The 141,344-nt window shown below is 48.2% G+C and overlaps 4 protein-coding genes, 2 long non-coding RNA genes and 1 pseudogene across 8 annotated transcripts; 4 read left to right on the top strand and 3 right to left on the bottom strand.

Moving 5' to 3' along the window:
• Positions 1-8,570: 8,570 nt before the first annotated feature.
• On the bottom strand, positions 8,571-19,728 carry CSTF1 (cleavage stimulation factor subunit 1). 2 transcript variants are annotated; one of them, XM_016214214.2, is made up of 6 exons: positions 19,635-19,728; positions 17,220-17,419; positions 15,434-15,711; positions 15,081-15,278; positions 13,947-14,337; positions 8,571-10,729 (listed from the first exon to the last, which is right to left on the bottom strand). In XM_016214214.2, exons 2-6 carry the CDS (start codon positions 17,386-17,388, stop codon positions 10,470-10,472), a joined length of 1,296 nt encoding a protein of 431 aa, XP_016069700.1. In that variant the 5' UTR covers positions 17,389-17,419; positions 19,635-19,728; the 3' UTR covers positions 8,571-10,469. The 2 variants fall into 2 exon arrangements, with proteins under 2 accessions (XP_016069700.1, XP_016069699.1); XM_016214213.2 differs by lacking the exon at positions 19,635-19,728 and adding an exon at positions 19,463-19,551.
• A 94-nt stretch (positions 19,729-19,822) lies between these two features.
• On the top strand, positions 19,823-35,769 carry AURKA (aurora kinase A). 2 transcript variants are annotated; one of them, XM_016214215.2, is made up of 9 exons: positions 19,823-20,023; positions 22,744-22,790; positions 23,594-23,867; positions 25,301-25,355; positions 26,392-26,583; positions 27,476-27,614; positions 31,713-31,861; positions 34,549-34,723; positions 34,865-35,769. In XM_016214215.2, the coding sequence occupies exons 2-9, from the start codon at positions 22,749-22,751 to the stop codon at positions 35,048-35,050; spliced, it is 1,212 nt and encodes a 403-aa protein (XP_016069701.1). In that variant the 5' UTR covers positions 19,823-20,023; positions 22,744-22,748; the 3' UTR covers positions 35,051-35,769. The 2 variants fall into 2 exon arrangements, with proteins under 2 accessions (XP_016069701.1, XP_016069702.1); XM_016214216.2 differs by lacking the exon at positions 19,823-20,023 and adding an exon at positions 20,192-20,359.
• Positions 35,770-37,660: 1,891 nt separating this feature from the next.
• On the bottom strand, positions 37,661-45,514 carry MIMS2 (mitochondrial inner membrane scaffold 2). The gene is made up of 3 exons (XM_087819182.1): positions 45,338-45,514; positions 39,992-40,158; positions 37,661-39,781 (listed from the first exon to the last, which is right to left on the bottom strand). The coding sequence occupies exons 1-3, from the start codon at positions 45,512-45,514 to the stop codon at positions 39,565-39,567; spliced, it is 561 nt and encodes a 186-aa protein (XP_087675308.1). The 3' UTR covers positions 37,661-39,564.
• Positions 45,515-59,092: 13,578 nt separating this feature from the next.
• LOC107538081 (uncharacterized) lies at positions 59,093-87,560 on the top strand. The gene is made up of 5 exons (XR_001603286.2): positions 59,093-59,674; positions 64,261-64,509; positions 65,183-65,783; positions 86,182-86,406; positions 87,344-87,560. It is a non-coding gene; the product is annotated as an uncharacterized LOC107538081 (long non-coding RNA).
• LOC107538067 (small ribosomal subunit protein eS6 pseudogene) lies at positions 62,449-63,125 on the top strand (annotated as a pseudogene).
• Positions 87,561-89,588: 2,028 nt separating the features above from the next.
• LOC148092832 (uncharacterized) lies at positions 89,589-91,803 on the top strand. Its single transcript, XR_015714792.1, has 3 exons — positions 89,589-89,840; positions 91,306-91,475; positions 91,644-91,803. It is a non-coding gene; the product is annotated as an uncharacterized LOC148092832 (long non-coding RNA).
• A 9,798-nt stretch (positions 91,804-101,601) lies between these two features.
• On the bottom strand, positions 101,602-102,555 carry MC3R (melanocortin 3 receptor). Its single transcript, XM_087819319.1, has one exon. It carries the CDS (start codon positions 102,553-102,555, stop codon positions 101,602-101,604), a length of 954 nt encoding a protein of 317 aa, XP_087675445.1.
• Between the last annotated feature and the right edge of the window lie 38,789 nt (positions 102,556-141,344).

The raw sequence follows: 141,344 nt of genomic DNA, 5'->3' as shown, positions 1-141,344 counted from the left end.
AGAGCCGCTAAAGGCCAGGAGAGCCTGAAATTGCTCCCCACTCACAAAGGAAGCGACTCAGTAATCTCCCTTTAATTCCTGGGCATTTGCCCCAGTGAGATACGATGTCTGTGCACAAAGGTGCTTATTTGAAGATCGCCTCTAACGGTGTATATGTGCGGACACACACTCAGAAGAAAAGCCCATTTGCCACAAACAAGACTGAATCACTAAAGCATATGCAAATGTGATTTTCAAAAATAAGTCACTTTTGAAACAACCAAAAACCCAAAGCAAAGACTTCCATATAATAAAATCACTCATTCCCCTTGTCTTTTAGACCTAATTTTGTGGCATTTCTGCAATAGCGTTGAACATGGAATCAATCAGCTACAGTCCAACAAGCCCATGAGTGAAGGTGAGATTTGCCCCTTTGCCATGCGAAAGGATGTCTGCCTTAGTTGCAACCGTTACCATTTGAGGCCGGCATTTCCTATCACTAATACCATCATGTTTATTTTTCAGTTTTCTCCTTGTTTTAGAAGACAATTAGGGGAAAATATAATAAAACCTGCTCCGCACTAAGGTGAGAGCTCTACCGATGTGGAACTCCTGGTTGGCAAGAGCAACACTAGGGCACAACTGGACTCAGCAGTCGTTGCCACCATCCAGTGCGCACAGGCCGAGGTCAGGGCGGGAAGGGCGATTGGGATGCAAGTGCTGCTGTCAAGACCAAGACCAAGACCAAGACCAAGGCCAAGGCCAAGACCAAGACCAAGACCAAGGCCAAGGCCAAGACCAAGGCCAAGACCAAGACCAAGGCCAAGGCCAAGACCAAGACCAAGACCAAGACCAAGACCAAGGCCAAGGCCAAGGCCAAGGCCAAGGCCAAGGCCAAGACCAAGGCCAAGGCCAAGACCAAGGCCAAGGCCAAGGCCAAGGCCAAGGCACCACAGCTGAGAACCACATCCATGGCACGACCCCTTCAAGGCCTGCACTACCGTTTAAACAGCTATCAAACTACAATGCAAGCATTAAAGCTAATGAGGTAGATCAACGTGCTAAAATGAATGGAGCATGTCCTTTTCATTGCAAAAGGCAAGAAGCTCAACCTTTGCCAGTAACGGCTCCTATCTGTGTAGGCTTTACAAATATATTCTCTTCTCTGTGTTTTGACAGTTCTGTAGGGACACCCAGGAAACCGTTCCCTGAGGTTGCCCCTGGATTAGGAGCAAGACTTGGGTCCTTGCCCTGGTACTGCCACTCCTGGGCGGAGAGCTGAGACATCATTCATCTAAGACAGGGATTGGCCAGTATGACCTACCCGAGGGTGAAGAACGAGTTATATTTTTAAAGGGTGTGGACACAAAGGAGAAAATGCAACAGTGATGGTAGGTGGCCCACAAGCGTAAAACTCTACCTGGCTCCTTAGGAAAAGTTTGCCGGCTGCCGGTCTAGGGAGCAGGAAGGGAGCCGGCTGAGGGCTGGGGCCGGGTTCAGTGGGCCCGGGTCTGACTCCCGGCACCCACGCACTAGCGTGTGACCTTGGTAAGTCCATGAACCCTACTTTCCTCGTCTGTAAAGTGGGGATAAGAATGACACCTCCATCTCCTGGAGATGTGAAGATGGAATGGGATGTGCAAGGAGGGCACTCGGCACAGAGGCGGAGGGTGGGTCAGGAAGTGTCAGCTATTATTATCTGTATAATAGTCATAATAGGGCTTAATGGGGATGCTGGAAATACAGAAGTCATATGCACACATACATGTTAACTACACATTATAAAGTGCTATAGGAATTAGTTAAACACAATAGACGGCACATAAATAAGAAATCTAAATCATAAAACAACCTGGCATGATTAAAAAAAAAATCATCAATGTCATAAAAAAAAGAAAAAGCAGTGGCTTATTCTAGATTAAGGATGACAAACAATGCACTGTGTGGCGTTGGAATAAATTCTGGATGGCAAAAACAAACACACACGCAAATAATAGCCAAAAAAGCCAGAAGGGATTTTTTTTTGGAAAATGCGAAGGTGGGCTGAATGTTAGAATGGAATTATTAATTCAAAGTAAATTGTCTTGGGTGTGATAATGATATTCGGGTTGTGTAGGAGAATGTCCTTGTTTTCAGCAGATGTGCTGACTTATTTAGGGGTATCATTATCTGTGCAATTTGTTTTCAAATGGCTGACAATGACACAGTGTGAGCCAGTATCTAAGCATATAAAATAAATGCAGACAGTGTAATGATGTGCCAGGAATCGGTGAATCTCGGTAAAGGATATGCAGGGTTTACTAAATTATTTTTCCCTTCATTTTCCTAATGGTTAAAAAATTTTCAAAGAAAATCGTTGGGTACAATATTCTAGCTAAGATACACATGACCTACATAAGAGAGGATGGCATGCGTTACTCAGCTATCAATTCCACCGACACCTATCATTCTTGTTGCTATAATAAATATTTAATCCATATAATCAGTCTCCCCATTTAGCAATTGCTTCATTTCTTCCAACCCACCCCCGTTCTTCTTATATTTTTAAAAGGTGTAGCAAAGTAACCCTTGAGCTTCACTTTCCTTGTGTCTGAGCAAGTTTTTTTTTAGCTATTTCTACTTCCTAAATAGTGACTCTTTCTGGATTCATGTCCCACCCTTGAGCTCCAGTCCCACAGATCAATATGAAAGTTAATGCGAAGACAGCGGGGGTCGGGAACGCCCGCGGTGGGCCTGGGACGGGAGGCTGAAGCCCAGGTCTGGGCTCTGCTCTGGGGAAGGAGGGCAGGGTCACCCGGGAATTTGGAGTAACACAGAGTGTGCGCAGGGTCCAGAGAAAGGAGGGGTCGGGGCGGCCTGAAGTCTCGCTCAAGAAGTGTGTTAGAAGGTGAATGGACACAAAGGGATAGGTTGTGCTATTAACCCCAGAAGCTGGTTTCTGGTAGAAAGTAATTTTCACCCATCTCCGAGTCAAACTGGTAAGGGGCTTGAAGCACAAACATTTTCCACACTTACACCTACACAAAACCTTCCCATCTCAAACTGACATGTTACTAGTATCCACCCTTTGGCTTCATTAGAAACTCAGAACAAAAATCGGCCACTGTCCTAAAGCACAACAGGCAGTTTACCCCCTGCCCATTCAGACAGCCGCCCTCACTCACCTTGGGCACCCCGTCCATGCCGCTGGCTCCTTTCATGTCGCTGTGAGGCGGCCCTCTGAGCTCCACAGCTAATACCTCCGGCCTCAGAGGCGGTTATGCAATGTCACTGCATGCTTCGGGCTGGTTCTCAGAAGCGGAATTCTGTGGAGCTAGCCGACTACACGGGAAACGGTGAAGAAGCTTCTCACCGCAGGCACACGCCTGGAAAGCAGGCTGAGTAAATGAAAGGGCTGAAGGAGTGGAGCCCCCAAAATCCTGGCCACACTCAGTCCTCAGTGCCTGAATGTCTCACTTTGTTTATAAGTAGAGGTTGTCACACATTTGCTGTGTGAAACCACAAAAGAAAAAACAAAACCCACTCTTCTGCTTTGTAGGCTGAAGTTCCTACTTTGAAAAGCTCAGCGTATGAACATGCAGCATTCTCAATCCTCGAACACTGCGGAACAGCCCACACCAGACAGACCAAGCTCTTTTCTTGGACTGGAGGCCACAAGCCCAACTTTCTGATAGCGGTCAGTGTTTCTTCCTGCCAGCCCCCTAAAACTTGTCCTGTGACAGCCAGGAGAAAACAGGCCAAGGGGACTGCCTTAAGGACCTTGTCCCACCCTACTTTTCCCACTCAGGCTATGCTTCTTCCTGCTGACCCCCATGCCCACCTCCTGCTCTTTGCTCCCAACACTGAATGGGGAACATTTTCTGAGTGCTGACTGCACAGGGGCTATGCGGAGCAAACAGCAATAGAGTTATATTCTCTCTTAAATCTCACCAACCCACTATCTGTACTTGAAAACACAATACTAGCCCACACATTGCTCAGAGTTACTTGCTAAGTCTTTTTACTTTTCCTAAATTCAGACTCCACATCCAGAGAGGACCTCCAGGGGAGCAGACTCCTTGACAGGTCCGTTCGAATTTTCATCTCATTTAGACAGAATTGGTAGCCATCCTTCCGAGCCTGGCTCATGTTCCGTCTCCAACAGGCTGTCTCTCCCACCGCCCCCTTCCTGCGATGATAGTACTTACTGGCTTGTGGGCTGCTTGTCCTGTGTGTGGTCCCTAAAAATCTGAGCACTGGGAAGGAGCTCCTAATGAAAATAGCTGATTTCTGGCCGAGACAATCCGTATTTTAAATTGCTATCATTGTTGGAAGTTAACTTCCCGGACCTAGTAACTGATGTGTTGCCAATGGGAGCTGATAATGAGGGGACAATGACCCTACAGGATGAACAGAGAGGGGTTCACAGCCACGTGTAAATGGTGGTCCGTGGAGAGGAGGGCAGAGGTGGGGGAGGGGGCACTCTGGGGATGCTTCAGGAGCCAGGCAAGTAGGAGAACCTGGGCAGATGGGTTTAGGGGCAGAGCTTGTGCCTGGCTGGGACACCACCACTAGAAGCATGCAAAAAAAAAAAAAAAAAAAAGAGAAAAGATGGAATTAGCAAGTCTATTTAGGGACAAGCAGCGGTGTCATCTGAAAGAGCAGTGAGTCATAAAGCTGAGGCTATAGGCGGCGGTCGGGACTGGCGGTCTCTGCCCATCAGCCTTTACAGATTTGGGCATCCGAGGCCCTGCCCGCGGCACGTGGCTGGCCTCGCTCGCAGGGCAACGGCACCGGGCACAGGTTTGTGGTCAGTGCTGGTGCGCCGCGTCCTCCGGCTTCCTGCTGGCTCTGCCCGGGCGGTGCCGGTGGGCACGGCTCCCATGGCCCCCCAGGAGGAACCGCGGCTGAGCCTGGGCCAGGGCTGAGGTTCACGCTCTGGGGGGGTGGGGGAGTCCGTGAAACCTCAATGCGATGCTTCCCTCGGTGCATGAGCGGGGGAAATCCTACAGCCGAGTGGAGGGCTCAGCCCAAACCGCCCCTTCCGACAACCCATTCTTTTCTAAAACCAAAGTCACACATCCCTCGAACCTGGGGGGAGACAGAGAGGCAGAGATTAATTTGGCCAAAAAACCAGACTAGTTTCTTCAATAAACGAACTGCAAAGAGGAGAAAAAGACAGAGGTGGAATCTGAAGATTAAGAGACTTAAAAGACACATCAACTCACAATGCAAGGGCCTTTTTTGGAGTCTAATGAAAAACAAATCATTTATAAGGAAACTTGAACACTGACTAGATATGTGATGATATTAGGTAATTGATGTTGCTATTTTAAGGTGCAGTGATGCTAGAAATTGTGTTTTAAAAAGTCCTTATTTCGGATGAATACTGAAATATTTACCGATAAAATATTTCTGAAGTTGGCTTCAAAATACTTCAAGAAAAGGGGACGTGAATAGAGGTATAGGTGAAACAAGATTGGCAATGAGCTGAAAACTGGGGCGTCTGAGTGCTGGGTACATGGGGATTCATTGCTCTGTACTGCTGACGTTCAATTACAAAAACCCAGCTTTGTTACTTACCACAAATCCACCCTTTCAGAGACTACAACCAAGTTTTTTTTTAGTATATTCAGAGTTGTTCAGCCTTCACCACTACCAATTTCAGAGCATCATCCCCAAAAGAAACCCGGTACCCTGCAGCAGCCACTCCTTTCTCCTCTCCCCGAGCCCCTGGCAACCATAGTTTCTGCTGAATTACTGACTTTCATGCATATTTGGGAAAAAGCAGAAAAGGCTAGGCAAACGTGCTCAGGGCCACGCGGAAAAGGGACAGAGGAAGCCTGAGCCCAGGTCTCCCGGAAAACAAAAAAGGCCACCTTCAGCCCACTCAAGTCCGCGGTTCCCAGTACCTTAGCCAGTTCCTGGCAGCGACTCCTCCACAAACTGGAGGGCTGACCCCAAGCTCACAATACAGATCAGAAAGCTCGAATTCGCGCTCCTTTCCTTAGGAAAACCCACCTGCACCAACAAACAAAACCAAGACAGAAGTCATAGGATTCGGCCCTGAACCAAAACAGACTAACCCCTGCGTAGGAACCAGGGCAGCACTTCTGAGAACGAGGGGCTTGACTTCTCAGTCTGGTATTTGGTCCCACTATGCTTTTTCTGAATGAAAGGCCTTAGACGTTCTGCTGCAATCCACTTGTATTTACTTCTTAAGGCAAATGAGTCTCTTATGTGTACAAATATCGCGTAGGTTGATTATTCTAGGAAATTGGCCGGCTTTCGTAATATCCTGCTGACCCAAGGTTGAAACAGTTTGAGTTCAAGAGAACCAAGTGAGGAAGCCTCTAATGAGGTAATTATTTCCCCTCTTGACAAATGTGCCACTGAAAACAGGATTTGGGATTAATTTTCTTTTCTGAACCTAGTGAGTGTGATCACTTCAATAGCTCCCAGTAAATGTGCAGGAAGAGACCGCTTGTTCACAGAACTGGCGTCTGAGTGCTCTTCCTCTAAACACTGGGCTCGCAGCTCTCGGGCCCCTGCACTAGCAGTAGTGGAACCCTGGCACTCAGTGCCTGGTTATTAAAGCTCAGCGGACACCAGAGCTGACGTCCAAAGCACCAAAGTCTTGGCAGGAAACTCCGGCTGCACTGCTTTGCAATCATCTCGTTTTCTGGCAGATTTGAACCTTGTGAAGATCACTCAAAAACAGTGCTGCCTGGCTGGGCGTGGCTCAGCGGTTGAGCGTCGACCTAGGATCCACGCGATCGGGGTTCGATTCCCGGTCACGGCACACGCCCGGTTGCAGGCTTGATCCATGACTCTCATCATTGATGTTTCTATCTCTCTCTCCCCCACTCCTTTCCTCTCTCTGTAATCAATAAAGACAAAAAATTAAAAAAAAAAAATTTAAAAAACCAAAAAAAACCAAGTGCTTTTGGTCAAAGTAGAACTGCATAAACCGCCAACAAACTTGTCTACACTCCCTAAGGTAGGGATGGAACAGGGAGGGCTGGGCCCTACGGCTCCCAGAATTACCAGCAATAGCTCGGTGTAACAGCCTAGATTTTGATCCAAGGTTGAAAGGGAGAAGGAATGGGCAAAACATGGGAAAAAAGTGAAGGAACTGCTGTGGGTATAGGGGGTCTGGGGCCAGAGAAGGCTGGCTATCAGGAGGACACAAAAAACCAGGGCAGAAAGCGCCGCCACGGGCAAGCAAGCATTCGGGGGACGGAGGCTGCCGGGGGAGGCTGCAGGGTCGAAACACCCTTTGAGAAGGGAGCAGGGGCCAAGGCTGAAAGCTGCAGAAACAGGGCGAAAGCTCGCAGCATGCAAGCTGCAGAAATGCTGAATGTTGCCTGAAGTTCCAATCTACCGGGCCGCTCTGAAGTCTCGATCCTCGTCCCATTCTGATGACCCTGCTGTGGTTCTTCATACTCCTATCTGGTGCATCTATCAGTCTTTCTGAGCCTGACTCATTTCCAGTTTCTCGTCACGGTGGCTGTTTCCCCATATGCTCGTGGATTGTGAGCTCGCGAGTCTTAGAGCTTTATCTGGGCGATTGAGGCCTGGGGTTGTTCCTGGAGAATGTGTGCTGGCTTCTGTCGGGTATTTGTGGCAACAACTGGAGCTGCCTCAAGTTCCCAGCTTGCGTTTCTCCCAGCCGCACAGGTTAACGGTTCCAGCTTTGCTGGAGGAACAGCGTGTGGGTGGGGCTCTCAGAAGACCCTGCCCGGTGCCAACACTCCAGACCCCTCCCTGTAAACCCGGGTGCGTGCAGTCTCCCAGGTGTCCTTCTCGGGGGCAGGGTTTTTGTTAGGTTCTCCCTTTTGCTGAGGGGGGCACCTTTCAGCTTCTGGGGCTTTCTTTCTGGGTCTTGACCAAAGTTCCCACCCTGTGAAGACCCAGAGCTCAGAAACTAGGCTACGAGGGATTAATAAATGTCCTTGGTGTAACTGGCAGGTTGCCGTCATTGTTAATCTTCTGGATTTGTGCTTTCTGGTTGTTTTTGCCTCTCAGGAATTCCCTCAACTTTCTTGTTAGCTCAGCTATTTATAGCTTGAAAATAAATTCTATCTAGGTTTTTACTGAAAAGGTTCTTAGAGTATCTGGTCTGCAATGTTTTCAGAAACAGGTCTCCTCTCAGAGTAAATCCTTTCCCTTTCTCCCCATCTGTTTATGTTACGATGTGTCTATAAAAGAAGCTTCACTGATTCAAGTGCACTTGGGGATGGTTTTGATAAAGCTCTTTCACCACAGAAGAGGGAGCTGTAGCCCTGAAGAAGAAAGGCCTATCTTCCTACTAACCATGCCATCCCCACCCACCTCATTGCTCTTCCCAAGGGAAACCAAAGCTTAAGGCAAAAGGTAGAATTCTCTGAATGACCTAAAGAAATGGAATTATACCAAGTTTTTGAAGTCAGAGAGAAGAGCAGGTACACAGCTAAAGGTGATTAAACTACAAAAGCCTGACTTCCAGAACAAAAGCACTAAAGAAAGTGTGAAAGGTAACAGTTCAGAGTCATAACTGCTGTTGGAAAACTTATGTTTAAACACGGAAACGTTCAAAGAAGCAAGCTCCGAACAAATGAACTAGCTTTAAATTACCATTATATACAAAAAATTTATTTTAGAAATCACGTATCTTTAAAAAATAACATAGCAGTTTAAAGTTCTTATCCTGACTGGGTATTATCCACCATGTGAATGCCAAGGGTGGCGTGGTACAATTAATTATGTGCAGATACCAAGTCCATGAAATACTCCTGGCATTTATACCAGTTCAAAACATTAATGTAATTTTTAAGAGAAAAACAAAGATAAGAAAGTTCATTTTGGAAACACACAAAAGTATCTTGATCTTGTAAACAGAAGTCCTGAAACTACAGATCCATTGCTGAGACTATTCCAAACACTGGGAAGAGTATGTATTAGCATTTTAATTCATGAACAACTAAAAGGATCCAATGGGACTTACATCAGGAGTGTGGTGTGGGCGTCCCGGCGAGCGAGCTAGAGCAGAACAAGGCGGAAACGCCAAACCTCTCCTTTAGTTTCACAAGTTGGAAGCAAAAAAGTCAAAAGAGTGGGAAGTCCTTTTTGGTAATTTTTTTGGTAGCACTGGTTATCCTTGTTCCTGGTCAATCGGTCTCTTTTACAAGAGTAGCGCCCTTCAATGTCTTAGTTTAAACAGGAGGGAATCAGGACACAAAATAAAAATAAATTTACTCACTATGCAGCAAAAAAGATAGGTCTTTGTAAATGTGAACCAAAGTGCTGTGACTTAACACATTAAGAATGTGGAAGATCATTTTATTGACCAGAGAATTCAAATGACCCTTAAGGATGACTAAAGCAGAATTTTTATGCAATAAACTCCCAAAGACTTAAAATTCCTGTAACATAAAAACAATTACTTTCATCTATTTAGTTATTTTTTTTTTTTTTACCTAATATTCCCAGATTATATCTCTGGGTACTCCCACCCCGATCATGAGGTATTTATATTTGGGGATGAATATAAACCCAAGTTATCTTGGTGAGGGGAGTTTAGGGTTCTCCGACCCAGCTGGAGCCGAATCCAGAGAAATATTGTCCCCTTCTAAAAAATTTCAAGAAAAAGGAAACTTGTTATCAGTTAATTGCAAAAATCTTCTGAGAACACAGCTGCCATGTGTCCACAATGAGTAGTTAAGGTTCAAGCTGAAAAATAAGATTTAAAATGGTAAGAACAAAGTCAGTCAATACTAATCACTCATGAAGACAAGCAACACCTGAGGGCAGTGGTGGGACCACCTAATTTTGATTAGACTGACAGCAAGGCAGCATTTGATGGGAAACGCATTTACTGAAGACGAGCACTGCAGGTAACGAAAAGCCAATGTGGGAGGTTTGATGAAAGATGCTCCTGTACATCTTCAGAAAAACTGGCCGCTAATGTTACTGAAGTGAAAATGTGTAACAGTAAAGCTGCAGGTCTGAGCTTTATTATTAGGACGTCATTTCAGAGGAGAATTGATTCTCTAAAATGGTTTAATAGAGTAGGAAACTCGATTCTTAGGCAGTGTGCCTACTTATCTGTCAAAATGCATTCTGAAAGGAAATGCACAGAAGATGTGGAACAGGCACGAAGATGACAAAAGAGCCCAATCAGAATTCCTCAGGACAGATCCACCTGAGACCTGGAGAGCACTTTAATACTCTACCCTTCTTCAAACGACCAAGAGATTCAGAGAAGGAGCAAGTCCTGTATTTACAAAACCGATGAAAATCACACTGTGATAATCAGTGAATGCAGAGCTGCACGAGTCTGCATTTCCCACTTTTCCCACCATGATTCCACATCAAGGTAAAAAAAGAGCCTTTTGTGCAAATCCAAGGGTGTAGAGGTGGCAGCTGACTGCCAAAGGTGGTCCAATGACTTACTACGGAGGCTGGTGACGGGACACAGGGGAGGGAGGGGCAGAGTCCTGGAGAAAAGAACCGTATTTAAGGCTGGGGCCCTAGTCCGTGGTTGATCTCCGGTACCAGAAGCGGGCCCGGAAGTCGTCGCTGCAGGTCATGAAGCCGGGGTTGGTGGGCGAGTGCACGATGCAGCGCACGATGTTGTTGTGGCCCAGGGACAGCAGGTTCCGGCGCTCGGCCGTGCGCGAGTCCCAGCAGCACAGGCTGATGGTCCTCTCGTCGGGCAGCAGCACGTAGTCCTCCGTGTGGTTGAAGACGGCCTGTGTCCGGTGCACCTGCCGCCCGCTCAAGCCAGCGCCTGCGCATAGACCGAGAGGTTAAGGGCCTGGGAGCCAGGGTAGCTTTCCAAGTTCACACCTCACTCACACTATTCTACTTTGGTTATTAATCCTATCGAAGTGAAACAGCATTTTCAAATTGCTCAAGTATTTATTACACATTTATTGCGCAATTTTGGGAACTCTATAAAAAAGTATGAAAAAGAGAATCACCTCTGGTCCCAACCCCTAAGGCAACTGTTAACTGTGATGCGCTTTGAGGCATAAAAACCTTCTTAAAAACAATACAAAACTGGTACCACATTATGTCTTTTCTATTGTAGTTTAAACCAACTTTCTGTTGGGTACATTTTCCATCATTTTTACTATTTGCAAAGTATCCCATTGTTTGGAAACATCATTACTCAGTTCTTTTCCTGCTAGGCATTTAGTTTGTATCCAATGGTAAGTAACATTGTGATAAACATTCTTTGGACAGAACACAGTATTTCCTTAGAATTAAATTCCTAGGGACAGAATTATTGGGATGTAGGAACATCTATTCTACAAATGAAAGCTTTATGCTTTTTTATGACCATGATAACAAATATTTTGTCCAAAGTACTATATAAAGAATAAAAGCTACCTGATAATTTTACACCCATAGCAATATTTTGATGATTAGCCTTTCCAAATATCTCCATGTTGTATACTCATTTTAAAATTACATAAAATCAGAGCATACATCATATGCTGTCTTTATTCAAAAGCATGCAGTGGAGACCTATAAAGAGGGAACACAGCTTAACAGATAAAAATACAAACTTTGGTGTCTGAGCTGGACTTACCACTTGTTAGCGATGTGATCTTAAATTACTTCACCCCCTAAGTCTTAAATTAATTCTCTCCTGTTTCATGGGATAATTACAGCACCACCCCCAACACTGCTGTGCGGATTAAATGTGACCGTGCTCAATATCTGTTCCTATGCAATTTACTCGATTCTTCTGGTGCACATTCATGCTGCCTCCAACTTTCTCCTACCCCCGACAATGCTGGGTAGACATCCTTGTGTGTGTGCAAGTGCATGCCTGCCCAAGGGTACTTTTAGGTTGAATTTCTAAGAGTGGGTATAGCAGGTGAAAAAATATAGGGTGGGCCAAACACAGGTTTATAGTTTTGAGTATGAGAAATAGTTTTTTCTTGTATTATTATTTATTAAGTATTGTATTATTTTCCATATGAACAATTAGAAACCTACTTTTGCCCCCCCCATGTATATGTATGAAAAGTTTTGATATATGGTACCAAACTGCCCTTCAGAAATATTTCACTAATCGCCACTCTTAACAATATGTGATCTACTGAAATGTTTATCAATACTAGATAATACCAACCCTTTAAATTCCTGAAATCTGATGAGCACAAAATGATAGTTCCCTTTTCATTTCTTAGGTTTACAGTGAGGTTGGCGATTTATCTTTTCTTGGGCCCACTGACCAAAGTCTGCCATGTGTCTATTATATATGCTATGAATATTGCCCCCCCTAGTCCAGCATTTTAATTTTGTTTGCAGTGTTTTTAATTTTAATATCAAAACTTCTAACATTTAATTGGTAATTGATAGTTATCTTTTCCTTCATTATTTCAAGAGCCCTCTGAATTCTAACTAAACACTAAAACTGGAAACAGATCTAAATTTGCCGACACAAAGCGGTCTTAACCTGTGAATTACAAAAAAGAATCTGCATATAAATTCAGTATAACCTCATTTAAAATCAAATCCCAATTCTCCACCAAAACCAACAATAAAACATTCAAAACATTCATTAAAAAACCAAATAAATTCTGTCCAAAGTCTGGTGGACCCCTCCAGCCGCATCACACTCAAACAGTGCTTGTTGCTTCTAAAGGGACAGGTTTCCCATTTTTATTTTGAGCACTTTTTTATCTTTTTTGTAACACACATAGTCTTTCAAACTAGTATTTGAAAAAACAGGTATTTTTCAAACTAGCTTCATACTAAGTGTTTCAATGAAGTCACCAAGAACTATGGAAAAAAAAAAAAAAAAAAAAGACTTTTCCCAAGACTTGCTAGTTGCACCATCTACACCCAAAGCCTGAGGCAGCGGGAAACAAACTCTGGTTTCCATGAGCTAAATTTGTGGTAGGCTATGCTGCCCCCTAGTGGTTCGGATGCCACCAACTCTTTTCTTCTCTGAAATGCTAACTTACCACCACAGCAAAGCCCCCTCTCAAGTGTTCGCTGGAGAGCTTCTGGGTTAGAGTCATGGCAATTCCAGCACATGACACAAACATTTCACAAAGGAGGAAACTAGCTGAAGTTTCCTGGAGGTGTTATACCAAACAACAGCCTTTGCTTCCTCAGGAGCAGAAAAATGAGACATAATATTTTAACAACACTCACTATAAATAGCTAGACTTGAACATACTACTGACGACAGGATAAATTTAAATCTCATCATAGAGCTCACTAGCACAACTGTTACCAATTAGAGACCTACATGAATTAACGAGAAGCAGAAGAACGTAATTTTGTTTTTCTGTCTGAAGGGCCCACTTTGTATCTGGATTCAGGACACTAGGGTCTCACACTTGTGGTCTCACTTGGGGGCTACCTCTGCTCGCTTAGGAATGGGCCAAGATCTCCCCTCTCAGACCTCCTCTCCCTAATGTGTATATTTATGGAGGCTTTTCTCTGGACCACAGAGAAAAGGGCAAGCCATCAGTCTGCAAATACACCAACAGGTTCTCAAATACTACCTGCATGGAATCACATCTAGTTTAAGCTGTTATGTATTAAGAGCAAAGGTAAGAAACTGGGGCTCTAGCCCAGCCGGTGTGACTCAGCGGTAGAGCATCAACCCATGAACCAAGAAGTCCCGGATTTGATTCCCAGTCAGGGCATGTGCCTGGGTTTTGGGCTTGATCCCCAGTAGGGGGCATGCAGGAGGCAGCGGATCTATGTTTCTCTCTCATCAATGTGATGATTCTCTCTCTCTCCTTAAAATAAAAAAAGTAAAATAAAAAAAACATATTAAACCACTGAGATTTTCACAGTGATTAAAAAAAGAAAAGAAACTCAGGTTCTATTTCCAGCTCTGCCTCTTATTAATTGTAGCCTTGGCTAAGCTATTTAACCTAGTTTAAATTTAAGTCTTGGTTACCCTTATCTAAAATGAGTTGTCAAAACTAAAATGATACATAAATGTTGAGTAATATCAATTTCTCACATACCCGTGTATCTGACCAGAGTTCGTCCTGTTGATATTTCCCAAAGTTTAGCTACAGAGTCTTTTCCACTTGAAAGAATGTATTTAGAATTTTTGGAAAAAATGGCAGAACAAACTTCAGCGCCGTCGTGTGCTTTCTCAAAAGTTGTGATGCATCGGTTCGAGACACCATCCCACAACTTTATGCAGCCATCCTTGCTACCAGTCACATACATGTTGGCACTAGGGTTGTAATTAACGGAACATATGGCATCGGTGTGTTGATCTTGAGGATTGCAAGACACAAAACATTGAAATGTGTTGATATCATAAAGCCGAAGAGTAGGATGCTGAGTCCCCACAAGTATAAAGTCTCCAGATGGATGAAAAGAGATGGAGCGTAACATTTCAGCTTCCTGTTAGGACAGAGACATGAACATTAAATGACCAACTGTGAAACAATTATCTCCAGAGGAAATGTGGAAAATATTTGGCTGATGCGAAGAATCCAAAATATCAACAGAGCAAGTAAGACACAGGTATGAGAAGGAACAAAGTATTTTTAAGGCAACAAATGTCACTTCCAGCAAACACCTGAATAGTTTCAACTGAGTGATTTTTTATTCCCATAAGTTATGCTCTAGTGAAGCTAGTTGTTTTGTTTTTAAACTGGGATCTGCAACCTTTAGAGTGAAACGGACTCTAAACCCTTGTTGCATGAACTGGACCAGCAGCAGTCCCGACCAGCCAGAGGACATGGGCGCATGACAGCATGTGAACCATGTGCCAGTGGAATCTGAGCTATATGCCACCTGTGGCATATGTTCTTGTTGCTGTACTCATTTTTAAATGTTTTTTATTTTTACTGACTTTTAGAGAAGGGAGAGGGATAGATAGAAACATCAATGAGAAAATCATCCATCAGCTGCCTCCTGCATGGCCCCTATTGGGGATTGAGCCCACAACCCGGGCATGTGTCCTGACAGGGAATCCAACCAGTGACCTCTTGGTTCATGGGTGGACACTCAACCACTAAGCCACAGTGGCCAGGCCCTACTCTTGTTTTATATATGATCACTGAGACTACTTCTAAAAGGAGAAGTCATATACCAGCTCACTGTATTTAAGAAAAATGTAAATCTTCCCAAACATTTCTAACCTGAATGTACTTGAAGGCTCTTTTTGCAGATGGTTTGGAATAATCGAATAACTTAAGAGTGTAATCCCTTGAACCAGAAGCCAGGATCTGTTCTGTTGGGTGGAAAGCGAGACATGTGACTTCATCCACATGGTCATAAAGAGTCCGGATCACTGGGTGGTTTTCCATATTCTGTTGTGCAGTCTCATTCATCATAACCTAGACCAACAAGAAAAGGAGATACACAAAGTGTAAAATGTCTGACTCACAGTACACACTCTGCAACTATGCTTAGTTAAAGCTGGTTTAAACTACTCTCTCATCCTCCCATGAAGGAATGAAAGGCAAACAGTAAGAGCGGTGCAGAGATTTACCTCTATTGGCATGGCACTTTTGGCTAACATTCTTTCCGTGTCGAGGATCTTTATGGAGGCATCAGCAGACCCAGTAGCTATTAGCTGTCCATCTCTACTATAGGTAGCTACTCGGCATGGTCCTTTATGGGATGTGACATAGCAGGTTTCATACTCTGAAGCCTCTGGGGACATGGTCTGGACATCTGCATCGAATTCCAGGTCAATTCCCGTGCCTGGGGCAACGGTATCTGAACGACCAATTGCATACTGAACAGCAGTATCATCATTTTCCATTCCTGAAAAAAAATAGAAATTAAGGGCATGAAAATGTTATTTTTATTTTTTAAAATTTTATTTTTGTTTAAAATATTACAGATGTCCCTTTTTCTCCCCAATGACCTGTTCCACCCCGTCCCATCCCCCTCCCCAGTCCCTCTCCCCATCATTGTCGAAAATGTTATTTTTAAAGGCGAAGACAGTACTTGGCTGAGTAGCTCAGCTGGTTAGAGCATCATCCTGATATGCAAGGGCCAAGGTTGTGGGTTCAATCCCTAGTCAGGGCACACATAAGCATCAATCAATGAATGCATAAGTAAGTGAAACAAATGATGTTTCTCTCTCTCAAAAAAGGGACAAGATGAAGTTCAGGATCTAAACCAGGAAAGATGTTTGCCAATGTCAACTTCCTACTTCTTGGAGGTGCACGACACTTAATACTTTACAAAACTAGGCACACCGACCAGGGTGTATGCACAGTGACCACACTGTAAGCTAACATGGGTTGTAGAAGATTAGACTTCAATAAGTAGTCACCTCCGCTGATCTTTGCCTCCAAAGTGTTCTGCTAACTACAACTACAGAAACTCAGAAAAGCAGTTCTGTAGTTAAAATGTCCATTTTTCCCCATTCTGGGTTTTAATATTTTTAGTGCTGAGATCTGTGAGTACCAGCTCTGAAGCTCATTAAGTCAGATACATTGCCAAGATTAATAGTAGTGAAACATATCTGAAAGAATGTTAATATTTAAATAAACTGGTTTATCAAGAATATGTGTTTTAAATTTAAAAACAGCTCTACACATCATATGAACGACTATTAGCATAGAAAAAATTAGAAATGCAGATGAACAAAAATAATAAAAATGACACTATATCACCCAGAGATAATTACTGGTAACATGGTGGTATGAATTCTTCTGGACCTTTCTCCATGCACAGTTATTTCACTTTTTAAAACAAAAATAGAACCACACCATATAACAAACTCTCACAACTGAAACTGCCAGGTCAAAGGGCATAAACATGTTTGGTAATTCTATATTTCACTGTTTTCTATGACTCAGCCAAGCACCAGGATAAACTGTTGAACAAGAAAAGGTTGTGATCTTTAAGGAGCTTGCGGCTTTTTTTGGGGGAGGTAGATTGTGTGGGAAACAACCCCCCAAAATAAAGAAAATTTCACAGTACTTCTGTTATGAAGGAAATGAGACTGTATGTTAGAGAAAGTGGGGCGGTTTGGGGATGGTAATGGGGTTGTTTCAGGAGAGGTAACCAGGACTCTGGGATGACAATTTGGGCTGAGACTTGAAGAGAGTCAATAATGCAATGACAGAATGCTCCAGATAATTTGCATAAAGATCCTTAGGCTAGAGAACCAGTTCGAAGTCTTCATACCCTGGACTATGTGTACTCTTCCAGTATCTAGCACGGTACTTGACACATACTAGACACTAAAACTAAATGGAAATATCTTGAGAACATCTGAAACCTTGTCATGGGATCAATGAATCTGCATTCACAGCTACCTAGTTTGATGAGGTGCAGGAGCTGCTCCGAGGGTGCACAAACAGACTGGGGCTTGATTTCATTGATGAGGCCATTAGCAATGCTGATGTAGCCGTCATAGAGCAGCTGGCTAATGATCAACTTGTAGAGCTGCTGGCGGTCCTTCAAGCCCACTTTGGTTCTGTACATCTTGAAGAAGAGGAAAAAAATTCTCTGCCAGCTGCAAAAAGAGAAAACAGGTGGTGGTGAAGGGGAGAGGCACTAGTAAATCACAGAAGCAACAGAGAAATTGGGTCAGACTCGCAGGGCTCAAATCCCAGCTCTCATATCTGCAGTATCTTTGGTCAGTGACTTGTTTGTCTGAGATCAGGTTCCTCAACTGTTAAACAAGTTAGTGAAGGTTGAATGCTTTGGGAATAGTCAAAGGCGAACTGCTTAATAAAACATAGGCAAATAATATATGGCTAAAACAATACAAAAAAAAAAGGAAAAAAAAGGAAAAACCTGAAGGCTTGTGCACTTAGATTGATTTATCAGTGTCTAAGTTCTCCCTGTCTTAGAAAGTGAAACAGGAAATGGCAGGTGAAGGTTTCTGGTTTATGCAAATGACTTCAAATGGTGAACATAATCAGATAACTTGATTATCTTTTTGTTGTCCTTGTTAATCCTCACTTGAGGATATTTTTTCCACTGCTTTTTCAGAGAGAGCAGAAGGGAGGGAGGGGGAGAGAGAGTGAAAAACTACCTTGTGAGACCCAGTGACTGGCTGCTTCCTGCACGTGCCCTGGCCAGGGACGGGAGCAAACCTGCAACTGAGGTACGAGCCCTTGATGGAAATCAAACCTGTGACCCTTAGGTGTGCAGGCCGATGCTCTAACCACTGAGCCACAGAGGCCAGGGTGATAATTTAATTATCTAAAGTCAATGCCTGTACATTTGGGGACAACTGGATAGGTATCAGAAGGCTGGAGGAGCCTGGGGACAGCAATAAAGAATAAAAGTCATATCCAGACAGGTAGCTGTGGCAGAGAAGACAAATGGAAGGAGAGCATGGGAGGGAGATGAACATGAGAAAGGAGAGGAGTGAGTGAGCAGTAACACCAGTACCTCCTGGTATTGCTGTACTTTAGAGTGCTCTGGAAGGGGGAGTGTTATAGGAAAGGGGTGGAAAACAAGTTTTCTAACTACACAACTCCCTTTGAAGAATTACCGAGGCTACTGATCATAAGAACAGCTAACAACTACTGAGAGTTTACCAAGTTTTACCTCACTTAATCCTCAACACCATCCTATAAAGGAGGTCCTGTAATCTTGTTTACAGATGAGAAGGGAAAATAACTTGTCCAAGGTCTCCACCAACCAGGACTAGAATGCAGGTGGTCTGACTCTAGAGGCCAGGTTGCCCCTAACCACTTCATGTAGTGCACCTTAACATAATAAACTAGCTAAAATTTACTGGACACTCAGTATAGTACATCACACACATCCCGTGTAGGCAACTGATAAGCATTACCTCATTCAATCCTCATGTAATCCTATTTAGGAGATGAGCAACCTGTGGCCCTGAGCGGTTAACTCACCCAGGATCACACAGCTTGTAACTGGAAGAGCTTGGATCCTAACCCAGGCTATGTGACCCAGAGCCTGAGTTCTTACTGAGCTGTACTGATGAGTGTTAATGACAACAGCCAACATTTATTAAGCACTTGCCAGACCCCATGCTGAGCACTTGGGTGAAAGTGGCCGCCAGGACTGTCCACACCAGGCCCCGCGGCTTAACCGCTACTCCATCCCGTCTCCTCACTCACGCCCGGAGCATCACGGGGTGCACGGGCAGATTAAAAAAAAAAAGAGAAGCCGGGGAAACAGAAGAGGAGGAGCCCTGCTTCTCAACTCCCACAGAACGCTGGCTCGCTGGGCTAGTGAGCGCCTAATTGCCATCCCAGCTTGCAGGGGAGCACGCCGAGGCCCGAAGAACTCAACCCAGGACTGGTTATGCCCGGAGCTGGAGGAGGGAGCAGGGCGAGAACGCAGACGGCCCCTCACGGTGCGCTCCGCTACCACCCTGGCAGAGAGGTGAACTAAGGATGGAGTGAGGGAGGGAGCGAGGCCTTTGGAGGGGGCCCCAGCCTGGGAACTAGGGGCGCACGCCTCCCCGCTCACCATCACCCCTTCCCGCCTCACCCCAGTCCTTCCCGCGGTCTCCTAAAGGCCCCAGCCCGACCGCACCAGCCACTCTCCACGCATCCCGGGCCCCCAGTACCCGCGAGTCCAGCTCTCCGGGTCTCCTGCTCTTCCAGAAAAATGGAGGCGCCAATTCTGCCCGATCGATCGCTCCGAGCACACACCCACTGCGCACGCGCCAAGGACGCCGCGCCGAGCGCTGCGCTATCGATCGTTGTGCCCTCTCCTGCCGGTCTGGCCATCTTACTTACTGGCACCTTCGAGAGGTTCGTTCACCTCCTCCGGCTTTATCTCTTATGCGGCAACCCTGACGCCAAGAGGCTTCTGTCTCACAGACAAAACTCACGTCCGGGAGAGCGGCGCGGGCGCTAGAACCGCCGCGGGGTCAGGAGGACCGTTGGCTCCCTCACTTCCGGGGCCTTCCGGGGCGAGCGCGCCTGCGTGCCGTGTCCGCCTTCCTTGGACGTGACTCAATCCGTCGCGTTGGCTGTGAACCAATGAAAAGGCAGCGCCTCTCCAGCCCCGGCCAATCAGCTTTCGGACTAAAGAGTTTAACTCCTATTTAAAATGACTCTTTGAATCTCAACGGCTCGGCTCTCCGGAGGACTCGGCGGCCTTGGGTCGGAGGCCAGAGCCACAGGTGCCCAGGCCTTGGGGCAGCGAGGGCGAGGGCGGGGAGCCTGGGTGGCCTTTGAGCGGGCGGCGGGGCCGGTGGGAGGGCAGCGGGCGGCGGGGCCGCAGGGCTCGGGAGGGAAGGGTCATGGCGAGAAGGCGTCCTTCTGCCCGTGACCTTCTCTGTCCTCCCCCTGGCGCCCTCCCCGCTCTGTCCCCCTCCCCGTCGTCTGTCCCCCGCTTCCCGGGCGCCCTCCCGTCTGCTCCTGGGTACCAAGGCGCCCGGCCGCTTGGTGTGTGTGAAGCACCGGAGCGGACGGGCCTGTGGCGCGGGGGCGCTTTTCCGATGCGATTCTCGTTTTCGGTGAGCGCCTGGGTGAGAAAGCACCGAAGGGCTTGGCAGACGACGAACTAGCCGGATAACCTCCAGAAGTGATGAGTGTTACGAAAGAAATAAAACAGTAGCGCGTGTGGTTTCCCGCGGGAGTAGAATAGCCGGGAAAGGCCCTTGCCCTGGGAGGCTGGCTGGCTGGGTGGGTGAATAAACGATCACCGCCTCGGAGAGGCCTTCCTGGGCTAGTGCTTTTCAAGCCGCAGACGACCCGTGTCGGGATTCGGGGGGTCCTCGTTAAGCATACAGGCCCCCCCCCCGATGAGTCGGAAGCGCTGGGACACCGGGCTCAGGTGTCTCTTTTTATCGAGCTCTGCAGGTGACTCCGATGTTTCACTACCTGGTGGTGTAGACCGGCGCATGCTAGTCATCTGGGGGTGCTGTGAAAATGCAGCGTCCCATGTGTTAGGCCTGGCGTTGGGCCTGGAAGTCTGTTTCTAACTGTCCTTGTGCTGTGGGTGTAGCTGCTGCCCAGGACATCGCACGTCTCCTTCACTTTCCTTGTTTGAATTAAACTCTTTTCAGCTACATACTCATTTCATTTTCCCTCCACTCTCCTTTTTTGTGTGCAGGTGATGTTAGTAGATTCCGTGAAGGAAGGGAAGGGAAAGTTTAAACCCAGTGTTAATAGCGCTGACAGCAGGGCTCCTGGTTTGAGCTGCGGGGTCTCGGGAAGGCCGCCGGGTCAGTGACTCCGGCGCTGGCTGTAGACCCGAATCTCCCGAGGAGCAGTCTTCCTGGAGCCTTCTCCAGAATTGCTGGATCAGAATCTCATTCCATTCTGCTTATTATTAATCTTCCTGGGGAGGAAAAGTATATTAAATGGGAGCAAATGTCTAGTTTCTGTTGAAGACTGTTGAATAAGTGTCCTTTGGCCTATGAGATCTCATCAGTCTGCTGCTTTATAACTGTAAGGGAAAGTGAAGAGAACCTGTGAGAAAGTAATGTTTGCGAAACACAAGCATATGTTGCAGGCTCTTTTGTCTATTGTTCTTACTAACTTATTGTTTACTCGGGGACTCTAGGCCCTTTAGCGACCCCAGCCTCAAGGCGGAGTGATTTGCATATTCGTGAACCGGCTGTGGAAGCGTGGGGGTGGGGAGTGCTTTCTGACGGGATTCTGGAGTTGAGAGCTCGGGGTAGGAAAATACTGAAAGCTTTCTGCTTTCTTGTTTATGTCTTACTTTATAGGTGGGCGCTTGACTCACAGAATGGTTTTGCTAAGTGTTATAAACTATTTTTATGATTAATTGGCTCTGTTAATGGATTTATTCCCCAAATGATCAACATACTGTATGCCGGGCATGTTTTGGGGGAGACCTTGAACAAAATGGGACTAAGCCCTTGCTCTCATGGAGCTTACTTTTTTTTTTTTTTGGAAATACTGAGCAGGCAGCTGGATATCTGAGTCTGGGGAGACAGACAGTAAACAAGTACAAGTAATGTTGTGTAAGATGTTAAGTAAGGGCTATGAAGAAAAGTAAAGGAGAGATGGTCTGAAAAGGAGACCTCTGACCAGAGACTGAATGAAATGAAGGAGCAAGCCACACTTCTGTTCAGGGGAAGACCTTCATAGGTGGAGGGAGCAGGAGGTACAAAGGCCCTGTGGCAGGGACTTCAGGAAAGAAAGGAGCTCTGTGTGGCTGGTGTGCAGTACACAAGAAGAGCTATGGTTAGAGAGGTGGTCGTGGTCCATAATCTGGGACTTCACAGGCCTACGTCTAAGCTAAGTGAAGAAAGGAATGGTAAATGAGTGAGTGAGCTTGTCATGCTGCCTAGAACTCGGATAAGCTGGAAGTGGAGAACTGACCTGTGGGTTTGGACAGTAGGAGTCAGTTATGAGGTGGACTAAGGGGAGTGGGCTTAGGGAGGGTGAGAGTAGTAGTAGGTAGTAGAGATGACCAGTGTGGACAACTGTTCCAGAGCTTTGCTGTTGAAAGGGGAGGTGAGAGATGCGGCCATAGCTTGAGGTCAGTTAGGGTGTAAGGAGTACTTTTTTTTTTAAAGGAGGCAGGTATGGAAGCGGCTTGAACACTGATGGAGGGGTCCATTTGAGAAGAGATGATAGAGCAGAGGGACGAGTCAGTTCAGAAGTGAAGTTGGGTACTGGGGGGGGGGGGGGGGTTGGCCACAGGAGGGAACACAGTGTCGTGTACCAGGGAAGAGGTGAACTTATGGGAAAAGGCCCATCCTGACCATTACGTCACATGAAAAAACAATGCTCCCTTGTCAGCTTCACTTGAACAAAGAAAATACGTGAAATACTGTGTCGTGTTGAGTCTAGGACCCCAATCTAGCATAACTATACTTTGTAGCATGTGGGGTTGTATAAAGTAAAGGTTCTTTTTTCTTTTCAGGCATCATGGACAAATCTAAAGAAAACTGCCTTTCGGGCCCAGTTAAGGTAAACTGAATAATCTGTGATCTCAGTAATGTTTATAAAACCCAGATGGAGATCAGTCTCTTATCTGGAATTCTTCTCATCTTCACTTTGGATTTGTAATTGTAGGTCACTTTTCTCAGCATTCAGGAACATGTGTTGATTCTCTCACTGCATCTTTTTTGTTCTACTTTGTCTTATATTTAGCTTTTCAAGTCTGTATCCTTCATTGTATGCAGCATAATATACACAAAAGATGCCTAATACTGGCCTGAACTTGCTTGCCAGAAATTACTTTGCCATAGTTTGTTTTGGGCTCAATTCGGGGAGAGGTAAGTTCAGAGGAATGTCAGGCACGTTAGCGAACGTTTCCTGGGACTCCACTTTGAAATGGGTTCTGGATCAGATGTATTTTTTTCATTTTTTTTCTAAACATGTATTGTCAAAGAAGTGTCCGTGCGATTGGGATTTTGGTATAAAGTTTCTGTATTGCAGCTTTTTGCTAAATGATAACTCCCAAGTCATTAAATTCTTAGAAAGTGTTTGTCTCTCTTTTTAAATGGAAGTTGAGTTAATGAACATTGGTTTATGGGAGCATGGTTGTTAGGTTGGGCATTAGGGAGGGGGTAGGAAGTATTATTCAGGTGTTCCTTTCAGCTATATACTAACCATATCCTTCGGAAGTCCTGATTAAGATAGCTTTCCCCTTCCATCTATTATCAGTGGCATTCATTATTTTGTTATACTAAGAAAACAAATTCTCAGGATATTCAGCTTTTGTTTATGAAGACCTTAAGGCTTCTTTTATTTTCCCCTTCTAACCATAGATGACAATTACACCTGGTGATGGACCAAAACGTGTCCCGGTGACGCAACAATTTCCTTCTCAGCATCCGCTATCTGCAAACAGTGGCCAGGCTCAGCGGGTCTTGTGCCCTTCCAATTCCTCTCAGCGAGTTCCTTCACAAAGGCTTGTCTCCAGCCATAAACCGGCTCTGAATCCAAAGCAGAAGCAATTGCAGGCCACCAGTGGCCCTCGCCCTGTCTCTAGGCCACTGAGTAATGCGCAAAAGAGCGAGCAGCCCCAGCCGCCAGCCTCGGGTAAGTCAGCCTCCTGGGACTCATTGGGTAGCCATGCTTTTTAGGTGCTTTAAAAAAAAGGCAAGTGTATATAGACTTGTGTTCTGCATTGTTTGGAGCCCCAGCTCTTGTATCATTTCAATTGAGTTTGGGGAGACAATTTGATACCAAGTTGAAGTAACTGTCTCCTGTGGGCCAGCCATATGCGAAGAATACAGACCTGATTCCTACCCTCATGGTATGTACATTTGAGGAACCAAAAAGTTCCAGGGTTCGTAGCATGGAGGAAATCAGGAGAAAGTGCATGGGCTGAGGCAGGCTCGGCTGAGGACCCCGTGGGCACTGTCAGCCGTGCTGAGGGGTGGGGCTTCATCTCGTGTGCGTTGGGAAGTTGCTGAAAGGGTTATGAGCAGAGGAAGGACTGTCGTGCCTTGTAGAGAGCTTCGTCTGGAGGTGTGGAATGAATCAGAGTGGTTACGCTGGACCAGGTACCAGCTGGGAGGGAGGCCTGACTGGGTGGGCCGGGTAGATATTAACAGTCACTGTTTACCCTCTGTTGAGTGCCCACACAGTAGGCTCTGAGATGAGTGCTTTCTTCTTCCACCTTGTCTCTTTCAATCCTCATAACCACTCTATGAAGGTAGAGTCATTAACTTAGTTTTACAGAGGAGGAAGCTGAGACACAGAAACATTAACTTATCCAAAGACAGTCAGGATGGAGAGGTGCAGGCTGGATAGAAACTGGGCAATAAACTGGATGTGGACATGGCGGTTATATTAATGGCATTAACTGAGATGGTGAACCATGGAAGGAAAAAAACCAGCTGGGCCCTGCATTCGATGTCTTAGCAGACCATGCTGTGCTGCTGCTAGAGTTTAAAAGTGCCAAGAAAGGCAAGAGGCAATGTCCCATACAGTCTCTGGCTGATGAAATAGCGACGTTAGCACCCTGTGTACCATTGGTTTGTCGTACATCTTGCTGAATTGGCAGCTTCTAGTTCTATGTTTCCCCCTGACAAGGAGTATGGTGGAGGGAAGGTGTTGGCTTAGGTTTGGGTGCACACTGTTGATCACATTTGTATGTAGCATGTGGACAGTTGGCTGGCCCACCTCTGGGGAAAGATGACCAGGTGGGCCCTTGTCATGGATGGGAAGACAGTTCTGCCCTAGAAGCTCTTCATTTGGAAATAGTCTCGAGCCTTTGCATTATTGGAAGGCCTGACTGTACCTGTCTGCTCATCCTTCGTCTGGGAACCTGTAGGTTTCACAGGGTGGCAGTCAGCTTACATTGCGTCGTCTTTTTTTCTATAAAGAAAACCAAAACTGGCCAGATCTCTCATTCTGGCCATATCATTAATGTTTTGGTGACCATTCTTGGATTCATTTCTGTTCTCAGGTTTTTAATTTATTCCACATAGTTATTCTAAATCAGGTTTTTAAACTATTCTGTGCAGGAAATGATTCTGAAAAGGAAGTGGCATCAAAACAGAAAAATGAAGAATCGAAAAAGTAAGTTCTGTCTTATTTACAAAGCTCTGCTATTGCTCTATTAGAGCATACCATTCAGCTGCGAATTTAATTTTGGGAACTCTTTAAAAAGTAAAGAGGTCTTTATATTTTCACTTTGAAAATATAAATATTTCCAAGTTTTTAATCTTTATTTAAAAAAAGGGATTTTGATGATAGATTTTACTTAGGAACTGAAATTTTCCTTTTGTTTTTCAACTTTAGAAAAAACTTGTGTGAATGTTACAGAAATGTATAAAATAAAAGGTTCTGCTTTTAAAAGTAACCAATGCGTGTGGTTTGTGTATGCTTCTGTATGTTTTTCTGTTTATATACAGAGGTGAGAGTTTGTTTAAAAAATGAGGTCATAATGCATACCTGTATATACATACATGAGAGTATGAGTATTTGGACAGCATTAATAGAATTACTGTATTCTTTATAACAAAGCTTGGCTATGATGTCTTCCCCAGATAGTTTCTAAAGGCCTGCTATCAATCACTGAACTGTCTAGACTCTAGAATGTGGAGGAGCTGGGAATCAACCCACACTTTTTTGCTTTAGCTGCCTAGTGGAGACTTTCTGAGAATCTAATGGTCCTCCCCCTATCTGCTCTGTGGGATCCATCCCGCTTGCTTTACCAGCATGGTTCTCCACCCCCGAGAGTGTTAGCCTCTCCCGGAGGGTTGAGGAGAGAAGGCTGTGGCTAGTTTTCAAGCTGCCCATGGATGGCTCTGAGGCATTCTTCCCTGTCCATTTACATGCCTCATCCTTCTTATGATCTTCCGTGTTGCTAGTAGGTCTCTATGCCTCAGGACACTGCATTGGGGGTTTCAGCACTAAAAGTCCACATTTTTCCTTGTCACTGACTCACAGCCAGTGGCAGACAGGTGGGGTGGGTGGGTAAATGCCTTTGGTGACTCATTAATTGTGGTATTGGCTTGGTTCTGGGCAGAGGGTACATTCTGAATGCAGTAAATGTAAAATTATTTATAGGGTGTGTCTACTACTCATTAAAATGGTCAATTTATTTTCCTAGAAGGCAATGGGCTTTGGAAGATTTTGAAATTGGTCGCCCTCTGGGGAAAGGGAAGTTTGGAAACGTTTACTTGGCGAGAGAAAAACAAAGCAAGTTCATCCTGGCTCTGAAAGTCTTATTCAAAGCTCAGCTGGAGAAAGCTGGAGTGGAGCATCAGCTGAGACGAGAAGTAGAAATACAGTCCCACCTCAGGTGAGTGCTTAGGGATCTTCCAAAGGGCGGTGCACAGAGCTTCAAGTGATCAGGATGAAGGACTGGAAACTGCTTCTTGGGAGGCCCTCCTGCCTCACAGTCCTGCAGAAGGTGATGGATGGAATGTGTCATTTTTCAGAGATTTTTCTAGACTTACGTGCTGCGAGCCTGAAAAATATCTCAAAGGTTTATGTTAATGGAGTGATTTATAGGAGCAGATATTTTGGGTGGATTATAAGGGTAATAATACCTCTTACTCTGAGTTGTGAGCAGAGGTTGCAGGCAGCCCAGCCCGCAGATGGACTTTGGCTAGTGGGTCTGTTTTTTGCTTTCAGTATTTTTTTAAACTTGAATCGGTTGCTAATACTTAAAAATCTGTCTGTGTCATACCTGCATCCCTACTTGGCAGCACCTGGCTGGGGTTGAGAAGGGCTGATGGCTTAGACGGACTGTGCTCTCAGCTGCCCGGAGACCTGAGGAACACACATCTGCCAGTCTTAAAGACCGTTTTAAGTTCTGTCTCATAGCATTCGGTGTCCAGCTGCTCTGCGAATGCCATGTCTCTTTCTTTTAATTTGCAGGGAATTAATATTTAGCTGACTTTTTCCCCCTAAGAATAAAGATGGCCTGAAGGAAGGAAATAAGTTTTAGATAAACCTGACATCCACGAATACCTTGAAATGCATGTAAACCGATATGTGTATTTTTCTTAGGGTGGGTGTGTAGTTTCAGATTCTCAAGCTGAGGGGTGGCACAGGACGGGGGGGGGGGGACGCCCTGTGGTCAGAGCCGTTCTCACCCCTGGCCTCACAGGAAGGGTTTGTGTGGTGTTGAGCACATGCTCTTTTACCTGCTTTAAAACCAGGTGTTGAGTGTCCATCCTTTGTTGCAGGCATCCAAACATTCTCAGGCTTTATGGTTATTTCCACGATGCCACCAGAGTGTACCTAATTCTAGAATACGCGCCTCTTGGAGCTGTCTATAGAGAACTTCAGAAGCTGTCCAGGTTTGATGAGCAGAGAACTGCTACTGTAAGTGTTCATTTATTGTCCAGACCAGTTCCACGTCCTCTGCCTGTCCTGCATGCCGTGTGCCTTTCATTACAGTAGAGTGGGGTTTTTTTTTAATGCAGTGATAGCGTAATAGGATTGAATATTTGAAGTGGAAAAGTCAGTCATTGTACCATATATACAATTAAAATCAGGTACCAGGTAGAACATTGTGGCTGGTTTGTTTTCAAAGCTGTTTTTCTGTGGAAATGTATATAAAAAGCTGTCCCTTTTTTTTTTTAATGAACTATTTTAGAATAGGTTTAGATATACAGAATAATTGTGAAGATAGTACAGACCTGTTTTCTCCTATTAATACACAATTTCTCCTATTAATATCTTACATTAGTGTGATACATAACTAATAAAGAAATATTGATACATAACTGTTAACTGAAGTTCATACTTCATTCATATTTCTAGTTTTTCTTATGGTTAGACTAGGTTGATGGGTTTTTGAGAGGAAGATCACAGAGGTAAAACACATTCTCATGTCAAGGTTACACACTGACTTAGCCCTGTGGGTGCTGGCCTTGATCACCTGGCTGAGGTCGTGTTTGTCACCTCTCTCCCCTATAGAGTTCCTCTTTCTCCCTTTCCATACTGTGCTCCTTCCAAGGAAGTTACTTTGTAGAGCCGCACTTAGGAGTGGGGGTTATTGTTATACTCCTATGGGGCAGATATCTACATAAATTACTTGGCATTTTTCTCCTTATGTATTTACTCAGTCATTTGTTAATATGGCCTCATCAGTATTTTATACTTTGAGTTACAGTCCAATACTACTTGATTTTGTTGCTCAGATTGTTCCAGCTTTGTCCACTGGGAGCTCTTTCACATGGTTCCTATGTTTTTTGACATCCCCCATCATTGTGGGTGTGTGGTTTTTTTAAAATACGGGAGGAAGGGAGAGGGATAGAGAGAAACATTGATGAGAGAGGAATGTTATCGATTGGCTGCCTTCTGCATGTCCCCTACTGAGAGTCCGAAACCCGGGCATGTGCCCTGACTGGAAATTGAACTGGTGACCTCCTGGTTTATGGGTCGATGCTCAACCACTGAGCCACACTGGCTGGCGTGGTATTTTTTATTTTATTTTAAGCTTTCTGACACTACAAGATGCTCTAGCCTCATCTTGCATATTTCCTGTCCCAGTCCTAGAATCACCATTTCTCCCAAGACCTCCGGTTTTTTTTATTGGAAGGTGTTATTAGAAATCATGATCTGGGTGCTGGGTGTGCTCATTGCCATTGGGTGTCATTACTTCTAGGCTGTCAGCTGACAGAGCAAGGACACGTGTGTAATCTGTGTATATACATGTACCCGTCGGTATTTCTGTATTTACCCACCTGTATCGGTATTAAGCAGAGCGCAAGTCCGTTGCCGTGGGGATCACTCTGTCCTCGCTTTGCTGTAACCTCCCACATGAGCACTGGGAAACCTGGGTCCCACCATCTGCTATCCATTTGTTTAGTTACTCGGTGCTGTGTACATGGGTGGTGGTATCAGAATGGTTAACCAGCCACCCTGTGGGAAGCAATTAGTGTGCATTTAATTCATCTGTATCTTTTCAGGGGCTATCGCTCATTTCTTTCTATTGATGACTAATATTTCATTGTATGGATGTACCTCAGTTTATCCCTTCATCTACTGAAAGGCATCTTGGTTGCTTCCAGGTTTTTGGTGATTATGAATAAAGCTAATATTTGCATGTGGGTTTTTCAGGGATGTAAGTTTTCACATCCGCTGGGTAAATACCTAGGGGTGCAGTTGTTGTCTTGTGTGGTGAGAGTATGCTCAGTTCTGTAGGAAACTGTTAAACTGTCTTCCAAAGTGGCTGCACCCTCTTTGTGTTCCCACCAATGAATGAGTCCCTGTTGCGCCTCAGCCTCACCAGCAGTGGGTATTGTGAGTTTTTTTGATTTTAGTCATTCTGATAGGTGTATAATGGTATGTCATTGTTTTAATTTGCTATTCTCTAATGCCATATGATGTTGAGAATTATTTCATGTGCTTATTTGCCATCTCTGACGTCTTTGAGGTGTCAGTTCAGATCTTTTGCTCATTTTTAAATTGTTTTTTTGGTCATCTTAATTGTTGAGTTTTAAGTTTTCTTGTATATTTTGGATACAAGTCCTTTATCACATAGGTGTTTTACAGACGTTTTCTCCCAATCCGTGGCTTGCCTTTTCATTTTCTTATTTGTGTTTTTTTGCAGGGTAGAAGTTTTTAATCCTAAAGTCCAACATATCAGGTTTTTGTTTTGGGGTGGTGTCCCCTGTCCCCCCATGGACTGTGCTTTTATTTGAGTGAAATTTTGTGTTTGAAGAAGTTGAGTCTTAATTTGGGCTGTTTTTTATTGAATCAGCAGATGACGGGCCTGGTGGTTACTTTGTTTTGTCTGTTTCTTGGTGGAGCTCTGTGGGTACCATGTACACTAATTTTCTTTTTGGCATTGATTTAAATGACATTAAATTCATCTTGTTTTACTTGTACCATCTGAAATCCCATCTGAAATCCCAAGCACTGTTGGTGAGTGATCCTCTGGTCTTTTTTTTTTTTTTTTTTTTAAATATGTTTTTATTGATTTCAGAGAGAGGAAGGGGTGGGAGTGAGAGAAACAATGGTGAGAGAATCATTGATCAGCTGCCTCCTGCACGCCCCCTACTGGGGATCAAGCCTGCAACCTGGGCACATGCCCTGACTGGGAATCGAGCTGTGACCTCCTGGTTCATCGGTTGATGCTCAACCACTGAGCCACGCGGGCCAGGCAACCTTCTGGTCTTGTCTCTGCAATGAGAACATGCTATTTTAATCTTAAATGATTGCTCTTCAGATAAGTAGAAATAGATCTGTTTTATCTGCTCTTAAAATGTTAGCTAACTGAATTAGTTTGTTAATTAGAAATTCATACTTATACCGCTCAGTTTTGTTCACTCCAGATGGAGTTCATTTTGGTGTGAGCAGATAGCTATTTGAAAGAAATGGAAGACTGGTTCTTCCTACGATTCTGTGGTCGCACACCTGTTCTCCTTTTCTGATGAACTCAGATGTTAGGGGACCACAGTGCATGTGGGAGGTGTGGACTAGGTTGTGCCACAGAGCTCTGCTTGACTAGGAGCTTCTTGTCTTGAATTGAGCAGGAAAACCCACTGCCCTCTGGAATTCTAATGTAGAAGAGTTTCTGTCTTCACTTTCAGTTTATTAGGGTCTAAATTTTGGTCTGGCTTTTGGCTGAAGCAAATGAAAAATGTCTTTTCTGACAATGACATTGGTTTGGTTTCTACCCATTTGTTTATTAGCAAACCTTTATGGTGTAGAATAGCGTTCAATCCTGTTTAGCAATTGCTTTTGGAAAACAAAGCCTTCTCAAATTTTAGCCAGAGCTAAATATATTATTTCAATAACAATTCTTATCTATATGTTAAAGCAAATTCTGGACTTGCTAAGTTTTTCTTTAGTTGAGATGGGAGCAAAACTAACAAAAGGACTGACTGGCTTGTGTACTCAAGCGGACTAATGAATTAGTTTATCCTGAATTTAACATGTCAGTACATCTGCGTCTAGTTTCTGTTTATTGTTCAGGATTATTTCCCCCGATGTTCTTAGTGTAAATGTGCAGCTTCAAACTAATCCTTTTGTTGTACATTGATCTTGGTTTAAAAAAAATGGGAATGGACTGTACTTGATTTTTTTGGTCTGTTTTTAAAAAATTGTTTATATCTGACTCCCTCATTTGTACTGGTTGTTCAGTACTGTCTTAATTGCTGGGCCATAAATTGTCATGTGGGGTGTAGTTATAGCCCATCACTGTTTTTCCTGTCTTTCGATGTTACATCTGCTATGCTAGCAAATAAATAACTGCGCACTGAGGAACTCGTATTTCATGCTGAACACTAATTTGTTTCAGTTGTTTGTTTTTTTTTTTGAGTTATCAATTGGTTCTAGCTTTGCTTTAAAAACCTACAAAATGTTTTTATGTTAAACAAGTCTGTGTTGGGTTTTCTTTCAGAAGAGATGTCTAAAATTAACTTGTTATATAAAATCTAAAACACCGATTTTTAATATTTTTTTTGATAGTATATCACAGAATTGGCAAATGCTCTGTCATATTGCCACTCAAAGAGAGTTATTCATAGAGACATTAAGCCAGAGAATCTGCTCCTTGGACCAGCTGGAGAGCTTAAGATTGCAGATTTTGGGTGGTCTGTACACGCCCCATCCTCCAGGTATGTAACTTTAGAGGTGGGGCTTGTTGGGGTTAGCAAAAGCCCCAGTGGCTAATAATGAGCTAAATAGTTAAGTACCTAAGCATAAGTGTGCTGAACTGGGGCAGGTAATTGACACAATACTTTGTAGTAATTTAGGGCCTGAGAATAAAATAGTGTCTTCAAGGACATTTTTATTCTGCAACCACTTGGACTATTTGTTGTGTCCTAGGCCTGGGGCTAAGGATGTTTAATGTCCTTAGAGGCTAATGAATGGGACAGGTAAGTAAACAAATATGACAGAGGAGAGGTACAGGATGTAGAGGGAAGTAACGCCTGACATAATGGTGGGTGGAGGCAAGTTCTAGGGGCAGCCCTTGCGAAGGTCTAGAGCCTAGAGCCGAGGGCACAGCTCTGCGGGAACTCCAACAACCACGTGGGTTTGGAGGGAACTTTCCGGGTGGTGGTTAAAAGTTGCTCTTTGGTCTGCTGTCATCAACAGAATAGTCCTTTCTTATCCCCTCTTAAAGCTAAAGCAGAGAGTTCAATCTAAGTAAACAATTTAAATCTTAAGTTAACTTTGCAAATGAGCTAAAATATTCTCCATTGTTTTAAATTTAATTTGGGTTTAAATAAGCTTTTGAAACCACATGTGTAGAGCATTTAAAAGCATACATTTACTAATAGAAGTTTGTCCACTTTGGGGTAGAGCTTAAAAAATTAAAGGTAGATTACTTTAAAAAATCTAGTTTATAAAGAAATTGTATAGCCTAAATAGGTGGCATGAGGTGGGGTGAGCTTTGTTTTTGTTACCCACCAGTTGTAATTGTTTCTAGGCTTTGTGGCATCACAGGGCTAAAACTGTACCTTAACTGTCCAATGGTGTCATTGTGGTAGGAAAGATAACTGATAACTTACCCTTTTCTGGAAAGGACATTGATGTAAATGTTGATGGTCACTTCACCCTACCTCTCAAACGTTAATAACCGTAGTAAGGGCTCCCAGGTCGTTGGTGCTGTCTCCCTCATCTCAGTGGTGGTGGAGAGGGGTTAGCTGTCGGGAGATCTGGCTCCTTAATCCCCAGTCACCGTTCATGTGAACACTTGTGTGCTTGCTGGGCTCTAGGCATGACCCAGCATAAGCTTTTTGATGGCAAATAATAATTAATATAAAGCAACCAAAGCCTGCACGGTCTTTGCTCCAGGTTTGTCTGCCACCACCAGCTTATCTTCAGCCTTTGGAAACTCACTCAAACATAAAGAGACGCTGAATTGGTCCAAGTTGATTGCTCACCTGACTGACCAGAGCCTATATTCAACAGTTACCATTTTGCCATATGGGCTCTCTACTTTTTTTGGTGAACCTTCCAAACTAAGTTGCATACATCATGATGCTTTGTCCTTGGAGCACTTCATCGTGCATTTTCTAAAAATAAGGACATTGTCCTGTCTAATCCCAACCATCATCACTCTTAAAATTAGTAACTGTGGTGATAGCTAATATTTAGTCAATGTTCAGATTTTTCCAATTGTCTATAAAACTTTACAGCTGTTTTCTCTCTTTTTTTTAAGTCCTCAGCCAAGGATAGATCTATATCTATATCTATATATCTATATATCTATATCTATATATAATTTAAATGTCTTGATTGACTACACAGAGAGAGAGACAAACATCAATGATGAGTCATTGATTGGCTGCCTCCTGCATGCCCTCTACTGGGGATAGAGCCCGAAACCCAGGCATGTGCCCTGACTGGGATCAAATGCTGATCTCCTGGATCCTAGGTTGATGCTGAACCACTGAGCCACGCTGGCTGGGTTCAAGGATATTTTTTTCTCCATTGCTTTTTAGAGAGAGTAGAAGGGGGTGGAGGGTGGGGAGAGAAAAACATAGATGTGAGAGAGACACATTGACTGGTTGCTTGGGGATTGAACCTGCAACCCAGGTACATGACCTTGACCGGGAATCAAACCCAAGACCCTTCGGTTTGTGGGCCAGTGCTCCAACCACTGAACAATACCGGCCAGGGCTACAGCTGTTCTTTTGAATCAGAATCTAACCAAGGTCCATGAATTGTACTTGGTTGTGTCTCTTTGGTCTAAACTTAGACCAGTTGCCCCACAATTTAAAGTGGATTTTTCTGATTGTGGTGTCACTTAGCTTTGTCTATCCTCTGTATTTGCTGAAAACTGGAAATTGGGCCAAAGGGCCTAAAGAATATTTTTGGCAAGAATATTTCATAGGCCACCCCCCAGTGTTAGTTTCTCTTGTACCAGCGATGTATCAGAAGGGAGCACGTGCTTTCAGAGTGGGACAGTTTAGTTTCTTTTACTGTCACCCGGCTCTTAAGCTTCTTAGCATATCTGTCATGTAAAAAATATAGAATGCTAAATTTTATTCACAGAGAACTTTGCATGGCTGCCTTTATATAGCAGTGATACTTTAAATTTTTATTTTACATCATTTAAGGAGTTTCTGGAGTTGGAACAGATTTGGGATGTGGCTTGCTTGTGAGCTGTGTGATCTCGCACAGCTCCCTCAGTCTGTTTCCTGTCTAAAAATGGGGATTTGTAATAGCACCTGTCTCATAGCACAGGATCTGGCCTGGGAAGAGCACTCGGTTGATGTTAGTGTAGTTGTTGATTTGTAGCAGCTGTTATGATCACAGAAACCAGTGCGCCAACCTGCACCTCCGTCGTTTCCAGGAGAACCACCCTCTGTGGCACCCTGGACTACCTGCCCCCTGAGATGATCGAGGGCCGCATGCATGATGAGAAGGTGGATCTCTGGAGTCTTGGAGTCCTTTGCTATGAATTTTTAGTTGGGAAGCCTCCTTTTGAGGCAAGCACATACCAAGAGACCTACAAAAGAATATCGCGGGTAAGACACAACCGGAAGGGACCCATCCCCTGTGTTAGAATCCTTTCTGTCATTATCAGCCTTCCCTTTAGGCTATGATCTGAGTATCGGTACTGTTCTCTCTAAACCACATTTTGTGATCACCTGTCACTTATACTCTAGGTTGAATTCACATTCCCCAGCTTTGTACCAGAGGGAGCCAGGGACCTCATTTCAAGACTGTTGATGCATAACCCCCACCAAAGGCTGACCCTGAGAGAAGTACTGGAGCACCCCTGGATCATAGCAAATTCCTCAAAACCATTAAGTAGCCAAAAAACCAAAGAACCAACCAGCAAGCAATCTTAAGACTCTTGTAGGGGGAGGACCCCATGAGCCAAAGCTGCTGTGTCCATCGGTCAGAAACACACCCCTAACATGATCTTATTGCCAACTGCCTGCTTGCAATCTGCAGTGCTAGGAAAATACACAGGAAGTTCCACTTCAAGAAACGTGACACTCTGAAGCGCAAGTAGCCACGAGAATCGTGCTAACTTCACTGGTTTCATCACCCAGAGGCAAGTTCAGGTGCAGCCGCCTCGCAATCTGTCTGGACTAAGGCGTCCTTGTGGAAGGTGAACTCGGAGTTGGTTATGGGCAGAGTGGCCCCTCTGCCCTGACCCAGTCAGTTCAGGAGCTGTGCAATAACCTCCCAAGTACCTGAGTGTGTGTGTAACTTACTGGGTGGCCACACCTGATAAAGTTGTCAGAATGAGTATGTGATTCTTTTAAATGTTAAAATAAAGAGATGTGCATAGACTTCGTCCCTTCCGGAATGCGCTGTCTCCGTCAGGCCTGTTATCTAGTCCTCCTTGACCACTGTCTCGTGTCTGAGACTAAAACAGGAACACGTGCTCCTCCTCCATCGCAGGACTTGCTCGGAATACAGCCGAGATGTGTTTCAGCCAGTTCTAAGTGTTGAGGGCTCTTACAAATGTTTTTGATGGTTTATATATTGTTTCTATAAATACACTAAGACATATACAAAATGGTTACTCTTTTTGAAGTCCTCCTGTATAACTTTGAAATTAGAGTGTATCTCCCAGGAGTTCACAGTGCACTCTGCGCAGTGCTGGGCTAGGCCTGGGACTGGGTGGGAAGGCAGAAGGGCCCATGCAGGGCTGTCAGGTCGAGGTTCTGGAACTGGCCTGGCCTGTGAACACCCCTCCATCCATTCTCTCACCCACCCTGCAGTGGTTGGGGACACAGCTTGGGAGGATGGCCACTGACCATGGGCAGATTGTGACAGGGCAGGTAGGAATTGGGAGAGGTGTCCAGATGAAGTGGCATCTGAGGCTTGAAGGGCAAGGGAGGGTTTAAAGGTTGGAGGCTGCCCTGGCTGTGGGGCTCAGTTGGTTGGGCCACATGTTCCAAAAGATTGCTGGTTCGATTCCCGGTCAGGACATATACCCTGGTTGTGGGCTCGATTCCTGGTAGGGGGTGTGCAGGAGGCAGCTGATTGATGTTTCCCTCTTATATCTGTTTTTCTCCCTGACTTGCTAAAAATAAATTTTAAAAACCTTAAAAAAAAGTTGGAAGCTGGTGTGGTGAGAAGTCCCTGCTCCTGAGGGGGGGGGACAATGGGAAACATGGCGTAGAAGTGGGGAGCTGTGGCTGTGTGACCACATGGCAGACGGTGTGCCCTCCCTCCATCCTGCTAACTGTCCCATGTGCCCATGAAGTGTTAGTTCCTTTTCTAGGCAATGCACATTCAGTACAGTGCTCAATGCCAGCCCAGCTCACGGAGCTGGACTCTTCAGTGGGTCCCCATCCTGGGGACTCGACTGCTGAGTTACTCAGCAGAAGTCCACAGAAGGGCATGCTCCTGGGATGGCGCAGGCGCTGAGCTGAGGGCTCTTTGGGAGTTCCCCGCAGCTGCAGGGGGTCAGGACATAAAGGGTCATCCACATCCCCAGCTGCCCGCCCCTGGGCTCTGACCCTAGTCTCGGCAGAATGTCAGAGCCCCATACATGGGGTGAGCTGGTTCTTTGCAACCTGACTTTCCAAGTGTGACCTGTCTGGATTCTCTGGTGGAGGAATGTTCCCTTAACCAAACCCCTCATTCCTCCCCGGACCAGGGATTTGGGTGTGACCAGTGTTCACTGTGGCTTATGAAAGTAGAAGCCCTTCAACACAGTTAGTAGAGGCTTCTTTCCAAGCTCCCCGTCACCTGGCTCCATGGCATACCTTGGGGGGCTAACTTCTATTACACTGGAGCTACAGCACATGTGTAAACTTGAAACATAAATGCAAAACATCGTTCGAGTACATGGTAACTCCACCTCTCACTGTCGGCCTGGAAATGAGCAGATGCCATGAAGAGCAGGGCTGCCCCGTTACTGGTCTCATTCGATGCCTCCTGATGTGTAAAGTTACGTATCTGTTTCTAGCTGCCAACATCAACTGCTCATCAACCAAAGATCGTGAACTTGACAGTGATGAAGGAAAAGGTGAAGTGTTGAACTTGCTGAGATCTAGTAGAGAAAATATGCTTTCATGGCCAACTTTCAATGCAAGAGACTAAACACCAGAAATCCTAAATATAAGGAAGCGGCCAACACCCACTTCCAGGTCAGCGCTGATGTAGTCACGGCAACTTCAAAACAGAGTAAAACCAGTGTCCAGTTAGCCTTGAGCTGACCCCACTTTCATCTTTCCAAAGTAATATTTCATGCACCCTCCACCCCAGCTGTAGTTAATGACTAACTTCACCTGTGACAGTAGCTGAACTTCTGTCGTCCCCCCAAACGATCCCACACAGCAGAGGAAACTGCTCGTAGCGGCGCACGGTACTGCTGCAGATCGGCGTCGAGGATGGCTTACAGGAGAGCAATCAGTTTCGTAAACCTGACAAAAATGTTTCTCACGGAACTTAAGCTGTTCATTTTGTCAGGAAAAAAAAATGAGGCGAACGAGGGCTTTACATTTTTAAAATAGACCATCCGTTTTATTCCTAGTTGCATAAAAACAGTGTAAACATAAGCAGTTTGTACATCTTGCTGGTGAACTGATATAATTAATGATCCTTTGATTTCCTGACTCTCCAGTTCTGCTGCTGTTTGACCACTGGCCAAAAGAAAGGAGTGGAGTACAGGCTTAGAAGAGACGCTATGGCTGTTTGATGCGATAATTCATTTTATTGCCTGCCCTTTCAGTCCACTCCCATCACTCCAAACAGAGTCAAAGTTTAAGATTTAAGCCCTTGCATAGGCATTACTAGGGGTCTGTTTGTTAGGGAGACTGGTATAGAAGGGGGTTAGGAGCCCAGCATTACTAGGGGTCTGTTTGTTAGGGAGACTGGTATAGAAGGGGGTTAGGAGCCCGAAGCCACTGGTTTAAATGAAGAGGAGACGAGATGGAAATGCTGGTCTGGTCCACATGAGGAATGAGCTCGCACTGGAATCGGGCACCTCGCTTGGCTGTGTGGATGTCCTGGAGCTTAGATCCCAGACAGGCAGTTCCAACTTTAAATTGGTAAAACCTTTTGGTACTTGAGTTAATTGCTTTGAAAGGAAAAAAAGAAAAGAAAAAAGGAAAAGATCCACTAGAGATCTTACAAGTGGAGAATCTGTTCTATAATGATTTTTGTAAAACTTTAGTGATTGACATGGGTTACAAAAGCCAACTAGGGAACTGTCAACAGCCAGAGCATACAATCAGGACCATCAGATTATAGTTCCTTTAGTCTTCTGATTGTCCCAAATGTAATTAAACAGGAAAAAAAATTGAGAACCAGAAAGATAAACACAACTAACTCCCTTGACCAGGGCTGCAGGGCAGAACTGGTTAAGTTGGGGTCCCGAGTGCGGAGCCAGGGCTGAGTCTCACAGGAAGGGGCTCCTCCGGGACAGGCAACGGGGACAATTCCCTCCCTCCCTGGCTCCTGTTATTTCACAGTTGTCTTCCATTTATAGCAAGTGCCACTCAGAGGATGATTCAAACTCTTTTTTTTACTGTCCATAATTTTAACTCAGTTGAAAATATAAGTAGCAACACAACGTAAACACTGACGGTCTGGAATGTCTGGAGTTTGAGATACAGAGCGTTAGGCAAAGGCTGCCTCCGCTTTCCGTACATGCGGCATCCACAGTCCTGAGGACACGGGTGTCAGCAGCCAAAGGGACGCCATGACTACCGGACAAGCTTCCACACTTTGCCTAAGCAGAGACAAATGACCCTGACCTACTTTCACGAAATTTGAGAAAAACCACCTGAGGTAGGCCCCCGCATGTCCGGATTTGAAGGGGTCTGGGGACAAAGGAAACACCAGAAATACTTGCTTTTCTTCTCCCCCGAGCAAGTGTAATGAAGGTGAAGGTGTCGGTGCTCATTTAGGTCCTGATTACATATTGTTAAGCCTTCAGTTCTGCTTCATTAGCTGCAGTACTGGCAGCTGTTCTGCAGAATACTGCATATTAAACCGAGGCAGCCCGACAACAAATATTGGAGGAAAGGGAATTTTAAAATTAGCCTAATGAATCGTTGCTCTTTAAGAACTTGAACAAAGATGAACCCCTGGGGTTTTTGCAGGAAAACCCTCACCAACAATCTTCCAGAGAAACATTTCGTAAGCTAACAGTTTACGATGGCATTTCAGATAATGTATACAAGCCCTATGATGAACAGCACTAACAAAATTTATAAAGCAAAACAATTACAATGATTCAGACACCTGAATTTTGCTGGCAAAAGTAAAACAAACATGAGAACATAAAAAGTAGCCCCTGACACCCCCCAAAACAAAAACAAATCCCCACCACCCTAAAACCAACCCAAACTGTGATTTAAAAGCAGTGGGTTTCCAAGCCCACAGCTGACGTTCATCAGGACTTGGCAGCTGGAGGTTTAAAAAATCCCACTTTCCGAAAATATCTGACAATCAAGGGCACAGAAACCAAAGTAATGCTGATTCTGACGGGTGCAAACAGCTTGTGGATGGTGTAGGCCACCACGAAGGTGCTAGTGCCCGCGGCCACTTTTGACTGTACCAGTGACTCTTTAAATCCAAGCTTAAGCAGGATGGCAGACATGTCCACACCACTGGAGGGGAAAGAGGCAGAAACAAAATGAAACAATTATTACAGTAAGGCGATGCATTAAGGCATCGACTTGGCTCTGAGATTTACTTTATTTTTAAAAACGCGACGGCAGTAGCTAGGTGAATAAAAAGCCTTAGGACAGTAAGTTCTTATTCCCATAAAACCTCCCATGACAGTTAAGACAGACGCTTGCTGCTGTCAACGATCTTACCTGGAAACAACCGTGTAAAACATGCCCAGGGAGACCAGCGAGATTCCGATGTGCACTGACACGCCCACGGCTCCGTATTCTTGAAAAACTTTCTTCAGCTGCTGTGACTTGCTCAGCTTTTTCTCCTCCGTGTCGCCGCCTGTGGCTGCGGCGGTCCTGCCAGGGTCCTGTGCACAGACCAAAGGAGGGGAGACCCTCAGGTCAGGAGCAGGGATGTCGGTCAGCACCAGCTTTCACACGCAGTGTGCTCTTTCCTACCCACCGGGAACTCAGCTGCCCTCTTCTTACTTAGAGAGCTGAGGCTGCTGGATGCCCGCTTAGCCACTAAGTACGATGAAAGGCTGGGTACTAGGTATAGTGGGTAAAATGAGGGCCCCAAAGATGTCCAAGTCCTAGTCCCCAGAACCTGTGACTGTCACCTTGCATGGCAAAAGGATTTTGCAGATGTGATTAAGTTAAGGATCTTGAGGTGGGCAGGTCATCCTGGATTTTCTGGGTGGGACCCGTGTAATCACAAGAGTCCTTACAAGTGAAGAGAGGGAGGCGGGAGGGTCTGAGGAGCCGATGTGAGGACAGCAGCGGAGCCAGGGACTGTAAGGTTCTCCGCGGCTGGTTCTGATGACAGGCCAGGGCCTGGAGCCAGAGCCAAGGACTCCTGGTGCCTCTGGAAGCTCGAGAGATGGGAAGTGACTCCCCAGAGCCACCAGGAGCAACCAGCCCAGGCTACACCCTGACTTTGACCCCGTGGGACCCAGTTTAGGGTGCTGACCTCGAGAACTGCAGAGTAATAAATGTGTGTTGTTTTAAGCCACCAGGTTTGTGGATATGATAGTAAAAGGAAAACGCCTCAGGGTCATTCACTTGGGGACAATGATGACACTAAATGGAGCACTTTCTCTGGGCCAGGCAGCTCAAACGTGCCTCTGTCCATCCGCTATCTACTTTCATCCTCCCAACAACCTGGGGGTGGATACTATTGCTCTTGCCTTCTTTCCAGAGGAGCAACACAGGCTCAGACAGGCCGAAGACCCTGTCCAAAGTCACAGGCTGGAACTCAGGTCGCTGGAGTCCACAGCCTGAGCATACGACAGCCATGCTGGCTGCTCCAAAACAGGCACCGTGAGTGCCACATACAATGGAGCAGAAGGACATATGTTTGATTCCAGAATCAAGGTTTATCCCTGGGATCCACACAGATGAAGGAAGGGCCAATTCCCAGGCCATAGGTACACTGGCTGGGATTTGTACAGACACAGTTCAGTGCATGTGGCATCTGCTAATATTTATGAGGACTAAGGGGTCTGGAATGTTGGGGAGAAACAAAAAAACCAACAAACCAACAGGGTTGGATTAAACAACAAAGACCAAAACTCCTTCCCAATATGGAATGTGCCTTTTTTGTTGGAAGATTTCTTGAACTCTGAGGACAGACCTCAGAGCTCTTCCCGGCAGACAGTATCTGGGTCGTTCTAGCTATGGCCTTCGCAGAAGCCCAGGCACCTTCCTCGTATTTTTAGAGCCACACTTCAAAGGCAAGAGGGACGAGCGTGACAGCCCAGGTCCCCAGGAGGCAGGGGCAGCAGTGAACACAGCAGAGGCCCCCAAACTCAAGCAGGTGTGCCCACCAGGGCCGCAGGGGCCCCTGAGCCCTGCCCCAGCCGCTCCAGGAGAGGAGGGCTCTGACCTCTGTGGGAGGCCCCAGGTGGGCCAGGCGCTGCTGGTCTGTCCAGAATCTTCCTTGAGTTTTAATCACACACAACAGCTACTTGTTTGCCCCCCGTCTCCCAAAAGCCTGCACAAAACTCAGATTTATGAATTAAAAGAGTCTTGTCTTTACTCCTAATTGAAAGAGCATCTCCTTTGTTCCCAAACTGTAGTTGGAACTGAAAAAAGACAACAAAAAAATCCCATAACACCCAGAAGCTTCGGCCTTGGACTGCAATTTCAGTTTCATTAAAGGCTATTTGAGTCCCTGGAAATTGAGTGTTAAGGTCATGGGGTGGGGGTGGGGATGGACAATATTTCATCACTGCCCTTAGCTGTGACTTGTGCGTGTTTTTTCGGACTTAAAACGAACACTGAAAAGGGGCAGGGCTGGTGAAATCCAGTATGGGGCGATGGAGTCCCAGAGACTGAATTCTACAGGCAGTAGAGCGGAGCATTTTTGGAAAAGTTTTAGGAAAACCACCAGCGTCCTTGGGACCCTGGTGGAGCCCGGCACTGGGCGTAGCACTTCATAATGATCCTCAAATCCTGTCCTGTGGCCACCCTGTGGCTCCCTTTGACAGGACACTAAGGTGCAGGGGAGGCGATGAGCTGGCTGGCAGCGCCTGGACCGGTTACCGCGCTGGTCACCACCCGGCCATACTGCCTCTAAGCTCATCAGCAGACTCCTGAGACTCCCCATCATGTCCTGAGAGTGGCACAGTCCTAAAAGAAGACATTTCTGGGACCTGCAGGCTTGGAGGGGAGACGGAAAGCTGCAACCAGTCTGCTTTCGGTTGGCCAGCAAATGGCACTCCCCTGTCCTTGAAGCCTCTGACGGTGTCTGTTGCCCACCAGCCGACCAGCTGCTTCTCTGATAACCGCGCTGCAGATGGGAGAACTGCCAGACGCTGAGCCTGATAGGACGGATCACCCACAACCTGCAGCTGCAAGTGCCAAACGACCTTCTGACTGAGGCTGGTGACAGCCGGGAGCCCCTCCATTCCCCACCCTTGACACTTGGCCCAACCAAGCCTCACGATGCCCGCCTGTCCGCTCACCAGGACAGAGCGTAGCCGTCTCTGTGGAGGGCCCTGTTCTTTACAACCTCTATTGTGGCAAAAGGCCAACACAGAGACATGACAAGGAGCCAGGCTTCCAGCTACAGAATAGCCAGCATCTGCTGCAAGGCAGTGGGGGGGGGACAAGATCCAGACACAGGGACAGTTTCCTGTTTGCTGGCATTACAGCTAGTCTTGAACTTCCCTGAGCCAGAATCTGACCTGGACAATTTTCTGCCTTTTATCTGGGCAGAAGGAAACATCTTTAACATTGTGAGCCATGCATTTTTCTTCCTAACCCTGGAGGAGACTAAAAACGCTAAAATAAAGGATTTTATGAAGAGGTGACTTGCAAGAAATGGAAACTTTTCAGACACTCATTTCTTCCTGAAATATTACCTCATTTAGGCACTGGCCAGGATGCATACAGCGTTATACATCCCCAGAGTCTGTACTTAGACAAAGTGCTTTCATATGTTTATTTGTGTGTGTGTGATGCCTCCTCCAATATTCGTAAAAGTATAAAAGGCTGTATTAGAAGGAGCAGGAAGGTTTGAAGAATGAACCCAAGATCTTGCTCACAAGTTGCTTACATTGTTTGGGGTGACACCTGTTTTCACTCATTTGATAAATAATATTCCTAATAAGCACTATATTGTCTTTACTTTGTACCAGTTCTGAGTAACTTGAAAATATTAATTCATATCCTCACAACAACCGTGTGAGATAGGCACTACTGTCATCCCCATTTAACAGAAGAGGATCCTGGGTGCTCAGAGAGGTTGAGTAACTTCGAGGCTCACACAGGCATTACCTGTGAAAGCTGGGACCCAAACCCGAGTCTGGTTCTAAGGCTTTCTTTGCTCTTAACAACTATGCTAGGTTCCTCACTTACTCATGAGAGTCTGCTCTGTGCGAGGCACTGCTCTGAGTGTGGGAGATACAGCAATGAACACACCAGACAAAACCTCACCCTCAGGGAACCTATGGTCTAGTGGGAGGGGAGAGACAATAAACAGAAAAGGAAACTGTCAGGGCTGCTAGATGTGACAAGTGCTATGGAGGACACCAAGGACGAGAGGCAGACAGGTAGAATGTACCAGATGCCAGGTACATTACCTTGTTTTCCACTCACGCTGTATGAAATGTGAATTGATATCCCATTTTACAGATGAAGCAACTGAGACAAAGAAGTGAGAGAAAATTTGATCAAGGCCACAGAGCTAGTGAGTAGAGACAGGAATACAGGGAGTCTGAGACCACACTCATCACCACTGTACACACACACACACACAACACCAGTCTCAGGGCCTAGACTGGGGATGGGCTGATGTGGCTGCCAGGACAGACAAGCAAGTCAGGAGAGCATTCCAGATGACGAATGCAGAAAAGATCCACACTCCTGGGGCTGAGAGGGGCCAATGGAGGCACCCAAGGCATCACCGGGGGTCAGGGAAGGCTTCCTGGAGGAAGGGCTGAGCCATGAAGAATCACCTGGAGGCAGCTGGGTGTGGAGGGTGCCAGACCCCTGAGGATCCCCAAACTGGGCTCAGGATTCAGAGACAAGATCTACTGCCTGTCTGATGGGGTAGCAGAAGGCAGGGAAGGAAGTTTCTCTAGCTAGAAGGGAGGCAAGGTAAGGACACCGGCCAAATCCCCACGGAACATTTGTTCAGGAAGCGCTGGCTAAATGAGCATTGTGCTCAGGCCTGCATGGGCTGATAGAATTGTCCCTTAAGCTCTTGTTGGGGTGTGCTATTTTTAGCCCTCTGAAAGATCAGCCCACAGGCTCAGAGGTCTTCAGCCTTGGGGTGAGGTGGCACCACTGGTGAGTGCTGGGGCGTGATGGTACCCAGGCAAAGGGGCTGAGGGGTGCAAAGCTTGAGGCACTGGTGGGGCAGGAGGCTGGGTTCTGTGTGTCCCAACCCAACCTGTTAGTCCCATTTCTCCATTAGACTGTTTATCTTTGAGGAGACACACTTAAAGAAAAAACAACTGTAATTATATATATATAAAAGTTAAGCCAATATTACCATTCTGAATGGAAAACAGTTTTCACTTACTATACAGAAAAGGCAACCAAAACGAAATAACACTATTTCTTGCTTGAATCTTGCCTGAAGTCTGCTATTTTGTAGATAAAAAGGGAGCAGCAGCAAGTGTTGGGAGCTGTTAGACAAGCAGCACCCACGGGAGCCTTCTCCTTGGCCCAGTGAGGAGGCTCTACCGCGACTTCGAAAGGGAGTAACTCTGGCGGCCAAGTCCTCCAGGGCGTTAATGCCCAGCGCAGGGCCCTCTACCCCGTCCTCGCCGGCCGCCTGCGCCTCGGGAGCCCGGGGCGCCCCGGGCTGGAGACTGACCTTGGGCCGATCGCTACACTTCCCAGGGTCTGTTTCTCCGGCTGCCAGCTGGGAGGATCGCTTCCCGGCGTGTAGACATTTGGGGTCTGGGGTCCCTGGAGGGGCTCGGTCTCGGGCCGCTGCGCGTGCAAAGCTCTCCTTTGGGGGAAGGGGCCGGGGATCGGCGCGCCGGGGACGCGGGATCGCGGCGGCGGGGTCGGGGACGGGGGTGGCGGGCTTACCTGGCGGTCCCCGCGGGCGGCGCACAGCAGCCGGGCGTCTGGCCGCGGCCGGAGCAGCGGCAGGAACAGGGGCGGCGGGGCGCACGGGGGGGCGGCGCTCGGGAGGCCGAGGGCGCGAGGCCCGACGCGGGCGCCGCCTCTGCCCGCGGGGCCCAGCAGCACCAGCAGGCGGGCCATGGCGCGCACCCCGCGCCCGCTCGCGCGCCCAACTCCACGGGAAGCGGGCGCCGCTGGGCGGGGCCCCGCCGGAGCCGGAGCCCCGAGCGGCGGGGGCGGGGCCGGAACCACGTGCGCCCTCGGCCCCGCCCCCGGAGCCCGGAGCCCGGAGCCCGGAGCCCGGAGCCCGGAGCCCGGAGCCCGGAGCCCGGAGCCCGGAGCCCGGAGCCCGGAGCCCGGAGCCCGGAGCCCGGAGCCGGCGCGGGGTGGGCGGGGCCGGAGCCGCGCGCCTTTGGGGAGGTGCCTTGGCCTCGGCGCAGCCGGGACTCGGCCGCGCTGGGCGGGTTACCCGCGTCGGAGGCCAGTCCAGCTCCAAGAGCCAGGGACTTGCCGGGAAGTGTCACGATCACGCGGGGAGCGAGAAATGTGCTGGTCTTGGGGAGACGGGCTGCCGCCGCGCTCGGTAACCGTCAGCAGACGCCTGGCTTCGGTCCCGGCTCCGCAGAAGAGGAGCCGGCGCGCAGCAGGCAGCGCCGCAGCCACCCCACCCGGCCCTGCGGGGCACTGTTTTGGTTGAAACCAGAGGATCCGAAATGTTTCTAGATCTTTGCTCTTTTAAGCAGGAAAGAATGTAGCGCAGGCAGCTGGTGCTTGGAGAAGCCGGGGGCGTGGACATTAGGCCGAGCCCGCAGGGAAGCCCCCTGGCCGCCGGAGGAGCTTCCCCCAGCCACAGCTGGGAGGGTGGGCACAGGGGTCCCCAGTGGAGCGAATGAGCCCCAGAATACCCGGGCACAGCGGGATCTGGGGCTCAGGAAACGGCTGCCCCTGCAAGTACCTCCCAGCTCCCACAAAACAGGGCACTGCCCCTGCCACACTGCGTGCCCACAGCTGTGGACTGGCGGCCGGACGCCTGGACTCCTGGACGCCTGGATTCGGCTGCAGGAAACCGCCACGTCTCTTCAGACATGATTACCAGCCTCACACGGCCCAAACCGAGGGAAGGTGCCTCTGCCCCACTTCTGCCTTCAAAATACTGTGCAAGAGCAACCAATGGGCAGAGACGAATTCATCTCCAGAAACCTAGCTGCGAAGGAGCCTGGGGAATTTTAGCCTTTCTGCCAGGACTGAGATCTTGCCAATGTACCCCATGTCCCTGGTATTGATAAAAATGGGGTCATGCTGTATAGACGTGTTATAACATGAGTTTTTCACTTCTTACGTCACTAATGTCTTTCCTGTTAAAACCATACTTGTGAAACCTTATTTATTTATTCATTGATTTATTTATTATGTTTTAAATTGATGTCAGAGAGAGGAAGGGAGAGAGAGAGAGCAAAACACCAAACATGGATCTGTTGCCTCCCACACACTCCCGACTGGGGATTGAACCTGCAGCCTCGGTATGTGCCTGACTGGGAGTCGAACCACCACCTTCTGGTGTATGGGACAATGCTACGCTGGCACCCTGACCCCAAATTCCAGCCTCCAGAACTGTGAGAAAAATACATTTCTGTTGTTTAAGCCACACAGTCTATGACATTGTGTTATGGCAGCCCGAGCTGGATATGTAGGTGACTCCCCCCCCCTATTTTGCTATTATAACTTGAACTTAATTGCCAAATCCAACAGACTTTTTTCCAGTTCGCATCATTGGTGGCATCTTGCAGCAACAGATCCTGTTGGTAACCCTTTCCTTGAAACTGTCTCACCCATTCATTTACTGGCTCATTCAACATGTGCTTACTGGGTACCCACTGCAGGTATAGTTTGCTTCCATCACGCAGCGCCTGCTGATTCTTCTTGCTCTGCCAGGCAGCGTCTTTGGAGGCCATCAGGTCCGAGTTGAGTTCTGGCACTCACGACAATGAGCTGTGTAACCTCCCTGAGCCTCAGCTCTCTTTTTCTGTAATATAGGAGTAATAGCACGTGCCTCTGTGGCTCCCTGAAAGAAGGAAAGCAATCTCACGTTCACGAGGTGCAGGGGCAGTGCCCCAAAGGCTTCATTCCCCACCTCCCCGCATCTCCGCAAAATTGGCCTTGTGTGCATAATGCACACCGCTGCGGACCGCTGCTGCATTGGAAACCACGAAGGCCCGAGCTCTAGTCTCTTGTGAAAGGAAACGCGTGCATTAGCTAATTTGCATGGCGTCTATTCAGCCAGCATCAGTGTCATGCTTGGTGCTGTGGGGGGCACGTAGGGAGACAGAAGAAATACAGGTCAGGGCCCTGGTCTTGGAGACAACAAACCAACCAAAGGACCCTCGAGATCCTCCATTCCCAGGACATGGGACCCCCCCCCCTTTAGGCCGGTGCAGAGAATGTCACCAGTGGTTGCTGCCACTCACTTCAGAGTGACCCCTTTCCCCTCCTGACCCACCCTGTGGGAGCTTTGTCCTGTTTGAACTTGGACTGATTTTGGATCATTAGCTCTGCTTTCTCCATTGCTTTGGGAAAGAATCATGGCTGAGAACATGGGCCATGGAGACAGACAGACCTGGATTTGATTCTGAGTTGGCCACGTTCTAATTGTGGCACCTTGGCAGTCACTTCGCCTCTCTGCACTTCACACTCAGTCCTCATCTCTGAAATGGGGACAGTAATAGTAAACACCCGACTTCGGTGTGAGGCTTAAATTGGATGATATCTTTAGAGTGTTTAACCTAGCGCCTCTCATATGGTGGGAGCTCAGAAAATGTGAGTTATAAAGAGGAATTCTGATTTCTTTTGGCCCAGGTTCCTGCCTGATTGTTTTTTTTTCTTCTTGTTTCCATAAATAAGGTGGAAGATTGGCTCAGTGCTTTGGGACTAATGGCATTTTATGGCTTGGGGCCAAGAGCTGGGGTTTTGGGGTCAGATTGCCTGGGGCTGTGTCCCCACTTTACTGTGCACTAACCATGTGACTGGGAAAGTCGTTGAACATCTCTGAACCTCAGTTTTCTTATCTGTAAAATGGGAATAATAATAGTACCCACCTCATGGGGTCGAAGATTAAGAGAAATCATGAATCTAGGGTAATTGTCATTGGCTTGGTAAATACAGTAGCCCCCAGAAAGCTAGTCACAGTGAACACAACTTCATTCATTCATTCTGAGAAGAGGGTGAGTGGTGTGGGCTTTACTGCGTCCACTGAGAAAAGCGGGATCTTGTTGGAGGATGGAGGTGCTGATAGGGCATTCTGAGAATCTCTCCTCGACTGCCTTTGAGACAGAAACAGATTGCTTATCAGTACTTCGGAAGGATCTGGATTAGCCGGGACTATGATGTCTGAAATTTTTTTTGTACGATGTCTGAAATGGTTGCTACTGATACTGTCTCATGTAGTTACTAATAATGATTTAAAGGCAGCCCATTCATGTCTGAGAAACATGGGTATTCACAGGAAATAAAATCAATATCCATAAAGCAAACCAGTGCCTGCCTGTTCTGTTGGCAATTGTGGAGTTTTTAGCTCAATTGGTTTTTTAAACTATAATAAGTAATACTTGCTCATTGCAAAAAATAAAATTCAAAGGACACAACCAGTAAGGTCATTTATTCATTCAATAAACACATTTGGAGCACCTACTCAGTGTCAGGCCCACAGCGGTGACTAGGAAAACAAAGTCCCCATGGAGCTTATGTGCTACTGGCAAGAGATTTTGGGGAAATATAAACAAAATCTCCTGCCAACCTATAAAACCTTTCCAGAAAAGGAGAAGAGAAAGAAAACAGTTTTATTGAGTAAACATTAAGCAGAATGCAATGCATATCACAGGCAACCCACTGAAGAGACTGCAAAGACAATGAAATCTCACCCTTTACTACACCTGAGCAGATGGCAGCCTGCTACACTCATGTTCTCAAGATAAACAATAACTAGTTCTCAAGTCAGAAGACTTCAAGGCACCATTTGTCACACGTAGTTCATCCTTAATCCACTGGTAATTGGGGAGGCCATCGGTGTTTTGTAATTGTCTTTATCCAAAGGAGTAATAAGCGTCTCATATCTCTACAGCAGGCATGTGATTATAACAGGGAGCTAGTCCCCTAGTGAAGGCTTTTCCTAGACAAGGGATAGGGGTATAATGTTTCTTCATGTTTACATTTCAAAGAGGTGACTCTCAGACTCTTAAGAAACACAGTTCTTTGTCATAAAAACTAACAAGAGGATTATTTCACCTTTAAAAAGGTTTACAAGTTTTCTAAAGGAAATGCAGTAAGAAAAGGAAAGGGGGAGTCTTTTCCCTTTTTGCACCAGGGAAAATTCATTTTTTTCTTTTTCAACCTGTCTTTACCTTTACAAAGACAGGCATTAAACAAATAAGTACTGTAAACCCTGCGATGCGGGGTAGCGGTGAGTGTCACGTGGAAGTGAAGTCGGACTGGAGAGTAACTGGCAGTGTGGCTTTAGAGAGGGCAGTCTCAGAGGTGACCGGGAAGAGTTCTGTGGGCCCAGTGCCCAGTGTCCAGAGCAAGAGACCCGGGGAAGCCCTGCCAGCAGTGGCCTGTGTCAGCGCTTTGCTTGTAGCTTCCAGGCATATTTCTGTGTATGAACGATCACATCTGATTGTTGCTATATTTGACTTTTTTTTTTTTAACCACAAAATGGGATTGTAATGTGTTCTCCATTTGCTTTTATCACCCACTATATCATCAAGGACATCTGTCCATGTTGGCAGAACAGCCCAATCTTTCTTTAAATGGCTGCACTGTATTCTTGTGGTGACTATGCCAGAAGTTGTCTCCCTCTCTCCCTATCTGATGGACATTTAGGGTCTTCTCAGAGGAGGCTGGGAGCATAAGCTTTGGACTGACGCCCAGGTTCAAGCTCGAGCTGTGTCGCCTGCTTCCTGAATGACACCAGATAGGTTACTTAACCCATGTCTCAGTGTCCGCGTATACAGACACGGAGAGAGTAATACCAGGTGCATGACAGGATTATTGGGGGATTAAATGTATTAACACATTAAGGTGCTTAGAATAGCATCTGGCTCAGAAAGGGCCTGTATTGGTCATTGGCCTACAGCTGTTATTATGATGATATTCACAATTACTGATTGTACTCCCATAAGGGCTGTGTCTCTCCTCGCCCCTTCCCTTCCTCCCTCTTTTCATCCCTCCCTCCCTCCCTCCCTCCCTCCCTCCCTCCCTCCCTCCCTCCCTCCCTCCCTCCCTCCCTCCCTCCGGTAGTCAGTGATCTGCCAGGCACTGGGTTAGGTGGGCAGCTCGGACAGGGTCCCTGATGGGCAGTGAACAGCCAGCCAAGTGAGGCCGCTGTTTGGGTGAGCAGAAAGGCCTCCTCGAGGAGGCAGAGGAGCAGACACGGGGCCTTCAGGGGTAAGAGGCTGCAGGCAGAGGAGCAAGGGAGCATTTTGAAGGAAGGCGAGAGCATGGCAGGCGGGGTGGGGGAGTCAGAGGAGGCCTGCTGGCCAGGGAGCAAGGAGTGAGGGGCGTGAGCCGAGCTTGGAAAAAGTTGCCAGCAGCCAGATCTGTTGATTTTCTTTTAGCTGCAGTAGGTGAACGTTGTTGGGTGTTAATCAGGGGAGCGACACAATGCAGCGGCCACGTGGAACAGGTCCTCTGCTTGCTGCTGGGAGAACAGGCTGGAGGAGGCAGGACGGGGGGCCAGGCCCCCTGGGAGAGTTTGCAGGGCTCTGGTGAGAGGGCGTGCCTAGGGCTCTGGTGGTGACACCGGGTCACGTGGGAGGACAGTGGGACACAGGAGAAGCAAGCCTGCTGGGCTGGCGACGGCCTGGAGGCCACGGAGAGCACATGACTGCACCCGGAGGCTCCACCTGCTCCCGTGTCCCTGGGATGAATGTTCTGCCCACAGTTCCCACGGTCGGAAACATTTTCGAGGACAGTCTCGAGAAGCTCCACCGGGTCCACCAGTAGCGTCATTTCTGCAGCGGCCTTTCCTTATAAGGCTGATGAGATGCCCGGGAACCCGAGTCCTGTTTATATCAATGAGCCTTATGGGGAGAGTGAAAACGCTTAGGCTTTCTTGCCACCTTCTCCCGGCCAAGGCCCCAGTTATGTAAACATGATGTCGCACAGTCTTAACAGGTGCCGTGTTAGCTAATGTCTGACCCATCCTTGGCTGAGAGCCACCATTGTCCTGGGTCCTATAGGACTGGCCTGGGACATTCGGGGGTGTGGTTTGTTCCCCCTGCTATTCCTTCGGACTGTCTGGATCTAGTGTAGACCTCCCTGGCCTTGATCGTGGCCATTACAAGCCTACAGGTGAAATTGGCTTCAGTCGGCTTCGTTATAGGCCGTTTCTCTTAAAGTTGCACGGCCCATCCACATGTGAGTGAGGACACTGCGGTACATGCTGAGACCATGTGGACCAAGCCCTGACTGAGCCTGCAAGGCCTCTGTGCACACTTTTCCTTTTGTCGTCCTGGAGTGGAGGTCTGCGGTCTGCCCAAGACTGGCCTCATGTGTAAATTCCTGGCTTGTTTAAACTCCACTAACCAACCTGGAGGTGTCTGTGTCTTTCATGGTCTCTCCTGCCCTCCACGTGTGGGGGGCCAGATTCAGATCTCGCCGGGAAGCTCCCGGGGTTGGGGACAACAGGGGTGACAGCGGCCCTGAAGAGGGAACCTGGGGAAGGGGGACTTGCGGGGTAGGTCCAGTCTGCCTTTGGAAAGGTGATATTCCAGGGTCCGGGGGACATATCGTGGAAACTCGGCTCCAGTTATCTCTGAAGCCATGTCCTCACTAGTCTCTGCACTCACCTGCGGGTTCTCAGGCTTCCACAGACAGGAACACTTTTTATTTTTATTAACTTTATTGGGTGACCTTGGTTAATAAAATTATATAGGTTTCGGTGTACAATTCTATAACATCACCTGTAAATTGTACTGTGTGTTCACCACCCCAAGTCATGTCTTCTCCTGTCACCACACAGGGATAGTTTATGATGGTTCTTGGATGACCAGGGAGAGTGTGTGTGTGTGTGTGTGTGTACACACACACACACACCCCAATTACTCCTTTGTCTCCCAGCAATTGCAAGTGCTCTTCATTAGCCTCAGTCTCGGCCCCCTGCGCCCTCACTCCCGTCTTGTGGCCTAGAGCACCGGTTCCAGCCTGGCCCCTCCGCACACGGGCTTCTGGGAGTGACGAGCAAGTGATCTGAACTCATTAGCCTAATGCGGCTTCTATAGTTTCCTTCCCTAAGGTGGAGACAAATACCCAGGGTCACCGTGCGGGTGAGGAACTAGGCAGGCAGCAAAAGCATTGGGGGGGGGGGGGGCGCTGGGAGAAAAGAAAGCCATTTGATTTGCTTAGTTTTCCCTTTTTCATAGATTATGAAGAAGAAGCGTGGGAGGTGGGGCGAGATCTGACCTCCCAGATCTCAGAAAGAACGCTTTATGTTACGTGTAGATGCAGGCCGCGGCACTTCCCTTTAGTCCTGCTGTCTGCTTGCTAGCTGACCGTGGCCGTTCCTTGATCTCTGAGTTTATTTCCATATCTGTGAAGTGGGGTTAATGGTGTTACTGACTTCATGGGCGTGCTTGAGGCTCCATGCAGTGCGGCTCTTAGAACAGAGCCCAGCGGGTAGTAAACCCACCTGCTGTCGAGCTCGGGGTCGGCAGGGCGGCCCCACTGATTGTTCTTGTTACCATATGATGTCATTCAGAGGCGATTCAGGCTCAACCTCAATAGCTGCTACTCATTGCAGGGTTTGCTGCCAGGCCCCTAGTGCTTCCCACGGAACTAACAACAACCCCCGGGGCTGGCATTTTCATCATTTCCATTTTGCAGATGAGGGCATTAGGGAGGTTACAGGAGGGTGGCCTGGGGCTCCTGGGCCCCCAGCACGTGGGAGGGTAGATGCCAGCTCATTGAAGCCAGTGCCGTCAGCATCTCCTGCACTCTCTGTGGCTGAGGGCTTCACGCATGAAGGCGATCTGAGTCCCGAACATGGCAAGGGCTGGAGATCTTGGCCTTGCAGCCGCTTTAGGGGACCGGTGCTCCACTGGCTATAGCTGGTGATGTGTGCAGGTCATTGTGGGTGAGGGACAGTCCCCTATTTATCCTCAACAGTCTGCCCTACACTCTGATAACCCTGTCCTAGGCGTTGTCGCCCAGAAGGTGGCACTGCAGGCCCTCCCAAGGCTTCCACCAGGGAGAGAGGAGGCAAAGCCTGTGATTCAGAGATTTGGGGTGAGCTTGTTACAATTTGCAAATGCAAGGACCTAAGACAGTCTCCTGGGCAATGGAGTTTCTGCACCTTTCAGCAAATCACTTCTGCATTTGAGTCACAAATTGCCTTTTGTGAAGCTTAAACAGCGAAATAACCTCAACCCCTCACTGAGAGCTTCTCGGGGGTTCTTGTTGCTTTTGTTTTTTTTATTTTTGCCTATTTTTTTTGTTACACCAAAATGGGTCCACATTTATGCAAAACGTATGGTTCAGCTAACATAATATCTTCCAAGGAGAAGTATGCAAACACAGCAGGTACCGTTTTACAGATGAGAAACTGATGCACAGAGAGACTTAAGTGGAAGGAGTGGTAGAGCCAGGAGGAGAACCCAGGTGGGTCTGGCTCCAAGGCTTCCCTTTTTCTGTCTTCCATCTGCTGAATAATCACCCTCCTTCCCTCTCTTCGCACACACTCCCCATTGATTCTCTGAGCAGAAAATGGGATATTTATTGGGGGGAAGGAAATGGTGAAGAGAAAGGCAATGTTTCCTGAGAAGTGAAAGTGAGTCCCGGACACTGCACAGTGGGTGTGTTCATGGCTGGGGATGGGTCTTTGGGATGTATGGAGTGTAAGTCATTCTGGGATCAGGAAAGGCAAACCCTATGCCCACAGGGCAAGATGGTTTTGGAAATGATCAGTAAGGGCAAGGCTGGTGCAGAAGGGCAGTGCCATATCCACGTAAGGGGGCAGCTGCCTCTAAGCTCTAGCACATCATGTGCCCAACGTGGTCACATCTACTGATTTCTTAAGATAAGCCGTTTGCAAAATGGCAACAGTGGCTACAAGTTCTTTCCCTCCCATTCAGAGGTGGAACCTGTTTCCCACCCCTTGAGCCTGGGCTGGCCTGTGACTTGCTTTGGCAACAGAATGCAGTGGAAGTGATGAGCCCGGTCCTCTAGGGGCCTTGTGGATTCTGCTCTTGCTCTTACTACTAGCCTGCTGGGGGAGGAGACCAAGGGGAACTGAGTGAGGGATCCCAGCTGAGTCCATCCTAGATCAGCCAGCCCCCACCTAGTCCAGCAGCTGACCATAGACACATGATCAAGCCCAGCTGAGATCAGCCAAGCCAGCCCCAATCAGCCGAGCCATCGGGCTGAGCCCGGCCCAGATTGTTGAACCCCAGCATCACAAGACAACAAATGGTTGTTATACAGAAAATGCTGACCATTCAAGCTGGCATTTAAAGAATGTAAAATCTCTTGATTTTTAAATGTTGTCAATGAATTAAAAAAACAGAACACCAGACCTGCCGGCATGGCTCAGTGGTTGAGCATCGACCTAGGATCCAGGATATCGTGGTTCGATTCCTGGTCAGGGCCCATGCCCGCGTTGGGGGCTCCATCCCCAGTAGGGGGTGTGCAGGAGGCGGCCGATCCATGACTCTCTCATCACTGATGTTTCTCTCTCTCTCTCCCTCTCCCTTCCTTTCTCTGAAATCAATAAAGACATATTTAAAAAAACAAAAACACCAATCAACCAACCAACCAAACAAAAAATACCAACCCAAACCTCTACTGGTTGAACCAAATCTTTCTGAGTTCCAGGGATCACCAGTTCTCACACGATGCCATCAAGCCTGTGGAGTAAACAAATCTTGGTTCACTCTTGCAGCAGCAGGGCTCGTGCAAACGTCAGGGGGGTCGTAGGTGCTGATTGAAGGCTGGTGTAGGGGAGGATTTACCGCGGCTGCCGGCCAAAGCCGCTCGTCCGCGTGGGCTTTCCTCTTGGGCTATGGAGTTTCAACTTTTGTATCTGTGGGTTCCTTTGTTCAAGAGTCTCTCTGGTCCTGTGTAAAAATAGAATCGTTAAGATTCGATAATGTACAGAGTCCCGACCTGTCACTCGGTGCAGCGAGCCTGGGCACCAGCAGGGAGCTGGCGTCCGCCCGTCAACTTGTTTTAATAACCTCAGAGGCGAATACATCGATGGCTGTTGACGAGGGCGGGGAAATGAGTGTCTTGAACCAGTGTCCCTGAGAAGAGCTAAGCGGCAGCGAGGTGGAGCTAGGCTCTTCTTTCGCACTTCAGATTTTCAAGGTTTCCAAGTTGTTTTGTCTGCATCATCTGTGAGGTTTTAAAGAGCCATTAAAAACAATCTTGGTTCTGAACATTTGACATAATGAAACGGATGTAATTCCCTCAGATTTGCAAAACTGGGAAAGAAAATAGAAAGCCTCAGGGAGGTAGGAGTGGCCACGGGTTCTTTCAGGGGAATTTTCCCCCGAGTTGTTCCCTGGTGGATCTTGTAAGGATGTGGCCGTACGTATTTTGCACAGGGGAGCTCAGCCACTGTCCTCTGCCTTCGGATGCGAGGAGGCCTGGCGCGTCCGTGCCCGCAAGTGTTTCAATGTCATTTCCATTTCCCAAGCTGCGATCGCTCCAGCTAATGGATCGGGGGAGAGGAGACACCCAGTGTTTAGAACATCTTTTCTTAGTGTGGACGGGGTCTTCCTACATCAGGATTACCTGGGTGGGGGCAGGGGGCAACTCCTTTTTTAAAAATTGAAAGCTCATTGACATGTAACGTTTTATAAGTTTGGGGTGTCCAGGTGTTGGTTTGTTGCATTTGTAGATTGCAATATGATTATACAGCATCATTAGCTAACACCTGTATCATGTCACATAGTTATTTCTTACGATTGTCTCTTAGCAGCTTTGAAGTTTGTGACAGTGTAGTGGACTATGATCACTGTGCTGTGCATTCGCTCTCCAGAGCTTATTTAGCTACTGGCTGTAAGTTTGCATCCCTTAGCATCATCCCCCCAGTTCCCCAGCCCAGCCCCTGGTAGCCACCATTCTACTCTGTTTGTGCCAGTTCACTGTTTTTAGCTTCCAAATATAAGTGATGTCACACAGTGATTATCTGTCTTTGTCTGATTGATCTGTGTTGGCATAATGCCCTCAAGGCCTATCCATGTCATTGCAAACAGCAGGATTTCCTTCTTTCTCATGGCTGAGTAGCGAACATCCCGCTGCATGAGTACCTCGCGTCTTTGTTGTTCACCTGTTTACAGACACGCAGTTGTTTCCATGCCTTGGCCAGTGTGGATAATGCTGCAGTGAGCGTGTGAGTGCAGGTATCCCTTTGAGATAACTGGTTTCAATTCCTTTGGATATCCACCCAGGCGTGGGATTGCTGGATCACATGGTAGTTCAATTTTTAACTATTTGAAGACCCAGCATGCCATTGCCCATAGCGGCCGTGCGCACCTGCATGCCTACCAGCGGCGTAGCAGGGCTCCCTTTCTCACATCTGCACCGATGCTTGTTATCTCTCGGGGATGGTTTCTTTAAAAAGCAGATTTCTGGGTCCAGGCTAAAGCCTCTGATTCAGAATCCCTGGCGGGGGGGGGGGGGGGGGGAGCATGGGGTTCTATAATTTTAACGAGCTACTTAGGTCATTTTGTGCAGTTTGCTAGAGGTGAGAGGGAGCAGGTGTGTGGGGCAACGGTGAGCTCTGGAAAGACTCCCTTTGTGAAATGTCTAAGCTGAAAAGCCACAGTGAGGTGCTGACCTGTAGCCTAGAAGGCACAGACAGTTGGCTTCAATTTTTGCCAGTAGGATCAGGAAAGAATTTTTTATATATTTCAAACCATGTCTTAGCACAGGCTAAAAGGACCAGCTCTGGCTGAACGAGACCCATCTTTTTGTCTGACTCAAAATACTTCCACTTGGAATTCGCCAGGTGCTATGAAACAGGGCCCTTCAGCAGGAAGGTGACACTGTGTGAACTGTGACAGTTGCCCATTGCTGCCTTACAGATCACCCAACACTCAGAGGCTCAAAACAACACTACACATTTACTATCACTCAGTTTCTGTGGGTCAGGAATTCAGAACCAACGTAACTGGGTGTTTCTGTCTCAAGACTCTTCATGAGGTTGCATCAACCTGTGGGCCCAGGCTGCCGTCATCGGAAGGTTTGATTGTGGCCGGATGATCCATTTCAAAGTGGTTCACTGCATGGCAGGCCCGCTGGTGTTGACTGTGGGCACTTCTTCCCTGCAGAGCAGCTGAGGTCCTCACAGCGTGGCACCTGGCTCTCCCAGGCCAGGTGATCCCAGGAGAGAAAGGAGAAGTTGTGATGCTCTTTGTAACCTAGATTTGGAAATCAGGCACTTTTGCAATAGCTTGTTGGTCAAAGAGGTCAAGCCTATTCAAGGTGGGAGGGGATTGCGCAAGAATGTGAATAGCAGGAGGTGAGGATCATTGGGGACCAGTTTGGAGACTGGCTGCCACATGAACAATATTCACCTTGTCACAAAAATAATAATAGTAACTACTATTGACAGAGGGCTGACTATGGGCTAAAAGCTGTGCCATGCTCTTTACACACAGACTCTCTTAACTATAAGTGCTCTTCATTTTTTTTTTAACATTTAGAATTAATTCAGGCCAAGCATGAAAGGCTTATCTTGTAAGTTCACAGTTCAGAAGGAATTGTAAATAAAAACTATTTAGAAACATAAAAGCCAAGGGGTTTTGGACAGACGCTGTGAAGTGAATGGGAGGGAGGACTGGAGGGAAGGGTGTGGGAGCTAATGAACAACTTACAAAGGCCGGGGCTCAGGAGATCCTGTGGGAGGCCAACGGAACAAGAAATAGAGGACTGAGCGTATCATCCAAAGTTGTAAAGAGTCACAGAGGGACTAAAGAGTAGAGCCGTAAGTATCAAAACCTGAGACAGAGAGGGGACCTTATGAGCTAACTCCTATTGGTGGGGAGGCAATACATGTTGTCTAAATTCAGGAATAAGCATATAAGCATATTATTTAGGGCTGGGCAGGTGAACATGGGTTTGTTGGTTGGAAATTGGGGCTGTGGGCCCAGATGGAATGATTCTGCCAAGGGGAAGGTGTGGAAACCAGATTAGACGGAAGGGGGTTAGACATTTCAGGAACTTCCCCAGGGAAGCGGGCCGTGGTCTCAAACTTGAACTTGCAGCAGAATCGCCTGCTGGGCTTGTCAGAACACAGACGGCTGGGCCCCTGCCCAGAGTTTCCGCTTCAGTAGTCCTGGGGTGGTGCAAGGGGAAAACTCTCGTGTTTCTCCTCTGCTACCCACACAGAGCACTCCTGTGACCAGGCGTACAGGTTTGTTTTAGTCTCCCACATCGACCAACTCTCCAATACCAGGTGGGCGTCCCACAGTGCCATTCAGTTCTGACACTATCTACCTGGGGTTAGGCTCAGAGCCCACAGGTTAAGGGCTCAGTCCCACAAGACTGACCCCACTTCAGATGCCGATTATAAGTCCCAGGTTGTCACCTGGGTTTCTGACCAGCTGCCTATAAATTGGGGTTCCCGTGCCCCCCACTTGGGTTTGATAATTTGCTAGAACAGCTCAGAGAACACATTTATACCCCTCCCAAGACACTCAGCCCTGTCCTGAAGCGCCCTACCACTTTGGCCCTTCCCCAGAGGAACTCTCAGCCTGATGGAGAAAATGGCAAGACAGGCACAGAAGAGATAGGATTTTTAAAAACTTAAAAGTAAAAAGGGCTCTGACAATAGGACTAATATCTTTCCATGCCTTTTCTTTTCACATTGAATTATAATATGGGAGCATGAATACTTTCGAGTTCAGTGACTAATTTTCCCCTGTAATTTTATTTCAGAACATTTTCTTCTTAGAGGTCTCCATGGTACCCAGGGAAATAATGCAGGTCCACCCGAATGCCACGCAATGTAAAGGAATACCTACCGTCTGCAAAATATTACCTCTTGTCTAAAACATCTGCTGAAAATCAGCGTCCTGGGTCACTCATTCATTTGTACACTCATGTATTCATCCAACAAATACTGACTGGGCGTCGTCTATGCACCGGACACTGTTGTAGGTGCTGGGGATGCTGCTGTGATAAGAAAGACAAAGCACTGTCCTGAGGGAGCCAACAGCAGAGAGAGACCCTAACCAAGTAGATACCAACGTATGTGTGATGGCAGATCGTAACACAAGCTACGGAGAGAAAAGAAAGCAAACTGGAGAGGTGAGAATGCCATCTGACATTGGGTAGTCAGGGGACATTGGGAATGTCACCAAGTGGTGACACTTGATCAGATGCAGTTTGGGAGTGAGCCATGTGGCTACCCGCGGGAAGAGCATTCTCCATAGAGGGAAGGGTCACTGCGAAGGTCTGAGGCCACAATGTGCCTCAAGTTTGTCGCTGAGGGTGAAAAAGGGTGAAGGAAGAAAACGGCAGCCGGGTTTTAGAGCCACCTACGCTTCCTCAGCCTCTGCTTACTGACCCATTCCCCCTTTTCCACGCTGTCCTCTTAGAAAAAAGAGACATGTATGGTCTCTATCACAATAACATGTGTAAGAAAAGGGAAACATAAACCACAGTTGCCTCTTAATTAGGATGGAATCTTGTTAAATAGAAGGCGCTGTGTGGTCTGGATGCACATGAATGAGTGTGGTACTGCATTGGAGCCAAGGGCCTCAGGGGAGTGGCACTTCTTTATGTAACAGAAAGAGGGACATTTGGAGTTGGAAGGGTGCCAACCGGGAGGGCAGGCCCAGGAAGAAGTGTGGGGCAGGAGGAAGGGGTGAAGGCTCGCAGGAATGAAGCAGACTCTGAAAATCTCCCGTGGTGGGTGGCTGAAGGGTTTGCAGAGGAAAGGTGTTTTTTTTTTTAATCCTTACCTGAGGATATTTTTTTCCCCCCATTGCTTTTTAAAGAGAGTGGAAGGGGAGAGAGAGAGAGAGAGAGAGAGAGAGAGAGAGGGAACATCAACGTGAGGGAGACACACCAATTGGTTGTGTGTGCCCTGACTGGGGCCGGGGATCGAGCCTGCAACCAAGGTACATGCCCTTGGCCGGAATCGAACCTGGGACCCTTCAGTCCACAGGCCGACACTCTAACCACTGAGCCAAACCAGCTAAGGTGAGGAAAGGTTTTTAAATCTAAAATAATAATTTATTGTTTTTGCAATTTATTTTAATTTATTTAATGAATACTTCCTTAGCAATTAGCTAAGCATGGCCCTAAGTTCTTTTCAAAAATTTTTTTGAGATACAATTCATATACCATAAAATTCACCCTTTTGGAAATGTGTACAATTAATTGGCTTTAGTATATTTAGAAAATTGTGCAAGTGTCACCACTATCTAATTTCAGAACATATTCACCCCCTAAAAGGAAACCTCGTGCCTATTAACAGCCATTCCCCAGATGCGCAGAATATTTACACATCGAATACTCATGACAAGCCTAAGGCAGAGGCTGGAATTATCCATCTCTCCCCAGGAGCAACTGGGCTCAGGGTTCACAGGAGGTGGAATCCAGATTTGAACCCAGGATGGGCCCCAGAGCCCATGATCTTAGCCACTGCTTCCCCCCATAATAAGAATTAATTTACTGAAGCGAAGGCATTTTTACATGCCTCAGGGGCAGGAGGTTCAATATGGTTAAAGCAACACCACCAGCAAATAAGAAAACAAATGCACTTATATAATGTACCCACTGTGTTTAGCTAACTCTCCCCTCGCACCCTTGATTTTTAATACAGGCCTGATTCATATTCCAGTTTTAAACTATTATACTCTCTCTGTCTCTGTAAATACCACTTTCAACTAACTGGTTTCTCAGGTCGAAGATTTAGAAGATTCGTTGCCTTCTCCTCTGGCCTCATCCTTAACCTCCTATCCACTCTCAAGTCTGCTGGCTCCATCCCCAAACATCCTCAGTATGTTCACTTTTCCCATCAGTGCCGCTAACCTGATTCCAAGCCATGACCATCTCTCACGTGGACTCGGCTATTTGCAATTCATCCAACGTGCCATTCTGTCTTCTGCTTCCACAGTAAACATTTTTTTTTTTTTAAATCCACACTGGAGGATATTTTTCCCATTGCTTTTCACATAGAGAGGGACAGAGAGAGAGAGAAACATTGATGTGAGAGAGACACATCGACTGGTTGCCTCCCTCACCCCGCCCCCGCCGGGGCCAGGGATCGAGCCTGCAACTGAGGTACGTTCCCTTGGCTGAGACTGAACCCAGGACCCTTCAGTCCAAGGGCCGGTGCTCTAACCACTGAGCCAAACCGGCCAGGGCTGCGCCCACATTTTGCATGCGCTTTGGGTACTGCCCGGGCGCACTTCGTGGGCGAGGCGCGGCCCCTCGCACAGGGCGCAGCTGATTTCAGCACCGCGCCGCCGGACAGCTCCCCGCACCCCGGGGCGGGCAGGGTGCCTCTGGGGCCTCCAGTCTCCCTCTGAAGCCGCAGGCGCTGGTCCAGTAGGAGCAGCAAGAAGTCCTGTGAGTGTAATGCCCCCCAGGAGCAGCCCAGCTGTCCTCTCCTCCAGGCGGAAAATTCTGGGGCGTGTTCTACACAGTTCTTCAGTTAACTTCATCAAAATTTAAAACCTCTGTGCTTCAAAGCACACCATCAGGAAAGGGCGAAGATGACCCATAAAGTGGGAGAAAACATTTGCAAATCGTATAGCCGCTATGGGACGGTGCCCAGAAAATATAAAGTACTCTTAACAATAAGAAGACAACCTAATTTTTAAAATGGGAAAACATTTGACTAGATGGCTCTCCAAAGAAGATAAGCACATGAAAAGATGCTTCGCATCATTAGTCTTTAGGGGACTGCATCTCAAAACCACAATTAGTTACCACTTCACACCCACAAGGATGGCTACAATAAGAGGTGTGGGCCGGACGTGAAGAAGTTGGACGCCTCATGCCTTTCTGGAGGGAACAGGAAATGGAGCAGTCAACGTGGAACACAGTGGCAGTTTCCCCAGAAGCTAAACATGCTGCTGTTATATGACCCGGCAATTCCATGGAAGGGCTATGTGGTTCCAAGCAGTGGTGGCTTTCCCCACGAAGCAGGGTGTCTTGACCCAAGGCCGTGACCGCCTGCTGCTGAGGAAGGGGCATTCCTCTTACGGCCCAAGGAGGGTGGAGAGAGTGCAAATCTGTCTGGGGGCTGCACTGTGGATGCGAACCTCAGTGTTCTCAACCTGGTCATTGTAAGGAAAGGGGAGAAAGCTATTCCTGGCCTCACCGATACTATAGTGCTTTGTTGCCTGCTGCCCGAAAGAGCTAGCAGAATCCGCAAACTTCAGTCTCTAAAGAACATGATGTCTGCCAACGTGCTGTGAGAAAGCCCCTCAACAGAGAAGGTAAGGAATCTAGGACCAAAGCACCCAAGATGCAGCGTCTCGTTCCTTCACGTGTCCTGCAACACAATCAGGAGCGTGTTGCTCTGGAGAAACAACGTACAAACAAAAATAAAGGAGAGGCTGCAGAATTTGCTAAAGTTTTGGCTAAGAGAATGAAGGAGGCCAAAGGAAGACGCCAGGAACAGATTGCCAAGGGACGTAGGCCGTCTCTCTGAGAGCGTCTCTTCTACCTCTGAGTCTGAGTCCAGTCAAAGATGAGATTTTCTAAGAGCAACAAGTAAATAAAAGTGGATGTTAAAAAAAAAAAAAAAGGCATTTTCCCCTGCAGACCCAGGTGGGGAGAAATGAAGCTTGCTGCAGACCAGGAACTTGAGCAATTGGGGGCAGGAAAGTGATGTCAGCCCCAAATGCGGATGCTGGCAAAGTGCAGCCTCAGCTCCCTGGAGGGTAGGATGAGGGAGGGCACGCTCTGGGGAGAGGTTGGGCTTTGGGACCATAAAGATCGGGTTGAGGTTCCAGCTCCCCTAAGTGTCTTCCCTTCTTCCGAGCCTCGAGCTTGGTTTCTTGCCTAGGAATAACTATGTACCGTAGGGGCTGGGAGGGTTAGCGACAGTAGATCCAGCATGCCTGGCACAAAGCTGGTCAGGTTAATATAAAAAGTCATGTCATGGCGACCTTGCTGGTCTGATCTGGTAAACCTGGGGTTAGAATTAATTTGGAATTTGGTGGAAAGCACAGCAAGAAGTTTATATAAATGAAATTCATTCTTTTCATTTTCTAAAAGAACTTCCTAACCTGTGAAACTGGGAGGCTGGGGAAACTCGGTGCAGCCTAAAGAGGCTTTTTGCAGCAAACATCCAAGCCCTCTTAACATTTAAATAGCACAAAGAAGTACATTTTTATCTCTCAGGAAACCAACAGACTCAATTCCACTTTCAGCTAAAACATTGTGAGTGATCTTCCGGGAAGGCTTGAACCGAATGCACACACATATCGGGGACCCTGTTTCTCAGCCCAAACCTAAACCAGGCTGCTGGAAATGTAAACAGACTCAGAACCAACCTGAGCCAGCTCATAGAGGGCGTGCGTGGGGAGGTAGGCCCTGCCACGCTCCTCCTCGCCCTTGCTCTCCCGTTGGTGCCTCCTATTAGCCAAGCCAAAGGGAGCTTGGGCAAGACAGTCCCGGGCCACCGAGCAGGGGGAGAAGGTGTGAGAAGGGGCTGGGGACAGGCGGACAGAGTAACCAGCTCACGACGCGAGCACCTCAGCTGGAAGTCCCCAGAGCAACCGAATGCCGAGGGAAACACCTCGTTTCCCAGAGCAGAGGGCAGAATGGGGTGCGGTTTGGGGCAGCTTCCCGGCTGAGTGTTGGCTGGGGTGGATTTCTAGACCTTCTATTTCTCTGAAAAAGGCTCCTCTTGTATCTGCTTTTTTTTTTAGAGTTCCCTTAAGATTGTGCCGGAAGAAGATGTTCCATGCGTAGAAGCCCGTGATAAAATCCCTCTGTAGAGCACTCTAACCCCCGCCTGCTCCCTTGTCCGTAAGTAATACGGTCGAGGAAAGTGCTCCGCGCAACTCCAGCCCGAGCTTCCCCTTGCACGTGGAATGGAAAATTCTCTTGTGACTGGTCTTTCCTCTGAGGATCTGCCAAGGTGCAGCGTGAGCAGCTCCCTCAGAGAAGGCCTGACGGTAAGATGGAAACGTGTTCCTTCCTCCTCATATTTGGAAGAGGTGAGGGAGGGCAGGGCTGGGGGACCCCTTGGACCCAGTGCCTCCACCAAAGCCCCTGTTGTTCCTGGTAGTTCATTAGGAAGTCGCAGCAGCTCTGCCAGATGAGCGGGTTTTAAAATTCAGGAGAGGAGCTCTCCTGGGGGAAGGAGAAGCTGAAGATAGAGGTCTCATGGTGCCTCTTAGAAAAGTGTTTGATTTATGCCTGTCGTCTGCACCGCTCATTCCTGGACAATGCCACATGGACAAGCAGGAGAAACCTTGGCCTTCCCTTTTCTTTAATTCACCACGTTTCTGGTGGAGGAAGCATGCTCCCCCACCTCCTTTCCGTGGTTTGTGGGATGGCTAACTCCTGTCCCAGAGTCTCTCATTTTAAGTGTTAAATACTCTGATGTAGATGGAAACATGTTCCATGTCAAGGCAGGAGAAGACAGGGAGGCCTCCTTTCTGATGGAGCCTGATGTTTCCTCCGATGTTTCCTAGCCTGCCCGGGGAGAACCACACTTGGTGCGTCCTTAAGGATCACATGACTGGCACCCCAAGGCCTCCCCGCAGCCCTCGCTGTCCAGAGCTGGAATTACCCTGGTGACCTGCTGAAGCCTCCTGATTCCCCCCCTCATTTCCCCTGAAACAGAGCTTATCAACTTTAGACCAGAAAGGAAGACACGCACAGCATCCTGGTAGCTTATTTTATTGTTCCAGCAAAAATTTCTGAAGAAAACCCCACCGTGTTTCAATAAGGATTAGGCTCCACTGCGTACAGCTCAGCGGTTCTCACCATGCGAGGAAGGCAGCTTTGCCCTCTCAGTAGACACTGGGAAATGCCTGGGACTCTCGCGGTTGGTACCACTTGGCAGAGGCTTGTACTGGCATCTAAAGAGTAGAGGCCAGGGATGCTGCTAACATGTACAGGGCACAGGGCAGCCCCCCCCTACCACGAGTGGGCGGCCCCAGATGTTAATAACACCGAGGTGGGGAAACCCTAACATAACTGAAACCCGCTTGGCAAGCCTGCCCACATGTGCTGGGATTCTGCGCAGGCTGAGACCCTTGCTATGTACCTTCCTATGAACTCCTGATATGTTTATGTCAACATTTTAATGCTTTCAACAGTATTTATTGAATGCCCACCATGTACTGGGCGTTATGTTTTGTTTAGCTCTGGAGACGCAGCAGGGAACCAGATCAGGCCTGTCTGCGTGGAGCCCACAGTCTGCAGGGAGCACTTTTCTCAGGTGGGGACTCATTCTCTTTATTGCTTTGTAAACTGCCTCAGATTCCTGTTGGCCAGACTCCTCTGACCCTTTTGTCCTCTGCCTGGGCTGGGCATGGACTGGATGCTGCAAGTGCAAATGTTGTTAGGATTTTTCAAGAAGCCTCCTCTAGAAGACTGGACTAGTGGGAGGAACGTGGATTTTGGAGCCAGACAGGACGGTCAAACCTTGGCACTGCTCTTTAAGAAGCTGTGTGCCTCTTAATCTGTCTGTGTCTCACCCTTTTCATTTGTAAAGTGGGGCTAATAAATATTTCTATTGCTGAGTGTGTGTCACTGTGGGATGTCAGCCAGGGCCAGAGATTCCAGGAGTTACCCTGAGGCAAGAGTTGGGGGAGCATCGTAAGGTATAGGCCAGGAAGTCAAGAACCCATTTCTCTCTCTCCCTCTCTCTTGCTTCGGTCCCTTGTAACTCATGGACAGAATCTTGGCTGATGTATTTATTTTCTGCCCCATATACTTTAATACAATTTCTTGTTCATTTTAAAACAAACTTGGTACCATGTGTCCAATTCTGAAAGCATGGGATGTTCTGCTTCGAGTGAACGAAAGCAGCAGGGTTGAGCCTTGTCTCGATTGGCCGGATGAGCAATGGCTTTGGCAGCTTTGGAAACCATGACTCAACAGTTCCTCACTCCAACTAATTGAAATGGGAATGGACTTGGCATTTTCCATTTCCCTGGGGATCTTGATCTTTTCAACTTTTCTGTGTGTTCTGGGTTGTTCATGTGAGGCTCCTGTGGAGTTGGAGCAAACTTCAGTTCTGATGAGACATCAGTTCTGTCTGCCCATTAATAATGGGGTCAGTGCATCGAGACAGTCCCTCGTTAGCAGATAAGCATTCTGAAGGCTTGTCTGTGTGTCTGCCTTTGCCTTTTGGCCTGAGCTAAGTGGGAATGTATAGGTTAGATCATTTGTTTGAATTTGTGAATGAACTCGGACTAGTCAAGAGAAGCCAGGAAGCATTTCATGTAATGGATTTCTTTTTTTTAAGCTATAAAACATTTAATAGTTACAGTTCTGGGGAAAATTTGGCAGTGTCATTAAAATACTTCGTGATTTTATTGGGGAACATGTAAATTGGTAGAACCCCTTTAGAGGACAAGTTGGAGAATCTATTAAATGTAAAATGCACATGTCCTTGAACCCTCAATTCCACTTCTGGGAGCTTCTGCTACACATATACTCCCAAATGAGCACAAACAGGGGTGTTCAAGGTCACTTACTGCATATGTTCTCTCTGGCAAAAGATTAAAATATACTCTAAGTCTTCATCAGTGAGGCAGCTGTACAATAGCAAGAGCTTAAGGGAACATTAAAGAGTGTAAGGCACCTCTAGATTCCATTAAGAAATGACCTCCAAGCTAAGAGACAGATTAATGTGCACAGTATGCTACTTGCTATGTGAAAAGAAAGGGACATGTGCACACACATACACACACCCACACCCCATCTCTGAATGTCTATAGAAGAATCTGTTAAGAGTGACTGCATCTGGTCAGGGACCGAGATGCTAAAAGATAGAAGTGGGCGGGAGACCATCTAATAGCCTTTTGTACTCTTATTTTAGTATTTTTTCCATGTATACCTATCACCTATTCAAAATAAATAAAAGTATCTTGGTAATAATTTAGCTATTTTCAACTTTGCTTCTAGGGCCAGGATTTGTAGCCTGCGGTTCCTCAAGGGGGTTTGCAGATGCACTTTAAGGGGAGGGTTAACGAACTTCCAGAAATTATCTAAGTAGCTGTGTATGCCTAGGTGCATTTCCAGGGGATGGGATCCATAATTTTCACTGGGCTCTCAGCATGGTCCAGGAGCTCAGAAAGGCCAAGAACTGTTGCTTTAGAGACAGAGCTTCATCCACAGCAAGCAGGCTGTTTGTATGAGATGAAAGCCCAGTTCTGACTTGCTACTGGACCCTTGGCAAATCACTTGAATCTTGATGAGTCCAGAAATGAATGCTGAGTGGCAAGTGTCCTCAGTCCTTCTGCTGACCAAGTCATTAGCTCATGCGTGGTGTCCAGGCTGTCCCAGAGGGACTGAGGTTTAATTGCCAAATGAGGAGTGGGAATGTGGTGTAGGGGGACCAGTGTACACCAGCTTTGATGTTAGGTGTGAGTCCAGATCAAAGTCTGGAATTTTTCATTATAAATTAATAAAAAAAAGAACAGGCTGGAGACTTATTAACCCAGGAAAGGACAACACTGTTTTTACAATTGCTCAAGACAAAAACATCAGAATCATTCCCAGTTCCCCTTTCTCTCATATTACAGATGCATATTTACATATGGATGTGCACTGAAAAAATCCTGGAGACCTACATTCCAATTGACTGGGGTTTCCACTGGGAAAGGGGGCGAAAAGAAATTGGGAAGCAGGTCCTCACAGGGGACTTTAGTCTTATCTGTAATGTTTTAGTTTTTTGCAGAGAATGTATTCCTTCTTTCTTCCTACCTAACTTCCATATACTTATCCATTCATCCATCTACCCTTTCTTCCACGCATGCAGCCATACATCCAACCATCTATCCATCTGTCCATCCATCCGTCCATCCGTCCACCCACCCACCCACCCACCCATGCAGCCATCCATCCATGCAGCTATCCTTCCATTCATGCAGGCATCTATCCACACAGCCATCTGTCCATCTATGCATCCACGCATGTATCCATCCATCCAGCCAGCCAGCCAGCCACCCATCCACCCACCTACCCATCTATTTATTCATCCAAGAAATATCCACTGAATGCCAACTGGGGGGCAATCATTGTCCCATGACAATGAGATGTGAAAGTTAAAAAGACAGACATTATTCCTGCTCTCATGGAACCTATAGTTTATTGAGACAAAGGATGGTAACACAAAAAATCCCACAAATAGCTATGTAAAATAATTGACAATTATTAAGGAAAAGTGTGACATATTAGGCAAATATATGACAAAGGAATTTTCTCCCCAATAGCTGCTTCTCCCAAGTGCTTTATTTATATTTTGATGTGAGAATTTCTAGAAGTGGGAGCTACCTTAATGACAAAGAGCCTTCTCTTGGAGACTGTGGAAATGGTGATGTTTAACATCTGTATATTATTTGTTAAATTAAACTATCAATTATATGATAAATCTTTATTTCTATATTTTGCCTTAAATATTGATTCAGTAAAAGGAAAATAATTTCTTCACAAATGCCAGTCTGCACAAGTATTTCTGACAGATTTTGGGGGGGCAGTTTCTCCGTAGTTTTCTCCAGGAACATCAGCAGTTCATCCGTCACCCCTCCAACTTTTGGACTTGGAATATAATTGAAAGCCAGACCCAGCTCAATTTATGTACCAGTTATTAAACAGAAGGAAGAAATTAAACCCAAGCCAGACACTAGTTTAAGCACTTTGAGAACCTTAAATCATTTACTCTTTACTGGGTGGACACTTTATCACCCCCATTTACCAGGAGAAGGATCTGAGAAACAGAGAGGCTAAGGAACTTTCCTGGGGTCACAGAGCAAGTAGGTAGAGGGGCCAGGCCCTCAGTCTCTATGAAATCATTTTCGTTTCTCTCACAGTTTTACCTCATTGACTTTGTGGGGTTTCTATATCAGACACTAATAGGGGCCTACTTAGTGTCACACGCTGTGCCTTGGGGACTATGAGCCCTTTGAGGGCAGGCCCAAAAGAAATGTTGGTCAAACGCACAGGTGGTGACCCCTCACTGTTGGCCTTGGAGGATTTTTTCTCCTAGGTCAGATCACCTGGCCCAGCCACATACATCTGATGTTCAAAGTGAAACCTTTCTAGAAAAGTGCCTGCCACCAAGGCCTCTGGCATCAGCACTGCCTGCTCAAGCCCATTTCCCATTATTCTGGCGAGCATAACCAGGGAGCTATTTTAATTATTATTATTTCTTCCCAGAATACAGGAAGCTCTTGTGATTAGGAGACACAATTGGAACTCTGCAAAGGGGGACATTGCGAGTCACCCAGCATTAGGGAGACAAAGTCCCCAAGGCCTGAGAGGATACGGACGCCCCATACAGCGTGTTCCCTGACGCAGGGAATGTCTGAGGCTCAAAATCCAAATCGCTGTCCTCTCAAAAGCCGAAATGCTCAGCCTACTCTACATAATGCACTCAAATTGCCTCCTCGAGGTTGTAGGTTGTTGAAATGAACTGATTAAGGTAATCCACAAAGCAATTTATGAACCACACTCTCATTAAGGAAATAAAAGGAGCATTGGCTGCATAATTTAATAAAAGCTGCTTCCATTCAACTGTAGAAACAACTGAGTTATCCAGCAGGGCTCTGGTTTAACTTTCCCATTTGGTTAAATGACTGTTGAATTAATTCAGCCCAGTGCTGGCCTCTGAATTATGACCAAGTCATAGAAATTGAGGTGTGGGGGCGTGGGGCGGGGGAGGCAGGGAGAATGAACTGCTGATGCTGTGGGGGCAAGTTAGGGAAGAATTGGCTGAAAAACATCAGTCAAAAGAAACATTTGAAGAAAAATTATTTTCTGTTTGTTTAAGTGAATGCTAACTTTAAAAAGGAAGGGGTGAGGGGGGAGGGAATTATTATTAAATTCTTATCCACCATCTACCAGAATTAGGCTTAGGCACTTGGGCATGCGTGAGATTTTATGTAGTTGGGTGGAAAGGAGAGATGTCTCCAGTGAGGAGGCATCAGAGGTGGGATTTGAGAGGCTGTCAGGGTTTGGCACCCAGTGCTGGGAGAGGGTCCATCGTGCTGGGGTGGCTTTCACACAGAGGAAGAGAAGACACAGGGAGACAGTGACAGGGAAGCCTGGAGGCAAACGTCTCTTGCCGCTTCTCTGAGCACTGTGCCACAGATGGTGGAGAATTGCTCAGAGCCCTGGGGGTGAAGGGGGAGACCTCCGTGCTTGGATTTTCCCAGCATTCCATTGAGAGCCGACACTACCCGAGTTGCTAGCTTAGAACTAGGCACAACATCAGCAAGTTCAGGGGCCAAAATGAATCCCCAGCAATCCCCCCAGGATACCTTGGCTGTTTTCCCATCAGTATTTTGCATTGTTCTGAAAGTACTAGGTGCTTTTAAAAATATTTGAGAAATAAAGGAAAGCAGAAAAAATACCCCCAATTCCACCACTGAGACACAAACACAGTCACATTTGGGATTATTCCCTTCCAAGCACATTCTTTTTACAGTCAGAATTATAACATACAGGCTGTTTGTTCTCACTTTTTACTTATATTAGGCCCTGAACATTTCCAGCTTCTCACATAGTTTAGAACTGTCATTGTGAGGGGGAGGGCAATATTCTACCTGGTGGATACATAAGAATTGTCTTTATTATTTCTACCCTACTCTGGATAGATCAGTTGTCCCTATATTTTCCTCAAATATAACAACTCTTGCCAATATAATCTTTGTGCATTTTCTTGTAAATCATTTCTTGGGCTTTTGATTCCATTAACCAAATGGTAGAATTCACAGGCAGAGGAAATGAGCAAAGTGGAAGTTGGCTAAAGAGAAAGAATGGCCTACTGGCGTCAGATGGGCAGGCCCTGAACAAAAACGGATCCGTTTTCCCTCAAAAATCACATCCTGCAAAAATATGGTTGGGTGAGGGGTCAGCTTTTGTAACGTTACAGGTTGACAGGACCAAATAAGTACAAGACAGAGTTAAAAATTTTAGCACATTATTGAACTTTTGGACTTCTCAGAGACTTGGACATGGTGATGTGCCTGTGAGTGGTCTAGAGCCGCTCTGCCCAGTAGACATGTCTCTGCGATGATGGAGCTGTTCTCTGCGCTGTCCAGTATGAGTGCCCCAGCCACATACAGCTATGGAGCACTCAAAGCCTAGCTAGTGAGGCCAAGACACTGACGTTTAAGTTTAGTTTTATTTTAATCACCCTAAATGTAAATCAGCACATGTGATTAGTGTTTTCACACCAGCCAGGGCCAGTCTGGAGGAAGATGTCATATGAAGTCTGTCTCTAATTTATCTGACCACAGACTGCTATCTTTTCCCCAGTGGCATCTCTGGGAAAAAAGAATGTTTCATGAAACACACGTGGCCAAAGCTGATGCAGAATATTTCTCCTCAAGGGTCTCTGAGAATAGGAGACCTTTAAGGGAAGTAGGAGAAACCTAGAAGCAAGGGTGACCTCTTTTACATGGGAACCTGGCTTATTAATCTATGTCTATTAATTGCTGCATTCACCTCTATTTCATAATTACTATTCTTGAGTGGGGTCCTTGGTTGGTCCACTTATGTCAGACTGTGGTGTGGACTGCTGGCAAGCTTACAATTGGCTGTCCTTTTGGATGATGCTTGACAGTGGTCCAATCAACTGTGGCTGTGGAAGTCATGGGATAGAAAACATGGGTGCCTAAGGGCTGATGTGATTGTGGGTGGCACAGGTATTAAATGATAAGCAATGTGTAAGAAAGCACTGTCAGTCTAGTTTCCACATTCCTGAACCTCAGTGATCTTCTCTGTACAATGATGATGGTAATGAGGAATTAGAAAGTTGCTATAAAGGTGCATGATATATTTATGTAAACATACGTGTTTGTTATATGCATTACTGCTGTTTTTCTTTATAAATTCATAAGTATATGGATTGGAATTTCCTATTTGGCCTTCCAGATTCCCTCTCCACCCCTCCACCTTGCTCTCTCACGCCTGTGCTCACCTTCAGCAGTGGGCTTCCAGGTGGGTTTGACCATGGAGATCCTCAGAGAGACCAGAGGAGGGATGAGAGTGAGTACTGGGGTCAGGGTGTCCCTTCCTATTCGGGCTCATTCCCTGAAGGTTCATTTGGAATGGCTGCATTCTTTGACTAAAGAACATGGCTCTGATCAGGCATCAGGCAGCTCTCTCCACCTGAAGCTCTCCCTCCAGGTCTTGATGGTGAGCCTTTCTTCATGTTCTTTCAGGTGGTACCTGTGAACCCCCTCTCTATCTTAAAAAAAAAAAAAAAATTATATATATATATCTATATATATATATATCTATCTATATATCTATATATATATATATATATATGTAATTGACTTCAGAGAGAGGAAGGGAGAGGGAGACAAAAAAAGAAACATCAGAGAGACAACAAGGTGGCGGCATAGAGAACCACGGTCCCTGCCCCCTCCTGCAACCACATTAAAATTACAACTAAAATACAAAACCACCATCACTCATAACCTCCTGAAATCCAGTTGAACAGAAGTCCTACAACCAGGAAACTGAAGAAGCACTGAGACCAGTAGGAGAGGCCAAGACCCAGGCGTATTGGAGCTGAATCCCGGAGACTCAGCCGCAGGCCCATACCCGGTGCCCTGGGTTAAACCAGGAGGGACATCTTGGTGGTGGAAGCTTCCCAAAGGAGAAAGGGGTCCTAGCCCACATCAGGCTGCCTGGGACTCCCACAACCTCTGAGTCCTTCAGCGACAGTCTCCATTGGTTTTCACAGCCCGAAGTTGTGGGAACTTCTCTTCCCAGCGCTGGAGCCCTGGCAGCTCCTCATAAAGGGCCCATGCATGGACTCAGACACGCTCCCTCTGAGCCCCAGCACCAGGCAGCAGCTTGAAAGGAAACTGGGACATTTGGGGAGGAACTAACCTGCCTGAAATTGGGGTGAGAGGTGGAGGGGCAGCTTTCTCCCAGGCAGAGGAGCTGGCAGAGGCCATTACTCCTTTGGCGAGCCCTCCCCCCACAGAGCTGGCAGGCAGGTGCTGTATTTGAATTTCCAGCACCTGACTCACACCTTTGGCCCTGCCTTGGTGATTCCAGGAGGCCCTGCCCTCCCTACCTGCAAGCTCATCCAAGCCATTTCCCATGGCTTTTCTATGCAAGTGGCCTCTTGAGCCTTATGCTTAGGACTCTCCTAAAATATCTCAAACAAGCAGCAGCGTGCCCAATACGGCTTGATAAGCGGCCCCAGGCCTGGCACTAGTGGCAGCCTGCATTGGTTCATAGCTTGGCCTCTCCTGGCCACCTCCAAGCCCAACACAAGTAGCAGCCAACTACAGTTTTTTGTGTAGCTCATGCTGGGTGGCCCTGGGCAAGGCACAGGCAGAGGCTGACTTTGCATCTCCCGGGAGGTCTCAGAGACAGTGCACCCAATGGTCAGACTTGACCACGCTGGATTACAACCCTACCACATCCATGAATGACATATGCAAGGGACACACTCGGTGAACACTAAATCTCCACTGAAATAAATCCTGCTCCATAGGGGTGTCTCCAGCACAGCAGCTCTTTGGCTCTAGTTGCAGCTGGTCCTCACAGCTGATTGGCCTGGGGGTCAGTTCCTCCCAGTGATGCCAACAGCAACCAAGGCTCAACTACAACAGGTCAGAGCACACAGCTCACAGAGGGGAGCACCTAGAAGGCCCAACTCAGGTGACTGGGGAGGCAGATCCACTGGACCCTACAGGACACCTATTATACAAAGCCACTCTACAAATTCCAGGAGACATAGCAGATCTACCTAATACATAGAAACAAACACCTGGAGCAGCCAAAATGTGGAGGCAAAGAAACATGTCACAAAGGAAAGAATAGAAGAAAGCTCCAGAAAAGGAAATAAATGAAATAGAGCCTAGCAAACTACTAGATACAGAGTTCAGAATTATGGTTATAAGGATGCTCAAGGATATTGGTAAGGCTATTAAGGAAACTAGTGAGATCATCAATGACATAATAAAGTACCAATCAGAAAGGAAGGCTACACCAACTGAAAGGAAGAATAATTTACAGGGAATCAACAGTAGAGGACGCTGAGAATCAAATCAGCAATTTGGAACATGAAGAAACAAAAAACACCCAACCAGAAGAGCAAAAAGAAAAAAAGAATCCAGAAATATGAAGATAGTGTAAGGAGTCTCTGGAACAACTTCAAGCGGCCCAACATTCGCATTATCGGGGTACCAGAAGGAGAAGAAAGAGCACGAAATAGAAAACTTCTTTGAAAAAATAATGACAGAAAACTTCCCCTACCTGGGGAAAGAAATAGACTTACAAGTCCAGGAGGCACAGAGGGTCCCAAACAAGAGGAACCCAAAGAGGCCCACAGCAAGACACATCATAATCAAAATGTCAAAGGTTAAAGACAAAGAGAGGATCTTAAAAGCAGCAAGAGAAAAGTAGTTAGTTACCTACAAGGGAACACCTATATGACTGTCAGCTGATTTCTCAACAGAAATTGCAGACCAGAAGGGAGTGGCAAGAAATATTCAAAGTGATGAAAAGCAAGAACCTACAACCAAGATTTCTCTACCCAGCAAAGCGATCACTTAGAATTGAAGGTCAGATAAAGAGTTTCACAGATAAGAAAAAGCTAAAGGAGTTCACCACCACCAGCCCAGTACTACATGAAATGTTGAAGGGTATTCTTTAACAAGAAGCTAATAAACAAACGAATCTGACAAACCAAATAGACCCAGAGACATTGACGCAAGCAACAGATGGTATCTCAGAGGGAAGAGGGAAGGGGATTGGGGGTGGGAAGAGATTAACCAAAGAGGTTATATGCATATATGCATAACCCATGGGCACAGACAATAATGGGGTGAAGGCCTGGGGAGGGGGTGGGAGTGAAGTGGAGGGGGTCAATGGGAGGAAAAAATGGGGCACCTGTAATACTTTCAACAATAAAGATAAATTAATAAGAAAAAAAGAGAAATATCAATGATGAGAGAGAGTTATTGATCGGCTGCCTCCTGTATGCCCGCCCCCACTGGGAATGGAGCCCACAATCCAGGCATGTGCCCTGACCTACCGGGGCTCGAACTGTGATCTCCTGGATCCTAGGTCAGTGCTCAACCGCTGAGCCACACTGGTTGGGAGTGTGTACCCTGTCTTGAATTGGGTACTTCCCTACCCTTGGGATTTCCCTCACCTTTGCATATGGTTCTTTTTTTTAGTGCCTCCTCAAATACCCAATTTGGGTGTACTTGGATCCTAATGGATATGACATCCTTAACTTCAGTTTTGATGGAAATTCCCATCCCCCCAAAGCCTTGTAAACTTATAAATGGGATGACTTTCTTGTGTCACATTTCAGTGTTTTAATTATTTTTCTGGGCAGCTGTATTTCATTGGAGACTAGCACTGGCTAAGCAAAGCAATAGGTTTCAGAGGCAATATTTCTCTAGCAGCCACTTAATTAGAAAATAATCTCCTAGCCAGCCACATCTAGTAGCTCTTCTCTCTCTCTCTCTCTTTTTTTTTTTTTTCATGTTTTCCTCCTTTTTCATTTTTCTGAAAGAATTAGCAGAACTCCTTGGAGAAGAGAAGTTGCCGCTTTCTGTGGCTGGGGGAGGTTGTAGCTGGCTGGGGTTATGGCTGGGACTAGACAGCCATATCCACCCAGTGAAAGTAGCTCTCACTCACTGATGTCCTGGATGCTAGGCGCTCGGCTAATATAGTCACAACATTGATCTCACAACAACTTTGTGAAGTTAGTGACATTGTTACCCCCATTTTACAGCTGTTACTGTTATTAGTAATAATCTAGATGCTCTTCTGTATGAGTTCCCTGTTCAGCGAGGACCCCTTCCCTGCCTGGGTTTGTCTTCTGGCTTCAATAATGACCCCATGTGTCCTTCCACAAGGTGGGGCTCTCCCCACAGTAGGAAGCTGCTCAGAATGTTTCCTTTGGAGAAGTTGTTGTTTTTTTTCTTGTCTATTTCGATTTTTCTCTGGCTTCTGCCTCCTTTGCTTTCTGCCATTCCCCCCCCTCTTGGAGACATAAACAGGCCCTTGGTAGCCATGAAGACTAGTAAGATGGGACCTGCCCTGGTGTCTTAAATATGTACTGTTGACTCAGAGAATAAGACTGTGTAGCAGGTCCGGGAGATACAATGCTGGACAAGACCCAGTTCTTGCTCTCAGGGGTTTGTTAGGGAGAGGGTGCAGATAAGTAACCAGGTGTGGTAGCCCAACTCTGACCATAGTCCCCTCCCTCCCACGTTATCCTAGGGCTGGTCTGTGTGAGCAGCAGAACATGGCAGAAGTATGGTATGTTATTTTCAAGACTGGGTTATCAATGCCACGCTTCTGTTGTGGGTCCCTCACTTCGTCTGGGAGAAGAGGTCGTGTTGTGAGCAGCCTATGAGGAGGTGCATGTGGCATGGAACGGACATGTCCTGGCTGGGAGCCCGGAGGTGGGTTCTCCATCCCTGGCCAGGTCCTCAGAGCATGCAGCCCTGGCCAACAGCAACCTCACCAGGGACCCCGAGCCAGAACCGTCCAGCTGCGTCGCTCACCAGATTCCCGACCCTCGGGAACCGTGTGCAGTGATTAATGTTTGCTGTTTAAAGGTGAGTGCGAGGGTAATCGGTCCTGCAGCAAAGGTAACCGACCAGGAAATGATAACACACAGGCAGAGAGGAGGAGGCCTGGCTGCGCAAATCATGCTAGAGTCCGAGGCAGCCGCGTCCAGTCCCAGGAGAAGTCCCAGGGTTACGGGATGAGGCTGTGTCCTCATAGCCCTGTAGTTGGCAGCTTCCTATCAAAGGGGCACTTGCTTCCGGCCTGGATTTGGGTGCCCAGCTGTCTTAGAGGTGCACGATCGTGTCATGCTAGGATGTGGGGAGCGGGACCACAGACTTAGCAGGACTTGGGGCCCAGCCAGGAAGGAGGGCTTGGCAGGCACCTCAAGGACTGGGGTCTGGACCTCGACTCACTGGGGCTCCATGAACATGTGGATGTGATCAGCCAGGCCTCTGATGAGCCCTTGGGGAGGGATCATCTATGGTCAGTATAGTTTGTCTTGTTCTGCGTGCCATAGGGAATGAAGACATCTCTGTGAGTGTAACTGTTTCCACTCTGGGCAAGGAGTGTAGAGCAGGAGGAGGCGCTGGGGCATCTGGGCTCTTCCCCGGCTGTGGTCTGTGCCTGAGGGACTCTGCTCCCATGAACCTCAGTTTGGGGCAGAAAATTCAGCTTTTGAATAGTGCAAAGTTCTCAACTGTCTGACATAGAGTCCAAACGGCAGGCAGGGAGGGCCTGTGCTGAGCAGGATCAGGAGACAGAAGCCATAGCAGTTATCTGAACTGAGATAATTAAAAATAAACAAAAAGGCTAACTCAGTGTAAAGTTACTGACTCTTTTGTACCTGGACGAGTGAAGAGGGCATGCTGAGGCATCTTGGACGTAGCAGCTACAGGAGGCAATTACTTCCCTAGGGCTAGGTCATGAAACAGTCTCACCCTGGTACAATCATGGCCCCTTTTATAGTTTATTGTTTATTTTTAACAATGTAACAGGCACCCACACCTGACACTAGGTCTCTAACCATGTGGTCCCCCATCAAACTATCCCGCTGTTTCCCCCAGGACCCAAGGTTTTATTGTATCTACATGCACTCTTAAGGAGTATATTTTTAATTTTGGCAGATTTTACCTTTATAAAAAGATGCCTTATGTACTTTTTTGGGACTCCTTTCATTTAGCTATGCCATGCTTTGTTTGTATTGTTTCATGTGACGGTAATGAATAGATTTTACTTTCATTTAGTATTTCATTGTGCGAATACACCAGCTCTTACCCATCCCCTCTCCAGCTGATGGCCAATTGTTTGGTTTTTTTTCCAGGTTTTTGCCGTTGAGAACAGGGCTGGCTTTTGTATACTAATCTTTTATTCCGTCACCTTGTTAATCAGTCCGAATCATTTCAAAATCGCTGAAAACACGAGTCTTGTCGTCTCGAGCTGGTGTTTTAGAATTGCTGTTAGCCAGGCAGGTGTGGCGACTGTCATTGTCCAAGTGTGTGTGACCCTGGTCTTCACTGCTCACAGGGTGGCCGGCTGGGTGATGGCATTGAGTGACGGGCACTGCTGTCACCACAGGTGTAACTGCCATTTACAGTGTCTTCAGAACGCTCGCACCGTAACTTGGCGTGGAGGCGAGAAGTTCCACGCTCCGAGGAAAGGCTGGGGACGGAGCAGCAGGTGCGCATTTCTCAGTGAGGCAAATGCTCGCCAGTGGAGCGATGGCTGCACCGCATGTCTTCTTGAAAACCGCGAATAAATGCGCTGTAGGCCCTGGGGCGGGAGATTTCACGTAACTGATAACGCAGGGTTAAGTTTTGTAACCAAGGTACGCAGGAAGGGTCTTACTTTGGGGCCTTCACACTCACTGTTCTTTCCGTCCAAAAGGCTATTTTCCAGGAAACTGCGTACGACCCCCCCTCACTTCCTTCCAGTGTGAACTCACGGCCACCTTCTTGGCGGGGCCTCCCCTGACCCCATGGCCTCAGATGGCACCGCCTCACTCCCTAGCCAGACCCCTCTCCTCTTTACGGATACATTGGGCAGGAATGTATCGTATTTATGCTGTTTATAACCTGTGTCCCCCACGAGGATTTTGGTCTGTGGCTCACTGCTCTGTGCCTCACACCAAGGCCAGGGCCTGGCATGGAGCAGCCAACACCCTCTGCGTGGGAGCTCCAGGTCCTTCCACGCCTTCCAGGCTGCGGCCTGGGGGGCTCGCGCTCTGTGCCGGAGGCGGCTGGCCGCAGGGTAACCGGCTCCGCTGCTCCAGCCTAAGACCGGCGCCTTCCCGGCCGGTCCCGCGAGGCTGCTGACGGCCCCCAACCTGCCGCTTCGGTACTGATTAGAACTAAGGCCAGTGGGGGAGCCCCCTGGGCACTGCGTGGGCATGTTTGCAAACAGCAGGATGACTCAGGGAAGGGACAGTGCCGTCCTGTTCTTTGCCATCGGGTCGGAGCTGGGCACAGCGACACAGCAGGTGTGGTGAGCGGGCCCACGCCAGCCTTGGCTCTTACCTGTGGTGGCGGCTGTGGGCGTGAGGATCCGTCCAGGACTGTGGGGACTGTCTCCTCGGGACACCGAGGCCGCGTGTCTCCTTCACCCTGGGCGAACCGCAACAGCTGCTGAGACTCTTCCCCGGCTTAGCCACCGAGCCACCGCGCCCCTCTCTCTGCCTTCCCGGGCCTCCCCTCCGAGGACGAGAGCCTTTTCCTGAGCAAAGCAAACCCCCTGCCGAGCAGGCAGCGAGTCTGTCCTGGTCGAATCCTCCCCGCAAACCGAAGGCCGCGGCTCCGAGGCGGGGCTGGCTGGCTCCGTGGGGATGTCACGGGCGGAGCCGCTGCCGCGGAGAGGGTCTGCAGTCACGGGGACCGTTCCTGGGCTTCTCTTTTGGGGGGGAGGGTGGGATGGATCCAGGAGTTCCCCCTCACTGCCAGGCCGATGCTGAGGGCTGTGCCGGTCTCTAGAGCGAGGGTTCTGCCCTGGGAGCTGCCGAATTCCCCAGAGGGAGGTGTCATCAAAAGCTCAGCAATCAACACCCCGACACTCCATAATCAATCATCAAACAGCAGAGGGAGAGCGGCCTTGGAGAGCAGTTGGTGGTCCTTAGAGAGCTGTGGGTCTTGTGAAGGAATTTTAGGCCCTATTTGGCTCCTTGGGCTCTTTCACGTGGAAGAAGTTTACTTTTTGGGGGTGGTGAGGGTTAGGGACATTGATTTTTGGGGGGAGTTTTTACTGTTCTTTTTTGTGAGCCCATAACAAGCAAGTAGGCTGCAAGGTAATACTCGGAAAACTGGAGTGAAAACCAGGAGGAACGTTGATTCTATCTGAGCCTCATTAAAATCCTGTACCATAGATGCGGTAGGTGTGTGGTCTTGGCCCTGTACCATATTATTTCTCCTTGAATTTACATGGCTCCCTTTATTTCTCCTTGAATTTACAATTTACAGATGAGAAAATTAAGACCCACAGGGGCTTTGGAAGTGACCACAGAGAACATGCCATAGTTGGCAGGCGAGAAATTTAAATTCAGGTCTTCATACGTGAGTTACAAGGGCTGGATCAAGAGTTGTTGAGTCCGGGCTAAGCTTTATTTAACACTCTGTCAGCATTAGGGATGGGAACACAACGCTGCATGACTCAGTGCTTCCAGTGGAGTTGGAGGGACAAGGCTGCTGTGAGGAAATTCAAACAACGTAGCAGCTAAGACGCTATTGGAACCCAGGCACGTGCCGAGGTGGCCGGGATTGGTGACCGAGCGAATGACACAAGCCAGGCGCTTCGGTAGTTTTTTGCTTTCACACCACCCTAAAAGTATTTTGAAAATCAATAAGCTCCCCTCACGCGTTTTGAGGTTGACATACGAAATTTTGCTTTGTTACGTTTTAGTAGTTGCGGAGATTATGACATCTAGTATATTATAAATGTTGATGTTTAAAACAGAAAAATGTTATGTGTTAAAAAACTGGTGGAATCTAAGCACCATCATGATTTGATACGTACTATGATTCATTTCAAAATGGATGAAAAAATTCTTTAAAATTTTACATGGTTCCTTTTATTTCTCCTTGAATTTACAATTTCTTTTTTATTTCCACACAGAGTTCTAGTCTAATAAAATATATCTTTATGCTGCAGAGGCTTTTATTGATCGTTTTATCGTGGTGCTGCAAGCTCACATATATGTTGAAGCAAAAATATGACTTTCTGGAGTCCTAAGGCTTTTAGGGCTTAAAATTTTTCTTCTAGATGAATTTGCAATTGAATTATTATTAATATAATTGGCCCACATAACATAAACTTATTCTAAAAAGTGAAGAAATAATTATTGAGCATAAAAAGTAGCATTTTATTGGACTGCATCTCTTAATAAGGTGAGCAGGGCTTTTAAACAAGGCTGTTTGAAAGGAGGAAATTACCTATTACCATAATGATACAGCGTTCAGCATTAATTCTGCTCCTATTTTTAATTTTTTTTCTGGATGTAAGTTCTGAGAAACCTTGATAACACAGGAATAAACAGAAGTGGAAGAGGTTTGTTACAGCGATGTCATGCAGTTATTTAAAGTCCTTCTGAGTTACATGCTAAAAATCACACGGAGATTTGTCAGAAAATTGATATTTAATGATCTAGGAGCTGACAACTCAATCAGGTCCTGCCGTGACATTGTTAAAGCAAAGAATTGGAAGCTACTGGACTTGTGGAAAGATGTACCCCCAGGCTACAGGGTCATTCATTTTCTCAACACTCCACTACTTAAAAGGGCCCTTGGTGTGATGCCCCAGCGGAGAGGGGTGGGCTTTTCTTTTGAAGGGGGGGCAGGTAACGGAAGGAGAGGAGAAAGGAGAGAGAGCAGGATGCTCAGAGCTCCTCTGGGTGGGCACCAGGAACGTGCTCAAATCTGATTTAGAAAGAACTCGTGGAGATTTGAGAACCTGGAAACTGACGCCCCTAAGGCTGGCCCCAGAGGCTTTGGGGTACTCGTACCCCACTTTGATCTCTGCTCCAGACAACAGGGCTGAGTTGATCACGGTCAGTGGGGGACTCGGGGCAGGTTTGCCGAGGTGGCTGGGCTTTGCAGAGACCCGTGAAGAGGGGGTGCAGTTTCGACAATGGGGAGAGGGAGAAAATGTCATGAACTGGTTGAAAACACGGGCCTGGAAGTTACAGGTTCCTCCGAATCCTGGCCCCACCCGGCCGCCGAGTCTCGGGAGCTCTTCACCTTGCCCTGCGGCTCAGGGACCTCCTGCGCCCTTGCTCACGTGCAGAGGGGGGGCAGCGCAGCATGGACAGCCTCAGGCTCCTGGCAGGACCTGACAGACACCCCGACAGACGTGGTTTCGGGCCAGCTTGGTCCTCGGTGCCCCAGGTGCGGCCCCTGTTCCCAGCAGCGTCCTTCGCGTCTCGTGGCCATGCCCCTAACGCCTGCTTTTCGGGCCTGTGGCTTGGGTGGTACCTCTCTCCCGCACTCCTCTCTCTGGGGCTCGCTTCCCTTCGGCAGGCACAGCGTGGAGCTAGAGGTGAGTGCCACCGCTTGTCCCTGTTTCACTTGGGTGTGGGCTGGCTGCCCTCTCGTGGTGCACGTGGGCAGGATTTGCACTGCTCGCCAGTGTTGGTGCCCTACGTCTGGCCCACAGGGGGACTGCACTCTGTCCCCTGGGAAGCAGGCATGGTCATGTGACTTCCTGCAGCCAGTGAAATGGGAGCCGAAGTCGTAGTTGTCACTCAGAAGTGAAGGCGGTCACTTGCCGGGGCTCTACTGTCTGATTAGTAATTGTGGGGCACCAGGTGGACATAGCCTTGGGCCTAGATCTGCAGAGGGCTGCCACTGCCCTGGAGAGGTGGCCTGGGCTTGGGGGGACTTGAAATGAATTTCTGACGCGTAATGCTACTGGGAGTTTGGGACTGTTTGTTTCTGCAGCATAACCCAGCATGTCATGACTAACACAGCAAGGGGTGGTGTTTTTGCCTTTTAGGAATCAATATTCATTTTTCACCTAGAGTGTTTATTTAAGCCCTACCCAGTTTGGCTCAGGTTAGAGCATTGACCCATGGACTAAGGAGTCCCGGGTTCGATTCTGGCCAAGGTCACATACCTTAGTTGCAAGCGCATCCCAGCCCTGGTCTGGGTGCGTGCAGGAGGCAGTCAATTGATGTGTCTCTCATCAGTGTTTCTCTCTCTCCCTTTTCGACTCTCTCTGAAAAGTGATGGAAAAAATATCCTCAGGCGAGAATTAAAATGCGTGCGTGTGTGCGCGCGTGCACACACACACACACACACATTAAAGTATTCGTTTAAGTTTTAAGGGGTAGCACCTTAGAAATGCCCAGTCAATTTTAGGACAAGTCCTAAACCCATCAGGTAATCCCCATGAAAGCGAAACAAAAATTGCTGAAATTTGGGGAAGGCAGGTGAAATGTGCCACAGAAGAAAGTACCAAGTGCCCGGGGCAGTCTTGGCTTTCGGGGGCACGTGGACGGTCCTTGCTTGATCCTGTGTGCTGTTCGGAGACTGGGCGTGGGTTTCTGCAGGGAGACGAGCCGCTGAGTCTGGTTAAAGGTCCGAGGAGGGACTGAAGCTGCAGGTGGAGCCTGATGTAGTGGGATTTTATTGAAAATACTGCAGAGAAGAGTTAGATGGATGGACATAGATACGAATCTAACTCTCTTGGAAAATGCTTCCAGACAGTTACCCACTGGGCTTTTCTATTATCCCTACAAAATTGGGCCTGATGTAGTTTCTCACGTTTGCTTGCATGCAGGGGGGAGCCATTCACCACACCAGCTTGAACGCCGGAGCTGAGCATGGCCATGGTGACAAATGGCACCATGTTTGACCAGAAAGTGAAGATTGATCCACACATTCTGGACATGGGCAATGTGGGAAAATATTTTAACAAGCGACCTGCAAGGGTTTCTGCTCTTCTCTCCCACGCCCCGTAATTGGTTTGGGTGAATCATTGCTGCTTGCGCAAGTTTTAGCCGAGCCACCTTAGGCAATTTTTACATAATATTTATAAAACCTTCCTGTAATTGTGACTCATGGTCATGCTTAGACTCGGAATTTTGTTAGAGCTGAACATTTCAGAGAGAAAGGGCCTGAGTGATGGTCAGCCTTGCTGAAAATTGAGTTACAGAAGCAGCGGGGTCAAGGCTGCCGTTCCCTCAGATACCCTTAGTCACCGGGACCCCAGAGACAGAGACGCTAATTTCATTTCTTTTATATCTCCCTCCCTTCATCTTTTTGGAATTAAAAAAGCAATAATGTATATGTGCTTGCCAGAATATTCAAACATTACTCAAATGTACAAAAAGTGCAAGTTTTCTTACCTCCTCCCTCCCCACCATTCCCATCCTGTGGATGTGACCGCTCTTAACCCTTTAGTGTGTAGTCTTCTAGGCCTTTCTATAAGAACACATGGGTGTTTTATTTATTTAGCTGATTACAATTATGTTTTTCCTAAAGTAATACATAGTCAGTATGGAAAATATACAAAAGCATTTTTTTAGACAGACACATTCCCAACGTTTTTACCTATATATTTGCACTTAAGAAAAAAGTGATATCATGACATGACCCTATGGACTGTAACACTTTCATTGCCATTTTTCCTATAAGGGTATTTGGGCTTAACTCACCTGAGGTCACACAGCCTACAGGTGACTTAGCAGGGACTTGAACCCAGGTTTGTCTGATTTCAGGGCCCATGTCCTTGAGAGCTGTGCCATACTGTTTGTATGTATTGCTTATTTGATGAAAGAACTAAGAGTTGCATGTAACAAATGCTAAAGGCAGCCAGGAGGCATTGATCATCTGTGCCTGGGGCAGTAAGCACAGGCTTTCGGCAGGAGGGGGCCCTTTGAAAAGTCAGTTCTTTTTTAAGAAAGTAATTTTAGAGAGAGAAAGGGAGAGAGAGACATCGGTGTGAGAGAGAAATATGAACCCGCAATGCAGGTATGTACCCTGCGCAGGAATCATGGAACCGCCACCTCTCCTTGTGCAGGACCACGCTCCAACCAACTGAGCCACGTCGGCCAGGGCCTAAAGCCAGTTATTGACTAAGAAAGAGAAGGGCCTTCGTTGTTCACGGTCCGGAATCACCTCCCAGATCTCCTGGAAACTTGAATTCTCCTGGGAATCTCAGATTGTTTGAAGATGTAGTTTAGTTTTCGAGGCAGATCTGATTTTTTACTACCTCCCTCCAGAACTCCTGCGTTAAGCAATAGGGTTTTCATCTTCATTCAAGCACAAATGCCAATAATTAGAAATAGAAATGCCTTTTAGAACAGGGCCTTTGAGAGCATCTACTGCCTGCCATGTTCTTTACTCATTTAAAAAAAATCCTCACCTGAGGACATGCTTAGGGAGAGGAAAAGAGAGAGAGAGAGAGAGACAGCAGCCTGCTGTCCACCCATCCATGCATCATTGGTCGACTCTTATAAGTACCCTGGCCAGAGATCGAACCCGCAACCTTGGTGTATCAGGATGACACTCCAACCAACTGAGTCACCCGACAGGGCTGTCCTCCAGCTCTAACTGTTTTGCTCGTCATGGTCTCTTGGGGTTCAGGCCCTTGGGTTACTGTATATCCCTCATGGTTCCCCTACGTCTACGTTTTTGAATACATTACACCTCTGCGGATAAATCTTACTTGAATTATCTTAATTTGAATGGTGTATCTGCTTTCTGCAAGGGTCTCACCCAGTTGCAAATAATAAATATCCACTCTCGCTGTGATGTGCACCCCCAGCGTGAACCTCCCACGTTCAGAACCTTCAGCTGGTTCCTTTGCAACGTGGAGTCCGTGGTGGTGTCTGTCGAGGGGTGAATCCAACTGAAGGCTTCTCCACCTCGGTCACATCCAAGAGGATTTTTCCAGTCTGAAATCTTTGCTGTACAATGAAGTTTTTGTTAAGGTTTCCCGCAGTGATTACATTCCTCAGGCTTCTCCCCAGTGTGACTCTTATGACACCTAATGAGATGTGACTCCTGCCCAAGCTTTTCCCATTTGATCGCATTCACAGGGTGTCTCAGTGGCACTAATTTTGTTCTTGGGTGAGAGATGAGCTACTGATTTCTTCCCCCTTGGATTCATTACCTTCATAGTGGTTGTCTCTACCAGAAATTTCAAGGAGTATGAAAAAGTTTGACTCTTGACCGAAGGCTTCCCACAGGGACAACACTCACAGGGTTTGCTCCAGCATCTCTGACCCGCGGTAGAACCATTTCCTCTGCATTACGGCTGGATGGCATTTTCACTCATGAACAGCCAAGTCTGGATCAATCCGTTCCAAGTGTGTCATACTGACGGCTGTTTTCTTTCTTGGAGAAGTAAGTTTGGAAGTTAAACCTTCAGAGTCTTCTTCGGAAAGCACAGAACCTAGAGAAAGTGGAAACGGCTGGCCCATCCGTTTCGGTTAAACCCTCCATCGTTACGTAGTCTCTTCTGCTCTTGGAAGTGGAGACATCATAGAAGTCACCCTTTCTTTGGGCATAAGGGCCTAGGAGAGATTTAGTTTCCCAAACCTTGAGACACTCCTTGGGAGCCTCGGTTCTGTCCTGAAATCCAGTTGCAGGTCTCAGGGCAGAGGGGTCTCCTCTCCAGAGAAACCCCTGCCCTGGCCTCATGAGAGTCTGGTTTTCCCTGTGGCAGAGGCTACCATCCCTAGGCCCTGAGCCCGGCCGAGGAGCCCTCCCGCAGCCCACTTTGCAGCCTACCGCATGCACAGGTCACGCAGGCTCGCCTGCAGTGAGGCCAGGCAAAAGGCGGCCCTTACATATATATTTTTCTTCTCTTATTGCAGGTGAAGATGTTGCTAAACTTTCTACCACTAAAAACCATGGCTCCTCTTCTCTTCATCTTCCAGTAATGATGCCTTCCCAGTTCTTGCAGACTCTGTCTCCCTGAAGCCTTCTGGCCTTCACCTGCTATCTGGTCCCAAAGCCAGTGCACCAGTTCTAAGCTTTGTCACGGAAACATTCCGCATCTAGGTGCCATTTTTGGTCATGATCTTCTACTGCTGTGTAACAAAACCCCGATTATTAGTGGGTGAAGACGACACCTTACCATCATATCTCCCTGTGTTTCGAGTTAGCTGGGCTCACCTGGATGTCTTTCACGGATCTCCTTTAGGGTCCCTCAGGCACTTGCAGTCAGGTGGAAGCTGAAGCTGGAGTCATCTAGCGGCTCGATCGGGTTGGAAGGCCCAAGCCGCCTCTTTCCTTTTATGTCTGTTGCCTCATGATCTCCCATGTGGTTTCTCTCCAGCAGGGTGGCATCTGGGTTCCAGAGAGCACAAAGCAGGCACCTTCTAAAGTCTTCGAGCTACACTTGGCAGAACATCGCTCCCTCGCATTCCGCTGGCTGAGCTGAGTGCCAGGAGCAGCCGATTCAAGGGGCTGGCAGTACACGGGCGTGAGCACCAGCAGCCGCAGCTCAGCGGGGCTCCTGCTGAGGACCAGCTCTCAGTACGAAGCTGCAACAAAGCGCGGCAGTCCTGCACCCCTTCTCACCTCCAAGCTCCCCCAGAAACAACGGCTCCCGACTCTGCCTAGCGCTCCCCCTGGTATTTATTTCCATATTTCCAAATCACATGCCCATATTGTAATTTTTGATTTTTGAATATTAGATGCTAACTATGAACTTTCTACTCTGGAAGGTGAGGATTTAACATTCTTTTCACTCCATCACCCCATTACAATATGGTTGTCACAAATTTTCATTAAAGCCCTCTTCAGTGTATGTTTTATATGATTATATTAATATTATTCACACTGGAAGGGTGCAGCGTGCCTTTCTGTACAATTTTTCTCCCTGGGGTAAATATTTGCCTCTTTCTGTTTGCTTAATTTTTTCTGTACTAACACAAATGCTCCCCAAAACTCTCTGATAGGACTACAACAGACCCTCTCACCACCGTCGATCAAATGCATTAGATAACCCATGTATGGGTCCACTTGCACTGCAGTGGTTTACAACAATGTCTGTCTTCCTGTGTCCAAGGGCCCATTTAATCACTCTGTGGAGGCTCTCACCCAGGACACTGCCCATGAACCCCCGTCTAAGTGGAGACTGGACGACCCACCTTTGCTCTTCTGGCTGCGCCCAGATCCCATGGTGGGCACCCAGTATAGGTGACTAACAAGATCCCCGATGCCTAGCCCTGTCCCTGCCCAGGGACACCCACCCTGCTTGCACCCACTGATGGGTTAGACAGAATCCTCTCTTTGATAGGTTGTGTGTGTTATGTGACTTAGAGAAGTCACATAAATCTTGGTGGCTTTGTGTCTGCTGTGGGGAGAGATCATGATATTTCAAAGATCTTCAATAAGGTTCAGTGAGACATCATTGCCTCGCTATATACACACCTGAGAAAGTGCCACTGGAAGCCACCTGAGGGCACCTGTGCAATTACAGGTGGGATTTGGGCTGTATTTCTTGCCCACCTCAGGAGTAATTACCCGAATTTGCACAGTGTATATATTTTTAGACTTTTTAGAACTAGTTTTTATACTCATAAAGACATGTAGAATCACTTAGTTTTTCTACATGTGCGTTTTAACAGAAATGGTAGCACTGTTGGCCTTTTTCTGTAACCTGGGTTTTTTCGCTTCTTTTGCAGCTCTTTCATGCTAGCTCACATTTCTTATGAATGCTGTGGGTGTTTCACAGCGCTGCTGTGTCGGAGGTCATCCAAGCACGCCCTTGTCGTTCCTGTTTAGGTTGTTTCCAAATTTTCACTGCTCAGAGCATGGCTGGGATGAATTGTTTCATAGGTGTCTCTTTACGCACCTGTCCTTTTTTCCTGGGGGGCAGATACAAGAGTGGGCACACTGAAATTTTGGCAGATGGAGCCAAACTCTGCTCCCTGAAGTCTGCCAGTGCACACTCTACCCACAGAGGGTCCCTGTGACCCTGTGCTGGGCAACATAGGATGCAATTCATTTTTTCTATTTTGGCTAGTCTGGGGTAGAAAATCGCATTTTGTTGTGGGTAGCTTAGTGGTTAAATTTTTATTTTTATTTTTAAAAAAGCTGGTACAAACTGTTCTTCACATGAAACCTGACATTTCAGGAGAGGCAGAGAATCTTGGTTAGGACCCCAGGCTTAGGGCTGGAGCTCTGGTTCTTCTCCAGGGGCCTCCAGTCCCTCACTGGAAACCTAACCTCTCTGGCTCTCAGCTTCTCCTCTGTCAAGTGGAGACACTGGGAGTAACTTATCTCCCTGAATTGGGGTGAGGACTGCATACGTTAACATACAAAGTCCTCAGGACAGCACATGGCGTGTAGTGGGTGCTATGTAGGTATTTTTAGATTATTAGATAGAGCTGTGTTCAGTATTTTTTCAGCCTAGCAGATAAAACACAGAATTGGTGCAGGGATGGGGGTTTTGATAACCTTGCTTTTGTGTCCCCAGAGCACCTCAGAACTCAAGAGCTGCTGATGAAATTCAACCTTTCCATTTTACAGACAGGAAAACTGAGACCAGGGTCATCCAGCTGCCCAGGGTCACAGAACCTGCTGTGTGACCCTGGATGAGAACCCAGCCTCCTGTCCCTGTACCCCTCAACTCAGCCAAGTGTTATTTGTGGATAAATCCCAGGAGGGGACCCCTCGCCTTGCCTCTAAGACATGAGGAATTTCAGCCAGGGCTTTCAGATAAAAACACAAAAATGAGGATTTGGTACACAAAAGCCCAGGGATCCCCGAGTGTCCCACACATGACTACAAGTGGATCCTAAGGGTGGCGTTAACTCTTTCAGATGGTAAGTTTTGCTTCAGGCAGCTCTCTGTGGGCCCTTGATAAGAAGGAGAAGCTGCAGGTTCCAAATGACAAAGGGACAGTGTGTTTCAGATTTAGCATCTTTGCTCTGAAAGGACTCTCCTGATCCAGTGGCCTGTACCTGTCTGGGTGGTGTGCTCCCTGCACACAAGTACAGGGCGCAGACAAGGCAGGCACCCACGCTCAGAGCAGCTTCGGAAACTGCTCGAAACACTGAAAACAGAAATTTTGCTGGCTTAATGGCTAATGCGACAGTTTCACTGGGTAGGACAGTCTGACCTTGTGTTTTGCAGGAGAATGTATAATTATTAAGGTATTTTTCCCAGGCGGCAGCAATCACTGTGTGTTCCATTTAATTCGATTAATTTTTTTGGTGTACTGAGAAGTTAGTTAATAATGATCCAGTCATAGAAATGTAAAGCCAGACAGCCTGTGTGTTTTTTTCTTTTCAGAGGTTTAGATTTCTGCATGAAAAGAGGCCTGTCCATTTTATCAAAATTGCTCTTGGACAGTCAAACATTTTAGACTGTGAGGCCTGATAACTTTCTTTTTTAAACAAATGCTAGCTTTTCCTTTTGACAATGGTTTAAGCATTCAAATCCTTTAATAATTTATTTTTTTATTATGGAACGACTGAGAGGTTTTCCCAGCCCTGGCTTATGAGTCACATTCTTGTGCCAAGGTGGAGACAGCTCGGCTCTGGCTCCGACCGGGTGCTAGTCTTGGCATCGCCCCTTGCTAGCTGTGTGACTCTGGCCAAGTTACTTGCCTCTCTGAACCTCAATATGAGCATCGAAGAAATAAGAATGATTTCTGTGGGTTTGGAGCTGAGGTGAAATGAAAGGAGACAGGGACAGCCATTCAGAGCTGTGTGTCATGGTTAGCACAGTGACGGCGCCAGGTCCCAGGAAGCAGTGGCGGTTTGGGATGAGGTCTGGGATGACACTTAGCTGGTGGGCAGTAGACTCAAGGTCTGCAGGCCCTCATTCTGATTCCATAACACAAGCTCTTTACTAAAGGATGACATGTGCTTCCTGGGCCAGTTTTCGGTCAGTCAGTGGTTGGGTCTCAGGACTTGGGCACAGAGCATGGCCACTCCCGAGTTGCCCGTCTTTGGCCTGGTTACTTACTCACTCTGCACCTCCATTTTCTTACTTATAAAAGGAGGGAGAAAGTGTCTACTTCCAAGGGTGTGAAGGGAATGAAATAAACATTAAGTTAAATACATTAGTGCACTTACAGCACGTGGGACAGTGCCCAGAGCACAGTGGGCACTCGGTGAACGTTACCTCTCTCTCCTGCCCCTGACGTCACAGCACGCGCAGTGAAGGTGCTTTAGACACTGCGTATTAGTGCTACAGGCCCTTCCCGAGCAGAGTGCGGGGCTTGGGCAAAGACAGAGTGACAGAAGCTCAGAAAAAGTTACAGCTGCTCTTTGTTCTCTGCAGTTCCTCTTGGTTACACCAACGTGATGTGAGGAAGTGCCCTGTGCATGGAGGAAAACAGGTAGCGGAGTTTTGTTGGACTCAGCAAAGCTGCCCGGACCTTTGCAATGTGAAGTTCAAAGGCAGGAGGGCCGACTGGCATAAGAAGCCCTGGAGCCTTCTGGAAGGAAAAGGTTAACAGAACTGCCTTTCCCTGGGATTTAGCTGGGATGACCTGCTTTGTATATGGGTTGGGGCTCCCACAGAGATCCAGGAGTGGGGAAGAGAAAGAGCCCCAGGAAATGAAATAGCTATGGGGGTAGGGTTGCTGGATTTAACAAATAAAAATATATCTCATTTAGATTAAAGATGGCAGTGGACTGAGTGGAAGCTACACTGACACTCTCCCCAGACCAAACTGGAATTACAACTAAAATGCAGAAAAACCATCCTGAATAATCAACTGCAACTGAAGACGAGCTGGAGAGCACCCTCATAACCAAGGAGGAAAAGGGGAGACGGCATAGGAACTGGAAGGAAGTACGGAGGCGAGAGGGCTGGCTGGGCTCCCACAGGCGGCAGCTGAAGGTCAGGAGGGAGATCTCAGCTGTGGGGGTTCCCACTGAGGACTCTGGGGCCTAAACCCTTGGCTGGGCTGCCCAGGCCAGAGCACCAGAGCTGAGAAAGGTGCCCACCTAACATCTGGCTGTGAAAAGCAGCCGGGTTTCTGTCTGCCAGGGAGAGAAGGCTGGAAATGCAGGCACCCTCTTAAAGAGACAACACACAAAGTTTCGTGTGCAGCCACTCACCTTGGGCTCCAGCAGAAGGAGGGCGGAGTGGGCTGGAGCTGTGTGAGGAGAACCTAGGGCTCTGGGCTCTGGAGACAGAGCTCAGAGGGCACCCTTCTGATTTCCTGTGCTGAGTAGTTTCCCCATAGTGCAGAGGCAGACATTTACCTTCCAAGCAGCTTTTGCCTGAGGGGTAAGCAATTGCCCCACCCGGCTGGAAAACTTCTCCCCTTACCCTGTGGAGTTTCTACAGCCTGAGGCTCAGGAAGAGAATCAGATTACTCAGCCTGCAGGCAGAGGCAGACCTCAGAGTGCTTTGACTCTTTGCCTGATCTGCTTCTGGACCTGGGCCTTGGAAAAGCAGACTTTGGTATGCACCTTGATCCTGTCTAAATGCACCCATCCCCAACAGAGGGGACCTCAAGTTGAGGGTTGTTGATAGCTCCAGACAGGGCACTCAAGGCCAGGGTACAAACAGCATCTGACATTGGCCTGCACCAGAGACCTTCCAAAAAGACTGAGTGTCCTAGCAGGCCTACCTAATACATAGAAACAAACTCAAATAGGCAGCCAAAATGGGGAGATAGAAAAACAAGCCCCAGATGAAAGAACAAGAGAAGTCTCCAGAAAAAGAGCTAAATGAAATGGAGATAAGCAATCTATCCGATATAGAGTTTAGAATACTGATGGTAAGGGTGCTCAACAGCATGAAAAAAGATATGGAAACTATGAAAAATGACCAGTCAGAAATGAAGAATGACCTAGCAGAAGTGTGGTGGAGGCCTGGGGTGGGGGGGTGGATGCAGGTAGAGGGAATCAATGGGGGGAAAAAGGGGGATATCTGTAATGTTTTCAACAATAAAGATAAATTAAAAAAAAAAATCTCATTTAAATCCTCTTATTTGTTCCCTATGTAGGGTTGCAAAACAAAATCAATGGCGAATAATTTTTTATTATAAATATGTCCCATTCAATATTTGGGATATATTTATATTGAAAAAGTATAGGTTGTTTATCTGAAACTCAAATTGGACTGGACATCCTCTATTTTACCTGGCAACCTACATAGTGGGTGAAAGGACTCAGGGTTTAGGTTGCTGGAAAGGAGGCCGAGCTGTGGGAGCTCTGTGCCCTGGGAATTTGCAGGCAGGGGTTTGGTCCATGATGTAGTGGAAGTCTGGGAGGCTTTGGGGGTACATGTTGGAGGAGTGGGGTTCCCCATGTAGTCATTCCTGGTCTTAAAGAGCTTGCATCTAATTCCTTCTTGGAGATGAGTGTGAGCAGGACTGACCCATCCCTCCCGACACTAATAAAAGTACAAGGCATTGGAGTATCTTCAGGAGGTAGTCTGGACTTCCTGCTAATACAGGTAGCTGAGTTACTGAACATCGCATTCTGGAGCAGCAGGCACAGCACCTCATTTAATTTGTCTATTTCTTTTGCAGCTTTACCTTTTTAAACAATTTTATTGAGATATAATTTACATACCATAAAATCCACCCATTTTAAGTGTACTATCCTTGGTTTTCAGTAATTTTACTAAGTTGTGTAATGATCTGTTTTTACTCACACTTCTGACACAAATGTTTGTTTTTTTCCCCTACACCAACCAATTTTCCAACTCTCCAGACACCAGCTGGTATCCTATGATTCAATTCAGTTCTCATGCTAAGTACCCAGAATTAGTGTGGAGCCCATAGACTTAAGGGCTCAGTCCCATAAGACTGCCCCTAATTTCAGAGGCCAGTCCCAGATTGTCACCTGTGCTTCTGACTGACCAGGTATAAATTGGGGGTTCTCACAACCCCTTCTGCAGGGTTTTTAAAAAAATCCTGACCTGGGGATATTTTTTCCATTGCTTTTCAGAGAAAATGAAAGGGCAAGGGGAAAGAGAGAGAGAGAAACATCGATGTGAGAGAAACACACAGATTTGTTGCCTCCTGCAATGTGCCCCAACCAGGGCTGGGAATTGAGCCTGTAACCGAGGTACATGCTCTTGGCCAGAATTGAACCCCGGACCCTTCAGTCTGCGGGCCGATGCTCTAACCACTGAGCAAAACCGGCTAAGGCCCCTCCGCAGGTTTGATAGTTCACTAGAATGACTCAGAACTCAGGAAAGTGCTTTACTTACACTTGCTTGTTTATTATAAAGTATATAACACAGGCACAGCCAAGTGGAAGAGATGCATGGGACAAGGTATGTGGGAGGGGTGTAGAGCTTCCATGTGCATTCTGGGTATGTCACCCTCCCAGCGCCTTAACATGTTCACCAACCAGGGAAGCTCCTTGCACCCTCTCATTGTGGACTTTTTATGGGGGTTCTCATTGCATAGACACAATTGACTAACTCACTGGCCAATGGTGACTGACTCACCCTCCAGCCCCTGTTCCTACTCCAGAAGTCAGGGGTTTGGGCTGAAAGTCCCAATCCTCTAATCCTGCCTTGGTCTTTCTGGCCACCAGCTCTCGTCCTGAAGCTATCTGCCCCCATCATGAGTCATCTTGTTAACATACAAACCTACTCTTATCACTCTGGAGATTCCAAGGGTTTAGGAGCCGTGTGCCAAGAAGCGGGGATGAAGACCTAATATTGATTTTTTTACTGTATCACATACATTCTCACCCCACAACTCAGTTTTAGGGTACTCTGTCATCCCAGTAAGGTTTCTTGTACTTGTTTACCGCTAATCCTCATGCCCACCCCCAGCTCCAGGCAACCACTAGCCTACGTCCCGTCTCTGTGACTTTGCCTTTTCTAGATATTTTGTATAGATGGAATCGTACAAAATCTAGTCCATTGTATCTGGCTTCTTTCACTTAACACAATGTTTTTGAGGCTCATCTATGTTGTAAGCACAGTTCATCCTTTTCCTGCGCAGTAATATTTCGTTGCGTGGATGTTTATCCCTTCATCAGTGGATACGCTATTTGGGCCTTCTCATGTTCTGGCTTTTCTGAATAATGCTGCCGGAACATCTGCGCGGATAACCTAGTTATTTTTAATATTGATCTGGGTGTGTGACTTGGGATGGAGGAGGGGAGTTTCAACATGAAAGTGGTATTTGAGGAAATGATCCACTCGTTTTCACTTTATGCTGTGGTATTTATTTTTTAACCCTTACCTGAGGATATTTCCATTGCTTTTCCGGGGTGGGGTAAGGCGAGAGAGACAGAGAGAGAGGGAGAATATCATCGATGTGAGAGACACATCGATTGGTTGCCTCCTGCACATGCCCCGATCGAGGCCAGGAATTTGAGCCTGCAACCGAGGAACGTGCCTTTGGCCAGTATCGAACCCAGGACCCTCAGTCTGCGGGCTGACACTCCAACCACTGAGCAACACCGGCTAGGGCTATGCTATGGTTTTAAAAGGCCATGTTTACTTACATTTCCGTGTGCTGCGTGACACACGCCCCCTTGCTTAGTTCCGAGGAGAGCTGTGGCGGAAAAGCGAGGCTTCCATCCAGCGGCATTGTGCAACCAAGGACAAGCAAGGCCAAGAGTGAGAAGCGAACCAGCTAGCGAACCAGCTCGAATGCTAGAAACAAAGAAGCTAGAAAACGCAGCTTGCAGGGCCACCTAATTCAAAACAAAGAATCTTTCCTAGCATGTATATTTGTGTTTTTGCATAGAATCTTTTAAGGCTATTGCAGTAGTTTAAAATGAATCTGCTAAAAATTTACTTAAAAATTACCAGGTATATTTTAAGGGAAGCAAAAGAACCCCAAAGGTGAGCCCGTAAAGGGCTATATTGGAAGCATTTGGGGCAGGGCTGTGGAGTGAAGAGAGAGATTCTGCCTGACGTATTTGGAAGTAGCACCTATCCCCTTGGGTAGGACTCCTCTCCATCTTTCAAGGCCCATGTGACTTGGGTGTGGCTGGTGTCCCTTCCCCAGCTCCAAGGTGGGATGTACCCAGGCTGGGCAAACGCGCTGGCCACGGGGATTGGTTCAGAAATTGGCTCGTGACTTCGGTCGGCTGGCCTGGAGCTTCCTTTCTTCTTCGGGCGGAGGGAGTGGGCAGGGGACTATTGGGGCTGAGCAGCTGGTTGCCCCCTGGGGTTGGTGAGCTGGTAGAAGTCTCATGCTACTGGGTCCACCACGTGAGAAACACAAAACCTGCCCGAGAAAGTAGCCAAAGGAGAGAAAATTAGTGTCAAGAGACAGAGATTTCTGATGACATCATTTCCCCCTACAATCGAAAACAAACAAAGAAAATACTGCCGGGTCGAATACATACTTGTTTCTAAAGCTCTTAGAGAAACTCACTAATTACTTGGGTATTTCATGGGAAATGCCTCTTTTTGGCTTGAGAAACTCTTACCACGAGCTGCTTCTACCCATTCCCTCGGCTGTGGCGCTGGGGGCTGGCGCACTTTCTGTGCTGCCTGGTGAACGGCAGGGAAAGGCAGAATTTGTGAGAACTTTTCTGTATGTTTATCACACTTCCATTGAAAGGTGCACAAAGACAAAGCTTAGTGAATTTTGACAAGTGGGTAGGAAAATAAAATGCTCTCAGCTCCCCAGAGAGCCCCCCTCATGCCAAAAAGAATTTGATTATGAAAGAAAATCCCAGCGTAGTGGCCGCCAGATTTCTCCTTGGTTTGTGAGCACGTAAATTCATCAGGCAGCAGGCAAAGACTTGGGATTCAAAGACAGGTCTGTCTGACCTCAGAGACTGAAGACAACATCAGACAGCAGCTCTAAGAATAGGGGTTTTCTCACACTTCTGTGTACTTATTTGTCAGAGGTCCATGCTTACCTTTGTTGAATAAAATTTTACTTCCTTACCCAGCCCTGCAAAGCCCTAATGATCCGATCTCCTCAACACGCTCCCCCTTCCCCACACTTCTTTCCCATCTGGACTCAAACTCACCGCACTCATTCCCGCCTCAGGGCCTTTGCGCCTGCCTTTTCCTCTGCCTGAAGGCTCTTCCCCCACATATTCCCATGACTGGCGCCTTGCTCTCATTCAACCTCCAGCCCCATCCTCAGGGATGCCTTCCTTACTCTTTCTAAAGAAGACCCCGGGGCGGATAGTGCCCTAGCTGCTTTGCTATGTTCACTTTAGCTTGTTGCCTGGTAGAAAAAAGAGAGAAGTTAACAGAAAAATCACATAATGTGCTAAGTTCTCTGCTGGGAAGTCTGTGGGGCTGGAGAGCTTTGCTGGAGGCTGGAGAGCTTTCTTCAACCCTGGGGAGCGTTGCCATCGGCCACTGTGCTGCACCTCAAAGGGGTAGCTTTTCAGATAACGAGGGGACTGTGGAGCCGGCCTGTAGGTTAGGCCCCAGCTCTGCTTCTCCGCTGGATGAGCCTCCTCCACGCACCAGTTTCCTTTTCTACAGGACAGGACGTTAGTAGCACCCACCTCACAGGGTCTGGTGAGGATTCAGTTAGTCGATATGTTTAAGTGCTTAGCAGGATGCCTGGCACATAACACCACATACTGTCGTCTTGTATAATTATTCATGGTTATTGATTTGGTTCCCAAGTGTTCTTAGATGAGACAGAGTGAGTCCTTCCATGGAAACGTTCGCTTCTGTTCTGCATTTCATCACCTGGCTCTTCCCGATTTCTAGATTTATGTTGGCTCTTGGGTGGCCCCACATTCACTGCAGGAACTTGATATCCTGACAGGAAATGGCGATGGGAAAGTTAAGCTTCGGGGGTGTTGGTTTTTGTTACTCTTAAGAGATAAGCAGTGCTCTGGCTGAGGTGGTTCTCCAAGTTTAGCATCATAACCACCGGTGGGCTGTGAAAATTTCCGAAGCCTGGCGATGCCTCTCCTCGGCTGGATCATGAGTTTCGGAGCACAGCTGTTTTCCCCCAACTCCACACTGGGTGCAGATATTCACCAAATGTGAGGCTCTCTGGCGTCTTATGCAGGGTGGGACAAAGTAGGTTTACAGTCGTTAGCATAGAAGTAATACAATAATTAATAAATGATACTAGAATCAACTCTGTTTCACATATTCTCAGCTGTGAACCTACTTTTGCCCCAGCCTGTATCTCTTGGTTAGACCTGAATGCATATTTAACTGTATTAATGAAATCACATATTCATTTAGAGCATATATATATTTTTTACTGACCAGTTTTATGTGCCAAGTACTTCTTTTTGCTGGGAGAGATTGATGATAATTAAATAAATTAATGAGAAAATATAAAATAGCAATAAGGTTTGTGATAAAACAATACTTCGTGTGAGTGACGCGTTTTCCTTAGAAAGGGTAGTTAGGGAAGGCATCTCTGAGGATGAGGCTGGAGCTTGAACCATAATAAGGTGCCAGTCATGGGAAGATACGGGGTAAGAGCCTTTAGGCAGGGGAAATGGCAGGTACAAAGGCCCTGGGGTAGGAATGAGTTTGGTGAATTTGAGTCCAGGGCTGGGGAAGGAGTGTGGGGAAGGGGGAGTGTGTTGAGGACTTCTCAGAGGAGAGCAGATCATTAGGGCTTTGCAGGGCCGGGTAAGGAAGTGAAATTTTATCAGAGCTAATGAAGAGTTTTGAGGAGTGTGATATGATCTGCTTACAATTTTTAAACAATTTTAAACAGGCTGCTATGCGGAGAATGGATTTTTGTGGAGGTGAACGTGGGTACACGTTTTCAGCCAAGGAGGCCTGAGTATGTCGTAGCCCCTACCCTATAGAAAAAACATCATAATTAAGCTCAAAAGTTCAACTTAAGTAAGGACAACAGGCAAATATTTCTAGGGACCCAGGGCATCAATCACTGCAGTGAGTCTGCCTGGGGATAAGGGGTGAGAAGTGAATGTAACCTAACAAAGAAATTAAAATCATGATGCGCTCTTATTTCCAAACATTACGCATTTTCAAATCTGATTGTCCTGCTGAAAAGTGGCCACGGAGGAGGCAGCATTCAGGGCTGTCCACCCTCAGAGATGGATGACTCCCCAGGGCTGCCCACAGGCTTCGGAAGAGCATATTAGCAAGTCAGATGATCTATTGTGCTTCTTGGTTTTTATGACATCTCTATGGAAACTCTTAGGAACACCTGGATTGTGAGCTGTAGAATTATGCGTCAAGTCTCCCTCCACAGCTTCCGATGTCACTGGGTCATGGATGGACTATGCAAACTGCTCCCAGGGGAGGTGCCAGGGTGTTGGGGTTGGACTTGGGGGTGTGGGTGGGGCAGTTTGAGTGTGAATCCCTGCTTCTCCACTCAGAGCTGAGTTTTCATAGCCAAAGACCTTGGCCTCTCTGAGTTGCAGATGTCTCATCTGTGAAATAAGGATATCGGTATCTGTCTCATGGGTCATTGCAAAGCTCAAAGGAACTCGTGCCCATCAGGTAGTTAGCACAGCTCCTGGCCTGGGGCCAGGCTCCACGCAGACGAGTGCCTTAGGTTTTGTGTTATGCTCTTTTGAAAGTCCTCTATGCCCCCTCTATTTAAAAGGTGGTCCCAGACAGCAGCCCCATCCCTGGGGGATTGCCATAGTCAGAAATGCAGGATCTTAGGCTCCACTCCAGACCTGCTGAGTCAGATTTTGCCCTTGAACAAGACTCCGAGTGGTTCCTATGGGTCTTTTCCATTTGGAGGTGCTCTCTAAGCCAAAATGTGTGGAGGAAGGAGAGCTGGTTCTGTTTTCATCATGGAAACCTGTTGGTAGCATCATGCTGGTGTAAAAAGACATCAGAGACAGGACACAAAATATACCGTGACCCGAACTGGCTGGGTGTTGCTGGACAACCACGTAAGCCCCGGGACTGAGTTTCTTCACCTGCAAAATGACTCACCTGTTTTAGAGGTCCATTGAGAGATAAAATGAAGTAATGTGAAAGCTGATATCCAAGAGTGAAAAGTAAGTTATTTCTCTTTTGTTTACATAGAAAAAGGACCTCACAATTCCTATAGCTGTTAGTACAATTTTCAAAGAGTCTGATTCCCCATTTCCCACATTTGCTTACTGAGCGGCAGTGGACAAGACCTATTATTTCGTGTCTTGATTAAAATAATGGAGAGTGACAGTCGCCCGGGAACTACAGCCTGGTATTTTCAGAACCTAAATGGGAGAGTTTTGTAGTTTGGCTAAAAGGCATTGCCCTAGAAAAGACGAGCACCAAGGCGACGGGGGTGTTTATGTCACTTACGAAACTGTCAGAATTGCAGCAAAAAGTACGATTCACCAGGAGTAATGTAATGCGGAGTCACCAGGGTGCTTCTGGGGGGTATACTTTAATATCACACATTTAGCAGCCACAAAAACAAACAATATTGTTTATATTAGCAGGATGTCAAGTACAATAAAACCCTAATATACCACAGCACAAGAAAAACACACAATTGCATACCAAAGACACAGCACAACAGAAGAACCCAGGTGTGTGTGGGGGGTGGGGGGACAGCCAGAAAGCACCCGAAGTTCTCCAGGGCAGGGCAGGGTCTGATGGTGCAGAACACGCAGGGCTCTATGGCCTGCCCGGCAAGTCTCGCCCCGTGCTCACGGGAATGAGCTGCTTCCCTTGATAAGGTATAGAGATGTTGATAACAGGATCACCCCAACTTCAATACCATGTCGAGCAAAAGGAGCAGTAATCCCCCACATTTCCTTCCCTAGGTAACGTTTCAGGAAATCACGAGATAGACACAGTTGCAATGAGCAAAAGCAGAGCTTCCAAGAAAGTCACAAGCAGTCTCATAATTCCTCCAGCAACCTGGACGGACCGTAAAGGTGCCCCTTGAGACACCCCCCTCCGTCCACGATGCCCTCTGCTGTGTCAAAGACAGAAAAGGAATGATAAGGAAACACTTTTAAAACTGGGAAATATATGCTTCAGGATAGCAAGGCGTCAAAACACTTTGCACACAGGCATGTTCTGGTTTCCCAAGGTAAGCGCTCCCTTTCATTAGCTTTGAAAGCTGCCTCAGATTGAATGCATGAAACCCAACAGCAACAGCAACAGCTCCGATGGCAACAGAAATAGGTGCCTCGTGGGTAACATTTCGATGCTATTTCTCAGGGGAGGGTGGTGAGGGGTGCGAGGGTGCAAGAGGACAGACAGCGCAGCACTGCCGCTTTAACAGAGAGCTCACCGTTTGGGGGAAGCTGTTTACTGTAAATAAATTACAAAATAGCAACTCCTGTGTCTTACCAAATACGGGCAAAGCCGGCTGAGCAGCCCGCAGCCCGAGGCAGGAGGCCGGCGCTAGGAGAGGTCTGCCTGGGGGAGCTTCCAACCGCCCCGTCCATGAGGCTCCCTCAGTCGCCCCACCCGAGGGTGAGCCAGGCTAGGAGGCAGGGAGCAGGCCTCGAAGACCCCCGTGTGTGGAAAGGAGCGCAGACGGCACCCAGGGCCGCCCTGGCTGGTCGCTCCTGGTGACTATTTGGGAAATCAGGGTCTGTGACTTACCACTTTGGGACCCTTTCCGAGAGCCTGTTACATACTGTGTCCCTTTCAAAGGCTTTGCAAGCTTACAGGCAAAAGGCAGGTCCCCCAGCCGGCCTGTTGGGGCCCCTTGACGCCCCCCCCCCCCCAAACCCCTCAGCTGGATGGAGGCTCCAACGCGACGGCCTAGCCCAGGCCCAGGCCCAGGCCGTGGCAGCCGCACAGGATCTCCCTGAAGGTGTTCCTCAGCTCCAGGCTGCGCAAGGCGTAGATGAGGGGGTCGATGACCGAGTTGCACATGATGAGCACCAGGTAGGCGTTGAAGTGCGCCGTGTAGCACACGCAGTAGGGGTTGGTGGGGCAGGCGATGATGAAGACCAGGTGCAGGAAGAAGGGCGCCCAGCAGACCACGAAGACGCCCAGCAGGAGGGTGACGGTGCCGGCGCCCTTCAGGCAGGAGCGCGGCCGCGGGGCGGCGCGGGCGGGGGGCAGCGCGGCGATGCGCCGCACGTGCAGCCGCGCGAACAGGAGCATGTGCACGTACAGGGTGCCCATGAGCAGCAGCATGGCGAAGAACATGGTGACGAGGCACACGATGACCATCTTGCTGTCGGAGTAGACGATGAAGACCACGCCGCAGACGCCGCAGCACGCCCAGACGGCCACGATCAGCGCGCGCGCCTTGCGCACCGTCATGATGCTGTGGTAGCGCAGCGCGTAGAAGATGGTCACGTACCTGTCCACCGCGATGGCCAGGAGGTTGCAGATGGAGGCCACCAGGGAGATGCAGATCATCGAGTCGAAGATGTTGTCCATGTGCTGGACGAACTGGTCCTCCAGCGCCAGGGCGTCGCTGTTGAGCACGGCGATCATGACGGTCTCCAGGGCGTTGGACACGCTCACCAGCATGTCGGCCACGGCCAGGCTGCAGAGGAACAGGTACATGGGCGAGTGCAGGTTGCTGTTCCTGGCCACGGCCAGGATGACCAGGATGTTCTCCAGCAGGCTGACGATGCCCAGCGCCAGGAAGACCTCGGGCTGGATGAAGACCTGCTCGCAGAACCCGCGGCCGCTCTGGTTGCCCGAGGCGGGGGCCGCGAGGCGCTCGGACCCGTTGGGCAGCGCGGGCTGGGCGCTCATGGCTGCCGCGGGCGGGCCGCCGGGGCGCACGGAGCGGGGCGCGCCCCGCAGGTGCCGGGGGGGACGCCCGTCCAGGCGGCGCGGGACTCGGGGCGAGGGGGCGCGGGGGGCGCGGAGCGAGCCGGGGCGCGCACTCAACTTTCCCCGCTCCTGCGGTCCACGCTCACGCGCCTCCGCCGGCCGCCTGCTCGCCCCCCGCGACCCCGTCTCGCGTGCACCCTTGGGCGCAGAAAACCTGCCTCTCGTTGCTGCAGCAACGACTGTTTTGCCAGCAAGACGGGGGGTGCAGTACCTGTTGCTGGAAGTGAGGGGTGAACGCTCACTTTTCCTACGCGGGCTGGAGGCGGACAAGTCCTACCTTCAGCGCAGCGAAGCCGCCGCCGAGCGCTCGGAGCCCCTCAGACTGACGGCGGGACCCGCTCGGGCTGGGGCAGGGGGGGCGGGCACACGACCACGGAGACGGAAAGCAGGCGGGTGCCCCCTGCTGGCCAGCCCGCGCATCTGTTTGCTGGCTTTCCAGGCGGGGTTGCATTAGTCCTGGGAACGGCCACAGTCCCTCGTTCGTGCATTCATTTTCAAGTCACCCTTTACCGAGCGCCTACTATGTGTCAGGTCTCTGCTGGGCGCATTATGTTGTGGTAAGCAAGACAGGCGTGCCGTCCCTGTCTTCCCCCAAACTCAGAGTCTGGGGCGGGGGAGACAGGAAATCAGGGAATTATAGGTCAGTGTCATAAATGCTTGAGCCGGGAAGGCCGGGGGATGGTGGTGCAGAGAGCCAGGTCCTGACCTGACCCGTCAAGGAAAGTTCCTGGAGGAAGGACATCAAATGTGCGGTGCTCCAGTGGGGCTGGGGTGCGAGGAGGGTTCCAGGCGGGGGAATCACACACCCATGACTTGGAGGAAAAGGGCAGTGGCCTTCACGCTGGCTGGGAGCCACCCTAGGTTGTGTGTGAATAAGAAGCACCGAGGGCTAGGACCTGGGCAGTGTGCGTTCAATCCTGAGAAGTGAGCAAAGACATAGCCCCCTTCCATCTGTTGAAAAGGAAGCTTGGTATTTTGCTTGATTTAAAAAAAAAAAATCTTTATTGATGTCAGAGAGAGGAAGGGAGAGGGAGAGATAGAAACCTCAATGATGAGAGAGTCATTGATCGGCTGCCGCCCACAACTCGGGCATGTGCCCTGACCTGGAATCGAACCCCAATCTCCTGGATCCTAGGTTGATGCTCAATCGCTGAGCCATGCCTGGCTGGGCTTGGTGTTTTTGATGAAGGTTGTTTGCTCTGGCTGGAGCAAGGAGCTGGCAGACACAATTCAAGAAACAAGGCTGCAAAGGTTTTTTTTTTTTTTAAGGTGAGAAGTGCTTTTTAAAAAGGATGAGATCAGCCTTATTTGGGAGTTTGAAAGTGGCGGGGGCTGTAGAAGGACGGGTTTCAGGTAGAGCAGGGATGAGATGGGTCTGCATTTAGAAAGATTCCTGGCTGCAGAGTGGAGACTGGACAGGAGGGAAGGGGAGTAGTGAGAAGCCAGGGAGGCCAAGGCTGCAAAGATCCAGGGCGAGAGGATGGTGGCCTGGAGCAAGGATGCAGCCCTGGGGCCTGGGAGGAGTGGACAGAGAATGTGGGAGGGAGGTTCGAGAGTGGTTGGATAGGGGCTGTGGGAAAGGGAGTGGGCAGGGAACACCCCACTTTCTTCTTAACAGGGAGGCTGGAGATGCCCTTTGCACTGGAAAATGTAAAAGGCAAATTTTAGCAGTTGGTTTTAATAGGTGCTTCATGTTAGGTCTGATGCTGCACAGAAGGGTCGTGCAAAGTCTGGAAACTCTCATTCCCCTTGCACCTGAACATGCACACGCAGACACACGCACATGCAGACACATGCACACACACATACACACACATTCCAGATTGATTAATGAACCATCCAATGATCATCTAACTATGTGAGTATGTGAGTGTGTGTATGTAAATATGAGACAGAAGAAATATGCATATGGAAATAGAAAATTTAGAATATTTATAAAACTTTGGAGTGGAGAGATCTTGATAAGATGGGCAACCCCAAATTTAGTATGGACAAAAGTGCCATAAGCCAGGTCAGAGACAAAGAGGGAGAAAACTTCCTGTCTCTTATACAGAAACAATACTTTCACATTAATAAGAAAAAGATAAATTGGCTCTTGGATAATTGGGCAAAAGATTCTACTAGAAATTCACTGAACAGGAAATGCAAATGGCTAATAAACATATGAAAGGATGTTCAGCCTTCTGGGGAGTCAGGGAAATGAAAATCAAACCCAGGCTTCAATACCATTTTCCCAGTTAGATTGACAAGAATTACAAAGATGTCAAACTCAGGAGAGCATAGTGAGGGAAGAGCGCGCTCAGGCGTTCCTCGTGTTCGCGAATAGTTCCACCGCTTGCCAGTGTCCAACAAAATAAAAATTGCACCTGGGCATGGATCTCAGTCTATAAACTGAAGGGTGTGAGAAATACCACTTGTGTTTGCTCCCTGTTGTATTTACTCTCAATAGCAACATCTGATGCTAAACCAACGCATCCTCCAGGTTGGGGGAAAAACAGTCTTAATCCCTTTGAGGTTCTCTTCCCTCCTCACCTTCAGGGTCCCCTCCCGAGGTGTCCTTGTAGTGTCTTGATCTGTGGTTTCAGGGGCGCTGGTTTTACCAGGACCACCAAGCGCGCCCGGTGCTCTCCCTGCTCTGCGCCTGCCCTGCGCTGAGCTTGGACGCCTTTCTCTGCCTCCACCCTCTGGTTCTCTGCATCCTGCGCAAAGAGCAGATGGGGGCTGGCACCCAACCCTGCGTGCTCAGAGTGCCCCCTGCGACCGAGCGTCGATTTGGTCTTCTCTAGACTCTACTCCCATGTACCTGTGGGAGCCGTACAGATGCAGAATGAGTTTTTAATGAAATCTGCTATGAATGAATTGGCTTTATTAATAACAGTTGCAAGGCATGACAGTCTCACCAGTGTTTACCGCCTGTGGTTATAATAAACTGTAACAAGGAGACTCTTATCCTAAGAGATCACCCACCTGGATGTTCTCTCTGCTTCAAAAGCTCCTCTGATTTTTCCCTCGTATACTCATCTTTCAAGATCCAGCTCAAATGTGAAACTTTTGTTTTTGTTAATCTTCACCAGAGTATATTTTTTCCATTAATTTTTAGGAAGAATGAAAGGGAGGGAGGGAGAGAAAGAAAGAGGTTGAAAGAGAGATTGAGAGAGAGAGAAACATGGATGTGAGAGAGACACATCGACTGGCTGACTCCAGCATGCACCCTGACTGGGGGGGCTGGGGATCGAACCTGGAACCCAGGTACATGCCCTTGACCGGGAGTTGAACCTGAGACCCTGAGGTGTGAGGGCTGACTCTCTAGCCCCTGAGCCACACCAGCCAGGGCAAATATGAACCATTTTTTTACAGCTTTCCTCAAATTTCCTGCAGCAATTTATTCTTCCTCCTTCAACCACCCCTTCCCAGCCTGGCAGAGTTCATTACTCTTTCCTCACTCTCGTGACTTGCAGAAGGCCACGTAATTAGAGGTCACATCCCATGCCACTCAAAGGGGCGGCATCATCCAGAGGTGGTATTAGACACAGTCAGATTTGATCATTGATCCTAATTGTTTCTGAGGAGGCGCTGCCTCTGATTCCCTCATCCCTGCCCCCGGCCACCTCAGATTTCAGCTGCCTCTTGCTGGACAGTTCCCTGCGGTTAGTCACTGGATGTGGGGCGGGAAGAGGGCATCTTCGGCAAGATGGCATTCTGCAGCTGAGGCCAGTCCTGGAGCAATTATAGCTGGAGGCTTCTTGCTCTCAACTGGGGCAAGTCCTTCTTTGAAGGGAGACCTGGGTGGTGCAGCTCGTCACTTGTCCCCAAAGAACAAGGGAATATGTGCTAACATAGAGATGTGACTGGCCACTGTCGATGGGTATTTCCACTGTGTGAGCGTGGAAAGTGAGTTTTACAGCATGGCAGACACTATGGAAGAGCGTTGAGGGGGTATTTGTGGTCCTGTCACCCCGTGTAGAAGGACGCCTACAGGAGGGCGCTCACTGCAGCGCTCGCTGTGACTAAGCTGCTGGGGTAGGTCTGCCAGGGTCTGGAAGATCCTGTAATAATAGAGAATGGTCAGTTAGGACAAACAGAGGCCCAGTGACTCACTGCCCAAGGACGAGCTGCCAGCAGGAGCCAGGGTGGGAACAAAAAGACCGCTTACCTGAGTGGTGTGGGAAGGTTGGGAACATTTTATGATGACCTAAATCTAATCTAGGACTTTCTGACAACTCTTCATGACACTCCTGCAGTGGCTAGCCACTGTGCTATGTAATTGAGTTTTATAAAACCGTATTTATGTGTTTTATTTTGGAATTGTTTTCAATTTACAGCAAAATTGAAAAGACGGTACAGCGAGTTCCCACATACCTCTCCCCCAGCTCCCCCGCTGTTAATGTGTCATATCATGGTGCCTTTGTTAAGGCTAAGGAACCAACACTGGCACATCGCTACGCACTAACCTGCACATTTTATTTTGATTTCATCAGTGTCCCCTTCTCTCCCTGTCCCAGGATCCCATCCGAGATCCCATACTGCATGAAGTTGTCCTGTCCTCCTCAGCCTCTTCTGGTGTGTGGCAGTTTTTTATCTTTCCTTATTTTTCATGACTTTTGACAGTTTTGAGCAGCACTGGACAGATAACTGCGTAGAAGGCCTCAGTTTGGTTTGTCTGATATTTCTGGTTAGACTGGGGTCATGGGTCTCTGGGAAGAATACCACAGACGTGAGGTGCCTTGTCATCACATCATATCAAGGACATATGACATCCACATGACATCACTGGGGTGTTTGCCTTGGCCACTCACTAAAGGGGGTCTATGCCATTGAGTTTTGATGTCTTGTTTGGCCAATACTTAACATTTAAAAAAAATTTATTTTTATTGTTGAAAGTATTACAGGTGTCCCATTTTTATTCCCCCATTGACCCCCTCCACCCCACTTCTGCCCCCTCCTCAGCCTTCACCCCATTATTGTCTGTGCCCATGGGTTATGCATATATGCATATAACTTCTTTGTTTAATCTCTTCCCACCCCCAAACCCCTTCCCTCTTCCCTCTGAGATACCATCTGTTGCATGCTTCAAAGTCTCTGTGTCTATTTAGTTCATCAGATTCTTTTGTTCATTACCTTCTTGTTAAAGAAGACCCTTCAACATTTCCTGTAGTGCTGGCCTGGTGGTGATGAACTCCTTTAGCTTTTTCTTATCTGTGAAGCTCTTTATCTGACCTTCAGTTCTAAATGATAGCTTTGCTGGGTAGAACAATCTTGGTTGTAGTTCCTTGTTTTTCATCACTTTGAATATTTCTTGCCACTCCCTTCTGGCCTGCAAGGTTTCTGTTGAGAAATCAGCTGACAGTCGTATGGGTGCTCCCTTGTGGGTAACTAACTGCTTTTCTCTTGCTGCTTTTAAGATTCTCACTTTGTCTTTAACCTTTGACATTTTAATTATGATGTGTCTTGGTGTGGGCCTCTTTGGGTTCCTCTTGTTTGGGACTCTCTGTGCCTCCTGCTCTTGTAAGTCTATTTCTTTCCCCAGGTAGGGGAAATTTTCTGTCATTATTTTTTCAAAGAGGTTTTCAATTTCTTGCTCCCTTTCTTCTCCTCCTGGAATCTCCCATAGTGCAAATGTTGGGCTGGTTGAAGTTGTCCCAGAGACTCCTTATGCTATCTTCATATTTCTGGATTCTTTTTCGTTTTTGCTCTTCTGGTTGGGTGTTTTTTTGTTTCTTCATGTTCCAAATTGCTGATTTGATTCTCAGCATCCTCAACTTTACTGTTGATTCCCTGTAAATTATTCTTCCTTTCAGTTGGTGTAGCCTTCATTTCAAATTGGTACTTTATTATGTCATTGATGATCTCACTAGTTTCATTAAAAGTCTTACTAAGATCCTTGACATTCTTATTAGTTCCTTAAGCATCCTTATAACCATTATTCTGAACTCAGTATCTAGTAGCTTGCTAGGCTCTATTTCATTTATTTCCTTTTCTGGAGCTTTCTTCTATTCTTTCCTTTCTGACATGTTTCTTTGCCTCCGCATTTTGGCTGCTTCCAGATGTTTATTTCTATGTACTAGGTAGATCTGCTATGTCTCCTGGAATTTGTAGAGTGGCTTTGTGTAGTAGGTGTCCTATAGGGTCCAGTGGCTCAGCCTCCCCAGTCACCTCAGCTGAGCCTTGTAGGTGCTCCCCTGTGCGGGCTGTGTGCACTGTCCTGTTATAGTTGAGCCTTGGTCATTCTTGGCGTCTCTGGGAGGAATTGACTCCCAAGCCAATCGGCTGTGAGGACCAGCTGCAACTAGAGCCAAAGAGCTGCTGTGTTGGAAACACTCTTACAGAGCAGGATTTATTTCAGTGGAGCTTTGTTGTTCACCAAGTGTGCCCCTTGAGTGTGTCACTTGTGGGTGTGGTAGGGTTGTAATCCAGTGTGGTCGAGTCTGACCACCAGGTGCACTGTCCCTGGGGCCTCCCAGGAGATGTGAAGTCGGCCTCTGCTTTTTCCCTGTCCAAGGTCATCCTGCATGAGATACACAGCAAACTGTAGATGGCTGCTACTTGTATTGGGCTCAGAGGTTCCCAGGAGAGGCCAAGCTATGAACCAATGCAGACTGCCATTAGTGCCTGGCCTGAAGCCACTTATCAAGAGGTATGGGGCATGCTGAGGCCAGCTACTTCTTGTTTGAGAGATTTTAGCAAAGTTCTAAGCCTGAGGCAAGAGAGGCCACTTGCATAGAAAAGCCACTGGAAATGGCTTGAATGAACTTGCAAGTAGGGAGGAGGGAGATCTCCGGGGATCACCAGGGCAGGGCAGAAAGAGTGAGTCAGGTTGATGGAGATTCAGATGTGGTTCCTGCCTGCACGCTCTGTGGTGAGAGGGCTCGTCAAAGGAGCAATGGCCTCTGCCAGCTCTCCTATCTGGGAGAAAGCTGCCCATCCATTTCTCGCCCTGATTCTAAGCAAGTTAGTTCCTCCTCGAATGTCCTGGGTTCCTTTTAAGCTGCTGCCCAGGGCTGGAGCTCAGAGGCAGGAGTTTGAGCGAGTCTGTGTGTGGACCTTTTAAGAAGAGCTTCCTGGGACTCCTGCAGCCTCTGTGTCCCTCAGTTACAGTGCCCACTGGTTCTTAGAGCCTGAACTTGTGGGGACTTCTCTTCCCAGTACTGGAGCCCTGGGCTAGGGAGCCTGATGTGGGGCTGAGACCCCTCCCTCTCTGGGAAACCTCCACAGCTGAGATATCCCTCCCAGTTTTTGTTTTTTTTAAAAAAATATTTTTATTGATTTCAAACAGAGAGGAAGGGAAAGGGAGAGAGAGATAGAAACATCAATGATGAGAGAGACTCATTGATTGGCTGCCTCCTGCACACCCCCTGCGGGGGATGGAGCCTGAAACTCAGGTATGTGCCCTGACGGGGAATCGAACCTAGATCTCCTGGATCATAGGTTGATGCTCAACAACTGAGCCATGCCGGCTGGGCATCCCTCCTGGGTTTAAACTGCTGCACCTGGGTCCTGGTTCCTAGTTTCCACATTCTGCCCCGAGTCTCTGCCCCTCCTACCCGTCTCGATGCTTCTTCAGTTCCCTAGCTGTAGGACTTCTGTTCAGCTAGATTTCAGGAGGCTCCAAAAGATGGCTGTTCTGTACAGAATCTTAGTTGTGATTTTGATGTGGTTCTGGGAGGGGGTGGGTATCCCAGTTACCTACACCGCTGTCTTGTTCCAAGATCTTAACATTTTTATGTGAATTTATTCTGGGCCTTAAATTCCTACTTTTGCTTATGGAAAGGACAAGAGAAAGTGATACATGAGTATTCAGTAGCTGTCACACTGACGGAGGGCAGTTTCCACATGGTTGTCCAATTGTCTGTCATCTTTTCCATCCCATGTTCTCTTGTCCAGCCTTTCTCTGCCAGACCCAACACTGCCAAGTGCACCCACTTCTTCTGCCGTGATGATGTCATCTACAGATGTTAATTAAAAAACATGTTTTTATTGATTTCAGAGAGAGGAAGGGGGAGAAAGAGAGAGAGAAACATTAATGATAAGAGAAAGTCATTGATTGGCTGCCTCTTGCATGGAGATCAAGCCCAAAACCAGGGCATGTGCCTTGACCAGAAGTCCAGCTCTAACCTCCTTATTTGTGGGTTGCTGTTCAACCACTGAACAACACCAATCAGGCAATTTTTAAAAAGAAATTTATCTTTATTGTTGAAAGTATTACAACCCAGCTGGCGTGGCTCAGTGGTGAACATTGACCTAGGATCCAGGAGATAGTGGTTTGATTCTCAGTCAGGGCACATGCTCAGGTGGTGGGCTCGATCCTCAGTTGGGGTGTGTAGGAGGCAGCCAATCAATGACTCTTTCATCATTGGTGTTTCTCTCTCTCCCTCTCCCTTCCTCTCTCTGAAATCAATAAAGACATATTTAAAGAAAAAAAAAGTATTACAGATGTCCCCCTTTTTTCCTCCATTGACCCCCTCCACTCTGCCTCCTCCCTACAGATGTTAGTTTTTGTGTTTACAGACAAGTATATGGATATATTTATTTGTCTAAATGGCATGCAGAAGAAAATTAGCTCTATTTTTCCAACTCTGTGTCCAAATATTTCAGTGCTGTGCATTGAATAAATTTTTACTTCCCAATTAATTTTAAGATTTATTTTTACTCATACTCTAGATTTCTAATATTTTTATGCCTGTAAATCTCTATCTTTTCACATTTTTAATTGAGCTATCATACCACAACATTAATGATTCTAAAGTATACAATTTAGTGGCCTTTAGCATATTTATAATAATGCTCAGCCATCATCACGGTCTAATTCCAGACCATTTTCGTCACCCAAAAAAGGAAACCTCAAGCCCTTTGATGGTCACTCCTCAGTCACTAGTTCCCTCAGCCTCTGGCAATCACTGACCTACTTTCTGTTTCTATGTGAGGGTTAAAAATATACTCACCTGGGTCATGTTAGCTGTTTGATCTCCCCAGAGCCTCCATGTCCCCACATTCTAATATTTTTTCAAAATCAAAAACAAACAATCAAAACACCTTCCATACAACTGTACATTTTCCTGTTTAAAATTCAGCATAAAAATTATGAGAACATTAAAATAACCAACCAGAAAATCTCTTCCTTTTCATCCCGTGAGTTCCAAGATCTCTAAATAGACAGTGAGTCATTTGGTTTTCTGAACATACCAGTGAGTGGAACCGGTCAAGGCTGTGTGCGTGTGCGTGAGTGTGTGAACATTTTTTCTTTGCCTTCTGCTGGATCCTCTTTTGAAAACTTATGGTAATAAGGCAGTTTGCTTCTCCAAGTTCATTTGCTTGTGGTTGATTTACAAATTATAGCAACTGAGTCAAATTAATGATAAAAGGATTATAACTTTCATCCACATATTTGGACACTGAATTGATAACTTTTATTGTTATTGATAAAGGAAACTCCTGTTTCCTGAGCATAGAAGATAAATGTTGTTCCAAGTTCTTCTAGGTGCCAATAAGTCTGGTTGAAGGACCAAATATAATGGGTAAAAGCACCCTCCATGGTGTCTAAACATAATCTCTATATATTTATTTTTATTTTTTATTGTTGACACTATTACAGATGTTCCTCATTTCCCACCCTTTGCCCCCCTTCACCCAGCCCCCCCACTCCTCCCCTGCCCCCCCCACCCTGTTGTCTGTGTCCGTGGGCTGTGCATACATGTTCTTTGACTCATCTCTTCTAGTCCCCCATCCTTTCCTCTGACACCCGTCAGTCTGATCCATGTATCCATGGCTCTGGTCCTGTGTTGTTCGTCAGTTTGTTTTGTTAATTAGATTCCGCACATAAGTGTGATCATATGGTATTTGTCTTTCTCTGACTGGCTTATTTCGCTGAGCATAATACTCTCCAGGTTCAATCAACAAACAAGTGCTGGCGAGGGTGTGGAGGAAAGGGAGCCCTGGTTCACTGCTGGTGGGAATGCAGCCTGGGGCAGCCACTGTGGAAAACAGTGTGGAGCTTCCTCAAAAAATTGAAAATGGAACTGCCCGTGATCCCACTTCTGGGAATATATCCTAAGAATCCAGAAACACCAATCAGAAAGAGTATATGCACCCTTATGTTCATAGCAATGTTATTTACACAATCTCTATTTTAAAAATACAAATACATTTTCCTGGTTAAAACAATAACTCTCAGCAGTTGAGTCCTGTGTTTCCAACACTGCGTTGGGGGCATTGCCTGGGTGACTTGACGGCGATGGGGGTCTGCGCCCTGGAGATGCCTCGCCCCAGGGTGGGATGGTGGCCCATGGGCAAGGCTTCTCAGCCTTCACTGTGCATTTGAATCTCTGGGGACCATGTCAAAGTGCAGATGCAGCTGGTCCACAGACTGTACTTGGAATAGCAGGGAAAGAGACATACCTTTTTAGGACTTTGAGAAGTGGCGCTCTGAGGAGCAAGCCCAATGTGGAATTTGCTCTGATGATGGTGGGAGGGGGGCACCCTGCACTCAAAGGCAGCGACAGATGTCCCAGCTGGGGGTGACCAGAGATGGTGGCCAATGTCTGCACACTGGGGCTGCTGGGCGATGTGGACATGGCTCCTGTTGTATGGCCTCCAAGCTCAATGCTCTGGACTTCCAGAGAGGCGGCGAGCTGCCTGGCAGCACTCAGTAAATTCCTTCCCTGCGTCAATTGGCCAGAGCGCGCTTGTTGCTTACATCCCGGATCTGACCCGCTCTTGCCTCCCGATTTGGCTCAGGGGGTACTGGCGTCCTGGAGGGCTGGGTGGTGACAAAGCCCGAGGCTTCACCATCTGGGAAGAGTGCTGGGATGGGTGAGCAAGGCCTGCGCAGGCACAGGGCTGGGGAATGGACCGGCATGCTCTGCCGCGGCGACCCTGGGCCACGGTCAGCATCAGTGTCCGGTGGCTGCCTTGACAGGTCACCACATCGTTAGTGGCTTAAAACAAGAGAAGTCTCTTCTCCCACAGTCTGGAGGCTGGAAGTCCAAGCCGGGCTGCAGTCTCTGTGGAGGCTGCAGGAGAGACTCAGTTCCCTGGCACCCGTCAGCTCCTGGAGCCCACTGCGGGGCCAGGGACCAGGCTCCTGGTCCCCAATCACTGAAAGGTCACCCTCCCAGGGAGCTTCCTCTTCAGGCCAGAAATCCTTCATTCTTATGTAGCCTCAGGCAGGCCATCTCTCTTCAGCTGAAGGCGAGCCAGCCTCAGGGGAGGACTCAGCTGATGCTGAGGGCCACCAGCACCCGCAGCGGGAGCGTCCGGTCCTGGAGGGGACCTGGGCAGCCCCCCAGAGCATCGGGTCCAGCCGGGTCTGCGGCGTCTGGAGGAGGCAAGTGCGCCAGCCCCCACCTCCATGGGCTCCCCTCGGTTAAGGCTGCTCATGGCCAAGCCCCTCTTGGAGCGTCCAAGCTGCAAACCAGATATGAAGAGGAAATGACGGGGAACCAAACCCCAACCCCAAACCCCAAACCCAGCGAGGCGCCCCTGCCAGGAGAGGCCGCAGAACAGAAAGCAGGTGACCGGAGAGGGAGTTGGAGTCTTTCATTGGCGAGCTGGGGGCTTAAACCTGCTGAAGGGGCTGGGGCCTCATCACTGCGCCTCCCCCTCCCCCTCTCTCTGGGCGTTTGTATTGCGTGACCCGACACAAGACCGACGCGCCTTTTAACATCACCCCCAGGACATCCTTCTGCGGCTGTGAAACCATAAGCCCCGCGTGCCCGGCTCCCGGGGAGCCAGGGGGCCGTGTGTGCGGGGAGATGGGCACACGGTAGGTGCAAGAGTGCGGCGACTGCTACCCAGACGGACGGGCGAGGCCAGCTCAGAGGCGTGAATTCTGACGACGTGGCCTGACTCCTGTCCGTCTGTTACTCTGGTTTGTTTCACTCTGTGGGAGGATCTCGTGAGTGGAAAGCACAGCTGTAGGCGTTTTCTCTTATCGAGTGAGATATGAGAAAACCTTTCGCGTCCTTCACAGCCCCACGAGCCTGGCCGTGAAGGTTTTCTCATTTCGTGCTGAATTCATAAGTTAAAGGAACATTGGGTGGCAAAAACAGGCGCTGACATTGTACGAAGCGAACAGGAGAGAAGAGCAGGACTCCAAGGACGCGCCCCCAGGCCGGCGGGGGTGACTGTGTTGCCACAGGAACCTTCCTCCCCGGAGCAGGAGGAGAAGACGACAGCCCCCTGGGACCCCCCGGGGTGAGTCCTCACGTGGCAGCTGTGACGAAAGGGGCTGAACGTCCGGGTGGGTGCACTCAGTGTCAGCTGATGGCTGAGGACAGCCTGTGGCGACTGAGCGCGGTCCTCGCGGTCCTGTCCTTCGGGTGCTGCTGGGGCCGGGGCAGGACGTCTGCTCCCAGCCTTCGCTTCCCAGGGGCTCCCCTGCTCACCCACTCCCGTTAGCTGTTCCCCTTTGGGGGATCAGGGGCATATTTTGCTCAGATCATATGGGTCCCAATTCCTGCAACCAGACATTATCTAGCTGTGTGTCCTTGTGCAGGTGGCTTGACCACCCGGGCCTCAGTTAGTTTTACCTGTGAAATGAAGGTAACACTAGCATGAGGTTCGGGGACAGTCGTGCGAAGGAGCCGCGATGACCCTTAGGGCTTTCAGAGGCCGGGTGTGCTGAGTACCGGGATTCAGGAGCGACCCAGACCTTCCCCCGCTTGGTCCCTGCTGAATCCCAAGGCCCCTGCGCGAGTGACTGAGTGAATGCATGAGTGAACAGGGAGGGAGAGTGTTAAACCAGAATAATACGACCGCCTCAGAATAACGCCCAAACCCGTAATAATCGGCTTGGAGTCCGTTTCAAAACTCTAAAGAGGAGCAATACCAGGGGTCCTAAACTGGAGTCTGTTTTGCTCCCAGGGGATATTTTTCAATGTCTGGAGACATCTTTGGTTGTCACAACTGGGGGTGCTGCTGGCATCTAGTGGGTGGAGGCCAGGGATTCCGCTGAACATCCTGCAGGGCACGGGACGGCCCCACGGCAGAATGATCTAGCTGCAGATGTCAGCAGTGCTGAGGTGGAGAAACCCCGGTCTAGGCACAGGATTGTTAGGGTTTATCAGACAGTCAGATCATCTGGTGTTGGGCGAGGCAACCTGACCCGGAAACTCCTGTGACAAGGAGGTAGCTGGTGCCTATAGATGCCCAAAAATGCAGTGTCTCCTCTTCGACTTGCTAAGTTCCTAGATGCCCTGGTGGTCATTTACTGGCTCAGCTTTTCCTCAGACCAACCATTCCTTAGGCCTAGGATTGGCCATAATTAAAACCTAAGGAGACCGAGCCTTTCCCCTGGGAGGACGAGCTCATGAGGTGAACGACTCGCACTTCCCCGGTGAACCGTCGACTCTGAGTTTCTTTCTTTTCGCTTTCTCAGGCCCTCGCTTCCCTCCTCTTCATCTCAGCCTTGTCCCTTCATTTCCCAGGCGCCCTGATCGCGAAGCTGTTGAAGAGCAGCGGGCGGGACTCCTCGAAGGCCTAGGGAGTCCTTCGGGCTGCGGGGAGCTTCAGGACGTCCGGCTGTTGAAGCAGCTGATGCACGACACCATCAGTGCAACCCCTCACCCCGGGACGGGGGAGAAAACGGAAAGTGAGAAGCCGCTCTAATAGTTTAGATGATGCTCAGAATGCGGGGAATGTCGTAATGAGCATGTTTTAATCCACCAGATGCTGTCCCAACAGTAGCCTAAGATCCCACAGACACGCAGTGGCTGGGGCTGCCTGCTCCCCTTCCCAGGAGCCGCTCCCCATCAATCCGTAACAGCAGCAAGTCGCACATGGCCACCCAGAGCAGGTGGCCTTGCAGCCAGGTGTGTCCATGTGGCTAAATTCTGGCCAATAGGGTGCGAATGGGAGCTGGGTGTGGCAGCTTCCAGCAACATCCCCTGAAGGAGGGCTGGTGAATGCCCTGACCTCTGCCCTGTGTTCTTGCTTCCATTCTGCTGCTGAGCGTGACCGTGATGGCTGGAGCTCTGGCAACACCTTGGACCATGAGGACCAGCGCTATAGTCCAAGGGGAAGAGTCTGGAAAGAACTGGGGTCCCTGAGGACTTATTGGCACAGGGCTACCTTACCAGCCCTGGACTGGCTACCTCTGGACTTTTCCCTGTGAGAACAGTTTTATTTTTTGTAATGCCACCCCCAGTCACCCTCAGTGGAGTTTCATCTTAGCTGATGCCAAGACCGAGAGGATGCAGCTGCAGCTCTCACCTTGACCTCTGTACTTGAAACCGTGTTTTCTTCTATGGAAACGCTTCTGACTTTATGAAGTGCCAGAGAGTTGGGATTGTCGTCGAAGGAAAGTGCCTATGAGGTGACAGAGAATGGGGAGATTTTAAACTCTCCACACAGTAGGTGCTCAACAAATGTGTTAATTCAATGATCGAGGCAGGGTGATGAAACTAAACATTTGTGGAGCATCTGCCGTGAACCTGGGACTGTGCTGGCTCAGTCAGGGGTGGCAGTGAGCAACAGTGGGCACCTAATAGTGTCAGGGGCCCACAGTTAAATGGGAGAGGACTTGCAACAGAGAACCACAGTTTGGGATGGTAGGGTGGCAGGATATTCCAGCCCCTTTCCCCCTCCAGTTTTATTAAGATGTGACTGACACATAGCACTGGATAACTTCACGGTGCACAACACAGTTATTTTATTTTATTTTTTTAAAAAATATATCTTTATTGCTTTCAGAGAGAGGAAAGGAAAGGGAGAGAGAGAGAGAGATAGAAGCATCAATGAGGAGAGAGTCATTGATCGAGCCCGCAACCCAGGCATGTGCCCTGACCGGGAATTGAACCCCAATCGCCTGGACCCCAGGTAGACGCTCAACCCCTGAGCCACGCCCGGCCGGGCCACAACACAGTTATTTGACACACACACACACACACACACACACACACACACACACACACACAGTGAAATGATCACCACAGTAAGTTTAGTTAATATCCATCGCCTCACATAGTGACAAATTCTTTTTTCCTTGTAATGAGAACTTTCAAGATATACTCTCTTAGCAACTTCCAAGTACATGAAACAGTGCGATCACCTGCAGTCCTCAGGTTGTACGTAAGCTCCCCAGAACGCATCGTATAACTGGAAGTTTGTACCGTTGGCTACCATGACTCATTTGCCCCGCACCCCACTCCCCGCTTTTGGTAGCCACCGGTCTGACCTCTGTTTCCATGAGTTTGGTTTGTTTTAGATTCCACTTCTAGGTGGTATCATACAGTATTTGCCTTTCTCTGAATATCCTTAGCATAATGCCTTCAAGGTCCATCCATGTTGCTGCCGATGGCCCGATTTCCTTATTCTTTACGGCTGACTAATATTCCACGGTGTATATGTGCACGAAGGCTTCTTCATTCATTCGCCCGCTGACGGGCACTCAGGTTGTTTAGGGTATTTGAACTCTAAACCAGCTCCTCTATTTCCCACCTCTGCTCTGCTCCATCTAATGTGATGTCACTGTTTCAAGGGTTCCCCAATATTCATTTTTTCCCTTCTTATAGGACGGTAAACTTTACAGCCGGACCCATGGCCTCCCTGGCAAGTACAGGAGGCCACGTGACCTTTTCTGGTCAAGAGGATGAGAGGAGAAGTGACACCCAGCTTCCACGTTGGCCCCCTTCCCTCTCCTCCCTGGGGACTGGAATGAGGGAGAGATGGTGGGGGCTCCGGAGAGCTGTGGGTGCCGAGTCTGTCAGAACAACAACGTGGGAGCCATCGCAGCATTGCCCTCCTTGAGGGGTTTCCATACCAGCCCTGAGGGCCGCTGATTTAGATTTCGTTTAGGTGTTTATACTCTGCCTCCTTCCCATAAAGGAGAGGAGGCTGAGCGAATACTCACTTGTGTTAGTTTGCTATGGCTGCCATAACAAAATATAACGCACCAGGGGCTCGAACAACAGAAGTTACTTTTCTCACAGTTCTGAAGGCTGCAAATCCAAGGTCAAGGTGTCGGGAGGTTCGGCTCCTCCCGAGGCCTCTCTCCTTGGCCTGCGGATGGCCGCGTTCTTGCTGTGTCCTCACATGGTCCTTCCTCTGTGCGTGCCCATCCCTGGTGTCTCTGTGTGTCCAAATCTCCTCCTCTTATGAGGACACCAGTCACACCACTCACCTTAACGACCTCACTTTTAACTTCGTCACCTTTTTAAAAGCCCAAATACAGTCACATTCTGAGGAACTGGAGATTGGGGCTTCAACATACAGATTTTGGGGGAGGGGACACAATTCAGCCCCTAACAGCACTTTGCAATAATATTAAATGTAATTTTCTATTGTGTCACATTTCAACCGCATCTCCAAAGACGGGGCCAGAGGCTAAGGTCACCTTGGACGGGCGTGGTGGCCGGGTCTTCCTCCGGCATCTGGTCCCCGGCCTCCTCTGTGCGACAGGCTGCACGGACCCCTGGGAGGTGAAGACAGGCACCGGATGTGTTTGGAGAGGGTCTTTGTGCTTCCATTTCACCTACGGTCAAGGGAGGCCTTTCTGGAGATTGACACACATCTCCAGGGGCTGGGCCGATGCGGGCTCTGAGTCCTGCCGTGAAAGTCTGACAGCCCAAGCGGTGGCCGCTGGTGGTGGGTGAGGGGCAGGGCCGGGACCTGGGCTCGGAGGTGCGAAGGGTCGTCGGTTTCCTGCTGAGCATCTGGACGACGTTCATTGGCATTTGTCTCAATTTTCTGAAAGAGGGATCACCCCTTACTGGTTCCCTATCCAGTTAAACGACGTCTCTGACACATATCCGTTTGGATTTGTATGAAAGTCATGACTTTATTTTTTAAACAAAGATCCCTTAGCACCCGGTGACACGTCGGGTGAACGTGGGCTCTGAGATTCCTCTCCCGTTTAGCACCCGGGCTGGAGCCTGAGAGGCCCCAGTGCTCTGTTTTTGAGAAGAGGGTGCTGAGTGAGGGTTCCAGACCCCCCACAGGATCACTCACCGGTGGCTCCCAAGGGAGGCTCAGGGGCCCAAATGCTCCCTCCCTGGCTTTTGTCCCACACCCTTCCCTGGACATAAACGTGGGTAACCATTTGCGTATCCCTTTAACTGGGTCTCCGCTCCCCAGCTCCTCCCAGAGGGTCAGCAGGTGGGTCTTGGAGGACAGACAGAGCCTCTCGGAAACGGCCTCAGGAGACAGGAACAATCCATCCAACACCCTGTTTGTACCTTAGGTTGACCTCGATGAAACACCAGCAATTAAGCATGTTTTGTTGAAGTCCAAGCAACAAGGGCTTGTAATTGGTAGTGGGTTTTTTTTTTTTTGTTCTAAGTAGACAGTTATCTCGGTGATTCATGCTAAGAGCTCATTGGAAAAACACCCGCAATTTTGTTGGAGTGGCCTGTAATTTGTGTATTATTTTTAAAAGGAGAGACATTCGCAGGTTGGGAAATGTCTCCCTCTTTCAATTACCATGTAAACTCTCTTCCTTTTCTTTAAAAGCCCGGGTGCCCTCCCAGAAAGCAGGACTAGGTGAGCCAATTCCAGGGCATCGAGAAGACGAGCCCACCCTTCGGAGCCACCAACCCGTGTGGGCTGCGAAAACCTGTCACTCAGCTCTGCTCCGAGCGTCCCGTTCCTCCTCTTCTTTCCTGGTTACTTGCATCTGTATGTCTTGTCCTCACGAATACACTCTATGAACAAATGTTTAATTTTGCTGTCTGTTAAATGATTATATTCATTGTAGAAAAACAATAACACAGAAAAGCCTACAGAAGAGACTAAAAATAACTTGGAGTGTGGCTACCTAGAGTTTAATCGTGACACTTTCTTTTTGTCTCCATTTTATGAAAAACAAAACACGCGATTCGAGTTTATGTTCCGTCCTTGGCGTTTTCCCCCCACTTCCCCTCGTCAAAGCGGGCGAGCAGCTTCCCCGCCTGGGGAGCCGGCCCTGGCCGGGGCAGGACAGCACCGACGTCGTCGGGAGACCCTCCCTTTGCCGTCTTCATCTCCACCTCGCTGCTCGTTGAAGGCCCTAAAGGACGGCGTCTTCAGGCTGGTGGCTGGTGGCCCACCCGGGGAACTCAGAGGCCCCACACTGGGCTCCACCCGGCAGGCGCACGGCGGGCCTTCCTCGGGCAGTGGGTGCTCCCAGGCCCCGGGCGTCCGGCTGAAACACCCGGTGATGTGCGTGGCCCAAGGCCGCAGGGGCGCCTGGCCTAAGGTTCCCCAGAGCAGGCTGCTGCAGCGGGGGGCCGGGACAATGGGCATTTGGGGATAATCACTGCGCACAGGACAGAGACGCTGGGTCCCGGGCGAGACCCAGAACCCTGGGGGCAGGAGAAGGCAGGCTGAGCCCGACCAAGGCTGTGTCTTACCAACCTTGCAGGGTTGGGCTTAGGGGTGAGTAAGTTGATTTACGAAAAATAAAAATATTTTCTTGCATGAACTAATCCCTCCTTACCCTCAGTTTCAGTTACCTGCTGTCAACCGCCATCCAAAATATTAAATGGAAAATCCAGAAATAAACAATCCGTAAGTTTTACGTTGCGTTGTGATGAAATCTCACGATGCCTGCCTGGGATGCGACTCGTCCAGCGTCGGGGTCTCCAGGCTCCAGACGCTCCCGCGTCGGCCACACGGCGGCCGCTTGGGTGTCAGAGCCACGGTCTCGGCGTCGGGCGCGTGTCTTGTCACCCCCGTTTTACCCCGAAGCGCAGGAGCAGCCACGCTAGGGGTTCAGACGCCACAGAGAAGGTGAAAGTCCTCGAAGTAACGAGGGAAGACACCGCGGCCGAGCTGCTGAGAGCTGCGGTCGGGACAGGCCTCCTGTGGGCGACGTGACGAAGGACAGAGCCAGGGCTGGTTTTCCTGTCGCACCTCAAACCGCGAACGCCTCTCCCGCGTGGGCATTTTATCATCTCACCGAGAAAGGGCGAGACAGCAAGACAGACACGCGCGATGCAGACACGGGGACGCGCCCGCAGCCTGTCAGAGCGCCGTGGCCGCTCCGCCGTGTTGCTGGTCAGCGCTGGCGGCCCCTGACCGATAAATTAGCTTTACCCTCGGTAGGCAGGTGGACGGCGGGGCCCTGCCCGTGGTTCCGGGCGCCCCCTGGGGCTCTTGCAAGGTGTCCCCTGTGATTAAGGGGGGTCCACTGTATGTGAATTTGTGGACTGAAATTTTTCTCACTTTATTTTACTGTCCATTTATTTTTTATTTTTTATTAAAAAATGTATCTTTATTGATTTCAGAGAGAGGAAGGGAGAGAGAGAGATGGAAACAGCAATGATGAGAGTCATTGATCAGCCCCCGACTGGGGATCGAACCCGCAACCCGGGCATGTGCCCTGACCCGAAATCGAACCCCGATCTCCTGGATCACACATCTATGCTTAACCGCTGAGCCACGCCGTCAGGGCTTAATGTCCTTTTAAATACATTTGCAGCTCTTGCGTGTACATTTTTATTCCAGTTTCCTTCCACTTGTGGTGTCTTGAACATTTTCCCAGCCCATGAACTGTTCTCTGAGAATAACTCCTGGTAATTCTGCTCCGGGACAGCAGCGCTGTGGTCGCTGTGCCCAGCACTGTCTCCGAGACTCTGGTGGCGCTCACGAATCATTTGTTGGTTCATAACCTGGTGAGTGATCTCTCTGCCAGGGGCCACCTGGATTGCTTTCAGCTTTATCACCAATGCTGTGGTGGCCACCCTCGGTGGAAACCTGTCTGCACCTTCGTCTGCTTCCTTAGACATCCGTAGAAGTAGTTACTGAGCCCGTGAATATTCTCCATGAAAATATTCTGGATATTTACTGAGAAGTTCCCCTTTAGAAAGATCACAGCAGTTTGTACTTTATCGGCAATGCCTGAGCGGGCCCACTTACCATGTTCTTTCCAGGGCCAAGATCATCATTTAGGAAAAAAATTCTTGCTAGGACTAAATTATATCTTAGTTTTGTTTTGCTGAACATTTCTTTGATTACTAGGGAAGCTGAGCTTTTTTTTTTTTTTTTTTTTTTTAGTGTGCCCACTGATCTTTGTATGCTTTCTTTAGTAAATAAGGCAGTTTGGGTTTTTCCATTTTTCTCTTGGCCACACCAGCATATTTCAATTGGAGAGGTGGCTTTGGTTCCCCTTTCAGTTTCTCATATGATACCCTTGTTCATTGCTCTGGTAAAAACAAAGCAAAACAACAGAGAATATAGACATAAACTTAGTATAAAGCAGGTTCGTCTTGAAACCGACTCCTAGGATTAATCACTGACCTACTTGAATCACAGCTCTTGAGTTCCTACAAAATTAGCTCATTAAAAAATTGGGGCAAAGAGGAGTAATTTTTCCCTGTAATGTGGCGCCATCTAGTGGGTTTTTAAGGTAACAGAGAAACAAAATCCCTTTCGTTTGGGGTTAAAATGGAGCTCATTGAACTTGGCCGTGTCCAGTCGGGGCGACCCTCGGTTTCTACCTGATTATTGATGCAGCTCCCCAACTGCACTCTCTGTCCTTTACATTCCTCCTTGACACTGAGGTCAGTTATTGTTCTAACGTCGCCGGTCTGTGTCAGTTCTCGGCTTAAACCCATTCAATAGTTCGCCCTTGCTCTTACGATGAAGCTTCGCCCTGTTCACAAAGCCTCCCATGATCTAGGTCAGGGTTTAGCAGATTTTTTCTGTAAAGAGTCAGACAGTAAGTATTTTGGGTTTTTGGGGCACACAGCCTTTGTCATGACTTCTCAGCTCTGCCTCGGGGCGCCTGATTATCTCTGGCCCACCCACCGGCTTGCCCTCCTCGACCTTCGGATTCTGCACTGTCTGGTTTCTCTGAAGTTCACGGTGCTTCCGAGTCAGGTGTTCACGGATCTGGCGTCCTCGCTCAGTTCCGAGCCAGAGAAGGGGCAATGAGCTGGTTTCAGGCTAAAACAAAAATGATGCTGTCTTTGGAGGCTCATCTGGGTTACAAATAAACTAGAGTTCCTCAAACGGCCAGCTTTGCCCACTATTTCTCTGCGTGTCCTCGTGCAGAGCCACTAACGCTGGTGGGACCCAGGCCACGAGCGCCAGTGGAGGCCGGCCTACTGGACGTGTGGACATCAGCAGCGCAGGAACCCCTGTCATAACTGCTAAGAGAGGCCCGTCCTGCCACCTTGGCAGATGCACCTGCCTAGCAACAGTTCTGAACAGACATGAAACTAAGGTTCCATATGAAAACCCGAATTCCAGTTCCATGCGACCGCGCTGACAATGGATCAAGACGATGGCATATTTTTTATTATTGTGCTTGACTAGCTGGTCTCTCCGCAGGCTGGCAGTGTCTGAGGGTTGAGCAATAAAGAGAGATATAACTCACAAATGATATTTATTCTACAAAACGGATTTCTGCCCCCTTTCCAGCCAAATTATCATGTTGTTGAAATTAAGATTTCCACATAACTTATGTTTTACTGACAACGAAGACACTGTGCGTGTACTGGAGGCAACCAATCAATGTGTTTCTCACATCGATGCTTCTCTCTCTGTCTCTCCCCTTGCCTTCCATTCTCTCTAAAAAATCAATGAAAAAAAATACCCTTGGGTGAAGATTAACAAAAGAAAGGTACTGTGTGGTGGGGTTATGGCCAAGGGTGTGTGGAGTGTGGTGGGTTACAGCCGACAGGGGAGACCTAGGGGCTCTCACAGCAGCGAGAGCCGTTTACTGTCGGGCAGGAAATTGGGCTCCCCAAAGTCTCTTTTCTGAAAGAAACCAGAAATCCAGATTTTTTATGCAAATGTAGCTAATTTTCAATGTTGGCAAACAATTCAAAGCTTTGTCTTTAGCGCCAAGAAGACCCACACCCTGCCATTTAAACAGATAAGAGAATGTAAGCTGCCAGTTGCAGCCTTTGGGACCTTCTGCCTTGGTTACAGTTCTGACAAGGTGGTATTGAGCCCACAGGGCATTTTAATGCAAATTAGAGAAAGGTGTCTCTTCCCCACACATATTTCATTGCCACTGGCCAGAACCACTGTTCCCCAGAACATGCAAATTCGATGCACCTCCAGGGCAGGGCGGTCGGGGCCTGCACACCCGCCCAGGCGGCCAGCCCGGTTTCACGTTCCTTCAGGATAAGCCGCTAGCGTCCCACCCGCCATTTAACATTGTTTCTTACATTCTGATTAGTTTCTACTTATATTTGCCATTATATTTATGCCTAAAAGATGGATTGAAAGATTGATTAAATCTACCAGTCAGGGCAAGTCAGGTAAGTGAGATTAACGGAGATGCGAGAGGGTCTGGGCCTCAAATCTCCGTCCCTCTCCTGTCACCTTGCAGGGCTGCGACTCCCTGAGCACATCTGCCTGCGACAGGAGCATCTCCTCCCCGTGTGCTGACCCGTTTCACCATCTGAAAATACATGGAGGTTACTGTTTACAGTGGGAATTTCCACGGGACAAAATCACCTTCTCCCAGCTATCAATTATTGTCACGATCTGTAGCAAGGCAAGCTCTTTATCATGGTTTTTGAAATTATCTCGGATCAGTAATTAAGTCCCCAGCTAGGGCTTGGCTTACTCACTTTAATGAGGAACGTGGCCTAGAAGCCATTAGAATGTGAGAAAATGCAAGTTCTTTCCACCATCCTTCTGGGACACAACAGACTCATTTCTGTTCTTCTGCTGAGAAAAGATCAACAAAAACACGGTCCTTTTTTTTGCGGGAAGCCTTTGGAAGCCAACCTACTTAGTCTAGAAGACTACAAGCCACCCCTTGAGGCAGAAAGGGGACTGCAGGAATGTGGTTGATGTTTTCCCTCTGACAAAATCCCTTCCTAATTGAGAAGCACACCTGCATAATTTAAACACACTTGAGCCAGGGTCTGGCCAAGTGTGTAGACAACTGTCTCCACTAATTGCCCGAGTTTGCGGGCACCCCGGCCTCATTAATAATGAAAAATCAGTGCTCTCCCCAGATTCCTCACAATTCCTAGGGATGCAAAGAAGTGACCCTGCCACGAGGGGCACCAAATCCTCTCTCTCTTTTTAAAAAAATCTATTTTTACTGATTTTTAGAAAGGAAGGGAGCGAGAGAGAGAAAGAAAGGAATATCTATGTGAGAGGGAAACATGGATCAGCTGCTTCCTGCAGGCCGTCTACTGGGGATCCAGCTCCCAGCCCAGGCATGGGTCTTGGCTGGGAACTGAACCGGCCCTTTTGGTGCCCAGGATGGTGCTGTAGACTGGAAGAAAATCTGAAGGTGGAGAGTTTGTCTTTTGCCAGACAAATTACTCTCCAAAGAAATCTGTTTTTCCTTCATACAGAAGAAAATCCGCTATGAATATTTCTACATTTAAGAGGAATCCCCAAGGTCAGAAGGAAACTCGGTCAAATACTTGGAGCCGTTCTCGGTAAAACAAATGGATGCCCCAACGGAGCTTTCTATAAGCAGGAGGTAAGCTTTCCAGTCTGGTCTGTGGAGCACAAAAGAGACAGGAACACAGTGAAACAGAGGGCAGGCCGCTGGCAGATAAGCTGGGCCACCCAATGGCCCTTTTGGACGCCAAATTCCAATGATACAGGTGGAGATGATGCCGGCAGTGGAGCGAGCACTGGGTGAGGAGTCAGAGGACTTGGGTTCAAGGACGGGCTCTCTCACAGGAAGTCCCAGAACCTCTGATCGCTGGTTCTGAAGAAGTTTGGTTGGAGCAGCAGAGATACCTGGCAAGGGAGGGTGCAAGCCATAGGGAGCAGTGCCATGGAGGCCCTCCCCCAGGGTCTGCCTCTGACATGTGCCAGCCACGTGCCCACGGACAAGGCAGCTCCTCTGGGGTCAGTCCCTTCTTCTGCAACCTCAAGGGACTGTGGTGAGGGTTGGAGGAGCTCATGCATGTAGCAGGTTGTATAGAAATGCCGTTGATGATCTTTACGAAGGAGCTAAGGGAGGCTCGGTGGAAACGGACTTGTGGAGAATGAAGTGTTTGGGGGCCCTGTACCCAGGACAGGGCAAAATTGGAATTGTTTTCATGACCCGTTTGCTTGTCTGTTTAAATCGCAGGGTACAGGCCTGTGCAGTGCTAAAGAGATTGCCAACATTGAAAATTAGTTATAAGACTTTGGGAAACTCAGTTTCCTCCATGACAATGAATAACTCTCACTGGTGTGAGAGGGTCTCTAGGTCGGGACCAGGCTCCCCCGTGGGCTGCAACCCCACCCCACTCCACAGTAACCTTGACTGTGACCCCACCACACAGCACCTTTTTTTGGTTAATCTTCACCCAAGGATATTTTTTCCATTGATTTTTTAGAGAGAATGGGAGGCAGGGGGAGAGTCGGAGAGAAGCATCGACGTGAGAGAGACACATTGATCGGTTGCCCCAACCGAGGCAGGGGATCGAGGCGCAATCGGGGTACGTGCCCTCGCCTGAAATCGAACCCGAGACCCTTCAGTCTGCAGGACGATGCTCTAACCCTGGGCAATCGGCCAGGGCTCCACAGTCGCCTTGACCTGAGGGCCAGTGTCAGCCGCGGCTCGCTGTCCGCACGTCCTTTATTTCCTCGGGGAGTTCAGAGGGAAGTGGTGTCCTCGTAGCCACGTCTCTGGAAAATGTTCGGAAACCAGAAGCGGAGGAGGGCCCAGCTTTGCACTGAAGACCAATGGTAGGGACGTTTTTAGTTAAGGGAGGCTGTTCCTATGTGTCTAACATTCAGAGTGTGTCTGTGTCGAATGGATAAAGCACCTGCCCCCGGTTGGTGCTGAGTGTAACCTCTGCGGTGAAAGGACCTGTGCAAACGTAGTTTCGGGGACTCTGGTGGCAAACCCTGAGAAATGGGAAGAGAGTGCCTCCGTGGGAGTGCTCCAGCAGAGCTCTGGAAGCCACACACTGTCCCAGCTTGTAATTCCAGCCACTGGGGAGAGTGGACAGGACCCTCACGCCCAGGTGCCAGGAGGGGAGCCGGGCTCCGCTCTGCACGTCTCCAGTACTCAGCACTTCTCCGAGCATCACTTGGTTTGGTCATCACCTGCGTGGGTGACTGTGGGGACATCCGCAGCCTGGCACAGGGCTAGGCACCTTGTAGGTGTTTCTCAAAAATCATTGAATGTGACACCTGCCTTGGGACTAGAAGCAAGAAAGGGGCTGCTGATGGTGGCGGGCCCGCAGCGGGGAGTCAGCAGGGAGAAGGGGGTTATGCCTTAAGAGCCCTTAGGTTGCAAGCCATGGGGCCCGAGCCCGTGGAAGTTATGCATAAAGGGGACGTACTGGAGGGTTATGAGGTTTTCCTGGAATAAAAGGAAATCCTGTAGGACCTTTTCTTTGGATAGGATGGGGCCCTAGGCAGCCCTGGGCCTCCAGATAGCAGGTACCGGTCTGCAGGACACCATCAAGTCAGGATCCATCGGCTCTAACCGCTTTGTGTCCTTGAGTCACTAGACTCAAGAGTGGGAGAAACAGAGTGTGATTGGCTTTAGTTTGCGTCCCTCGGCAGAGGTGGGGGTGGCCGGTTGACAGTCTCGGGCAGGCTGCAAGCATCCTGGGCAAGGAGCAACTTGCAAGTGCCTGGCGACACCAACTCTGCCCCGCCCGGCCCACTCCTTCTTGGCGGTCTCCACCCTCCCGGCTGGGGAAGAGTCACAAGCTTTGGGGATTTGGCTTCAGGAGGAAAAGTAACAGCAGCCCCTTTCAGTCGCTCACCCGCGCGCTGGGTGCTGTGCCCAGCAGTTTGCCTGCGGCATGCGTTCCGGTCCCCAGGTCTCCCACACGAGCTCTTGCTTTACTCGTCGTGGACGGTGACACTGAAAACCAGAGGCTGGCGGAGTCGGCAACTGGTAGAGCTCGAGTCAGACCCAAATCTGGCTGGTCCCAAGCCCGGGGCCCGCTCATCCCGCGGCTCTCTCCGCACACTCCAGGGTAAACTGGCATCCCTCAGGCACTGGGCTAGAGGACTCTGAGATCCAGCTTGTCTAGTACATTCCAGTTCTCCGGGGGGCTGGAGTTACGGGGCGCCTAATGCCCCACGTCTTGCCAGGGTTCAGTTCTTTCCTCAAAGGCCAAGGTTCTACTGGCCGTCGAGATGAGAGAATCTTCATAAAACTAAATTCACTCCGAGGAAGGCAACATATCCATCCGGCTGTACTTTTGGTGATAAAATGTCCTTTCTTTTGTGAAAAGATGATGCTAGTAAATAATGTTTCATTTTTTATGTAGTGAAATGAGAAATTGATGCCATTTCCAACTGTCCTTGGGCCATTTTTTGGGGGGGAGGGGATGAGATTTGGAAATGTTACCAGTGTTTGCCATGCAAGTTTTGAACTGCTACCCGGGTAGCCTTCCCTGGTAAAGGCTGAGTGAATCTGTCCCTCTGGAAGATGGAGAAGTCCAAGAATTTGATGAAGACTAAAAGAAAATATAAACACGTTTAGAGATAAGTGCGCAAAAGAGTAGAAAATATTTGTCATTTTACTGCTCACTGGTTCTTCCTAGTACCAAACATCCCGTCTCTTTCATCTTAGGTGGCGGGTCTGGTGGGAGTGCGGGGTAGAGACTGTTTATTAAGGCCAGCTATTTATCTATTCCGGTGTCGAAAGACATTTAGGTCGATTCTAACTGTCTGCCATGATAAGCAAGGCTACAAGGAACATTCTTGTACAAGTCATCTTGTTTTTTCTATTATTAGTTTTTAAGAAGTTTCAAACCCAGAAAAGTAGAGAGACTAGCACTATAATGAATACCTTTATTCGCATCTCCTATGTTTAAAAATTGTTACTATTTTACCATATTTGTTTAACCCATTTTTTGCCAAATTTGAAGTGAACGAGACAACAGATCGTTTTACCCCGAATATCTTGCCCACATCTCTGAGAAGTGAAGGTGTTACCCTATGTGACTGAAGTTCCCTGTCACACCTAACGACCTTAACAATAGCTCCTGAATGTCATCTCACATCCTGTTCACATTCAGTTTCTCCTAATAGCCTCCCCAGTGCTTTTCAAGTCAGAATCCAATCAAAGGCGCTGCGCCGTACGTTACATTGGTTGTTTTATTATGCCTTTAAAGGCCCTTTTACTCTAGGAGAGTAACATGCCCCACCCACTTTGTTTACTCCCCCCAGTGACATTGTCTTGATGACCTAGGTCCAGCATCCTACAGAATGTTTATCTTCTGGATTTGGGGATTGCTTCCTAACGATGAGGCTTAACTTCTTCCTCGATCACCTACATTTTCTGTAAACTGGAAGTAGTGATTCTAAAGGCTTGAATAGATTCAGGAGAGACTTTTTGGCAAGAATATCTGGTAGGTGTACCAAATGTGTACACAGCGTAAAACACGCCATCTGGCTGGTCCACATTAGAGATGCTAATATTGATTCCTGGGTTAAGAGTGGGGCAGTCACGGTCTCTACATCATCAAGTGACATATTTCCCTTTGCAAATACAAACTAATCTGTGGACGGCTGTGCTGGCTCCATGCAAATGTCCGGTTCCCCATCATTCGCCCTAATTGCTGGTGCTCGTCTCCATGAACCATTTCATTTGGGGTTGCCAGATGTGGGTTTACAAATTCTACCCTATTTTCTACATTGATTAGCTGACGTCCTTCTGTAAAGAAAATATTTCTTTTATTTCCTGGGGTTTTGGGTTACCCCAAATTATAGTTTCTGCTAGAAATGCCGGATAAGTGCTTAATTCTTTCCCATTAATTACTGATTTTTGGAGTACGGAGATGGTTTTATAGTTATCTGCAATGATGGCAGATAAGCTTCAGTTTTGCTCTGTTGGCACCCTTCTTGGGTATCAATATGGGTTCATGGGTTTTATAGATTGGTTGTGTCTCAGCTTTGGCCGTTGGGCACCCCTTCAAGTTGGCTCATATATCTTTTGGACATGAACCTATCACTCACTGACTCTTTCCTTGCTTTCTGGCACAACAGTATGTCCTAGACTGCATTTATCTCCTTGTGCAAAAATGAAAATGATTGGGTCAATTCTGAAAGTCAGAATTATTGCATTATGTGCAGTTAATATTTTTAAAAATAACATGAGATTGCTCTCCAAAGAACAGAACCAACGACCGGCTCCACCCGCTCGTGAGAGTACCAGGTGTTCCTTCACTTTTATCAGCTCTTGAGATGACCAAACTTTAGTAATTTTTCCAACCAAGTGGGTGAAAATGGTATTTAATTGGTGCCTTAATTTCCCGTTCTCCAATTACTAATAATATTGAGCATATTTTAACATATATTTACTTACCATCTGAAACTTATTCTTTCGTTTGCTGCCTTATATCCTTTACTCATTTGTAAATGGGGGACTCTCATTTTTTTTTTTTTAATTTACTAAGTTGTTTGAAGTGAACCCACACACAGGGTTGTTATTCCAAGCGGCTACCAAAGGCAGCCTGCTCTCCCTGGCGCCCACTGGGTGGCACTGCCCACCTGCTTAAAGACTAGAGCATCGTCCTGGGGCAGAGGAGGAAGCCTGCGGCTGCAGTTGATAAACGGCCACCTGGCCTTCCTTCTACTGGCTTGGGCTAAGATGCTCAGGAGACAACCTCATTCTACAGGCAATTCAATCATTTGTGCATACTTTTTTTTTCTCTTTTTTATAAAACTTAGATCAAAATCAGGTCAAACAGCAGTATCTCCTCTCCTGGGAAAAATGTGTCTCTGGGAAAATGTGTCTTTCATTTGAAAGGGCAGGCAGAGGAATGAAAAGCAGAGTGTTTAAAGACCTCGGGACACATCCGCACGGAGATGGAGACTCTTGCTTTTGGGAGGGTGAAGTATTTCCTCTGATAAGAAGCTATTTGATGGTCAAATATGCACTTGGCTTTTGGTAAGAGTGGGCATGGCGCCTGATCGGATTTTCTCTTTTCATCTATAAGCTGTCTGTTTTCAGCCTGCAGGGGCTTTGCTTTTTGCTTCTCTGATACTAATTGGAGAAAATGCCACTAAGTGAGTTATATTGGTTAAAACTTAGTCCTTTGTAAGGAGTTGCTATCTATTTTAAAATCACAAAATCATAAGCATATAACTTAGATTTTCATATGCTGAACACACCCAAGTAAGGAGCACCAACCAGGAAATAAAACGTGATCAGCCCCCAACCATCCTCGGATGCCTCTTTCCAGTCATCGCTCCCCCGGCCCCACCCAAAGTAACCACTATCCTGACTTCTCAAAGCCTAGTTCAGCCCGGCTTTGTACATTGCACTAATGGACTCACACAGTATGACCTCTTTGGAGGTTGGCGTCTTCCTTTCAATATTATGTTTGGGAAATCGATCCATATTTTTGAGTATCGATGTAATACCTTTTCATTGCAGTATAGTACTCCAGTGTGTGAATATGCAGCGTTTTATTCTATTACTGATGAGCATCTGGGAAGGTTTTCGTTTTTGGCTCTCGTGAATGGTGCTGTAATGAGCACTCGAGGTCACGCCTTTTGGGGAACATAAGTGGGATTCCTGGGGCCGGTCTAGTGGGAGTCTAGTGCGGGGTCTGCTCATTAAGGTCAGTTATTGAGTGTGGGATGTTGAGGGTTAAATTCTCTGCCTTGCTGAGAAATCATAGAAATGTAGCATTTGTAAAAGAAAGCAGAGGTGGAGCTTCCTAGCTCATTCGGAAAAACCTGCAGTGAATTTTACGCTGACGGGAGATGTTTTTAAAGGAGCCCTCTCCCAACAACGGAAGGACTATAAGCAAGAAGCTTGAGACCATGTTAATCTTGGCTGTACCTACCTCATCTTTATGAACTACAGGGCTGGCCTGTCCTTCAGAATACTGAACTGCGTGACCTCTAATGATAATGCAATAAGGTTCCAAGTAAAAAGTAAAAACAAACAAAAGAAAAACAAAATCAAAAAACAAAACCCAAAAAGAAATGAAAGAGCCCTCTCCCCTCTGTAGAAGAGAAAGAGTACTTTTCTTCCCTCTTCATTTTCAACATTATAATTGCCGTTTTATTCTGATTATGAAAAAGATCCAGGACTATTATGAAATTTGAAGTAAGACTCTCTTTTCTTCTACTCGGATCTCAAGTGCGGTTGAACCAAAGAGTTTAACTTTTTTCGGGAGGAGGGAAATGTGAAGGGGTGGGCAAGGCAAGCCTGCAGAAAAGGTGGGTGGCCCTATTGCAGGCTGGGAAGGGCCCGGTGTCGTGGGAGGTGTCCTGCCTTTGCTTCCCTGGGTCAGGCAGGTGAGTGTGCGCCAGGGCTCTGACCGGGAGATTCCTGATTCCTGGCAAAGCGAGTGGGATCCAAAGCCCAGATCTCTCCTCGAGGCGTTTCAACCAGAGCAGCACCGGCCACCAGGTGGCGCCCAGTGTCCGCCGGCTCCTGGTGGCTTTGGAACCCAGGCCTGGCGGTGGAACTCTGGGGGCTGGCACCGCAGCCCCCCTTAGGTGGTTACACTCAGTAACTCCAGCCCACATTTTATGTGGCCCACTTGAAACTTAGGGACTGAATTCCAGAAGTGCGTTGCAGACCAAATTAAGAAGAGACGTCGGTACGTAGGCGCCTTCGGAAGAGAAAGTGCGAGGTGCCAGTCTATAGCCACCGGAAGCCCTCCCACAGGTCGCGCCTCTCTCGTGGCCCCGCAGAGCCTCCCCGAGGCTGAGGCTGCAGCCCTGACCCTGTCCCCAGCACGGCTGGGCCCCTCCCTGGCTCCGCCCGCTCTCCCTCTCAGGTGCTCTCCGCTGATTCCCAGGCCAGCTTGGCCCCCTTCCTTTGGGGTGCAGCGGAGACCACCAGGAGCTTCAGCTGTCTTTGGATCCCTTTCAGTGTCGCTGGGGAGATGTCAGTGAGGACCGGCACTTACATTAGTTACGCGTCGATGCCACACCCCGCTCCCTCCACTTGACCTTGTTCTGAGACTGAGGCGTAGGCGCCCCGAGATTTACAAGCTTTCCCCAAGGAGCTCCTCTTCCGGACCCTCCTGAGGCTCTGGGGGTGCATCCTCGCTGGGCCCCACCATCCCTGGTGCTGCTCTGCTCCCTGCATTGTCTCTTAAGGTCCAGGGAGGAAAAAAGAGGAGCAGTGACCAAGGAAAATGGACGGGACGAGAAGACGATCTGACGGGGGTTCTGTTTGGTCACCTCAGCAAACGGTGCGCAGATGGAGGCACGTGCGACCCAGTGGCCTGTGCAGGGGCTAGAGCAGGCCTCATGTGGGTGTCGCTATGAGTATGTGGGCTAGCCTCTGCCTTACAGCCCCGGGAGAAGTCTGTGAGGACAGGGACAGCCTTTCCCTTGCACCCCCTTAGCAGCACAGAGCTCTCTACAACCCAGTCACATAATCGAGGACTAGTGGCAGAGGGCGAGGGGTCCCCGCTGAGTCAGAAACTTCATGCCCCAGCTAATTCCTTCGACTCGGGCCATCAGGGAAGGGTTCAGACAGCAGGTGGCTGCAGAGTGGAGCTGACAACTGTGGATGAGTGGGGCTTGAGGAAGCGGAGGAGAGGCCAGCCCAGCCGGGGGGGAGGGTAGGACTTGGGGGTATGTGCACGAGTGTGGGTAAGCATATCACTCTGATGGAGAGGAAAGCTGTCAGTGCCAATGGGGACAGACTGAACCTGACCTTGAATCAAGGTAATGATTTTGGACTTTGTCCCAGTGGCAATGGGGACCACTGCTGCTTTCCAAACAGGCAAGAAGAAAGATCCAAGCAATTCTTTGGCGAGGAGTAAATGAATTCCTGAAATACGTAGCAGCAGAAGGAGGGGTTGGAGAACACACGGGAGTTGGGAGCACAGACTCTGTTCAGATGGCCTGGGTTCCAGTCCTGGCCTCTGCTGCTCACTGTAGGCACGGGGTGGCTCAGTTTTCTCATCTGTAGAATGGGGACACTTTTAGTACCTACCTCACAGGGTTCCTCTGCTGATTAAGTCCATTGATTACGGAATGGGGACATTACACAGTGCTTTGCGCAGCGCCTGGCACATGCCATGTTTCTGATAAAGCTTAGCTACTGTCTTTGTTACATTGAATGAACAGAGGGAAGGGAGAGCCCCCCCTTTCTTACTCTACAATTCTTCCTACCTTGGGGGGACATTTGTTTTCTTCCTTCACTATCTGTCTGATTTTCTGAGGACTTTGTTTTTTTACCCTTAGGCCATGGAGTTTGCTTTCCAATCTCAGCTAAAAGCAACCAACGAGTAGAAATTGCTGACAGATTTCAGTTCTGTTGCATGATGTCCTTAGATGTTAACCTTTATCTTCCCAAACCGGTTTCTCCCTCCTTCAAATGCAGGATACTAATGGCACCCACTTCTTAGGGTTGTTCTGAGGATTTAAAAAAAATGCATAGATGTGAAGAGCCCAGTGCAGTGTCTGCAGCCAAGTTCAGTAAAATGTTAGCTATTGTCCTTCCGCCCCTCTTCAGAACTGCCTGCAGACCGTCTCTTGCATCTAGGATGTTGTTCTCCCCAATCCTATCTTTATCCATTGAAATGCCACCTGTCTTTTAGCCAGACAATGTCTTCTCCAGGAAGTTTGGTTCCTTCACTTTCTGAGCAATCTCTCCCCCCTCTAGCATTTATTTTCTCTACCACTGTGTTCGTCGGCTACAGCTGCTGTAACAAAATGACATAGACTGGGTGGGCTAAGCAATTGAGATTTGTTTCTCACAGGTCTGGAGGCTGGAAGTTCAAGATCAAGGGGGCAGCAGGGTTGGTTTCTCCTGGGCCTGCAGATGGCCACCTTCCTGCCGTGTCCTCACACAGCCTCTCTCTGTGTGCATGCATCCCTGGTGTCCCCTCCTCTGCCTATAAAGACATCAATCCTATTAGATTAGAGGTCTATCCTTATGTTTTCATTTCACCTTAATTACCTCTTTATAGGCCCTATCTCCAAATACAGTCACAGTGGAGGTTGGGGCTTCAATATATGAAGTTTGGGGGAGCATAATTCAGTGCATAATAAACACTCATTTGACACTCATATCTTTTTTGTTGTTGTTAATCCTCACGAGAGGATATACTTTCCATTGACTTTTTAGAGAGAGTGGAATGGAGGGAGGGAGAGAGAGAGAGAGAGAGACAATGATGTGAGAGAGACAAATTGACTGGTTGCCTCCAGCAAATGCCCTGACTGGGGCCTGGGATCGAACCTGCAACCCAGGTATGTGCCCTTGACTGGGAAACCTTCAACCCTTTGATGCTCGGGTGGACACTCCAACCACTGAGCACACCAGCCAGGGCAACACTCATCATATCCGAGCTTGCTTTGCAGCGACTATGTGCTCACCATGTACAACTAAGGTGGTTGTGTTAGATTGAACAGTTATTTGGCAGATATAATTTGTTCCCTCCCACCCCATGGGTGGAATACCTTCCCCTGCCCTTGAATTTGGTTCTGTGTGCTTTGTTTTGGCCAATGGGAAGCTAGGGGAGTGGTGCTGAAATGTGCTTTCGGGGTTAGAACTCCCTCTTGAATGGATGCGTATCTCCAAGAGCCGACTTTGCCCCCGTAGCTCTGTGGCGCAGGCTGGGCGTCACCTGCGTCCCGACTCCAAGCCCGGTGGGATTCCAGCTCACCTGCGGATACATGCGCAGGAAATAAACACTATTCTTGAATGTCCCTTGGTTTTGGAAGGGCTTGGTATGCAACACTGTTAGGGTAACAGCAGATGAACACAATGGCGTGTGTCTATTGAGTTCTTACTATGCTCCAGACCAATGCTGAACACTTTATATGCGCTATCTAAGTTAACCTTTGTAAGACTCCTTTGACAGGTGTTTATTTCTTCCATCTAACAGGTGGGGAAACAGAGTCAAAGTGGCTTTACCCAGGGCTGTGCAGCCGGTCCACAGCAGAGCCAGGGTCTGAGGCCTGGGTCGCAGGGCCCTGAGGCGGTGGGCCTGTCATTTTGTTCAAAGCCGGTCTGGGATTTCCTGGTCCCTGACTCCGTGTTAATGCTCTTCTGTGACCCACAGGAAGCTGCTGTGCGGTGCATCCCCCCCCCCCCCCCATGCACCTTGGGGTGGGGAATGTGGAGCCAGCAGCTCTTTCTTTAACTGTCTGGACCAAGCTCGTGGACTTGCTTCCTCTGTGAGCCGGGCACGCCCTGCGAGGACCGCGCAGCTGGGGCGCCGGGAAGGCTCCTCTGCAGGACAGAGTTCCCCGACCTGTGGGCAGCCTCACTGTCCGCGCCTCTCCCACGCCCGTGGGCTCTGCTTCGCCCGCCCAGCCCACGACACAGCAGCCTTTGGTCTTTGCCTTTCCCCGCAGTGCTGCGTCTCTCTCTGTTTGCTGATTCTTGGTTTGGGGGGGTCATGAGGATGAATCAATTAATAGAGGATTTGCAGAATCACAGCGCAGTTATTAAAAGATGGTGTAATTAACTTCTTCAGACTAATTGAAATTTCCATTTAGAGGGAGCAGCCAAGTGCCTCCTTGCCTGAACGGCTTTCGCACATAAAACAGCCCTCATGAGAAGACTCTTTAATGTGTCCCCATAAGCCCGAGACCCTGCGCTCTGGGGAAAAGAATGAAGTCACTTCTCTCTTCTCCCCTCCCTGCCTGCCCCCCGCTAAGCTACCCTGGGAGAGGGACAACTTCCTGTGCTGTCTTGGGCTGCTGCTCACGTCACAGAACAAGGTCAGGGGACCTGGGCCAGAGGAAAGCGAGTCCGATGTGAGGCCCCTTTGACTGGGAGAGGGAGGAAAAGGGAACTAGCTCATGGGCATCCGTGGCTCATCTCACGCGGCTTCCTCCGGCACTGGCTGTTCCTCGATTTCCATCTGGGGGGCTGCACCTGCCACTCTGTCTAGACCCTTGGGGTGGGGTTTTCCACCCTCAGGCTCCAGGGATGCTCACATGACCCAGATCTGTACAATCGAATTCCCACACTTCTTCGTCACAGGAAGTCATTGGTGCAGGAGTTAGCATGTGACCCCACAAATGGACCAGCAAAGAGCAGCCTGAGATCTCCGCTGGACCACTGGGCGCGGGCAGCTCCGTTTCATCTGGGCTGCTAAGCGGCTGGGACACAGCCTAGCCGGGCTGCCGTTTGCTGCTGGGAAGGAAAAGCTGAGGCCGAGAAGGCGGGGTCAAGGGGCAGATGTCACGGGAACCATTGGAGGGCCCGGGCCCATCTCTGCCTGAACGAGCCTCTGCCCTGTGCTTTCCAATCGCATGCGCCAACATATTCATGGAGTATTTTTCTCTTTTAACCCAGGTTGGGTTGGAGCCTGTCTGCTGAAGCAATTATATGAAAAAATGTGGACTTTGGGTAGCAACAAAGGCAGTTATGCCGATCATCACAGGCGGTGACATGCTGAGGCAGGCGGTCTCTTGAGCTGGGGGCATGGCTGGGTTAGAAACCTAGAGGATACAGACTATTACGAGGGGGCTTTCAGTCTGGCCTCCAGGATTCTGGGGGTGAATTCCACTTTTTATGAAGCATAAAAGGTGGCGGGCAGCAGACCCTTACTCCTGCAGACAGATCCTGACCCCCAGCAGGACAGCTGTGATCTTGGCTCTGTGGCCAACCCACGCTGATTTGAAGCTCAATTCTGTTACCTTCAGAGAGTGCGGTTTGGGGGCAAGAAATGGCCCTTTCTGAGCCGTGGTGTCCTCACAGAAGTGGAAATAGTTCCATTTCTACTGCAGGGTGATGTGCCCAGGCTCCTGGGCTCCTGCTTCTGGAGTGCTTAGCTTGAGGCTTGGTGTTGGTGAGGTGCTCAACCCACCCAGGCTGTTGTGGCTGCAGGCAGGCTGTGCACAAACTACCGTATTTCATGGAGAACTGGGGCAGTCACAGTGACTTGACCACAGGTGATCTCAGGCCATAGGAGTGAGGAGTTTTGGAAAGGAGGGTGTTCTGTCAGTACCCCTCTCTTACCCACTGGCTTATTCAAACTCCTCATGACAGAATCAGCTTGCATTCTATGGTGGAAGTCATATGAGCGGTGCCCGGTTTGCTCCAGCCCCGGCCACAGCGCTTTCTCTGTGGTTTGTCTCTGTGGTGCTTTAGCCAGCCATGCCTTTGGAGAGGGGGCCCCACCAGAAGGCACAGGAGGCAGTCAGAAGATTTCAGTGGGTGGCCACAGGGATTCTTGAGGCCAGGAGCACTTGGGTGATGAAAAAGCTCTGACAGTGAAGAGCAGCAGGGAGACTGCAGCTAATTTCTGCAGGCAAACTTGGAACTTCAGTGGAATGATCAAGATCTTTGTTTAATCAGTACAAGAGCCCCAGGGAGTAGATATGATTATTTTCTCCATTTTATACAAAGAGGAAAAAATGCCTGGAGAGACTGGGTCACTTACCCCAGGAGCCACCTAGCACACCAGAGGTGACATTAAGATTTAAACCGAGGTCTTGTAACAGCTTAACCACTGAGCAGCATGGTCTCCCTGACTGACCTGTTCTTAGTAACCAGAAAATGAAATGCTGGACTCCCCTCACCCCCGATGTCCTGTGTAAGTCTGTCCTTCAGAACAGGCCTGATCTCCTCCTGCTAGGGATGTCTTAAGCTTGTTCTCGCAAGGAAGCAAGAGAAGGTTCTGGGTGGTTTGGGGGTACCCACCTCATAGTGGCTAAAACCTGGCAATCAGTTAATATCTGTTAGGCAGGTAACTCGTTAACTTGCAGTGTCCCTTCAGACCTGAGGAACGTCACGTACCTCTGCACAGATTCGGGAGGTGGTTTACACAACACCCAAGTTCATGGGCGTCAGAGCCGGAATGCCTGGGCTCATACCGAAGCCTCTGCACTTGTCCCCAGGGTGACGTGGATACCCAGCTCCTGGACCTCTCTCAGCCTCAGCCCCCGCCCCCTGTGATGTGGAGATACTGCAGACATCTGTATGTGCATAGGGTCGTTGACATGGGATGGAACGCTTTTGTGTCCGGCATATGATAAACGCTCATAAATGTTAATTCTCACTGTGATGACATCTGCCTTTCTTCAGCGTCAACGTGAATGGGTGGGAAGGACCCTGTGCCCCTCCACGCGATAGAGTTTTCCATCATGACTTCCCGTCACCCACTCCCCTCCTCCGGTCCCCTTGTCTTAGACTTGCGGGAGACAGCAATTTAATTTTAGAATTAGCATTTGTCTTTGCGTCTCTGCCGAGGCCCTGTGTTATTAGAGTGGCGTCTGGCGGTTATCTGAGAAAGCTCTCTGGTTAATAACGTGCTGTTGGGTCGCTGTGGAGTGTCGATTGCGAGGCAGCCGGGGAAACAGCACTAAGCAAAGTAAACAGAGCCATAACCTTTTCTTCTCTTTGCTTCTCACACTGTGTGAAGGGAGCACACAGCCTCTCCTTTCCCGTAGCTAAGTCATAAATGGAAGGAGCAAGTCATAAATATCTGAAGCTGATGGATTTCCAGGGAGCCCGGGAAAGAGAGGGGGAGGCTGCCAGAAAAGCCAGAGCAGCAAGAGTGAACCTCGGATGGTGGCCTCCCCACCCTCTGCAGCCGTGGAGCAGGAGGAACACCCTGAAGGAGGGAGGCTAGCCCCTAAGTCCCCACAGTGCTGGGACGGCTTTCTATCCGTCACAGTGGGTGGAAAATTGATAAAAGCAATGAGCACAGAGGTTTGGGGTGTAATTTCCAGCTGCTGGGGCTGATGAAATTTTGGGGGCCTGAAATCTTCAGAAGGGTTCACGGTGTAGTGAAGGGAACACTGGGGCCAGGACAGGCAGGTCCTTGGTCCTATATTTACCATAGACCCTCTGTGTGACCTGGGAGAAGGGTGGATTTCCTTTCTAGATCTCAATTTCTCCTTTTGTAAGACGAGTAGCTTGGGTTAGTTCTCAGAAATGACAGCTGACATTTATCAAGCGCTTCGCTGGTCTGTCCCTTCATATGTATCAACTCATTTAATTTCCCACACAAACCACTTCTGTTTGTAGACGAGCAAACCAAAGCACAAAAGGTTAGGGCTTGCCCAGCGTCGATTGTAGAGCCGGGAACTGAACCCAGGCCTTCTGGCTCCAAGCACTGCGATCACGGCATCTGCCACTGCGTCTTCTAAGGGATCCTGAGTCTAGCATGTGTATAGTACAGCGCCTTTGGCCAGGGTTGATGTGAGCACTGGATGCACAGTTACACACAAAGCTCCCCATTTCCATGGGGCACCGATCTCAGCGGATGTGCTGCGTGGGCTTACTTATCTTGGCTCCAGATGGGGACACTGGACTCAGGCCCTACAGTGGTTGGTTCAGGGATGGTCAAGTCACCCTCGTTAGAAAATCAAGCCAATTCCTGGATCCCGATGTAACTGCCGTCTCAGGAAAGAGAAGCTCTCCTGTCCCTGGGGTTGTCAGTTTTGCAGGATGTAAGCTGTGTGCTCCTCAGAGCCTTCACGTGGAGACAGGCTGCTTGAGACTAAGGCAGAAGGGGAGGAAAAAGAGCAGAGGGTGGGAGAGGAGGGGAGAGAGAGATTCCTGATGACATCATTGGACCCCTGGAGCAGCCATGCCTGGACTAATCAATTATTTCAGCAATAAACATTTTATGCTCACTATAGTTTCAACATAGTTTCTGCTTCTTGACACTGGAAAAATTGTGTCTTACACACACCATATCACTGATCCTGGTTAAAAAGAGAGAGGCTATAGATTGGAGGTCCAACCTTCACCACACATTTGGTAATTGTTCTAGGTCAGCATTTCTCAGCCTTGACAATCCGGCCATTGGGCTCAGATAATTCTTTGCTGTGGAGCTGTCCTGTGCATTGCAGGATGTTTAGCAGAATCCTTGACCTCTGCCCACTGACGGCCTGTAGCACCCATCTACCCAACTGAAGTTATGAAAAGTAAAGATGTTTGCAGACATGGCCCCCAAGTTGAGAAA

This window comes from Miniopterus natalensis, chromosome 7, assembly GCF_054644295.1.
Source record: "Miniopterus natalensis isolate mMinNat1 chromosome 7, mMinNat1.hap1, whole genome shotgun sequence".
Classification (NCBI taxonomy): domain Eukaryota; kingdom Metazoa; phylum Chordata; class Mammalia; order Chiroptera; family Miniopteridae; genus Miniopterus; species Miniopterus natalensis.
The sequence above is the reverse complement of the archived record's forward strand: the minus strand, read 5'-3'. Positions and strand labels throughout refer to the sequence as shown.

Excerpts from the sequence above, each read along its gene's own strand:
- CSTF1 (XM_016214214.2), bottom strand. The coding sequence starts at position 17,388 with ATGTACAGAACCAAAGTGGGCTTGAAGGACCGCCAGCAGCTCTACAAG. Across the intron at positions 15,712-17,219 it reads CCTGCACCTCATCAAACTAG|GAATGGAAAATGATGATACT; the intron begins GTAGCTGTGAAT and ends ATTTTTTTTCAG. Across the intron at positions 10,730-13,946 it reads AACTCTGGTCAGATACACGG|GCGCTGGCTTGAGCGGGCGG; the intron begins GTATGTGAGAAA and ends GTCTATGCGCAG.
- AURKA (XM_016214215.2), top strand. The coding sequence starts at position 22,749 with ATGGACAAATCTAAAGAAAACTGCCTTTCGGGCCCAGTTAAG. Across the intron at positions 27,615-31,712 it reads ATGAGCAGAGAACTGCTACT|TATATCACAGAATTGGCAAA; the intron begins GTAAGTGTTCAT and ends TTTTTTTGATAG. Across the intron at positions 31,862-34,548 it reads GTACACGCCCCATCCTCCAG|GAGAACCACCCTCTGTGGCA; the intron begins GTATGTAACTTT and ends CGTCGTTTCCAG.
- MIMS2 (XM_087819182.1), bottom strand. The coding sequence starts at position 45,514 with ATGGCCCGCCTGCTGGTGCTGCTGGGCCCCGCGGGCAGAGGCGGCGCC. Across the intron at positions 40,159-45,337 it reads CCGCCCGCGGGGACCGCCAG|GACCCTGGCAGGACCGCCGC; the intron begins GTAAGCCCGCCA and ends GTCTGTGCACAG. Across the intron at positions 39,782-39,991 it reads TTTTACACGGTTGTTTCCAG|TGGTGTGGACATGTCTGCCA; the intron begins GTAAGATCGTTG and ends TTTCCCCTCCAG.
- MC3R (XM_087819319.1), bottom strand. The coding sequence starts at position 102,555 with ATGAGCGCCCAGCCCGCGCTGCCCAACGGGTCCGAGCGCCTCGCGGCC.